The sequence below is a fragment of the Haliotis cracherodii genome, unplaced genomic scaffold, assembly GCF_022045235.1.
Source record: "Haliotis cracherodii isolate W230 unplaced genomic scaffold, xgHalCrac1.p SCAF_16, whole genome shotgun sequence".
In the NCBI taxonomy this organism is placed as follows: domain Eukaryota; kingdom Metazoa; phylum Mollusca; class Gastropoda; order Lepetellida; family Haliotidae; genus Haliotis; species Haliotis cracherodii.
Genome location: NW_027266271.1, coordinates 8420043 through 8564221, shown reverse-complemented (window position 1 = coordinate 8564221; position 144179 = coordinate 8420043). Strand labels below are relative to the sequence as shown.

At 39.5% G+C, this 144179-nt stretch overlaps 5 protein-coding genes and 1 pseudogene across 6 annotated transcripts; 3 read left to right on the top strand and 3 right to left on the bottom strand.

The window, feature by feature from the left end:
• Positions 1–38624: 38624 nt before the first annotated feature.
• LOC139463361 (uncharacterized) lies at positions 38625–57526 on the bottom strand. Of its 2 annotated transcripts, none has more exons than XM_071244615.1 (9): positions 57154–57526; positions 51010–51321; positions 49285–49318; positions 44907–45010; positions 44093–44161; positions 43209–43330; positions 40312–40495; positions 39368–39402; positions 38625–38744 (listed from the first exon to the last, which is right to left on the bottom strand). In XM_071244615.1, the coding sequence occupies exons 1-9, from the start codon at positions 57338–57340 to the stop codon at positions 38661–38663; spliced, it is 1131 nt and encodes a 376-aa protein (XP_071100716.1). In that variant the 5' UTR covers positions 57341–57526; the 3' UTR covers positions 38625–38660. The 2 variants fall into 2 exon arrangements, with proteins under 2 accessions (XP_071100716.1, XP_071100715.1); XM_071244614.1 differs by having other exon boundaries at positions 43209–43333; positions 57154–57524.
• A 5569-nt stretch (positions 57527–63095) lies between these two features.
• LOC139463360 (dnaJ homolog subfamily C member 22-like) lies at positions 63096–71910 on the top strand (annotated as a pseudogene).
• A 9854-nt stretch (positions 71911–81764) lies between these two features.
• Positions 81765–82827, top strand: LOC139463713 (uncharacterized). The gene is made up of 2 exons (XM_071244967.1): positions 81765–82076; positions 82618–82827. The coding sequence occupies exons 1-2, from the start codon at positions 81765–81767 to the stop codon at positions 82825–82827; spliced, it is 522 nt and encodes a 173-aa protein (XP_071101068.1).
• Positions 82828–83985: 1158 nt separating this feature from the next.
• LOC139463359 (ras-related protein Rab-13-like) lies at positions 83986–97775 on the bottom strand. Its single transcript, XM_071244613.1, has 8 exons — positions 97655–97775; positions 96936–97001; positions 96199–96222; positions 95364–95396; positions 92706–92778; positions 91128–91324; positions 90138–90208; positions 83986–84842 (listed from the first exon to the last, which is right to left on the bottom strand). Exons 1-8 carry the CDS (start codon positions 97721–97723, stop codon positions 84650–84652), a joined length of 726 nt encoding a protein of 241 aa, XP_071100714.1. The 5' UTR covers positions 97724–97775; the 3' UTR covers positions 83986–84649.
• Positions 97776–98146: 371 nt separating this feature from the next.
• Positions 98147–108107, top strand: LOC139463791 (dnaJ homolog subfamily C member 22-like). The gene is made up of 4 exons (XM_071245100.1): positions 98147–98302; positions 99845–100126; positions 102739–103202; positions 103949–108107. The coding sequence occupies exons 1-4, from the start codon at positions 98191–98193 to the stop codon at positions 104171–104173; spliced, it is 1083 nt and encodes a 360-aa protein (XP_071101201.1). The 5' UTR covers positions 98147–98190; the 3' UTR covers positions 104174–108107.
• Positions 108108–117968: 9861 nt separating this feature from the next.
• Positions 117969–132947, bottom strand: LOC139463790 (E3 ubiquitin-protein ligase NRDP1-like). The gene is made up of 8 exons (XM_071245099.1): positions 132852–132947; positions 130431–130525; positions 129303–129602; positions 127411–127542; positions 127106–127185; positions 125786–126027; positions 124370–124502; positions 117969–123824 (listed from the first exon to the last, which is right to left on the bottom strand). Exons 2-7 carry the CDS (start codon positions 130518–130520, stop codon positions 124399–124401), a joined length of 948 nt encoding a protein of 315 aa, XP_071101200.1. The 5' UTR covers positions 130521–130525; positions 132852–132947; the 3' UTR covers positions 117969–123824; positions 124370–124398.
• Positions 132948–144179: the final 11232 nt, after the last annotated feature.

Below are 144179 nucleotides of genomic sequence, written 5' to 3'. Positions count from 1 at the left end.
AATTTATAGCCCACAGCAACATAATGGATCACACAAGAGAGAGCCACTTACCGTAACCTTGATAAATTGTGAGTTCTCAACGTTTCTTATTGAGTTATTATTCACATGCAACAGTTTGATTTTTGTCAAATCATTATTCACCATTTTATAGCATCTGGAAGTTAAATGAAACATCTTCCCATGATATAAAACTGTTCAGTATCCACATAAACATATTTTCTTTAAACAAACTTCAAGTATTTGCAAGCAGCTGAAGTGTATATTTGTCATTGTTAGCCACAATCCAATGGTAAAGGTTTGTAGTTTGACAGGGGAACCTAAACAAATTGCTAAACCCTCTTTATGTCTTCAATGTATCCACATAAAAAGGACGTCGTGATGAAATCGTGACTCCATCGAATGAGCTGGGCCTGTATGCCGGATCAGATGTTAATGTGTTATCGCTTGGAGCCACTGTGTGGCTCGAAATTATCTCAGCACATTTCTTTGTTTAGCTTACAAAACTGAAATGAGTCAACACGACTCGTCCAATTAAGTCCCCTTGACAGAGACCGGGCGTGTATGGATGTGTGAATGTTTGTTTTGAGTATTAGTGTACAGAAACTAACGTCCCAATATTCCATCATGTTCCATCATGTAATCTTAGCTCTAAGACCCCCGTCATTCCCTTACTTCAATAAAGAGTTACAGTAGTGCTCAGATTACTTATGTAGAACGGACCCTGGACCCACTAGCACAAAACAACATAAGCGCTTCGACGACTGTTACCCAGAAGCACAGCAGTTGATTGGCGTATACAGAACAACTTAAATTACTGTTCTGTTTAAGGTTCATCTTGTGTGAGTGAGTACTGTTTATCGCCGCATCAGCAATGTTGCAGGTATTCTTGTGATGAAATGTCCATGATCTTACCATATGTTGACAAAAGCAATACAAGTGACGTTGAAAATCACTAAAATCTCAGTCAAATATCACATTCTATGGTAGAAAAACTTGAAATAAAGAGTTATATAGTTTGTCAAAGAGGTGGATGTCTTTCAAATATGCTATAATCAGGTGCCAGAAACTGTTCTAAAAAGTTTATATATTATAAGAACATTATTATGAAAACATTGTCTGATCTGTGCAAAGTCAACACACTCAAGCAAAATGTGCTTAATAGTAATCTGACAAAATGGGTGCAAAAGGGTGGATCTTCTCCTTCCAATAAAACAGGACAACTTCATCATGACGAGATGGTCCAGAATATCCATTGGAATGTTCAGGTTTAAAGGCATGAAGCTTATTGAGCATCTGTTCTTTCCAGCAATTGATCTTGTATGAATTGTCTTATAGCAGATTTTCAAGTGCAGTTTTAGCCGCAGATTCTTCTTAACAGTTGCGAAAGAGGCGACTAACGGGATCAGGTGGTCAGGCTCGCTGACTTGGTTGATGCATGTCATCGTATTCCAATTGCGTGGACCGATGCTCATGATGTCAATCACTGGGTTGTCTGGTCCAGACTAAATTAATTACAGACCGCTGTCATATAGCTGGAATATTGCTGAGTGCGGCGTTAATCAACAAACAAAGAAACAAATCTTTACAGTTGCCTCTGATGCCAGTGTGACTTGGAAGTCAACAAAACAGTATATTCTTTCCACCCACAGATAGTTTTTTATGATGAATTAAAATATCAAAAATGAAAGGTTGGTCGTGTTTCCGGTTATCTATTGCCTGTAAAAAGGACAAACTATCTGACAAAATTATGTAATTGCACTGGTGGGCTTTTTCAATATACTTTAAAATAAGTCTTCAGCAACCCATGCTTGCCGTAAAAGGCGACTATGCTTGTCGTAAGAGGCGACTAACGGGATCGGGTTGTAAGGCTCGCTGACTTGCTTGATGTATGCCATCTTATCCCAATTTGCCAAGATTGATGCTCATGATGTCAATCACTGGATTGTCTGATCCAGACTCTGAAATATTGCTGAGTGCGGCGTTAAACAGCATATACACAAACAAACTTCAGAACCAGCAAGATTCAGCAAGAGCCTGAGATTCAGTTGGAACAATGGAACGTCCATCAGTTGTACTGACTGAAACAGCGCTATTGTCTGTAAAAGCCGCTGCTGATACTTTATCGCCGTGTTTTGATCCATCTGCATAGACACTTTTATTAGAGGGGTATCTGTGTTTAAGAAAATTGTCCAGCTCCCGTATATATGATTTGCTAGCTGAATCAATATGTAACAAGCTTCGATCTGATCAGTTATTTAGAGTGGTAAAAAGTGGTTCTTGGTGCCCACCTCATTTAGTATTTGAAACAACCTCATGAATATCAAGTATTTTAAGATTACTAATGTGTAATTCCTACAAATACTGCTTCAACAACTTTAATGGGAGTTGTATTCAAGAACAACGCTGGAGCCTTATGTATTTTGCGTTCGTTACAGAAAATGGACACAACGTGTTTCAGTTTTGAAAAAACCTGAAACCGTTTTTCAGAGACAACTTGTGTATCTTATTAAGGCATGCCTGTAGTTGTCTTTTAAAGCATTCATGTTAATACCACGACATGATTGATTAAAATCGTTTAAAAATACAGAACCATTGATGTTGTCATATAAAACTTAAGCCAATCTATTGATTTCAATTCTAAAAAGTTTGACAGATAAAACACTTCCTTGGGGAACTCCCATTTCCTGATCTTAGACGTCAGAGAAAGTGGAAGCCACTCTATCTTTAAATTGTCTGTCTTCTAAAAACGAGCAATGAAGTGAGTCATGCAAACACGAAGGCCAGTCGCATGTACTTCTTTCAAAACAGCATATTTCCAAGTGGTATCTTGTGTCTTTTCTCAATCAAAGAAAATAGAAACTACATTTATAAAGCCATCACTGATAAGTGACTCAAGTCTGACAATAGGATCAATGGTACCATGTTGTCTGAAGTCAAACTGAATATCAATGATAAGTTGTTTTGATTCCAGGTACCAGACTAGTCGAGCATTTAACATACGTTCAATGGTATTGCAGATACAGCTAGTGAAAGCAATAGGACGGTAATTCGTATGATCTGTATGATGCCTTACCTGGTATGGGCAGAGGAATAATGGTTGCTTCACCCGAGGAAGGGGGTATATTTCCTAAACATCGTTGAATGCACTTAAGAAAGCTAGGGGAGATTCCTAGGGTAGATCTAGGGTTTTCAGTAATTGGTGATGAACATCATCATGCGGTATAACATGAGCCCTGTCAAGAGCCTCATGTAATTCGCTCAAAGAAAATAGTTTGTCATATAGTCTTGTGTGTAAAACCTGAGGCAAATTCATTTTTTCCTTAATCTTTCACGTTATTGTTTGCAAATATCATGCATATTCCCCTCATATGGCCTGTCACTTAAAACCATTTTCGATTTCTCTTTGTCATGGAAGCTCAAATCAATGTCCTTACACATGAAAAACTATTCAACATTCGAAACTCTAGAATCATTCATATAAAGAGCAGCGTTTGTGAAAATAAGAAAGGAAGCATTTCTAAATTATCTATAGAGAATCTCACCCGAGTGTCTTTTGATATCAAATATATCAACACGAGTTGATAAAAGTGGAAAAATTCCGAGGCTTGCCGATGATTTGTGCCACTTTTATCAACGAGTGTTGATATATTTGATATCAAAAGAAACGAGGGTGAGATTTTATTTATCATCCAACATCATTCTTTAAACTTTTTCAATTTGTAGACAGTAATTAGCAGTGTCACCAGTGTAAAAAGTACTGCAAACAACTTCAGTAGCAGAGCCATTAGTGATTTCATTTTATTGTGACGTCATGGCAACGAGTGACGTCACAATGGTCTGCAAAGCATTGTGATGTAATTTCATTGCAGCGATATCTACAGCGATATCTCCTGTGGGAGCCAGTTTTGGATGATAAACTTATATCTCTATAATATATTTTATGTTTATCTTACGTTTCAGGTCGATTACCACAGCAATTGTTCGACTTTCATGTGGCTTATTTACCTCGGACAACGCACAGGTACTGTGAATGCCAAGACGTTAACAGGTCTTAATATCAAGCATAAATTAAGATTCAAGGGCAAGTAACGTCAACATAGAAACTTGCAGATTTTAATACCTTTGAACATACCAAGGGTGGCACCACCGAGGGGTGTCATCCAAATCTGTGCACATTAATTGAGATACTGCAGGTAGAGTTGGATAATGCTGCGAACACAATCTCATTTAGTTTGATGCCACACAAGAAAATGTTTCGAAACCTAGGCCATGCCCATGAGCGGGAGAAGTGGCAACTTTTCGAAAACCATTTAACGATGATCACAATTCTGTTTCACTTCTAGTTGGACTAGGAATTATCTAAATTTGAATGTGAGGAAAAACGTATATATGGTGTATTTTTGTGTCGCAAATCGTTATGTATGTGTAACAAGCATCTTCCCCTCATGTACAGTGCTTGATATGACCCCTCCAGATCAAAGGTAACGTTTCACACATTCAACAATGTATACAATGTTGTTATTTGTGTAGGATTAACAGATATGACAGAAAGAGTATATGCTTAGTTGCTAAGAGGAACACATCAGCCAATAACCTTTGTCACACACCGCTCCACCGCTGCACCGCTGCACCGCTGTCTTTAGGCCTCGCTCCCAAGTATGTCTGTTTTGGAAGCGAATTACGGAGCGTGTGATTTTAAGCACTTCCACTTGGGCATTTAAATATAAATATTATGATATTATGATCCCACTCGGACGCGGGTGGCCCATCGTCTCAGGTGGGGTAATTTGCTGTGCACAGTTGCGTCCCTTATGTGTGCCAGAATCCAATGGTCGTGGGTTTTAATACCGTTTTTTCGCCTGATTAAGATTTTCATGTTGTCAGCACCTTATGCTCCTAGTGTTAATCAGGGTGAAAGGAAACTCCAACATTAAGCTGACACACAGTAATATACCTATCACACTGTTCAAATCGACGTTAAACTCAATTTACTCACGAGTTAAGCAATACTTAAACATGAGTAGAAACCGGGAATACAGCAGAATTTCCCATGGACTGGTACTGATCAACAAACTAAATCCAATTCAAGATAAACTTGATCAAATTAAACGAAGTCTGGAAGTCTCATGCTCTTCATTGGTCACAAGAAAGCAGAATAAATAAGCTTAAAAAATAAGTATATTTCCATTCCCAGACAAATGATATTACAAAATCATTAATCACCATCACGCATCGACAAAATAAGCAGAATATCTTAATCGTGACCTAAATGCACATCTCTTAAGTTTCTGGTTGTCAGAGATGCGTACACTGTAATGACAAAAACTTCAATCCATTAAGGAGGTTTCTCTATAAATATAAGAGCAAATTCGTTTTAAGTTTAGCTTGTTTGTCATGCTTTCCTCTCCATTTGGTTCTTTTGTGTTCAACCCTCTCAAGTTGGAGATCAAATTGAATTATACTCAAGGTATCGGTCCGGCTATTGATCCGAGTTCCACTTAATAATCCGGCCATTTCCGTCTCCTCGCTAATCTCGTTTTAGGGCTTTTTAATTCTTATTGAGCGTGGAAATCATTTGTTGCTGAGTAGAAGTATAGTTTGAAATGTTTGATTAACAGATGCCTAAACGAAGCACCAACCAACTCATATAACCTGTAATAAGAGATACCCTACTAGTCCCTACTTCCAGGCGATTAAGTTACAGCTTTCCAATCCAATATGAGTGAAGACTCATTAAATAGGACCATGTTGGATAATTATACTTGCGATTCAGAGGTGTTGTTCCTGCGTTCTGGCAGGTGCATTTATACGAGCTCATGTGTCCTATTGTTTTCTGTGTTTTTAAAGAGTGAAAACGTATGCTTCGTGATGTTGTGGTGCAAAATCGCGTTTTCTTTGCGGGAGAATTTGTTCAAGAATGATAATATAGTTTTCCAGCAGCAATTCGATGTCATTGGGTAATACAGAGGAACCGTGTCGCAAATATGTTCAATACCCTCGAAATAAATTGAGTTGATAATGAAATGGAGAAGTACATGTTGATGTTTTTCCACGCAAATTATGAAGTCAAAAGGACACGAAGTGAAATCAATACGATATTAAACATTTTTGCAATGAGTGCCAAATGACTAATCCTAATAAAAATGAATTTTCACCATTGAAAAGCTAAAAGAATACAGGCTCGCCAGAAAGCAATAATAGTCAAATGTTACGAATATAGTAATAAATGATGCCAATATAGGTCAAAATACAAACAAAAACTGATCACAGAATAAACGCGGTATCAGAGAATTAACAATGTAATTAGGAGATAAAAATATTGTGTGTTCAATGTAGAGCTAGGTTTCCTGTTGATTTAACAGCGCCAAATTGAATTTGGAACCGAACGCGAACCTAGCTCTTCATTAAAAACACAGTGTGTTTATCTCCATTCTACCATGACTAAATAAACGCAAACTCTTTGGTGTTAGCAAATATACTGAGTGAAGCGGCATGGGTTGATTCCAGTGTTTTGAGTGGGTTATCGATCTGAATTATGGAATCACCGAACAAAATATGGCGCTGTATATACTCAGGGAGTTTCTTTACACCGTAATACTTCACTCGAACATATGACAGGCATTGAAAGCATATAAGCACGGCAACTTGGTAAGCTAACATCAGGTGGACATCCCTAGAGAAAACAAAGTAAGCTTTGCAAGGCTTTCGCTCTACATCGCACGTCAACATTATGATGTCATATCGCTCATTGTGACACAAATGATATGACGTCACAGTCGTTTATAGAAAAGCGCCAAAATTCCAAGCTCTCTGTTGTCTCCAAAACGTAAATACATTCCCTTTGTAGATTTCTATCGTGTTTTCTGCACGAAATGTATTGCCACACATCCTTTGAATATTGTAGTAACCGCATCCGTGCATTTTGTAACCTGTAATTGTAGATATAATTATTTAAATATGCCTACCGACAATGACTGAAAATAGTACTATTCAATGAATATTACCTCCGCGGTGATGCGGCCGTCAAAATAGCTGTTTCAATCAGAGGGAGTTTATTGTGATTTAATAGCCTCTGATTGACAAATCAGAATCGAATAAATTCCAAATTCAAGGTAGGTTAAATTGCCAAAACCTGGCCACTTTTAAGAAACCTTGAGAGAATAGTAATCTACATGTACGTCTAATCGCGTCAGCCAGTAACCGCAGTTAATCATATGTAGCATCTGTCTATTACATGGTCTACTTCGTATCATATTCATCACCGGAATGTTACAGAAACAGTTCTCATTTTCCATCTTGAAAACAAAGATAAAATACTTTGTATCTCACCTGCTTTTCATGACCGTTATTGATGTAATTTGGTAAGTTTGGGTAATATTCAAGTATACTGGGATCATGTTGGTCTCACGTTTACTGTGATACAGAGACACAAAGGATATTCAGCCGTTCAAGTGACAGCCGTACTCAATTCTGTTTGTGTTCCAGTCATCGAAACGTTATGAATACGTTACTAGGTTGAAAACAGTCACCGAAACACTGTAACGTAAGGTCCAAAACACAACTATGATTCTCGTATCAAATATATTACCATGGAATAACCATTGCTTGTTTGTTTCGACCCGTGAAGAATAGGTCTTCAGCAACCCATGCTTGCCGTAAAAGGCGACTATGCTTGTCGTAAGAGGCGACTAACGGGATCGGGTGGTCAGGCTTGCTGACTTAATTCTTACATGTCATCGATCCCAATTACTGGATTGTCTGGTCCAGACTCAATTATTTACAGACCGCCGTCACATAGCTGGAATATTGCTGAGTGAGGCGTTAATCAACAAACAAACAAACAAACAAATCTTTACAATTGCCTCTGATGCCAGTGTGACTTTGAAGCCAACAAAAAAGGTATAATCTTTCCAACCACAGAAAGTTATTGATGATGGCTTAAAATATCAGAAATGAAAGGATGGTCGATTATTTACAGACTGCCGTCATATAGCTGGAATATTACTGAGTGCGGCGTAAAACAACAAACAAACCAACCAACCAACCAACCAACCAACCAATCTTGTTTGTTTCATGTTGAACCACCATCAACATGGATGTATTGTTTCTTTTTCCGGATAGTTTATTTTCGTTTGTATATTAAGGATTAAACCAACTGACATCCCCAAAATAGGATGAAACGTGATAAAAGACGATTAGATTATGTAATTGATGTTACAAGGATCAACACTATGAACAATGAACATATATGTTATTCCAAAGAATTTGTCTGGGCAAAATATATAGTCTGTAAATATGTTTTTGATCGAAATGAACGACATGTCATAGAACTGCAAATTTAATCAATTTCAGGACAATATAAGGTAAACTTAAATTCCAATGTAATTATTTTTTTTATATTGTTTCTGCTAAAACAGCAATCTAATTAGCTCTATCTCCTCAGTGAACAAGATGAACAAGGAAACAATGTTAATAATACCATGAGATAAAACTAAAATGAACTTTTTGCAACATCATTTAAACAAAAACTATATTCGTCTGAACCCTTCAGTAAACTGTCGAATATTCAGGAGATTCTTCAAAGTAGCTTAACGAACAAGCACAAAAAGAGGATTTAGTCTTTGTAAGAAAATCTAGGGTCAATTGTAGTATTTCTTTAACGAAAACACTTATATTAGTTTATATGATCATTTAGACTCACAGCATGGTGTTAAAAGTACGTATTAATCGAGGTGAGGTGAAAAAAGGTTTAACGTCGCGTTTGAGATTATTTCACTTACGTGTGTGTGGCTGCTTGTAGTAGTCAACCTGTTCTATACTGTCAGCTCACCAAGATGACATGCCGCAATTTAACATGAATCACCGACGTAGTTACACTATACTGACTCCGAGCCGGTCAGTTCTTGTTTTATCCTTGTAATGCCGATCGCGAGGCAGGGTAACAACAAGTACCATATTTTGACGCGGACAGGGAATCGAACCACCGACCTTTCGCTCTCCGGGCAGCCGATCCATCCACTGCACCACCGAGGCGGTCAACAATAACAGAAGATGATAATAGTAGATGTTAGCAGTATAAAATCTCTCAGATCTCATAAACTGATAAGGCTGAGAAGGGATATAATGGCGTGAAAATGAGGTGATTATTAAGGTCGTATTTCTACTCCCTCCAAGACGTACATGTACATTAAATCACCTCTGTCATGATCGAAAAACACTTTGTGTCCAAAGTGTCACTTCGGGCATGTTTACGGAAGGCGAATTGCCGGATCTTATCACGAAGCAAATCTATACGATATAGTGCGCGTTGTCCCTGCGATCCGGTTCTTTCAAAGTCACCCCAGATGTTCAGCCATGGTGAGAGTTCATTCCTTTGACCAATGGTCAACTTAATACCCTAGACATTCCGCTGGCCATTCTCCCGTTACACACAATCGACGCGTTTTCGGTCTGTCGGGAAAATCTATTTGCACAGATCCTTGTTCAATACCATAGCTTTTGAAATGTGACTACTTTGAGCGGGCGTAGTACACTGAGAAGACCTGGATTTGTTGGGATCAGAATCATCCCAAGGCTACTGGTGAGTAAATGGAGAGGGCAAATTCGTCTTTATTCACTTATGCATAAGTTACCTATGCCCAAACTCCATTACCGAGGAAGGTGCCTGAAGCTATCCCATTTTCATGAATAATCGCAGGAGACTGCTCTACTTAAACTCCGAGATTTGTTTTACCATTCATAAAAGGACACGCGACAAAAATGTACAAAAAGGCATTTATAGCGGAACCAATTTGCTAAGACCCATCTGCGGGCGTAGAGGATTTCAGAAAGTGAGAAAGAAGACATATTTAACTGGGAACCTGCAATGTGCCTTGATATGTTGCATTAAGTACTGATAGGGTTAAGTCCGTTAAAACACCTTTCATAAAATCTGAAAGTTCAGTCATGATATGATGACCTTTCCGAAATACCACCAATGATTCCTTATAGAAATACACATGAGTGTGAACGTTTTAATACGAATGCTGGTTAGAAATAAGATTGTACTTATGCAGTCATAAAAGATCTTCAGTAATCCCACTGAAATTGTTCATTTCGAATGACGTCAATTGCCAATTGCCTTGACCGAATTAATCTTAATGTCTCTTTGAAAGAAATGAACACTATTTTAGGTTTACCTACAGAGCCACAACGCTGTTTGATAACTCTTTAAGAACATTGATGTTCATATTACGAGGTCGTATAGAAACTTCTGGCAAAAATCGACCCCTGACAAGTTCTGACTTCACGTCAGTTTTACGAGTTTAGGCTGTAAAGTTCTGAATCTCATTGTCATCGACTGTGTTCTTGGAGCTACTTTATTTTCAGCATGATAACCTACGCGGTACACACACTACCGCCAGCGATGCTGGAAGGCCTGTGGCCCTCTGGTGCATGATAACCTACGCGGTACATACACTACCGCCAACGATGCTGGAAGGCCTGGGGCCCACTGGTGCATGATAACCTACGCAGTACACACACTACCGCCAACGATGCTGGAAGGCCTGGGGCCCACTGGTGCATGATAACCTACCCGGTACACACACTACCGCCAACGATGCTGGAAGGCCTGGGGCCCACTGGTGCATGATAACCTACCCGGTACACACACTACCGCCAACGATGCTGGAAGACCTGGATCCCACTGGTGCATGATAACCTACGCGGTACACACACTACCGCCAACGATGCTGGAAGACCTGGATCCCACTGGTGCATGATAACCTACGCGGTACACACACTACCGCCAACGATGCTCTCTCTTCCCCTCTTGAACTCCGTTCCCCACCTCTCAACAGTGGCAAAGGAAGGAGTATCATCTCCTGAAGGTGACACCTAAAGTTGTCTACATAGATGGCTAAAGGAGTTGGCCCTTTTAGTTTGTGATACTTGATGACAGCGCGGCATCAATTTTGATACCAAGTGACGTTGACGCATGCAGAATTATGCTGCCTGATTATGTAGTTGTTCAAATGCAGCTTGTAAGCAAGGAAAGTATTGTATTTAATGCATGCAAACTGTTAAGAGTGTACTATACTTGATTTTTAGTAAAGCCGAGAACTTTTCAGCCACGCTTGTAAATGGGAACTACAATTGAGTATATTAGCAAGTTAAGACAATATTATTTCCCAAATATCAAATGTAGGGAATGTAATAAAGAAACAGACAACTACATGTCTGTATGGATACTTCTCCCTTGAATTACAAAAGCAATACAAAAAATGTAACAAATGCAAAGCCAAAAACTCCTCTTTCTTTATTGCATACTCAAATTACATTATGTATCAACAGGGCGACAAAGTGTTTCCTTAATTATACAAGTACACCATGTCATAGATTCTACCTTAAGTACAGTGCCTTAGTTTCTACCTCAAGTACAGTGCCTTAGTTTCTACCTTAAGTACACACTGTCTTAGTTTGTACCTTGAGTACACACTGTCTTAGTTTGTACCTTGAGTACACCATGTCTTAGTTTCTACCTTAAGTACACCATGTCCTAGTTTCTACCTTAAGTACAGTGTCTTAGTTTCTACCTTAAGTACAGTGCCTTAGTTTCTACCATAAGTACAGTGTCTTAGTTTCTACCTTGAGTACACAGTGTCTTAGTTTCTACCTTAAGTACACCATGTCCTAGTTTCTACCTTAAGTACAGTGTCTTAGTTTCTACCTTAAGTACAGTGCCTTAGTTTCTACCTTAAGTACACACTGTCTTAGTTTCTACCTTGAGTACACACTGTCTTAGTTTCTACCTTGAATACACCATGTCTTAGTTTCTACCTTAAGTACACACTGTCTTAGTTTCTACCTTGAGTACACACTGTCTTAGTTTGTACCTTGAGTACACCATGTCTTAGTTTCTACCTTAAGTACACCATATCTTAGTTTCTACTTTAAGAACACCATGTGTTAGTTTCTACCTTGAATACCCCATGTCTCAGTTTCTACCTAGAGTACAAAGTGTATTAGTTTCTACCTCAAGTACACAGTGTCTCAGTTTCTATCTTAACTACACCATGTCTTAGTTTCTACCTTAACTACACCATGTCTTAGTTTCTACCTTAAATACACAGTGTCTTAGTTTCTACCTTAACTACACAATGTCTTAGTTTCTACCTAGAGTACACAGTGTCTCAGTTTCTACCTTAACTACACCATGTCTTAGTTTCTACCTTAACTACACCATGTCTAGGTTTCTACCTTAACTACACCATGTCTTAGTCTCTACCTTAACTACACTATGTCTTAGTCTCTACCTTAACTACACCATGTCTTAGTTTCTACCTTAACTACACCATGTCTAGGTTTCTACCTTAACTACATCATGTCTTGGTTTCTACCTTAACTACACTATATCTTAGTTTCTACCTTAAATACAGTTTGTTTTAGTTTTTACCGTAAGTACACAATATAGTTAAATCCAGGGCACAGTGGCTTGTTTTAACGCCTTGCCCCAGACAGGAACGAGGCCTCAGGGCTAAAGACAGTCTTCCTGTAGATACAAACCAACTTCAAATGCCGACGTCAGCGGCCTCTGATAGGTTTGGAACTCTAACTTGAACAAGGTTCGATTGAAGCCGGAATGGTACACCAATTCCAATCCCGTGAGCTCAATGAAATCAATATATGTTGTGACAACTCTTAGAGTGTAATATGGTCATGTGTGATATATATCTTTTATTGATGAAAAAATATTACCTTAGGGATAACAAAGTAAAACGTTTTAATTATTGCCACATTTGTCATGGGTTATATCGTTTTTGTCGCCGAAACTGAAGGTGTGTTGGGAAGTATAGAAAAAAGTCCCTTCTCTTTAATCTACTTCACAATACGTTTCTTTTTAGGATAATAAGACCACATTGAAGCCCAGAAAAAATACACGGAATATTCATTTTTGAAAAGAAACTGTCAAGAGCTTCAGTGAGTTCTGTGAAAGAGTTTGAACTCTGATAATAGACGCCAATAGCAAAGCCAAAAAGGCAGCAAAATGTCAAGGTAGTTGAAACAATTGCGTTGAAGGGTTACAAAAGATGTATTCTGACTTCAATTAAAAACGCACATTGACGCAAAAACGCACATTGACACAAAAACGCACACGCAGAGAATTAACACGTTGGCCAAGCGATGGTATCGTAGTTTGTGTGCAGGCGTTACTCACATCGTGTAAAGTACAGTGTATATGTGCACCATGTACTCAATGATCAGATTAGAATCTAGTTAATATATCATTTACTGATTCCACATCCCAAACAATATTTATCTAATTCCTGTGATATTTATTTGTAGGTTGTTTATGGTATAACGTTACACTTTCGTCACAAGCAAATATGTATGTTACAAGGCGTTAGTGAGTGATTGCTTTTAGCAATATTCCAGCAATATCACGGCGGGGGACACCAGAAATGGGCTTCACACATTGTACCCATGTGAGGAATCGAAATCGAGTCTTTGGCGTGAACGCTTTAACCACCAGGCTACGACATCGCCCCTTTTTTAGGGAATATGCATATAATCTGAAAATATGTATTATTCCTGTAATAGTGACCATATCTCCTGAAATTTATTTTCTCTCCCTCTCTACCGCCGTCATATAGTTAATGTCGGACACAGAACTGGAGGAGCAAGTTTTATAGTTGCAACAAGCGAGTTATGAATCCCTTAACTGAGCTCAGCAAGATCATTGGCGCTAGACGCAGGACTTGAAACAGTATATTATCTTAAAACTTCCGGCGTTGGTACAACAGAGTTCACAGTGCATCGTTAGATCATGAAATTGTAATATTGCAGGGACCGCCTCCGTGGTCTAGTGGTAGAGCGTCCGCCCGGAGAGAGTAAGGTCCGGGGGTCTGTCCTCGACCGCGTCATACCAAAAGACGTTAAAAGATGGTACTTGTCGTTACCCTGCCTTGCACTCAGCATTAAGGGGCTAAAACAAGGACTGGTCGGCTCGTAGTAAGTATACTGTGTTCTGAGTGGGGTATTCATGTTAAACTGCGGCATGGCATCTCGGTGGCCTAGCATGATAAAATCGGCATCACTCCGGACTAGTACAAGCAGCCACACACACACACATACACGTACATGCACGTTTACCAAATAGTCGTCTTTTGGCGTCAAATCCTAATGTTACCATGTGGGGGCACGGGTTGTCCAGTCGTCTAAGGCGCCGCGATTCGCTGTGCAGAGTTACGTCCCTTGAGCACGCCACAAACCTATGATTGTGGGTTCGAATCCCGGATTGCCCCGGTTTCTAGGTTTGTCAGCACCCGTGCTCGTGGGTTTCACCGAAGTGGTAAACGTCTGAGACCTGCATCGCTTTGGGCTTCCTCGCACATGAAGCTGACACGCTGTAATATACGTGAAATATTGTTCAAAGCGGCGAACATAATCAGACACTATGTAGTGAAGAGCCAACTTTTTGTTAGGCCAAATATATTAGACCTCGATCAAGGCATTCATAGTATATCATACGGTGCCAATGTCCATAATTGGTTGTTGTCAGCGAAGATGTACATCAAGACCACGTGGATGAAAGAGTGAGTGAGTATGGTTTTACGCCGCTTTTAGCAATATTCCAGCAATATCACGGCGGGGGACACCAGAAATGGGCTTCACACATTGTACCCATGTTGGGAATCGAACCCGGGTCTTCGGCGTGACGAGGCAACGCTTTAACCACTAGGCTACCCGACCGCCCCGTGTGGATGAAAGAAAACTGATCGCTATAAAGTATAATGAATGCATGTTCAAGGTCGATTCAATCCATACCTGTTGTAGGAGGCGAGAAACGGGATCAGGAGATCACTGAGACAGGCTCGTAGTCTTGGTTGATGCTTGTCAACGTATCGATGCTCATGATGTCACCCATTGGATAGTCTTGACCTGACACGACTATGTACAGACTGCTGTCACATAGATGGAATATGCTGAGTGCAAACAAACGATCAATAGGTCATTTCAGATCTACTGTGCAAGAAACCCCCAATATCTTAAAGTAAGACGAGTTCTATGGATGAACAACTTCTTTATTACAATTTGTGCGACGTTTCGGTGTAGATCCTAACACCTTTATCAAGCAATTGATGGATAGGGCTAAACAACATAGGTATATATACACTTATTGACATCTAAGTTGTTACAGTGACTAGTTGATGGACACAGAGAGGTGATTAAGCTAATTGAAAGCCAGTGGATGACTAATGAACACAGAGTAAACAAGCAGACAAACTTCTAAATGCCACTGAAAGAAGTTATACCCCAATATCTTGTTGGATAAATCCCTCATGACAATGCCGTTTAGATTGGCATGAGGGGCTTGAAGGACATAAAATCAAATATGGATAACAATTTCTTTATTGTTGGTAATGTTTGTTATGACTCCTGGTTTGACAATACAGTACCACTGTTCATGGCTCACCAAGCTGTCACGCCGCGATATAACGGAAATAAGGTTCGAATGGGCGTTAAACTAGCTCGCTCTCCAAACTGCCAACGGTGGTACGTTACTACATACATAAATACTTTATACGGCATATCAGGATGGCAAATGTATGCAATATGATTTATTTGATTTTTCAAAATTTAGCAGTTGTGCAGTAAATCTGGCCAAATTTCTGAAATATATAATGTTACATACGTTATTTATAGATTTTAAACAGGTTTGGCCTGATGATAAATTGATTAGGAATTAAATTGATTTTTGTTGGAAAAGAGCTTCCAATCTTAAGAGATAATTCATCTCAAACTGCAGTAGAATTACATAATTGGCAATGTCGATCATTTCTACATCACGCCATCAGCCAGTCTCAGTAAGAAAGTTATGATTAGATGTTTTTGGAAAGAAGATAAGGTTCAAAATGTAACAATGACATGACGCCGTAATCTCCAGTAGCATTACGTCCAGGTACTACATATAGTTGGTGACCGCCAAACTGTACACGCTTAACTCGACACTACGGGTATTTCGAAAACATATCTTTCGCTTCGAAATAAAGGGAGTACTGTTCACATCGCTTATGTATTTTTGGATGGATGGATGGATGGATTGGTCAATGGAAGGATGGATGGATGGATGCATGGTAAGAAGGTACGGGCGTCTGTGTTCAGATATTTTGCGTACATTAGTATTTGTACATCAGTTTCCAATGAAAGCAATGCGGATTTAAATGATCGAATTGAAACTTTATTTTTACATTGTCTGCCCGAGATATAGCAAGCGATGCGTTTTGTTACAAATGACATTGTTTAAAGAAATCAATTTTTGTGTAGATAAGGCATCACTATACATACGATGTCACAAAACGTCATAGGAAACTCAAGTCTGAAAATCAGACGCACTGGCACATTGTTATGATTTAAAAACGCCATAAAATATAAGCAAGGGACAGCTGATCATTTATCAACCATGCTCTTTCCGCAAAATGGACTCCGTTCAGCCATGAAATAATAACGTTATAGATTACATTTGGCTGTGGTAAGCTTAAAAGGTCAGACAGTCAACCACTGTTATCTCTCGCTATTAAGACCATATTCTTGACCACTGGTCTCATAAACAAGGGCATGTTAATCTCGTCGTTGGTCAATTTTGTCTCTCACTACTTAATTGACCTGCCCACTCGTCCGCCATTTTGATTAGATTTGGGAGTACCACTTGTCTTCCATCGTGGTGGTATTTTCACTCAAAACTAATTACAATTTCTCAGAAATGCTTGTGCAGCAACCCTCCGAATATGGTGCCATGCCTTTCGTTTTAAGTTCCTGTCTGCCTGGAAGTATCAATGTTTAATGACATTCCATGATTATACCTCAATTACTGGACTGCCCCAGTCACGATTTACCATCCTTTTCCCTTCCATTCCGATAGTTCAAATCTCACTGCGACAGCAAATTTAAAAACAAAATTATGCTCTTTAAAAGCCAATGTTGATCCTATTACCGACTCGCATGTGCGTATTTTCTTATTTTTTTCTAAAAGATACAAATTTCGGTCGATGTAAATTTGGTGTACATTTCCACTACATTATGTAGGTGTGCTTAAAAAGATAGAATTGGGTTAGAGGAAGGGGAATTCAATTTACTAGTGTTTATTTAACATTTTTTCTGTTCTTCTACACTTCGAAGAATTGGGTTAGAGGAAGGGGAATTCAATTTACTAGTGTTTATTTAACATTTTTTCTGTTCTTCTACACTTCGACCGCAATTTCTTAGCAATAATGTCCTGTTTTCGCGGTTGTTGTTGCTTACAGTTACGGACGGTGTGCTTAGTAGGTGTCACCGTTGAACATTGAATACACCTACATGTAAATGGGGATAATGAGTGAGTGAGTGAGTTGGGTTTAACGCCTCTTTGAGCAGTATTTCAGTTGTATCACGTGTGGATTTAATGTGGATTTAAATGATGGAATTTGAAGTTGTTTTTTACATTGTCTGCATGGGATTATAGCAAGAGACGGGTTTTGTTGCAAACGACATTAGTAAAAGAAGACATTTTTGTGTAGGAAAGACATCACTCTATATATACGATGGTAACATAACGTCATAGGAAACTCAAGTCTGAAAATCAGACGCACTGGCACATTGTTATGATTTAAAAACGCCATAAAATATAAGCAAGGGACAGCTGATCATTTATCAACTATGCTCTTTCCGCAAAATGGACTCCGTTCAGCCATGAAATAATAACGTTATAGATTACATTTGGCTGTGGTAAGCTTAAAAGGTCAGACAGTCAACCACTGTTATCTCTCGCTATTAAGACCATATTCTTGACCACTGGTCTCATAAACAAGGGCATGTTAATCTCGTCGTTGGTCAATTTTGTCTCTCACTACTTAATTGACCTGCCCACTCGTCCGCCATTTTGATTAGATTTGGGAGTACCACTTGTCTTCCATCGTGGTGGTATTTTCACTCAAAACTAATTACAATTTCTCAGAAATGCTTGTGCAGCAACCCTCCGAATATGGTGCCATGCCTTTCGTTTTAAGTTCCTGTCTGCCTGGAAGTATCAATGTTTAATGACATTCCATGATTATACCTCAATTACTGGACTGCCCCAGTCACGATTTACCATCCTTTTCCCTTCCATTCCGATAGTTCAAATCTCACTGCGACAGCAAATTTAAAAACAAAATTATGCTCTTTAAAAGCCAATGTTGATCCTATTACCGACTCGCATGTGCGTATTTTCTTATTTTTTTCTAAAAGATACAAAATTCGGTCGATGTAAATTTGGTGTACATTTCCACTACATTATGTAGGTGTGCTTAAAAAGATAGAATTGGGTTAGAGGAAGGGGAATTCAATTTACTAGTGTTTATTTAACATTTTTTCTGTTCTTCTACACTTCGACCGCAATTTCTTAGCAATAATGTCCTGTTTTCGCGGTTGTTGTTGCTTACAGTTACGGACGGTGTGCTTAGTAGGTGTCACCGTTGAACATTGAATACACCTACATGTAAATTGGGATAATAAGTGAGTGAGTGAGTTGGGTTTAACGCCTCTTTGAGCAGTATTTCAGTTGTATCACGTGTGGATTTAATGTGGATTTAAATGATGGAATTTGAAGTTGTTTTTTACATTGTCTGCATGGGATTATAGCAAGAGACGGGTTTTGTTGCAAACGACATTAGTAAAAGAAGACATTTTTGTGTAGGAAAGACATCACTCTATATATACGATGGTAACATAACGTCATAGGAAACTCAAGTCTGAAAATCAGACGCACTGGCACATTGTTATGATTTAGAAACGCCATAAAATATAAGCAAGGGACAGCTGATCATTTATCAACTATGCTCTTTCCGCAAAATGGACTCCGTTCAGCCATGAAATAATAACGTTATAGATTACATTTGGCTGTGGTAAGCTTAAAAGGTCAGACAGTCAACCACTGTTATCTCTCGCTATTAAGACCATATTCTTGACCACTGGTCTCATAAACAAGGGCATGTTAATCTCGTCGTTGGTCAATTTTGTCTCTCACTACTTAATTGACCTGCCCACTCGTCCGCCATTTTGATTAGATTTGGGAGTACCACTTGTCTTCCATCGTGGTGGTATTTTCACTCAAAACTAATTACAATTTCTCAGAAATGCTTGTGCAGCAACCCTCCGAATATGGTGCCATGCCTTTCGTTTTAAGTTCCTGTCTGCCTGGAAGTATCAATGTTTAATGACATTCCATGATTATACCTCAATTACTGGACTGCCCCAGTCACGATTTACCATCCTTTTCCCTTCCATTCCGATAGTTCAAATCTCACTGCGACAGCAAATTTAAAAACAAAATTATGCTCTTTAAAAGCCAATGTTGATCCTATTACCGACTCGCATGTGCGTATTTTCTTATTTTTTTCTAAAAGATACAAAATTCGGTCGATGTAAATTTGGTGTACATTTCCACTACATTATGTAGGTGTGCTTAAAAAGATAGAATTGGGTTCTGTTCTTCTACACTTCGACCGCAATTTCTTAGCAATAATGTCCTGTTTTCGCGGTTGTTGTTGCTTACAGTTACGGACGGTGTGCTTGGTAGGTGTCACCGTTGAACATTGAATACACCTACATGTAAATGGGGATAATAAGTGAGTGAGTGAGTTGGGTTTAACGCCTCTTTGAGCAGTATTTCAGTTGTATCACGTGTGGATTTAATGTGGATTTAAATGATGGAATTGGAAGTTGTTTTTTACATTGTCTGCATGGGATTATAGCAAGAGACGGGTTTTGTTACAAACGACATTAGTAAAAGAAGACATTTTTGTGTAGGAAAGAAATCACTCTATATATACGATGGTAACATAACGTCATAGGAAACTCAAGTCTGAAAATCAGACGCACTGGCACATTGTAATGATTTAAAAACGCCATAAAATATAAGCAAGGGACAGCTGATCATTTATCAACTATGCTCTTTCCGCAAAATGGACTCCGTTCAGCTATGAAATAATAACGTTATAGATTACATTTGGCTGTGGTAAGCTTAAAAGGTCAGACAGTCAACCACTGTTATCTCTCCGCCATTAAGACCATATTCTTGACCACTGGTCTCATAAACAAGGGCATGTTAATCTCGTCGTTGGTCAATTTTGTCTCTCACTACTTAATTGACCTGCCCACTCGTCCGCCATTTTGATTAGATTTGGGAGTACCACTTGTCTTCCATCGTGGTGGTATTTTCACTCAAAACTAATTACAATTTCTCAGAAATGCTTGTGCAGCAACCCTCCGAATATGGTGCCATGCCTTTCGTTTTAAGTTCCTTTCTGCCTGGAAGTATCAATGTTTAATGACATTCCATGATTATACCTCAATTACTGGACTGCCCCAGTCACGATTTACCATCCTTTTCCCTTCCATTCCGATAGTTCAAATCTCACTGCGACAGCAAATTTAAAAACAAAATTATGCTCTTTAAAAGCCAATGTTGATCCTATTACCGACTCGCATGTGCGTATTTTCTTATTTTTTTCTAAAAGATACAAATTTCGGTCGATGTAAATTTGGTGTACATTTCCACTACATTATGTAGGTGTGCTTAAAAAGATAGAATTGGGTTAGAGGAAGGGGAATTCAATTTACTAGTGTTTATTTAACATTTTTTCTGTTCTTCTACACTTCGACCGCAATTTCTTAGCAATAATGTCCTGTTTTCGCGGTTGTTGTTGCTTACAGTTACGGACGGTGTGCTTAGTAGGTGTCACCGTTGAACATTGAATACACCTACATGTAAATGGGGATAATGAGTGAGTGAGTGGGTTGGGTTTAACGCCTCTTTGAGCAGTATTTCAGTTGTATCACGTGTGGATTTAATGTGGATTTAAATGATGGAATTGGAAGTTGTTTTTTACATTGTCTGCATGGGATTATAGCAAGAGACGGGTTTTGTTGCAAACGACATTAGTAAAAGAAGACATTTTTGTGTAGGAAAGACATCACTCTATATATACGATGGTAACATAACGTCATAGGAAACTCAAGTCTGAAAATCAGACGCACTGGCACATTGTTATGATTTAAAAACGCCATAAAATATAAGCAAGGGACAGCTGATCATTTATCAACTATGCTCTTTCCGCAAAATGGACTCCGTTCAGCTATGAAATAATAACGTTATAGATTACATTTGGCTGTGGTAAGCTTAAAAGGTCAGACAGTCAACCACTGTTATCTCTCCGCCATTAAGACCATATTCTTGACCACTGGTCTCATAAACAAGGGCATGTTAATCTCGTCGTTGGTCAATTTTGTCTCTCACTACTTAATTGACCTGCCCACTCGTCCGCCATTTTGATTAGATTTGGGAGTACCACTTGTCTTCCATCGTGGTGGTATTTTCACTCAAAACTAATTACAATTTCTCAGAAATGCTTGTGCAGCAACCCTCCGAATATGGTGCCATGCCTTTCGTTTTAAGTTCCTGTCTGCCTGGAAGTATCAATGTTTAATGACATTCCATGATTATACCTCAATTACTGGACTGCCCCAGTCACGATTTACCATCCTTTTCCCTTCCATTCCGATAGTTCAAATCTCACTGCGACAGCAAATTTAAAAACAAAATTATGCTCTTTAAAAGCCAATGTTGATCCTATTTCCGACTCGCATGTGCGTATTTTCTTATATTTTTTTTTCAAAAAATACAAAATTCGGTCGATGTATATTTGGTGTAAATTTCCACCACATTATGTAGGTGTGCTTAAAAAAAGTAGAATTGGGTTAGAGGAAGGTGAAAATATAATTTACAACCGTTTATTTAAAAACTTTTTTGTTCTGCTACACATTTAGCAATAATGTCATATTTTCGCGGTTGTTGTTGCTTACAGTCATAGGCATTGTCCTCAGTAGGTGTCACTGTTCAACTTTGAATACACCTACATGTAAATGAGGATAATGAGTGAGTGAGTTGGGTTAAACGCCTCTTTGAACAGTATTTCAGTTGTATCACGTCATGTCACTATTGTTGTAGGAAATCCAGAAGTGATGAAGGTCTTAGACGTTTTAGCCAAGAGTCATAACAAGGGCATATCAGAATCTTCGGATTCTGCAATGCCTAAGGGAAGCAACTCGCCAAACCAGATTGAGGAGCCGTAGACAAAAGGATCACCCGTGCCACTTGTGCATCATTAGGATTATCGATATTAGGCCACATTGGAAAGTTGTAATGAGAAAGAACAGCACACGTGTATATTCGATGATCTAGGAAAATCTTTTCACGCTGCATTTTGAAGAGTAAGCGAGTTAGCGTCATAACGCTGCGTTGAACAAAAACATTGCATCTATACGGCTGATTGCAACTTTGATCGAACTCCAGATTAATATCGGGTTACATTTAAGATGTTACCCCTTGAACAGCGTATTCTGGCGAAACCCTACGAAGGGAGATGTCTGATTGATTGGCTGCTTACTTAATGATGACATACATATACTCTTATATACATAATGCTGATGACGTCACAACTTTGTCCATCTACATGTACATGGCATGTTACCCGCTGCGCTGAAACGAACCAATCTCCTTTTAGCTGACAACCATTTTGAAATTCCATTTCAACTCACGATATCTTCTCACATGTCAGAAATAAATTAGATATTTCGAAAATTCTTTTCTAAGAATTAAAATATATTAAATCTATGAAAACTATTATTTTTTTTATATAATCCATAGTAAGAAACACTCAGATGAAACATTAGACGCATACAGGAACAAGAGTTGAAGTAATGCAAAACCATCTTAACTTAACATCCATGGCCAATCGATTACCCCAGTGATGCCTGGGGCAGTTCTTGTCCCACATACACTGACCCTCTTCCCCTAGTCTGTCAGCACACCTTATTTGCTAAGACCCTAGTGTTGTTACATGAACACTTTGAAAGACTTTGACAAGCTGTGAAATCAAGGATTTCGTAGGATCAGATATATCCTTCGGCTACTGTCAAAGAAATTGATAGGATTTGGCGGTCAAATTCCTTTATATTTCGTTATGTCCGCGTTATCAATCCCACAACAGTATTTGTGAATACGATACTTGACTGTCTCCAATTCCAATGAATAAAGGTTGCGAGGACCAACTCTCAGTCGACACGGGGATTTACTTAAACATCCATAGCAGAGAACATAACGAACATGTCAGATAAGAAAGCTTTTTAGAACACAACCAATTTGTTAAGCATCATAAGCTGGCGCCAGGACTTATTCCGATTTCCTGTGAAGAATCTTGTAATGTCAATATTGACGCATGTTGTATATCTTGCCATGTACCTCTCAGAATCTTGGATTGCCCCTATTTGAAACACATCTGCATGGTGGCATTCACCAAACTTTTATCGTGTTTGAAGTCAGTATGAGTAAATGGTTCAATCTTCGTAAAAGGAAAATCATACTTCAGTTTCTCTGACATAGGTATCAGATCAAGATCATGAACGATATTCGTGACATATTGTTTGCCCCGAGTCTGAATATTGTACTGAAAGTTGATACAGGACTAATCTTTTCACGTACGTTCATATCAGAATGACTGAAGTACTGATCTTTGGATTTCCGTTTGATAAATAGCGGATATTTTGGAGTTGAAGGAGATTACCAAAGTGCTTAGATAAATGGAAAGATGTTGTCAAAAATGAGAGTGTCGCTTAGCGACATCATATCAAAATAGTTAAAATTCATATATTCATTGATCGACTCTATCTAGATGAAACGTCTTTTGATTTGTGAAATGAAAACGTTGGAAGGAACTTAATGTGTTTTCACTCTGAAAAATACATGCACGTACTTTGATATAAAAGAGAAAATCATTTAGAATGGAAATTTATTACTTGAACAAATCATTTAGAATGGAAATTCATTACTTGAACACAGAACACAGAAAGTAGTACACAAGTATTTCTATGCCCCAAAGGTCAAAACTACAAAGTAGTTTTCATGAAATACAATGCAAATCAAATTGTTTTCTCAAATTGATAACATTTTTTCGGAAACAAATATATATGGGAAATTATTAATATATTTAAGATGCCTTTGTTTAGAGAATCGAAAAAGATCCTCGACGATAAAACATTCAATAGCATACAACAGAACTACGCTTTCCCAATACAGAACAGTTATTAAACAGTTATCTCGAAGTTATTAAAAGGCAAATAAATTGAAGTGGTGTTTTTCCTGTATTCTAATATCGAGGTTTCTGTTAATGAATTCCTTTGAAAATTGTATCTGTCACACTTTTCATGATGAAACTTCAAGCTTCACTTTTCACATTGTATTGACACACAGACAAGGATATGCCATACATTATTAAACCATTTGGAACATTCAATTACAAATGGATTATGCTTGTATGATAGTTCATAAAGTGGATGCATTTTTAAACACTATTATTGACTCACGTATTATGAATGTTTAGAAAGGGCGACGAGACCATACATTTATCACACAGATCACGTCTATCGATTCAGGATTTAAGAGAGTTGCAAACCTTGGGGAAATTATTTTCACCAGAATGCATTAATTTGTACTGTTTCACGTGACACATCTGAAACCTTTGTTAGAGTGTGCTATAAAGGGATTGTGCATAAATAGCAACACTGTGGTTGAAAAGTTGATTACACATCAGCCTTGAAAGGCTCGGCCCTCATCTGCTGCCATGATGCTTATTGTATTTTTCTTGGGACATCCATCCACATATGGGCACGAGGGGGCTAGTCATCTAAGGTTCTGTAATTCACTGTGCAGAGCTGCGTCACTTAGTCGTGACAGAAACCTATGACCGTTGGTTGGAATCCCGGTTTGCCCTGATTATGATTAAAGGTTTGTCAGCACGACATTTGCGCTCTTGGCTTTCACCAAAGCGGTAAACGTGAAAGATCTGCACCACTTCGAGCTTCCCACCAAAATGACTGTCTTGTTTGACGCCTTCAATTGTTTCATGTCTTCCGTCTAATGCACGTATAGCAGTTGCCTGTGAACACCGACTTGTTTCCGGACCGTCTTCCCACAGAGCGTTCATGTTTGCCATGAAGGTCAAAAGTCAAGATTACTATGGTTAGTGTCATTGGTGTACCTGAAGGTTATATATGAATTCCTAATTGTTTGTTTGTATGTTATTGAACGCCACACTCAGCAATATTCCAGCAACGTGACGGCGGTCTGTAAAAACTCGTCTCTGGACCAATCCAGTGATGGATATCATAAGCATCGATCTACGCAATCGGGATACCGTGACATGTATCAAGTCACCAAGTCTGACCACCCGAAACCGTTAGTCGTTTTTACGACAAGCACACCGTCTCTTATGACAAGCATGGGCTACAGAAGACCGAATCGTCACGGGGAAGCCTTACTACTACGTACATAACAAGTTTGGACATAAGGCCCTTGGAAACCAAATATTATATGTGGAATCCGCAAAACCTTTACGAATCTTCAATCCAGAAATGAAGGACCGGATGTATAACACAACTTGAATGTTTTGCTACGAAATCATAGAGTATTTGCCCGGGTCGATTTGCTTAGGGCACTGGCTGAGTCAGGAAAAACATCAGGCCAGATATGCGACCTCATTCGAACGTTTTGAATTCGCCTTTTAATCAGAAGCACGCTTCCCAAGATCAATCCCGTATCATTATAAATGAGGAATATGTGCGTCGTTCTTACTGTCAAAGAATATATCCATAAACTAACGTGACAATTTTTCTTAGATTCCATTCATTCTGTAGTGGTAATAAAACAGCTACGTGTGTTTGAATCTGACTTATAAAAGAACATTTGTACATAAAAAACGACGTGGACAATAAGGCAAAATCTATTTGACGAAATTGAGGTATTGCCTACCGACTTACCAGCCTTGTAACGCCAAGATGGAAACTGTGAAGAGATCTGTCTTTAATACGGCGTAGGTTGGTCCGTAATAGAAAGTTATTTGTAGTAGAGACTGTACTTCATGGACACCTATGTTGCTTCCCTTCATCAGAGTACATTTACTGAGGGATCATTGAGAAATTGTCAAGATTTGACAAGACGCATGTCCCTCTTTCACATTATTTATGGGTTGATACTCACGAATCACTAGATGAAACCATAGCATGCGTGGAGGCGTATTGGTTACGTGTTGACATCATGTACTATCCATTAATACCCTATGCAGTGTATTTTAGGGGCTTTACTCCCACACGAAGTGCATGGTACATTGAAATAACATAGATTTAGGTATTCGTATCAAACTGAGTGGGTGAATGATGTTTTATCCCGCCGTCGGCAAGTCCATCATATTGTGGCGGTATTCAATAATTTGGGCCAGACAAACCAGTGGTGGACAAAGTGAGCAACGATTAGGTATGGTGGGGTTTAACGTCGGGTTCAGGAATATTGCAATTATACTGCTCGTACTAGTCCGGACTTATGCCGATTTTATAATGCTATCCCTCCGATATACAGCTCGAGAGCTGACCAGTCCTTGTTTCAGCCGTTATCTTGCCAGGGATCGAACCTCCGACCTCCCACTCACCGGGCAGACGTCCTACCACAAGACCAGGGAGGCGGTCTCAGTGAGCGACGACCCAACGATGATACTTAATCAGCCACGTTTCATACTGTAGTTAGCCATTATCCGGCTCTCACGACAAGCTAAAGCCTTTAGCTACTCTGCACCGGAATCCCCTGAAAGAAAGTTTGTGTCCTGGTAGCAGGCTACATGTATTACTCCACACTATTATTGTTGGAAACATCTCGTTATGAAGCTCGATAGGCACTTTCACTGCCTGCACAGAGACATCAGGCAGGGAAGATTCATGATTTTTCTCGGACACCTGCTATCACCACTAGTTCAAAGTGATTCATGAACATATGCTCATGATATGGTCGCTTCGTACAATCTGCGGTCGGCAGAGATTTGTTTTATACATGGAAAGGGTGCTGTCGCTTTTATGCCCTTGCCATACATGTACCAGTTTTGAAAGCTGTGTTGTTCCTAGACGAATCGTCTTGATCATATTCAAAATACCAATCTACAGTCTACCCAAACGCCGCCATCATCCGCCAATTTCAGTGGGCACACATCAAGAGTGGTAGTACGCCTATAAGTAACTGTGACGTGGATATATAGTTGTTCAGCTGACGCAGAGAAATCAATATCCTGCAACATGTTTACTTCTCAAATAGTACACACAGCAAGGAAAACACGTTTCTAAATATGAATATATTTCCTTGTCTACTGCCAAATGGAAACAATAAGTTAACCAAGAAATCTATACTTAAAAGAATTCAGTGTGAAACAAACAACAAAGACATGGTATAAATTAACAACGGTATTATATAATATACTCGGTTTTCAAATCAATACAAATTACTAAACACGGCAGAACACAATAGAATGGCAGTACAAGTACAAGTGAGTATGAAATATTATCAGTGGAAATAATATTCACTTAGCAGGAACAGTGGACAATCCAAATAGGCCTAGACTGGAAAACAATGATCATAACACAAAAACTGGTCTTGGTGTAAAGTGAGATGAAATGTGAGTTGCGAGAGGCTCGCTCACGCCCCCTTATATAGTAGAAAGCCTTCTGGAAGGCTCTATAGAGTGCTTGATTAGTCTAGCTGTACTAGAACATTCCAGAAGACTCTAGATTGCACTGGACTACACAAGCGTTCCACAGCACTGCTTACATTAGATAGAACTGCATCCCTGGCAACTAACCATTGTCAAAACACAATGATGTGGACTTCTTCTGAATCTTAACAGAAACAATGTACGACAGTTACAATATTGTTTAACAATACATTACACTGCCATATAACAGTCGTCGTGGATTTACTCTGCATGTATCCCCGTGACCATCCACCGATTAAACGAAGGATTTTCTGACTGTGCTGACTATGTATCATTGACTTTGAATCGTTGCTCATGTTATCAACCACTGGTTTTCCAACCCGGACTGGCTTATTTACAGGCCGCCGTGATATAGCTCGGCTGTGTCTGTGGACCCTCGCTAAACAACAATAACACATAGATTGATATTACGAACTACGCCGCCGGGAGCATGACACGCCGTCAACGAAGTCATCGAGCTGGACCACTGTTACTGATGACCAATTCTAACCAAGGGTCTACTGCTTATTTTGTCAGTGTTATACATATAAACTATCGGTCTCCCCCTCAGATGCACCGATTCTAAACACCATAACTAGACTTGACAATCATGCGCGTTTCTTATTTGTCATTAATAATTCTGTATGTCATTAACCGAGGCTATAATCAATACTAATGTCGTTCATAGCAAAAACCGTTTTGCTTGAGGCCTTTTCTGATCTGAAACCACAAAAAATTAAACACAAAAAGTTGGATGTTACCAATACACAGTCTGAAGTTAATTGCCTCGTGTGTAAGCTTTCAAATAATCATCCGCGAGTTCCCCTTAAGGTTGGTATGGTTTTACGCCGCTTTTAGCAATATTCCAGCACATCACGGAGGGCCACATAGAAGGGGCATAAGTTGCTACGATCGAACCCAGAAATTCCGGCATATTTCGGCAAGGGTGCAAAATGGACTTTTACAGTCAGTTAATTCCCTTGCCTCGGTGGGCAACTATGGTTTTCACACCCACTCGGTACAACAGATTGCGGTGGCATATATGGCTGTAATTTGTTACTCTCCCAAGCCATTTGGTTCAGGAATTTTTGGCAAGATCTATTAACATGAATATCCACTGACAAGTTCCTCGTGGCATAAATCCTTCGGGGGACACTTAAGAATACATGTGCGACTCATGTTGACCAGACAGTCATATGTTTTATGTGAATATATGCTATACTGAATTTACTTTGTAACTTAATAATTTCTAGAACATACCCGACTTGGGAATAGTGTGTACATAAATATTCACAGAGCCAAATGTTAATCTCATTTACGTAGTTCCTGAATTTCTCTGTCTACTTTATAGCCTTCAGAAAAGTAGTCTCCTGTGTTTGCATGTTCAATCTTATATATCATATCTGGACAGAAAAGTAATATTGTGTGGCATTTATCGAATTTTCACTGAATATCCGGCTACCGTACAAAGGCAGGAGCGTGAGTTCCCGTATTTTTTCAATGAAATGTTGCAAAAGTTCAACAGTTAGTGAGGGGGCACGGGTGGCCCAGTCGTCTAAGGCGTCGCGATTCGCTGTGCAGAGTTGCGTCCCTTGGGCACGCCAGAAACCTATGATTGTGGGTTCGAATCCCGGTTCTCCCCAATTATGTTTCTAGGTTTGTCAGCACCATACCCGTGCTCGTGGGTTTCACCGAAGTGGTAAACGTCTGAGACCTGCATCACTTCGGGCTTTCCTCCCACATTAAGCTGACACGCCGTGATATAACTGGAATATTGTTAAAAGCGGCGTTAAACCCAACTCACTCACTCACCAACAGTTAGTGTTCCGTGTGACTGAATCACTGCTGTAACTCACCGTCTAATTCATCTGCTCATTAATGTGTGTAAAAACTGTTGGGTCACTAAACGATGTATAGCCACCAGGTCATAAAGAATTATTTTCGGACATAACAATGTGATGATAAGAATACCGATACTTTTCAGACGTGTTCACCTTTTTGTGTGGTGTACGTACTATCACGTATGCTATTAGGGCAGTCAGTTATTTATGGGGCGCTTCTATCACTTCAAGCTTCGTTCAGTGTCAGATAAGCTTACATTTGATCCTTTGTGTTCCACTGTACCATGCATTTACAGCATTTATTTATTCCTTCAGTATTTTCGACGGAGTAGGGGCTTCAAAACACATTGTTGGGCTCCTCCTCTAAGAGAATACATGTATGTTTTGAAGAGCTGACTGAAAAGGATATATGTTTCCTAACGGCCTATGTTGGTAACTAACTTGGTACCCAGGTTTTTGAAAGGCATTTAGAAGTGATACACATAAGGAAGAGAATATATGGATGTCAACTTCTTTATTATGAGGAACACAAAATTCGGAGTATATGCTTACTTCTTCATCAGGTGAATGAATGCAATGAGGCAGAGAGCATATAGATGTACATGTAAGGACAACAAAATTAATAACATAACAAAAGGTGGAAAAATAACAAAGGGGAGAAACTAAAAAAGGAAGCCAACAGATGAATGGCGCTGATAGGTGATTAGCAATAGACAATGGTACTTATTGTGAAGATTTAAGTCAGTATTGGTGATTCTACTTTGAGAAGGCTTGCTATCAAATGGTCCTCCGTAATTGAAATGTAAATACAAAACAAAGACGTTTGAATAACAGAATCTGAAATTTTACTTAGATTAATAATGTTACAGTAAAACTGTTTTGGACTTTTTTATGTTGCGTCATGAAAGCATCGATTTTCCGGAAATGAAATAATCACTATACTGTTGGTTTGTCCTGATTCAATCTAACTGATGGATACGACAATTGTTTTTGCCATACTTGTGGGATAGCCTAGTGGTTATGATGATAGTTCATCACACCGAAGGCCTAAGTTCGATTCCCCACATGGACACGACGTGTGAAGGCCGTCGTGGCATGGTTGAGTACTGCTAAAGGTGGAGTAAAATCAGACTCGCTCAAGATGGTATTTCAATATTTCTTTCCGTCATTCGACACCTGTTAATTAATTTCGCGATTCTGCGAGATAATTCTGCAATAATTATCATTTCATTAATAGCAGAATCTGCCTTACCCTACAGCACTTGGTGGGATAACAGAGGTACATAGTCTTCAGTTGGCACTTTCAGATCCTAACAAAATACATATGTTGTCCAATAAAGATGCATAAATATTTCGAACACTTTGTTTGCTTATCATAATCGTTGTAAGAGTGAGGTTCTATACTTATGTGAACTCGTGACGTGCATACAGAGATCTATTGTATACTAAGTGTCCCTGTCTTTTCTCCAGACATGGTCTTCACGAACACCATCTCCTTGTACAGGCTTGATTTTCCCCATGCTTATCACCCCATCTGGATTTCGGTGTAGAGTACTCCATGCGCGTCAAGAGAGCCGACTCAAATGAGAATCGGTTGGTCACAATGCCTAACTGACTGTCGTCGTTGATTGTGTGGTTGGTCATACTGTCAAGCTCTGGTTTGCTTTGCCTTGACTCAATTGTTTGCGAGCCATGATATACATTGAGCATTCCTCACTGTGCAGTGCAGGGACAAACAAGCAATAACTACTGGTGATTTCAACCAGTTGTTTTCCTGGTCCAGATTCGATCGTTTAAATGTGATTTAGCTAGCACGTCCATGACTGCGGAGTAAAACAACAATTATATATACAATCGTTGTTTGTATCGACAACCAATGTTGGGTTTTTTCTATTTCAGATTCGACTGTTTACTGTCCACCGTGACATAGCAATACATTTGACCGTGGCATAAAACAAAATCAAACGAAAGGAGGAATTAGGTCATTAATTAAGCTGATATTACCGTATTATACCTGAACCTGAAGTTTCACGAAGAGCATCACACGTCCCAGTATTGACCTTGGTCTGTATACTGCTCGAGGTATACTCCAAGCCGTGAATTGTGTAATCCAATGTGTTATCACGTCCTTCGTCTATACCTGCCAACTACCGTTACCTAGCACTTAGTTCCTAACGGAAGCCAGTACTTAAATCTTGTCCGCCGTCTTGATTGAAAACCAGACGCCACTTTATCCCTTGCGATGAGACTTGACCTCGTTTGTAGAACAATCTTCGCTAAGAGCGAAGGCGCAGTCGCGGGTTTGTTGGTGGTACCTACCTTTCGACTTGTACTAGGAAAAATATGTGGGGTGAGTTTGCAAACTTTTTGAATAGTTGCATTGACAGTTTTTCAACATTGTTTGATAATAGATTAAACAAAAAAATAGACTCTGCTGTGGAGATGTTACAAGACCTATTTAAAAATAGCTTTATATCCATTATGGGACACCATGAAGCACGACGACGTCATGTAAACAAACTACACCAACACCTGCCACAGTGGTTTGACAGGGAATGCGAGACACTGAAATGTGCCAAATATGTCCTTCTAGATAGGTTTAGGATTACGAATGATAGTGTACATTGCAGCGAGTATTTAAACGCCGAGAAACGTTTTAAAGAAACTTATAAAATAAAAAGGTTGATTATGAAATGTCTGTCTCTGAAGAAGTTGTAAAAGCTGCAAAAAGAAAAGATTGTAAATTATTTTGGAAGACGTGAGTTGGGATCCTCATCCATCAATGCTGATGATTGGTATGTCTACTTCAGGGAACGTTTAAATCCGCAAGTAAAACCAAATCACTCTTTTGATAAAGATGTCGCAGATTTCCTTGAAAACCATTCCACTGTAGACTGTGATGACTGTAGAAACTGCGATGAATTGGTCAGTGGGGAAATATCAGACCGTGAAATAATACATGCTATACAGTGGAAAATCACTGGGACATGACGGGATCCCAACAGAAGCTGTGAAGGAAACCTGTTCTCTGTTGTTACCCTTCTATAAACGTCTTTTTAACCATATTCTTGAGACAGGTCAATTCCTGGAATCCTGGAATCCTGGAATCCTGGACTTATTGTCCCATTACATAAATCCGGCTCGAAGGAAAACGCAGATAACTACAGAGGCATTGCCATGTTAGACATTATAAGTAAAATATTCATATCAATTATTGAATTTGAATCTCGAATACACTTTTGATAAAAGATAGATGTTGTAAACTGACGTCCAAAAGAAACTTTGCCAGAGTTTGAAATCACTCTTGCTCAAAAACAACAAAACATACATGCATGAAGTAAAGTGTATTGAGAAGATCAATATATCAACATGATCAACACTGAAAATGACAATACCGCGACCGAGAATGAAGTCAGAGCCCCCCATAAAAAATAGTACATAAACAATCGCTCACGTTCATTAACAAGTCATTAGTAGCATGTGTGACCACCAAATGCCTCAATACACGCAAAAACTCTTCGACGCACAGAAAAAGTCAGTCGTCTGATGAGGTCACGTGGGATTTGACGCCATTCGTCTTGGAGGGCCAAGATCAGTCATTGCCGGTTGGCTGGAGAGTGTGGTCGTTGTCGAACACGACGAACCATCAGGTCCCAGAGGTGTTCTATGGGGGACATGTCGGGCGAGCGTGCAGGCCACGGCAGGACGTTGACGTTGTTGGCTGCGAGGAAGTTAGTGACAATTCTGGCTGTATGGGCTCTAGCGTTGTCATGCTGATAAATGACACCACGTGGCTGCTGTTGGAGAAATGGTAGGACAACTAGACGAAGAATGTTATCCATGTACCGCTGAGCTATCAAGTTTCCGTCAACGATGACCAGCGGTGTCCTCTCCTACCACAGATCCTTCCCCACAGCATGACACTCCCTCCACCATATTGTACGACCTCCTGACCTCCTAGCTGCCCTCTGTATGGTCTAAAAGCCCTGGTGGGCACGGGTAGCCCAGTCGTCAAAGGCGCCGCGATATGCTGTGCAGAGTTGCGTCCCTTGGACAAGCCAGAAACCTATGATTGTGGGTTCGAATCCCGGTTCGCTCCGATTATGTTTCTAGGTTTGTCAGCACCATACCCGTGCTCGTGGGTTTCACCAAAGTGGTAAACGTCTGAGACCTGCATCACTTCGGGCTTTCCTCCCACATTAAGCTGACACGCCGTGATATAACTGGAATACTGTTAAAAGCGGCGTTAAACCCAACTCACTCACTCACTCACTCTAAAAGCCCTGATTCCATGAGCCTTGAGTCTCCTGGCCACTGTCTGTCGACTAACCCTGTGACCTAAGGCATTTGTCGCCGATGACGTCACTGTCAGGAAGCGATTTCGGAGGTGCAAGGTACGCAAGTACCGGTCATCATGGGGCGTGGTCACCCTGGGTCTGCCTGTTCTTGGTCTGTCAGCGGTCCGCCCTGTCTGTCCGTAACGGCAACACGGGAGCAACCGAAGGTTCGTGCAATATGGGCGTGGGTGGCTCCCATCTGTACCATACCCAAGGCTCGTTCACGTTGTTCGAGTGTGAGTCTTGGCAATTCTTTTGTGGGTTTTTTTATCACTGTGGATGTCTGACTTGCCGTTGCAATCATTATATACCCGCAACCGCACGTGCATTTGCAGTTGTCCGTGGTGCACGTGTTTTTCACTTTTTCGCGTGTTATCTCGTAAACATGTAACAGACGATTAACATTTTCTGCAACACTATTGTTGTATTCAGGTTTTGTGTTTTGGATAGACTTCATGGAAAAAAAGGTTATACTTTGTCTGAAATTTATATTTTCAGTTGGTAAAGTTTCTTTTGGACGTCAGTTTATATAAATATTGTGCTATGTTGGGAGTATCTGTAAATACTAACAAAACTAAAGTTGTTGTTTAAGGGGATAAAATATCTAAACATGAAAAATGGTCCTTCGGTCCAGAAACACCAGAAGTAGTATCATACTACAAATATCTTGCCTTAACAAGTTCATTTCGAAATTTATTTACAAAAGCATGCGAAGTACTTTCAAGGCATGCAGATAAAGCAATGTATTCAGCGAAGCGGTTTATTAGTAAAGATAGAAATATCCCTGTTGAATCGCTGTTTAGGACAGTTGTTGGTAAAATACAGCCAATACTGACGTACGGCTCGGAACTTTGGGAGACCTTATATCGCAACAGTATTGAAAAAAATCATATAAAATTGTGTAAGTTTGTTCTTGGCGTCGGCTACCGGCCACCAAATAAGGCAATTTTAGCAGAATGCGAAAGGCACCTGATATATATACACTATCAATGTAGGGTTATCTCATACTGGATAATGAGCGGTCGAGTAGCCTAATGGTTAAAGCGTTCGCTCGTCACGCCGAAGACCCGGGTTCGATTCCCAAAATGGGTAAATTGTGTGAAGCCAATTTCTGGTGTCCCCCGCCGTGATATTACTGATATATTGCTAAAAGCGGAGTAAAATCGTGCTCACTCACTCATTTACTAATACTGGATACGTTTGCTCAGACAACCAGATACACGATACCCTAGACGATGCTATTACATGCTTAAGCGCCTGATGACTTTGGGGATATAAACTGGGCTGCAGCTGTTAAAGAAACTCTTTTTTCGCATGGATTTGCATACGCGTGGATATACCAGGATGTTGGAAATAAAATAATGTTCTTAACAATGTTTAAACAAAAATGTAAAGTTATGTATTGTCAAGGTTGGTCAGCTGATATAAGATGTTCCTTTTCAATGTTTAAGATGGAAATAATACCAGAAGTGTATTTAACAACAATTCGATCTTTATCTTTAGGCAGATGTTTAACGAAGTTCAGGTGTGGCATACATACCCTCAATGTACAATTATACAGACACTCCAAAGATAATGATGTTTAAGCATCGATGTGTCCTTTCTGCAAATATTGAAATGAAGATGAATACCTTGTTTTATTGATATGTCCAGTATATGAAGGTATAAGAATCAAATACCTGCCTAACTATTATTATACGTATCCATCACTAAGAAAATTTGTACAGTTAATGAACAGCAAAAATAGCCATATTCTTCTCAGACTTGCTGTTTGTGGTTATAAGATATTTGAAAGAAGGTAAATACATTGAATATAAATAAGACGGTGTGCATCTATCACCTACAATCTAATCAATGTACTATTGGCCTCATTGCCACACATACGTAATAAATTTGTCTGTCTGAAATGAGGGTTGTGGAATTCAATCTTCATAGTAAAGTCATTATCCGGCCCATTATATATTTTCTGGGTATATTGGATATCAAACGCCGGGTTGTCTCCGGTGACATTCTTCGCCATTCTTCATGCCCAACCTTTTGCAAATTCTGACAATGCTGAGGTTGGTTGCGCACCCTTCGGCCCAGAACATTCCAAACGTGTTCAATTGTGACATGTCTGGATATTTGGCTGGTATTGTTGTGACACTTTGCTGCCTCAGACAGTCGACTGCAGCAGGTCTGTGAGTACGTGAGTTGACCGCTGGGCAAATGGGATGAGTGCTGGACGTGACAGTTGTTCCACATAAGGTTGGCCGGTCATATTCCCCTTCACGATCTTCAGATCCGGCATGTCGTGGTAGGTGATGCCAGCCTAACCACTGATGCTGCAATCACCGTATCTATCATGCCATTGGACTACTGCCGGACAGTACCTCTCTCCACACCGTATCCAAATACGTTGTCTATCATCTGTAAAGCGTAAACAGAAATTCGATTCATTAGAAAACACGCTGATTCTCCAATGCCGCTAATGAAGACCCGCATGCCACATTTAGACGCATTCCTCTCGAAGGTCGTCTTCATTTGAAACCCGCAGTTTTCAACCTGTTTCGTATCATGGACGTCGAAGCCGGGTTCTTGTGGCAGCCCTGGAGTTGTCGTGGAGTTCTGGCGCAGAGATGAAACTGGTCCTCAAAGCAGGTGTGCTGCCTCGGAGTAGTCTTTCTAGGCATTCCCCAATCCACCCTTATCTTAACCCAACCTACTTGCCGACATCGTTCCATTAGTCGGGATGTCACACGATTAGATTTGATAAAGTGTCTGGCAACCGCATTCTGTGATTGGCCATTCATACCTTTTGCGCGCATTTTTTCATGTACACTATTGGAGGCATATTCCTTCGTTGTACCCGATCAGGGAACCGTGTGCACGTGTTTGTGAAGTTTATTGGATCATGCCACTAACCAGGATGTGTCACCGTGGACGAGGATGATAGTTTGCTATCTACGTTCAGTAACTGTGTCTCATGTATAGCTAATTATTGGTCCTTGTATATATACCCACTAAGTGAAGTGATATTGCCTGTTTGTAGTCGTAGGATGAGTGAGTGAATATACCAGCAATATCACGCCGGGGGACACCACAAATGGGTTTCACACATTCTACCCGTGTTGGGAATCAAACCTAGGCCTTCGGCTCGAGGAGCGAACGCTTTAACCACTGGGCTACCCCATCGAAACCAGTTGTAGGATAAAGCAGCGTTATGTATTTGGTTCGCATTCGACATCACTACTCCATCTACATCATTGTAGTTCGCCGAGTATTGCCAAAACAATGGCTGATGGCATGAGCAGCGATCCACACTGTCGGGTACATTCGGTCCACCAGATCCACTACAGTAGCCACGGGGCCTATTCTGCTCCAAGATACTCCTGGGCTGAAGCTAGGCAGAGTAATGTTGGGTTTCATTCCAGTTCACCTCATCCAAGGCGCCGAAAATCGCTGTGCAGAGTTGTGTGTACAGCTTAATAGATCCACTGTACATATTCCTGTCGTGTGTCTATCACATATAGTTTTTGGACAGGTCCAGAAGCCTGGCCAAAACGAGCTAAAAGAGCTGATGTCCTAGTTTTGTTTTAACTAGGAGCAAGTCCTTGGTTCAAGACGGATATTATTATATTAAGGCTGTCGTATTCTTAATATCTAGGCTCCCCGACTAATTCCAACATTTGGAACCGCCTTGCATAGCGAGGAACAAAAAAAGGAAAACTGTCCAATTGGTTACTGTATCTTCACATGTATATTCACTCTATTCAATCACACCCTCATGCCAGAGAAATAGAAGCACCTATACAGCTAATTCAAGGAAAACATCTCACATCCGCCAATCGACACTTGAAGAACCGGGTTGGAATTGGTCTTAAGCAACCCATGATTGGCGTAAGGGGCAACTGACAGGTTCGAGTGGTCAGGCTCGGTGACTTGGTGCATGTCATATCCCAATTGCGTAGGTGGATGCTCATGATGTCAATCACTGGAATGTCTGGTCCAGATTCGATTATTTTCAGGCCGCTGTCATGTAACTTGAATATTGCGGAGAACCCGCCGTTAAACAACAAACATCACCCAGCCATGCATTATGTCCCACATCACCTGACATATGTTCAGTTCACCATGTCTTAAATCAAATTGGACTGAAGCTGAAGACTCGGGTGTAACTTTTTTTGAATAAGCTAGCCACGTGTTGACATCATACATGAGGAATGTGAGGTCAGTAATCGTCAATTCTCCATAGACATTAATAATTGAACATTCAGAAAAAAATTAAATCAGAATGATATTTTGTTGTTTTAATGCCACCGACGTTAAAGACAATACAAAAGGAAAATGCAGTCATCTAATGCCCCCGCCCATCTATTTGTAGATATCTGCTTATGAAGACTGAAATGATGAACAAAGGCTATATTCATCTTCCAAAATACATGTGGGAATAAAGCTACAACAGTAAGGTACACGGTGAGACAACAGACAATATTGAAAATTGAAGAAGCACAAACTAAGCGTTATACATTATGACACATGTAGGAAATCTATACGAACTCAAGAACTAGATTGTTAATACTGAATTGAACAAAATGCCAGTATGTAGAAGGGGAAACGGCCTATGTTTGACCTTAAAAATATGGAAATCGAACGACATCCTACACCACATTATCCGGTTATTAGTTCTTTTGTTTTTTCACTTAGCGAAGTCTAAAACATCACTCGTTCCATACTTGATCATATCGACCCCACGCTAACCCAGCTGGTGGTGCGGTAGGCTACATCCTCTGTGGGAGCCAATATTATGAACGGTGCCCCCCCCCCCCCCCCCCCCCCCCATCACAAACACACACACACACACATGCACAATGTAGAGGCTAGACTGCGGAGGCTTCCTGACCGGGAGGAGCTGTTGGCACTAAAGGTAGTTTTTCATGCGGCCCACTCTCAGAATCTGGGACCTGAAGTCAGAACAAAATTGCCACGTTACTTGAACTTGACATGATGACATTTATAATGCAATAATAATGGTATATATGGTGTACCGTGGAAAAAATGTATTAAACAACAACCTACATGACAACAAAGCTTTGCCTTTCGCATGCTTACAATGCGGGCCAACTTGTTATCGCCAATGTCTCTAAACTGGTTCCGTGGTTGGTTCGCGCAGCTAGCTATCTTAGTGCTTTTAGCTAACAGACAGCGGCCCAAAAATGTGGTATAAATATGGAGCATATCCGGTTATAGATGCGCATGCATGGCATCCTTAAATACGAACTGAAATAATGATAGATGTCTACATCTCGAAAGTTTGTTTTGCGTGGTAAAAGCTACAACAAACTACTCTCCTAATGTTTGTTTTGACAGAGCGATTTCACTTCACAATTAAAATTCAAGTAGTCCGTTATTTGACTAGAATTCGATACCGAGGACCAATGACTGCTGTGCTATGTGTCATCTAATTGCAACCTACGAGAAATCCAGATAACCACGCCTCTCTAGATACAGAGAAACACAGTCAACGATGCCACTACAGGGCACAGCGTTAGAATTCGTTAAGAAATTCTAGGCCAACAAATCTTACCTGTTCTCCACTGCTTTGTAATTCGACTGTTTCTTCTGCAAGAGAATAAAGTAAAATATGATGAGGGTGTGCAGCATTTATTTTTTGTAACAAGCCCTCCTAGCCAGTGAACTTTGGGAACTATTTAATATACTCTTCCCGAGACGGGTGTTTCAGCCGCTGCAACCAAAATATTTAATATCATTATGTGTACAGAATATGATAAAGTTCTTCATGTTTGATTGTTTGTGTGTTGTTTAATCGAGTATGAACCAGAAAATCAAGTGATTCACATCATGAGCATCATCGTGGTATCGATCCACGCAATTGGGATACGATGACATGCATCAACCAGGTCAGCGAGTCTGACCATCCGATTCCGTTAGTCGCATCTGACGACAAGCATAGTCGCCTTTTTACGGCAAGCATGGGTTGCTGAAGACCTATTCTAACCCAGTTGCACCGGTCTCGTCATGCGTGATTGGCGCCATTCCATAGCATACGAGTTAGCCGAAGTTAGAAATGTGCGAAATACAACACCATTGCACCAATACGTATTACTTGACAATGTTTTCGACAGAAACGAAAGTTGATGGGGCTGACATGTTCAAAAGAAGTTACATCACAACAAAAGAGAGAAAAGGTTTTTTTAAATACCAAGCAGGATGATATTACACTACACTGGATAACACAAAGTGTAGGTCGATGCCAGACAGTCCAGAAAACAGAATCTCAAGATGATCATCCATTCCAGTATCAGTGATATTCATCCGACATTTTGACCATCCGGTATCCATTTCAGTCGCTTTTTATGATAAGCATGCTATATATATGAGGAACATTTGGTGGCACAAAATGACCTGGAGATATGACTAGGAAGTCGCTTTGTGTCGACTTAAGTCGACTTGAACAGACATAGTTTCAGGATTGGATAGTTAAATCGATGAGGGTGTGTTTTTCCTTACTTGATAGTTTGTCTCTGATTTTATCCATGTCATCTGCAACGTGAGATAGGCTAATGTCGCAATGACGGAGGGCTTTCGTTAGCATCTCGAACCATTTGTTGGGAAACTGTCTCTTCACTGTCTGGAGAAGCTCAGCGGCTCCGTCTTCTCGGCCGTTTCTGTTGATATAATCACGCAATCGCTCCTGGAAAGACACGAAATCATTCTAACAACAAATGCTGGAAGTGTATGTTATTTTCGAACCCCCAAGTATACATGTATGTCGAAGTTGGACAACACCTTACTTCGTAATCTTTAATCACTCGCTTACATCTTTAACCCAATCTATTAACTCCTCAAACCATCAACTTTGTTTAAGGGACACCTGGTACCATCACATATTTTAAATGATTTTATGCCCTATGGAACTTGTTTCGGCATGTCATCAAGACGTTTTCTGACATCGAGTTAAATTAAGGCTCCGTCTGAACAAAGGTCTGATTTCTCACATCCTCTTCATCTCCAGGGCCTGCATTTCTGGAAATCTACACTCTATCCTCTGGACCCATGCCCGTGGTTCTCGCAGTCGCAAATTACCCGCCATTTCAATTTGCCAATTTGATTGGCAACTAGGTCAAACGTACCAGTCAGAATGCGAGTTACAAAACAGACTCAGGGTTAGGTTGGCGATATCAACAACATAGCGGCTAGTCCCATTGATTACGATAGAGTTTGCGAGACATTCAAAATAAAAAAAAAGACTGACACGCTAGAGAAAGCCCTCAATAATCATTTTGATGCAAAGGATGTTTTCATGTCATTTAAAACTGGCGGTGGCTTTGGTTTCTAGGCAATACGAGTTACCTCCCTTACCCTTTTTTTCCTCCTCTCGATGTTTTATTGCTCGGTAAAATGTTAATGAAAACAAGCATGAAACACTCATGAAATATTTACAAAATTCCTAAATAGCAAAAGGCACCAGTTCAGCATGAGTCTGATAGACATGCAAAGTTTCGTAGAGAAATATTTAACGGTTTCTGAATTATGCTCCGAACCCTATCGGGCCGAACACACGCACGCACACACACACACGCACACACTGACGGAACCCATTTCTATATCCCCCACCAACTTCGTTGGGGCGGGGGATAATTAATGGCGGGTAATTTGAGATGGCGAGAACCACGGGAATGGATCCAGGGGTTAGTGCAGGTTTATCGAAATGGCCCTGGAGATATATACTACTCAAAATTTGATAAGGATCGTAGATATTTTTCTGAATAAAAAAACAAAATAACTGCATAACTGGCAATATTGTGTTCAAGTGAAATCAAAAACGTCTCCAACACACGTGCACGTGCATTTCATGCCATGGGAAATGCGTTTCACATCACAGTTCATGCTTTTGCTACCATTGCACGATTTCCAATCAGGCAACGGTGTCTGATTCATTCTGAAACTGTAAACTCAATTGAGTGTTTACACTACGTTTATCTACGCAATGCCCCCTCAACGTGTAAGGCGTCGCCTGACGACAGAACAACTGGGTAGATGTATTGGAATGCTTGATGCTGGCTATTCACAACGTGACGTTGCCAATGCACCAAACGTCAGCCAGAGCGTTGTAAGCAGGGCCTGGTCCCGACAGCAAACTTTTGGTACAGCAGCACACCGACATGGGGGTGGTCGTCAGAGGTCGACAACCCAACGCCAAGATCATTTTGTGGCTCTTCAGGCACGACGTCATCCCTTCTGGACAGCAACCAGCCTACGTAACGACCTCCTGAACGCCTCGGGGGTGAATGTGTCCACTCAGACGATACGGAATCGTCTTCATAATGCAGGTCTCTACTCGAGAAGGGCATGTGTCCGAATCCACCTGACTGTTCGACACCGGCGGGAGCGACTGGAATGGGCTGAAGATCATGTCACTTGGACACGGAACGATTGGGTTCCAGTTCTGTTCACCGATGAGTCCAGGTATTGTTTGGACTTTACAGACAGGAGGCAGCGGGTGTGGCGACGACAACGTGAATGTTTCCATGATGCCAACATCAGTGAACATGACCGTTATGGTGGTGGTTCCATCATGGTATGGGGTGGAATCAACAGAGATGGAAGGACAGATCTTCATGTCCTGGAGAGAGGAACAATGACGGGGGTGAGGTACCGGGATGAGATCCTCGATGTGTACGTCAGACCCTACGCTGGTGCTGTTGGCCCTGAGTTCATCCTGATGGATGATAACGCCCGTCCTCATCGCGCCAGGGTGGTTGAGCAGTATCTTGAGCAGGAGACAATTGTCCGCATGGATTGGCCAGCGCGCTCGCCGGACTTGATCACGATTGAGCATGTCTGGAACATGCTGCAGGTTGCCCTTTCACGCCGTAGAGCACAACCCACGACTTTGGCAGAGCTCGGACATGCCCTCGTGGAAGAGTGGAACAACCTTCCCATTGGGAACATCCGGGTGCTTATTGACAGCATATCTCGACGTTGTCAGGCCGTCATTGATGCAAGGGGAGGTCATACTCGATATTGACACTTCATCGACTAAGTGTAATGATGGACTATCCCTCATAACTGTGTAATTCTTTCTCTTTTTTAATGAAATGCCTTTTGGTGTTTGCAGATTTCAAACATTCCATATTGATACAAGTTCATGCCGTTCATGAATTTTCATTCATAACATGATTAAACACGTTTCTGAGTCACAGTCATGTCTTTTGTTATGTTTGTGGTAACTTACACACATATCACCTAGTGATCCTTATCAAATTTTGAGCAGTATATTTCTCAGTGCTTCACACTTAGTGGTAAGGTAACGAGAGACAGAATACACCTATGACGAAAATGAAGGAACCTTAAACATCGAGTGAATGCCAAACTAATGACACCATGACACAACACGTACTTACATCACTATACGAGCCAAAGTCTAACCGTAGTAGGAGGGGTTTCGGATCAACATTTTCAATGAAAACAGTTTTTATTTTGTTGTACAGTATTCCGCCCTTTTCCGCGCTGGGAGCCTCTGCTTCTACTGAAATGAGAAGCTTCCGTCAATGGACAATGGAAACAAGTGGCCTGGCAGTTAAGTGTTGTGAAATCTTAACTCATCAAATACCGTGAGTGAGTGAGTGAGTGAGTGAGTGAGTGAGTGGGTGGGAGGGTGAGTGAGTGAGTGAGTGAGTGAGTGAATGAGTGGGTTTGGTTTGACATAATCGGGGCGAACCGTTATTCGAACCCATACGACGCAGAGAAAAGGGCTTCATTTCTTAAAATCATTTGTTAACATTTCCTTATAAATGAGATAAACAAATCTCCCATTGTGTTGCTTCACATCATATCCATGTTGCAGGTTCTTAGAAACTATGATTCTTATGTTCATTAAACAAATTTTCATTTGTTTTAGGTAACATTTTAATAAAAACGCCACGGACAAATAACGCTAGACATCTGGCACAGTTCTAGGGTCTTCACCAAGGCGGATCGAGAGATTGTATGGAAAGGGGGGTCATATTTTGGATTTTTGGGGCGGTTAAATTTTGAATAATTAACTACAGAGGGTAGGTGCGTATTGGGAGACATTATTTAAATGAGTGAGTGAATATGGTTTTACGCCGCTTTTAGCAATATTCCAGCAATATCACGGCGGGGAACACAAGCAATGGGCTTCACACATTGTACCCACATCACATTAACCACTACCCGACCGCCCCTTATTTTAATGATACAAGGTATTATCCTCAGTGACAGACATATCCTCCACCTCACATTCACACCTCACTCACACACACACCTTTGGATCCACAGGGATAACCGTCTTCTCCGGATGTTACCACTTTCAACTTGTTCTCTCTTCGTTTTACTGAAATTACAATGGAAGGGTTGCGATACAAATTCAACATCATACATTCGTTAACTGCTAAAAAACATCAATTGTATGTTTTAATACCACGATATGGGCGGATAGCTTTGGCATTAGTACAACGATTATGAAGATGTAATTTAGATACTCTAGTGTTGCAATTTATGCTGCATTTAAACAAAAATGGCTTTTCACATGACGAACTAATTACGCCATCCATTATATATTGCATTCGATTACTTTCCATCACATCAATATTTAATTAGTTGGAGTACCGATTTTTTCAAAGCATTCTGCTAACATGTTGCGTTCAATTGTCAAAGCATATGACGTCATGCATCGTATGACGTCATAGTATTCCCGCGTGACATCATGTGTGTCGTACAGATAGTCGAACACACGAACAAAGAAAAAACAGCTTTGAATTTACAATCTCCATAATCATTATGCACTTTCAGACTTGATGGTGTTATTGAATATTTGAAGGTGCCAAATAAATGTCCGGGCATCAAATACCCAAAAACACCCACAAATATGAAAGAAAGTCCACATTGTTATCTTCTTGGAATACGAGTACATGCTGACACATTGAAACCAAAAGAGGGTATTGATCTTTATAGGAAATACAAGTAAAACGGCTGTTACTATTTTCATGCACACTGTATTCAGTTAACAGGTGTACTCATGTTGCATTAAAAAATAAAAGAAAACGCTCATATATTGCGATCTTTTCAACGCCACCTACGTAGTATGACCAATGCAATGATGACAACTATCGCGATGACCAACAGCACCCCCAGGATGATGGGTGCAACCGTGCAGATTCCTGACACACAAGGCGGGAAAGTCCTGGAGGAGACAGGCATAAATTATACAATTCATCATACAGCAACCATTACTAGTGTGAGGCTACCGATTTAACAATAACTGGCAATTTTATAATATATTGTTTATATATATATACCTATCATATCTCACACTATCCATTTCTCTATTTTTATTTCCATCCTGAGTGGAAACGTGTCTGAAAGAAAGGTTTATTAAACTTTTATTACATGACTTCGGCAGAGAAATTAGAACCTGACAATCGTCGTCCAGCAGGAAGGGTTTGAGGAAGCACTGGATGGATGTAAGTGAAGTTGACCCCTCTTTGTCAGGCCTTCTGCTGATGTTAGGAGGCCAAGAAGTGGTTGCCATATAGTGGCTGTTTGAGTACCGATGGACAAGGCGTTGGATTTTCTCACAACGATCCTGGGGTACAAACAACTTGCCCAGGATTGTGTCGAAGAGGGCTTCGATGAACTGGAGAGGTTGTGTGCGAATGGTTTCTAACTTTTTGGTGTTGATAATGATGGTGAAGTGGACGTGTGAAATCGAGGTGTCGAAGAAGAGTGTTCGAATCCTCGTTGGCTTGGATGCAGTCGTACATATAGGTTTCGAAGACTAGGCCTTGAATGTGCACAAACGATGGGTTTGAGGCGAGTAAATAGCCATGAGCGCCGGAGAAAATCCAAATGGGGAGCACTCGCCATTGGTAGTGTTGGCCAAGGAACGCAAACCGGAGAAAATGGCGGTGCTCTGGAATGAAAGTGACGTGTAAGAACGAGTAGAACAAGGCTGATCATGAAGTCGCTGGAATAAAGAATCGCTCATAGTGGAGCAATTGATGTCATGCGAAAGTGTGAGAGTGTCTCCAGGTATAGTTTGTTGAAAGATTTCATATTGAAAATGTGACTGTTTTTCTTTGGAGTAGAAACCTGATCTTATCGGTTGTGTGCCCAGACACTCTACTGCCTTCTTCACAAGCAACGTGATTATGGCGTCTATGAGGACAAGAAGCTGTTGGAGACCCGTGAAGATGCGGGGTATAATATGTCTTCTGCAACCCTCTCTTGCCGAAACAGGCAACTATGCTTGTCGTATGTGGTGACTAACGCCATCGGGTGGTCAGGCTCGCTGACCCCGGAAGCCCGGTTTCTGCTCTCTGGGCAGACTCTATCCATCAGCACACGGGGCGGACTATAGCATAAAGATCCATAGTTGCCACTTCCAAAGCTATAGCATCCTGAAAATGTGTTTGCTTCAGTGTCAAGACAACGACACGAGAAATATTTAACTTCGCCATATAACGGCGACTAAAAGGAGGTATAAACATATATGGCAGCATCTTTCCTTCATATAAACCCGTGAAAATCTTCTGCAACCCATGCTTGTCATTAGAGGCAACTAACGGGATCGGGTGGTCAGGCTCGCTGACTTGCTTGATGCATGTCATCGGTCCCAATTGTGTGGACTCAATTATTTACAGACCGCCGTCATATAGTTGGAATATTGCTGAGAGCCACGTTAAACAACAAACAAACAAAAAGAAGCTGTTTGGCTGGATAAAGATGTAGACATGTTTGTACCTTGTTTGGGGTGTCGCCACGTGAGGCAGAGGATAATCTGTTCGTAAAAAAAGTCGAGACACACATAGGCTGTCTAGGATGGTACAATTTAAAGCAACCGTGCCTTGTCTTCCGCCTACCGGATCAGAGATTATCGAAACTTCTGGAGGCAGAAGAACCCAGTCGTTTCGCTGGCGTAGTGAGTCACTTATAGGTAGTGGTTCCCGAATGTGGGAGAATCGGTGTTTCCTTTGGTTCCTGAAAAGGTGACGTGAAGAGAGGCTAACTGATTACTGAGGAGGTCTCGGAGGTCCAGTTGAGAGGAGCAAGGTCAGTCGTCTACGGTCTTTTCTCTGTTCTTCCAGTTGATTCCGCTGGAGACAGAGTAAGTCAACAGTGACTTGTAGGGAAGCGTCTCTCTGAACCTCATGTGCAAACTCATGTATGCGCCCTGTGAAAAAAGAGAGTGTAGACCATGGCAGTTGGTAGAGCCAACTTTTTTATTGGTCATCCCATGGGCAATGTTGCAAAACATCACATCTACGAAGTGTGGTGATAGATCCCACGTGGTGAGCCAGGAGGTCTTAGGTAGCTGTCGTTTTGTCTTGGATGAGGGGCACAGCACCTCGGATGCAAGGTTTTTCTGGGGAAGGTGCATAAAATAAGGTCGATGAAAGTGCTTCAGTCACAGATAACATTGTGCAAATCAAAGGAGTGACCTTCGAACTGTAGTGTCTAGGTGAACGAGGTCCCTGTCGTCCGCTGAGGAACAAGAGTATGGACACTTATATCGGGAGCTAAGGTTGCGATGTGACCATCCAGTTTATGGATACAAGAGTATGCATGTCTTCCCCAATCGACAACGACAGTACCGAATCAGTACCTCCTTCCGCATTGAGAGTCGGTATATCCTCCTCGGTGGATCAACCACAAAAACTAGAATCTTCAGCCAATGTAGCTCCCAAGCTTCATCATCCAGGAGTTTCGACATAGCTGATCCGATCATTGTACTTATCTGGATTGCAGATTAACTACAACTAAAGTGTTTCAGCAAAGGACACCCTATCATCATTCATTGTCACATCAGCCTCATCGCTGAACATCAAACTTCTTCTGAGACTCATCCTTAGGATATGGTAACCAACTTAGACAAAGCTTTGGCTCTTATTGTTGTCTTCGTGATCGGCTTCAATCTCTGATTCAGTATCCATAAACTGGATGGTCACATCGCAACCTTAGCTCCCGATATAAGTGTACATACTCTTGTATCCCTAAACACACACAAGCGTGATAACCTCTTTATCATATAATGTCATTCTTCAATTCTGTGCTTCAAAATCGCCCCCCTCACTCACAAACATTACCTTAACAAATAAAAATAGTTGGATTTGGCCGAAATATGTTTGAATTGTTACCTTGTTTCGTTTTGTCGCTCTGTGTACATCTGACTACACTTCTTAACGTTATGACAGGACAGACCGACTGTCAAGAACGTCTGACCATGGCCGTGACGTCTCATAGACTAGGGTTAGAGTAGCTTCCCTTTGACAAAGGGCAGTTACTCTAGCGGACAGACCGATGGATTGCCGCGAAAGGCAAGTAAAAACAATTGTTGTTTTGCGTATATGTTGCTTTGCCACTGTATAAGAAACAGATTTCAGTTGGAACTATATTGGCTACTGTCACTGTTCGACTGACACATCACTTACCCTGTGACGTAATAAATATTAATGCGCGCATTCCATGAAAACTCGCAATGTTTAGGTAATGTTTGTGAGAGGGAAAGCGATTTTGAAGCGCAGAATTAAAGAATGACATTATATGATAAAGAGGTTATCACGCTTGTGTGTTTGAGGATGGTAAATATCCTGTATTAGGAATAAACACTATGTATTTAGCTCGCCAAGGCTCACTAAATACAACGTTTATTCCTAATGCAGGATATTTACCATCCCCAAACACACTCGCGTGATAACCTCTATTTATCACTTATGTTTTCTGTCACCACTGTATTTTTGTATTTGATACTGACCACTGCCATCATATTGTATACTGTCATTGAATAGTGTGCTACCGCTCTATTGTGTACTGTCATTGTAATTGTCGTGCAGTAATTCGTATTGATTTGTAAACCTAGATAATTTTACGACACATTTGTTGATTGAATACCACCTGTTGGTTGTTTGTTGGTTCTATTACGTACAGATTCCTGGGTTACCATATTGTTTGAACTTGGTAATCGACACGTAACCAAGGCAAAAACCAATGGATTCCTTATAAATAACAATACGTCACATCTGTGTGGCACTTTGGAAGAGAATGAACTGACTGGGATAGACATTGATAGGCGCATGTAGGCCAACCAGGATGCAAAGCGCGCATTACCAAGGTCTGGGAGGTGGCCACAGGTACGTACTGGTGAATAAACCTTAGCAGCTGAAACCTTTATTTAAGACACGTTTCCACTCATAATAAATTTTTAAAAAGGGATTTTGTTGAAATTCCACGTGGTAATAGTAACTTTATCCAAAAAATATTTGCATCAAAATTTGCAATTAGTAATATAAAATGTCAACGCCAGGGAATAATAACTCTCGATTATCGGCCGACACAGGCTACATTTGGTGTAAAGGGCCAAATAGTGTTGCCAATCAAACGAGCGGATCACTGCAAGTCAATGATAGCATCAGCTATTTACGAAGAGGGTAGACTTATCCTGCTAAGAAAGGTACTTACATATCTGTTGTAGATACTGGCACACACGTGAAATCTGTAACGGTAAAAGAGAGGTACCAACTGGACAATTGAAGAAACAGAGAAACGAAATGAAATGGTAGTCAAATACTATTTGACATGGAACAGTAACATCGATTTTTGTTTCTTTACCCAAATATGAGTTGTAATGTACACAATCAAATACAGGATACAATTTTAGCAATTACTATTGTTCATGGAAATATACAGTCGGGCAGGGCAAATGAAAGTATACACTTGAAAAGTGGATTTGACCAATAAAACGTTGTTAAAACTTTACTAGGCTGAAAACAGTCGCCGCAGCCCTGTAAACTTAAGGTCCAAAATACAACGGTGATACCCGAATCAATTACATCACCGTCGAATAACCATTTCTTGGATGTTCCATTTTAAGACACCATCAAACATGGCTGTATACTTTCTTTTGCCTGGCAGTTTATATACTGCTTAAGTGCTTACCAGGTGTATACATTAAAACCCGTAAATAAGTAAAATTAATGATAACGAAACTGTCTTGTTGATGCTGGTTCAGTTAAATAAGATTCGAAATCGATATAGGTACATGTCTGGTATGTACCTCATATTAAAATGGAGTTTGATTATATTTACACCCATACAAACAGCTTCCAATATAGTTTACATACTTTCACCTCAATGATCGGAGAGCGGAAGGTCCGAAATTCTATCCCCGGGGGCGTCATACCAAAAGACGTTAAAAGATGGTACTTGTTGTTACCCTGTCTGGCGCTCGGCATAAGGGGTTAAAACAAGGACTGGTCGGCTCGGAGCCAGTATACTGTGTGGGGTATTCATGTTAAACTGCGGCATGGTATCTCAGTGAGCTAGCACTATAAATCGGCATCAGTCCGGTCTAGTACAAGCAGTCACACAAACACACACGCGCGCGCGCGCGTGCATGCACGTCGCTATATAAGTGCAATAATCTTGGACGCGACGTTAAACCCCATTTCACCTCACCTCAATGATATTTAAATGGGTTGCGCGGGTGGCAATGAACTGATCTTATGCGCCACAACTTGTTTTGCAGAGGTGCGTCCCTTAATCATGGGTTGGAAATCCAGATTTACTCCGATTATGTTCCTTGATCGCTCAGAACTGTATACGTGCTCATTGTTTTAATAGTAATAAACGATCATTTCGGAGTTCAATTCACATTATTTCCGAATATACAATATGTTACATTTGACCACTTTCTGAAAGGCACGGTCTATTCATAGGAACCGTGTCAATTTACACTTATCAGAGGGGTAAACAAAGTATGTGATCTAAACTGCAGAGTGATTTAGGTCGCTGACCTTGTATGCGTGCGTTCGAATCGCGGGTTGGACTCAAACCAAACGAGTACAGGAATTTGTGATTTACAAAACGTGGGGGAGGGAGTTGTATTCCAGTTATATTACTGCGTGTCAGCTTAATGTGGGTGGAAAGCCCGAAGTGGCGTTTAACACCTAGAAAGGTGCTGAGAAACCTAAAAACATAATCAGGTCGAAACGGAATTGGAACCCACAATCAAAGGTTTCTGGCGTACCCATGGAACGCAACAGCAAATTGTGGCGCCATAGACTACCAGGCCACCTGTACTCCCACTTTACAAAGAATAGAACAATTGTTACTATGTTAATCTGACAAGCATTAAAATGCTGTTTAAAGCAGCATTAAACCAATTCATATTCAAATTACGCTTACTTGATGCCAACTCCTCGCCTGGTTCGCAGGTCGTTTCCTGGCACACACACAGGCTGGTGCCTTTTAGAAAGCAGTCACATCCTACAAGGGGATTAGGTCTCCATCCGAGGCTGTTGTCACAACGACACTTGAAGTTCTGTGATGGGGACGCGGCTCCGCACTCAAGCTCACCTTCCCCGCAAGGAGTTTTTCTTTCGTCACAGTTCGGCTGGGTAAATGCGGTGGAGAGTTTGGCATGGGACTGGAACATCTCTGGAGAACATGGCATGCATGTCACTTGTTTCTCGATTGAGTTGATAGCTGCGTATTTCCCTGAAATTATAACCATTAGGAGCTTATTAGGGAACTGAATATTCGGAGGGGGGGGGGGGGGGGGGGGGGTGGCAGGTGGAATGTCACTAAATCAAGTTCTCCTTCGTCTCCGAAATGTTTAATACTCTAGTCCAGATCAAGATATTGATGTTACCATCATCGTCGACACTCCTGTTTGGCAGATAAACATTACATTACTGAACATAATCTCATTAATACAAATTTGTCTTAAATTTATTTTCAACTACATACATATACTGATAAATCATATTACTGAAAAATCTAATAGATACTAGTATATAAACAGCTTGCATTACGGTTTACGATTATTCATTACGATTATTCATTCATTGCTCAAAAGCATTACGCACGAACCATGTATTGATGTTTTCTTTCATAATTTGACTGCTTTCGGCTTTACAATCTGGCCCTGGTGAGGGAACAGTTCGAAACTTTTATGTCGGATAAAAATCTTAATTCCTTAAATTTTGCGTGAGGGGGTTAACAGCTCTGCAAGTTTTCAAACCGACAAAATCTTACTAAACTAAGCAATAAATCCGATCCTATTTTCACCACGAGATCGTTATCACTATCAGGTCGACTTGAGAGACGTAGCAGTTAACTTGGCCCGCAAGCTCATACATGATGTTTCTCTCGGTTGAGTGCATTATGAAGAAGAGAGAAACTGCTTTCTCCTTAGCGGTATGCAATGACTAAGGGAGGTAATTCGCCTGGGTATGTTACGGGTATAAATAAGGGTCGTGGAAAGCAGCTCGTCTCTCTCGCTTGTCAGCACGGCAGTAACACTGAACATAAGTGTCAAGTTCTATTATGTCTCAAGACGATCCATCAACAGGAAAACTTGACGCCATTTTGAAAAAATGGACACTAATCAAAGATATATTGAGAGTGCTGTAAAGGAAAGAAATTCTCACCTAAGAGAAGAATTTATTCAGCAAGCGAAAGGTTTGAAAAAGTTTAAGACTGAAACAGAATATTCTTGGTCAAGGGAAGGAAATCGAATTCAGTTTAATGTTAATTCGGAAGTTTTAGAAGACTTACTTAATACGAGACAAGCCATTCAGAATGGGAATTATGATGATATGTCAAGATGTGTGGAAGAAGCTATCGGAAAATTAGAGAAAACAAATAAGCTGATAAAAATTGCGGATTCGTCTTAAGGCGTTTGGGAGACGGTTAAACATTATGTTTCCAATGAGTTCCATTGATTCGGATGATGACAAGAAAATTGAGAAAGCTGAATCAAAAGCTGTCAGAAGACTTAAATAGAAACAAAATCGCAAGTCTATCGAGTGGCGCGGTTTTCACATAGATACAAACATCCTGTGTTTACCTGTTCCTCAGGCTCAGAGGAAGTTAGATAAAGCGATTGAAACGATTACATTTATTTTAGTGAATAGGCGATCTTATCAACCGGTGTGGCATGTTGCTGCGATTATCGGACAAATCATAGCAATGAAACTAGTTAAGGGAAATGTTGTACAATTAATGACTAAGTTTCTCAGCATTGATGTTTTGACAGCTTCATCGTGGAACTGCAACGTTACATTGTCGTCAGAGAGCATTGAACAGTTACAGTGTTGGAGAGAAGACATTGCTCGTTTGTCGAGAACAGTACTGATAAGGAGTACAGTTCTGAGTCGAGTTGTGTACAGTGACGCCAGTGATACCGGATATGGAGGGTATTGTGTTGAAATGGATGCTGCTTATTCCCATGGTCAGTGGTCAGAAGAGGAGGCTAAAAATAGTTCTACATGGAGAGAACTCAAGGCCGTTTTTCTCGTTCTGCAACAGGGTACGCACAGACTTGAAAAGTGCTTGAATGTCAGCGTTTCAAATGAAAAGTCCTTATTTTTACAAATTTAACCAAAAGTGCTTGAAAAGTACTTATTTTTAGCCGAAGGTACTTGAAAAGTCACTGAATTACGTTATGAGTCGAATTCAGAACAAAATCTCATAATTTCATATATTCAAGACACATAAATCGTGCGTTACGTTTCTAACAATTAACTTCTGTGTGTTGTCATTATTGATAAGTCATTCGAAAGCTCTGATCGAAAACAGGTTGTCCGGTTTTCGATATGTTTTTTGAGCGGTTTCGAACACGTTTTCTATCACGAATACTTGCACTATAACGTGGGGTGTGGCGTCACACAGTAATTGTAAAAACCTAGAGTCAGCTGATGGCTTGTTTTTAAGATAAAGTTGTCTTTTAGGCTGTAAGTGAATGAGATGTTTTACAGTTGTTCATGTGATTAGCGAGAAAACTATGAATGTTTATTTAGCGTTCGAAAACACATAATACGGGGATATATATTGTATTAATGTCTTATGTTTGCAATGGAGGGTTTTTTTCAACAAAAGGTAAGTACAAGATAAGTTTTTTTCAATATGCTTCAACATGGGGAAAGGGTCAGACATTGCACGCTTGTGACAGTTGTCCTTGTGTCTGGGGGATGGGGGTTGAAGTTTATGGCAGTATTGCTCCCAGACCTGGCGGGTAGCCAGGTGCGCGGAAGCTATGCCCGATTTCTTAAAAGTACTGATTTAACTTCGAAATTTTTCTGCATCCACCACCATCTTTGTTTATTTGACTTATTGAGTTGAATTTTGCCTTTGACTTATTACATTTCTTGGTGTAAATGTACAAACTGCATGAAATTGCTTAAAATTCAATCAAATGTTTAAAAAATATTCTGGGGGAAAACCTGCTCACATCCCTGAGTGAACATGATGAAACATCAAATGGTATAATCAAATTATAGTAATTGGTTATGAAGCTTATGATAATTTAAAACAAGTTGTTTATTTATTAATTGTTCTAAAATGTGGACATGTTTATCGTTTATAAGCATAGCACAGCAATGTGACTGTCATTCCAATTGAATATATTTTTACAAACACGTTTGATTTACATTTCGTTTTAAAATGTTGAGTGACCTAAATAGGAAGAACAATATAAATAAATATGATAATCACGACCTTTCTAAACATTGTAATTGTACTGTGTATTTGAAACAACAGTGAAAATTCTGAAATTAAACATTTATATGAAGTGGATTGCAGAGGTTTGTACTTTTTGTTATTTTTAATTGAATATGCACCTTTAAAATCGTAAGGTTGTTTTTGAAAAATGGTCCTTGAAATTTTGTCCAAGGTACTTAAAACGTGCTTGAATTTTGGAGGTCAGTCCCTGTATGAACCCTGTGCAAAGTTTTATCTCACAACTGAGACATCGTAGAATATTGTGGTGTACTGACAATCAAAATGTGGTTACCATAGTGGATAAGGGTAGTATGAAACCGCAATTACAAAGAATAGTTATGGACCTTTTTGAGTTGTGTTCAAGTCAAAAAGTTAATCTGCAGTGGATCCCGCGTTCAGAGAATGAGACCGCAGATATGTTGAGTAAAATTGTTGACTTCGATGATTGGTCCATTTCGAATCAGATATGTAAGCATATAGATGCCAGATGGGGTCCTCACGATGTAGATAGATTTGCATCTTGGTACAATGCTAATTTGCCATGTTTTAATTCCAGGTTTTAGGTTGTGGGAAAATTGGGTTGTCCCCCCTATTGGTATGGTAGCAAGAACCTAAAGGCACCATTGTTGTGCCCGAATGGCATTCCGCATGCTTTTTGCCGCTTATCACTCGCAATTTTTCGTTTATTCCACAGGTGATAGAACACATGTATTTGCCAAATTCTAAACAAGCTTATGTACCGTCTAGGATTGGAGGTAGATTGTTTGGAGAACAAGATTTGCTGTTTAATATCCTAGCTCTGCGTGTTGATTTCAGCATATGTTGAATGTGCAATTTCTGTTTACGGATGTGATAAGTTGCGCTTATGGAGAGGAGTTAAAGGCGTTACCTCCTGGTGTGAGGGGGTTGGCAGCAGGTTTGCCTGATCTGCTGACGAATTGTATAGCAGATTCCACTACTAGGAAATACAGATATGGTATTGATGCGTGGAAACGGTGGGCACATTCTTGTTTAATGGCTGCGAGTTTACCGATTTCACCTTTGCACTGCGCATTATATTTGCTGCCTGTTGTTCAGCGGAATGAATCGTTTGCCCCTGTGCTAACTGCGTTTTATAGTATTCGCCATGCTCATGTGATAGTAGGATTGCAAAGCCCGACTGAGAATGGTTTAGTCAAAAATGTTTTAGAAGCGGCAAAAAGAACATTGTTGATGTAACAATGCTTAATCCTACACTTTGTAATTGAAGGATTATGTGTATATGCCTTGCAGCATATTCAGGATTCCTGAGATCTGCAGAACTATTACACATTAGACGATCTGACATTGTCTTTTATGAGAGTCATATAGTGTTATTTATTGAACAATCAAAAACGGACATATACAGAATTCAAAATTATGTCCCTTTACAAGTTTGGAAAAATACTTTGCCTTATCCTGAATATTGACTCATTCTGATGAATATATCTTTAGAGAATCGTTTATAGATGCCTTTACGCCATTTGTGTGCAACATCAAAAGTTATGGACTTCATAGCTTGCGTAGTGGTGGGGCGTCAGCAACGGCAAACAACGGCGTACCAGATCGAATGTTTAAAAGACACGGACGTTGCAGAAGTGAAAATGCCAAGGACGGTTACATAAAAGATCATCTTCAGAGACGATTGTCGTTTCCCTATCTCTAGGGCTATAGACTTTCTTTGAGTCTCTGCCCGTGTCGACTCTGCGACCGGGTCATTGTAAATATTGGTGTTATTTTGTATGTATATATATCTGGGTTTGTGGCATTACATAGTATGGAGAGGGGAAATGATGTTTCTCTCGGTTGAGTGCATTATGAAGAAGAGAGAAACTGCTTTCTCCTTAGCGGTATGCAATGGCTAAGGGAGGTAATTAGCCTGGGTATGTTACGGGTATAAATAAGGGGCGTGGAAAGCAGCTCGTCTCTCTCGCTTGTCAGCACGGCAGTAACACTGAACATAAGTTTTTGTAATTCATTATTAATATGTATGATTGAACAAAATATTTATGTATGTTTCTGTTTGCAGAATTTCAATTCTGACGAGAAGGATTGTGCGATCGGGGAAGATGTGGAGTGTGGGAAATTTCATTGAGCAGTTCCGCCCCTGTCGGGCTGGTTTATATATGTACGTAAACACCCCATTATGTGTCTAAGTTGGCTGACGAGTCGTCATAATACGTTAAAAAAGTTATTTGTAATCTAATCAGTTTTGGAAGTTAGGCTGGCGAGCCGTCATTTTACGCTCGTGGAAAAATGATGTAAATGTATATTCCGTTATGGATAGGGATGACGAGTCATTATAATACGTGCAAGAATTATGGCCTAAATGGATTATCGGTGATGGAATGGGCTGGCGAGCCTTTTATAATACGAGTGTAATGAATGTATATTCCATTATGTAATTGGCGGAAGTCAGTATATCTTGCTAACATGCTCGTTTTAAGTCATAACACTGTTTACATGTACCTCCTAAGGTTATTTACATCAAATAGATATTCTGTAAACTCCCTAGAAAAGGGACTGTTGACTTCGTTGGGAGAACACGGTCCAGAGCAATTTTCTCTATATGTCTCAAGGAATTAAGGAATTAAACTTTTTAACCCACGTCGAGCTTTTGAACTGGTCCCTATAACCGCACACACATCGTTTCCTGTTACGTCACATTAAGGCATCCGCATCAATAGATATGTTAAATCGAAAGCGAAAGCAGACGCCTACATAACAGGTCAAATATTGATTACACAAAGAGGCTGAGTGCCAAACTGAAAATCAAACCACCGTGGGTACGCCAAGGGTTCATCCTACCTGCGCTGCAGTTCACTTCAGGTGCACATGTATTTGTTGTAGTATCTGTGTCAGCGTCGTACTGACAGTGGTATTTAGTTCCTGGACTCTCTCTACACTTATCGTTTCCAACAATGTCTTCAGGACACATGGATAAATATGAGCGAATGATGCAGGAAATCAGAATAATCCTGGTTGAATATCCCATCCCGTTATCCTTTCGCTATCCTTGTGTGTACCAGTTACATGTTAGCGTCCACTCGCTTCTGCTTGCACCAACCTGTCCCACTTGGGAATTCCTGATCTAAAAATACGGTATGCGTAATATAACATGCTGATACCAGAGACCATATAATAGAGCTGATACCTTCATTAATAATGAATACCCTTTTTGTGTGAGATTAAAGAAAAGACAATGAAGTAAGTCTGCAGGTAAAGGAGCACTTATCTAAAGCAATTATCCGGGACTGGTTGTTGCAATTGTTATTTTTTTTCCCGTGAGTACCCGGATGATAACGTAGACTAGTTCGCGACCTGTGCTGCGCAATTCGTTTTATAGATAGTACATGTATCAGGGCGTAGGGTCACATTGATCAACAAAATGAAATACAGTTTTTGGAAATAATAAGGAAATGTAGGTATCTTTGTGGGTAGCATCGGTAACGGTGACGAAGTTTTGATACGTCACTTGCTTGGTAAATGTGCGATTTTCGTTTACACTATTTTGACTTGCAACACAAATAGCTTATTTTGTCGTGTTTATATTTTAACAGTCAAAATGTGCAAAATGTTCACTAAGGAAATTTATTAAATGCCTGAATATTCAGTTATTTTACAAATTGACTGAAAAATATGTCCATCTCTATTATTATGACAACAAATTCCAAACACTTTTATGTTTAATATCATCACCAAGAGACTGAAAATGTTCCGATGAAAAGTACATATCTATATTGTTTGGCTTCTACATAATACATAATACACTTCCTACATAATAATCTGTTGTGATGTTTTTTAGGCCCTATTGATCGTCTTAATCAATTTTGGTCAATCTGTTAAAGAAATGGACAGATTTTTCAGTCTGAATGACTGAAATATTTACACATTTTATAAATTGCCTGAGAGAATCACATTTTACAAATTGACTGTAATATACAAAGTAAAAAAACTTGTGAAAGCAATGTCTATCGCGCATGGAAAAATTAACTAGCCAAGACGCAGAGGAACAAGAATGAATCTGTCCAACGCTACTGCAAATGAAGGAACACAAAATGCGAATATCATAATTAAAACCTACCAAATTTATGTGTATAATTTTAGGCAGCTTCCTTGTTCGAGTAATGTATCCGTGAATATCCACACAAAGGAACAATATCCCAAACGTCTGCAGATGTACAAAGAAACGTATTCGATGTCACGTGTCTCTGTAACAATCAAATATTTAAAAATATATATATCGTTTCGGGATATAACCCGTGTTCGTTTCACAACTGATCACTTAGATTGTTTCAGGTGTTTCACATAGGTGTCAAGTCTCAAAGGTCGGCTGAGAAAGCCCACGTGACAACTATTTTCATAACGTCCACGGTTCCTAAAATAATCCATTGAGTTAGACAACAATGAGCAATTAATCAATGTATTATCGGTTAACCCTTTGAAAAAAGTATGTTGGGTTTTTTCACAAAGGATATGTGAACACTTCACGCAAGGTTATGAGTGCATTCCCTTTGTTTTAGGAAACCTAGACATGTAAACACTCACTTTTGTCATATCCACCGAGCCAGATAACAGTGATTGATCAATCAATGTATTATCTGTTTAATCCTTTGATGACTACGAGCGATCCGCTGACTTACAAAAAAAAGTAAATCAGCTGATCATTCATCTCTTGCTGGACTGCCACGTGCATATTACATAACACACATTTCACCTCACTTCAAACCTGGATTTAGATTGAATAATTTCCCCAGACATAATAAATGCCAAATGGGAACCTTAGTCAGGTATTCGGAGTGGTGCTACCACTAATTATACCTGTAATAAATTCATTAACTGAGCATCAAGTGAATGACGACAAATACACAAGTGTATGGTTTTACCAGAACACGTGGATGGCAACAAGGGAGTAGTAATCGTATTGTCGACGCAATCCGAAATCCGAAAATGCTTTCACTGCAAGGATACTTTTTTTTAAACTATAACAATCAGGGGTATTTCCAAATGACGACAACGGATGAGCTCGGCCGTTCTTTTTGCCTGTTTGTTTAGGCTAAAGAAAACAATTAACATGCGCCCTTTGTCGAAATCTTTACAGATCACGGCTAACCAATCAGTGTTCAAAAAATGGTGAAACAAATATTGTCCCAAGTTTATTTTGCTGTCCTTTCAGACGGTGGCCCAGTCTCTTGCCACGCTCAGTTGCGTTGCGTATCATCCGTGTACTCACGGGGAAAAACAATAACAAAGGCAACAACCAGTCCCGGAAAATTGCTTTAGATCATTGCCCCTTAAAATAACCGTTTAGGGATATTTGCATGACAAATACTGGGGATTACCTAAATATCGGATCGGGTAATATTAAAATCGGATTACAAAAATAAAACGAAACGTGCGTATCTGGGCAAATGTATATCAAGTGTCCACAAGTATAGATGGAGGTTGGGGTGGGAGTAGCCTGTGTGTCTGAGTGTCTAGGGGTGTGGATGTGGATGCAAATCACTTGTGTGTGAAACGGGGAACTTGAAGAAAAATATCCTTACTAAAATGAAACGTAAGTGATAGGGATTCGTTTTCAATTAGGTGTGCCAATCAACAATTGGTGTTCATTCTACAAAAATATGCAGTTTAAATATATTATTACGACATTGTTCGGGGCGGTTTAGTTTAGCTCAAGGAGTTGAGCTGGAATCAAAATGTATAACCAACAATAAAATAAAGTGAGAACTTTAACTGCAGTGCGTAAGTCCTCGAAGAAGAACCATTTTGTTGATGCTATGTGTTTAGAAGGTTTAATAATAATTAATTAATAGGTCATTTATATTGCGCTACATTACCAAACCTCAAAGCGCTACACTATTATTACCCTGGTCACTGGATCAGTGTGCACTGGATTTCATTCTCAGCTCCCTAGGGAGTATGCAACCCAAGCTGCCTATGAGATGCTGAAGGTTTACAGTCATATTAACTTCTCATCCTACTGGGTACCCATTCATAGCTTGGTGAACAGAGGCATATTTCGAACAAAGTCACTTGCCTGAGGAGACACCACCTGTGCTAAATGAGCTTCAGTGTGTGGCAGGGGTCATGTAAACTCAGGAGTCACACAAAGGTTTCTCACTGGCGTTAGCATGTGAGGTGCTTTCTTTCAATGATGTATGTGTTGGGGCTTCCTAAGTAACATGTACTCATGGACATAGGTCCAAGCTGAAGTTACTAAACATAAACAAGAATAAACATAAACAGAGGAGCAAAAGAAACTATCCCTATCAGTTCACTGAATCACGTGTTTGCTTTTCAATTGAATATATTTCAAGTATTAAATATTTTAAACAATGAACTGTGCCGTCGAATAGAACTGAGCGATGCCGGGTGTTACCGGACAGCTAACTCTTTTTCCCCATTAATATCTGCTGTGTTTCATAACATGTAGGTGGCACAGGTGGCCCAGTCGTCTAAGGCGCCGCGATTCGCTGTGCAGAACTGCGTCCCTTTGGCACACCAGAAACCTATGATTCGCTCCGATTATGTTTCTAGGTTTGTCTGCACCATACACGTGCTCATGGGTTTCACCGAAGTGGTAAACGTCTCAGACCTGCATCACTTTGCGATTTCCTCCAACATTAAGCTGACGAGCCGTGATATAACTGGAATACTGTTAAAAGCGGCGTGAAACCCAACTCACTCACTCACTCATAACATGAAAGAATAATTAATATATACAACGAAACTTTCAATGATAATCAAATTCACACGTAAAGACGAGTAAATGCCGTCCAGCAAACCTATTGCAGATAGATATTTGACATCGTCAACTTTTTGGATTTTGTAGTGTTGTCGGCTCGGCCTAACTGTCGCTTCGGACTATTCCTAGCACTCTTGTCTGGCTATTCCGAAACTCTTGTTGGGCTATTCTTAACACTCTTGTTAGGTTATACCTAACACTCTTGTCGGGCTATTCCTAACACTCTTGTCAGGCTATTCCTAACACTCTTGTCGGGCTAGTGTCGAGCCGTTCCGAAAAACAGTTGTAGAGCTTTATGATTTTTGTTGTGACCGAAGTATCATTGGTCCACCGTGATACCGTTTGTTTTCTTCGTGTTCAGGAAGTAATAAACTCTGACCTCGTTCCTGTTACTTAAATTTGCATAATATAGTCCGTTCCAGTATTTGTAACATGCATGGCGGCACTGTGCGAGTATTTCACATGACGTCCTGAATAAATGGAATAAATGCATGTATGCTTACAATAGTATTTGTTATAATGGGTTTTGTCACTTGAACCAAATTGAGAGACAATAGGTGTCCCCCCTTACAGATAATAGTTTCCCACTCCTGGGACTCCTAGGACACAGCATTTTATATACGGGACGGGTCTAGCATGATAGTGGGGTCTTTCACTGATGGTTAAGGTAATCCACAAAGTTTTGAAGCCAGCTAATTTTCTCTGGTGTTACCACTGCCCGCTCCTTCCCTAACTGAAGTGGTATTCTCAAAGAAATGTGGGGATGTCGATATTAGAAACTATAAAACCAATCTGTTCCTGGTCTATTGTTTTTAAATCGATTTACCCTTTCATCCACACCTAGAATGTTTTTGACAGTTGTCAACAGGTCTTCCCAAGTGCGACCATAACCAATTCCTGACATGTTTAGAACCGAGTCGGCCTGACGATTTTCTTCTGTTTCCGTCAGGGGCGGTGGGGCCTAGTGGTTAAAGCGTTCACTCGCCACGCCGAAGACCGGGGTTCGATTCTCCACATGGGTACAATGTGTGAAGCCTATTTCTTGTGTCCCCCGCCGTGATATTGCTGGAATATTGCTAAAAGCGGCGTAAAACCATACTCATTCACTCACGCTGTTTCCGACAAAAGTGTTTGGTGACAACATGTTATTCCATTGTATTTATAGTGTGATGTATCAAACATTGTGGTTTTCGGAACACTGTATATCCTTGATATGTGTGGAAGCAATAACTGACGAGAGTTATGACGTGATCAAAGTTGATTGGAGATACATTGTACTTTTGGGGGCTCGGGCTGTAAATACATATATAATAAGAATCATAGAAAGATGAACAGATATATTACTGAACACAAAAACAGACAGATATATCGCGCCATATCAGTTGTTACCTTGTGTCTCACCAAATATCGTTTACTGATAACATTTAAGAAATGCTATCACTTTTAATTTGTGATAATGTATTTTTAATGTGATGAAAACTTCTGCTGTATTTCACATTAAATATTATTTCGTTATCTATGCACTTGAGTTGAGCCACAGAGTAACACAGATGTAACTCCATGGCAAGTAGATACCCATGGAGCTAATTATTTTCACATGGACAGTAGTGATAATAATCAATCACTGCTGTTGTTTAAAAATATTATATTCGCGGTAAAATAGGGCCAAAATAGGGCGCTAAACACAACTCACTCACTCACTCACTCACTCACTCACTCATAGCTGAATTCAAGCAAAGAATTATCGATATGGATAAACAAGACTAAACAGCCCCTACTTATAAATCTCTTCTAAATTGTTTAAAGCTACTTTATGAACAGGTAAGTAAATGTATACAGGCAAGCGTTATCGCGATTTAGCTGTGGTTGTCACGCCTTAATGACGTGGGGTGTATCTGATACATTGATACGTATCTGACACTGATACATTATGTGTATTCGCTATCGTGAGTGCGCCCTGACAAACCGAAAGTAAAACGTGTACGGAGTTTCCTACGAATGTATGTTCTCACAGGTCATCATGGCTAACTTGGTGGTAGCCTACATCCTCTGGCTCTTTGGTGGAGTGTTGGGTGTGCATCACTTTTATCTAAAACGTGATCGCCATGCGTTTGTTTGGTGGGCGACACTGGGTAAGTATTTGCGCTGTTCATGGGACCGTCAGATACTATTCTCGGGTAGGCTCACGGCCGCCATATTGTAATAATAATAATTATAATTTTGATATTTAAATAGCGTAAAATGCACATCACTAAGGACATGCTCAATGCGCAAATTCAGTATATGTACATATATACAACAGAGAGGGGACAGTAAGATAAAGTGTACACATTTTGTTTCTTGTCTACCAAATCTGTCAGTCGTTCACATTTAGTCACAGCTGTGGCTTTGCGATAAGGCACGCAAACAGTGATAAATGTATGTCATATGTCGTTCACATGCAGTCTTATCACGAATCATGCAACATGAAAATGAAACAAATTACAACCATAACAGTAAATATGTCAGGTCAAGTTGACATATAACACGCGAGGTCCATGCTAGATGAATAATCTATTGAGTGCACTGATGCATTGAGATGTTCCCGTCAGTACATGAGTATTTGTTATACACTTGAAAAGGGTATGCAGTGAGGGCACCCAACCTACATAAATGTTTACCACATACCATACCATACAGTCTGATTACTGTCTCATTTAACTATTAGTGGTTTATTTTTGTTTATGTAATATTATGTGGTTGTTAATACCCTGTTCTCGTCAGTGAGATTTACTATAGTTTAGGCTCTGCTTATCGTTCAAGTAAACCTCGGATAGACTCATCCTCTATATCTATAGGGGCTAGCATTACGGTAAACCTCACTAACCCCTGGTCCCATCCCTGTGGTTCTCGCAATATTGAATTACCTGCCCTTGATTTCCATTAACATTTGACCGATCAATCAAGAATCGACATGTGAAGAAGAAAATGAGTAAGGGAGGTGTTTCTTATTGCCTAGAAACCAAAGCCGCCGCCAGTTTGGATGGACACGAAGACATCCTTTCCGTCAAAAAAACTGAGGGCGTTCTTTTGCGTATCAGTCAGTTTTTGAACGTTGAATTTCTCGCTAAGACTATGGTAATCAGTGGGACTGGCCGCCAACACTGAGGCTGGTTTGCAACTCGCATTCTGATTGGTACGTTAGACCTAGTAGCATAGCCAATCAAATTGGCTAATGGAAATCAAGGGCGGGTAATTTGAGATTGCGAGAACCAGGGGAATGGGTCCTGTACTTAGTGTAGGTATACCGACGATGGGTTAGACGGAAATCCACATGACATTCGAAATATTTCGATATATATTTAAATTTCGAAATTCTCATGAACAATAAGATCGATGACTATCCTGGAAGATTATATATTGTTTCACATCAGACGATCATTCGGTATATCAGAGTTCGGTATATCCGGAATTTACTATAGGTGTATGCAAGGTCTTTTACGTGTAAAATGTACCGAGGGCTTATTAAAGAGCTCTGAGCCTCTGGTCTCTGACCTTTGGAAAATGGACAAACTTGAGGATCGTGCAGTGATCAAGTATTTCCAGAAAAGGGTTTAAAACCAGAATCCATCCATTAAGATACCAGTACAACACTGGGGAAGGATGCCCCTTCCTATGCCACCGTAAAGAGTTGGGCAGATGAGGTTGGCAGGGATTGCCTTGAAGACTGGAAGGCCTGTCACGTCGGCAACACCAGAAAAGATACATATATCCACAATATGGTGATGATGGGTCGGCAAATGACTGTGCGTCATATTGCATTTCCAGCGTAAACTTTAGATATCACAACCACCAAAGAATACTAAGACTGTCAGCTAGAAATGTTAACTCCTACATGCTCTGAGATGCTGAGGATGTCATCATGATGGACTTTCTTCCACAAGGCCAGACAATACACGGCATATTATGCTGCACTTTTGAGGCAATTGCGGGATGTAATTAAGACTAAGAGACGTGGGAAACTGAGAAAAGGAGTCCTCTTACAGCAGGACAATACGCCAGTGCACAAATCATGATCCGTCAGGCTTCCACCTGTTCCCAAACATGAAGAAAGTCCTGGCTTGAACCTATTTCGACTCGAACGGTGCCTTCATAGCAGCTGTGGAGAATCTTTAGACAGCCAAGAGAAGGACTTCTAAGAAATTTCGTCCAACATCGTTGGCGAAAGTGTATCAATGTGGACGATAATAATGCAGAATGGTTCATATTTGTAATGTCTTTAGGTCAAGTCTTCTTGTGGTGAGGCTAAGCACGTTTAAGTCAACCCTGGTATTTTATATGTAACGTTTTTACACATTTATAACTCGAATTACCGGTGATTAGAGCTGGCATCGTTACCCCTGACTATTCTTTATATCATACAACGTATTTTATCACATACTGCAAATACTATTTTATTACACTCCGAAGTTTGACTTCAGTATATGTCCCCATTGTTGTAAGGGCCCCAGTGGTCAAACTGGTAGGGAGTTGAGAAAATGTTATAAGATGTGTAAACCATCCATATGAAGAATGCAAATATCTAGTCGTATCAAGTCATACCTACTCCATGTTCGATTGGTGACCGATCAGCGTCACTTGCATGCCAGTTTGACACATGGACATGTGTGGTCCGAATCCATATGTCTTGACGAGAGGTTGTGACGGGTGGGCGGAAACTACAGCGGCGGTCTCTGATGTGGTTGTTCTGTTTGTTTGTTTGTTTGTTTGTTTGTTTGTTAATGTTTAACGCCGCACTCAGCTTTATACATGAACTCGGTGGTCTGAAAATAATCGAGTCTGGACCAAACAATCTAGTGACTGGGTTCTTCTGTTGATGTGTCGCCACAAGGATCATAATTATGGTGTTCCTGTAAGCGTTGATCTGACATACTGGGGCGGGGGGTAGCCTGCTGGTTAAAGTGTTCGCTCGTAACGCCGAAGGCCCGGGTTCGATTCCCCACATGTGTACTTTGTGTGAAGCTCATTTCTGGTGTCCCCCGCCGTGATATTGCTGGAATATTGCTAAAAGCGGCGTAAAACCATACTCACTCACTCACCTGTGGTATGATTATACAGTTTGTTATTTTCTTTTTATTTCTCTTTCCTTCTATATCAGCGAGCGAGTGAGTATGGTTTTACGCAATATTCCAACAATATCACGGCGGGGGACACCAGAAATGGGCTTCACACATTGTCCCCATGTCGGGAATCAAACCCGGGTCTTCGTCGGGACGAGCCAACGCTTTAACCTCTAGGCTGCCCGACCGCCCCCCTTCTATATCAAGCTTCACACAATGTATACCTCATTGATGTTTCTTTGCAATTAAAACTTGCTTTCAAGAATTGCTGGGGATGGGATGGTGTGACAACTGTACATGTTTCATATTGTCATTAATGTCCTTCTGCGAGTAGAAAATGCTAAGGCTGTCCACGACCTCTGTCATAAGGGTGATATTATAAACATTCAAAATTAATTTTGATTATACATATATATTTTTATTGAAACCTCTACCCTATGGCTTGTCGTTTTATAGTGCTAGCCAGTTTAACATGGATACCCCACCAAGACACAGTATACTAACGCCTTGTTTCACCTCCTTAATTCCGATCGCCAGGCAGCGTAACAAGTGCCATCTTTTACCGCTTATTCATGAACAGTGGCCTCTTCCAACAGGTGGAATGTGGCCTAGGCTGGATTAGGGATGTGTGGAGGCTTCCCGAATATGTCCAGGAGTGCAACAGAGATGCTGTATGGAAGAAGCAGTATGGCAGACGACGGCGTGAGCACAACACACCTCCATGGAACATAATCTGAGGTGCCGGCGAGATCGTCATGGGAGCCATCTGCTACGGTCTTGTAGCTGCAATACTTCCGGAGATACACACATACTTTGAGAGGGACACTCAGTTCTTGGTTGTCGCTCTGCCGCAGGTCGGGGCTGCAATAGGTGAGTGGACTTGACACTCGTTGGACAATTCAGCTGTCGGTATGTACAGAGCTACCGTTTGATTTTCAGGGGGTACCGAGATTCTTTTTCCTACAAGCATAATCATGCCCTGATTTTTTATTTGCATATTTGTAGGAAAGGAAATAGTGTGCCCTTTTCATGCAAACAAGTGTTCGTTAGTTTTAAGAAAATTAGCGCATGTTTATATTGGAAAGATAGTACAGCTTTTGAACCTGAAACAAAAATCCCATACTCCATCACCACGGAAGATCAAAATGGTTTCTCCCTTATTCAAGGATCGAAAGTTCGAAAGCTAGACATATCTCTCTTATTCCAGCTTTTTATACCCCGCCGGGCCAGAATGGCCGAAGGGGGATTATGTCGTGGCGTGGTAGGTCCGTCTGTCTGTCCGTCCGCCTGTCCGTCCGTCTGTCCGTCCCACAAAAGGTACTAAGCTTGTGGAATCAACTCCTCCTACAGTTTCCAGAGAATATCCCTGACACTCTACACACAAGATGTTGATATGTTGATGATACGCATATCGCAGTCCCGATTCATTTCGACTAATTTTGACAGAGTTACTGCCCCTGTTTCACGGAGCTTCATTTGCCTAATTGTGAGAGAGGGTACTAAGCTTGTGAAATCAACTTCTCCTACAGTTAAAACCTCATGATCTGTACAGTCTACAAACCTCCATAGACACCAGTTTCTTCTCTTCTTGGTGCTCTGCAACAAGTTCACAACATATCAACAACACAATGCTTATGTTTTGGAGATTTCAACATTGACATTAGTGACAACACACAGAATTCTGATGCTAAACATTTAGACCAGCATATGTCACAGTACGGTTTTCAACAGCTCATAAAAGGCCCAACAACTGATTATGGAAGTACAATAGATCATGTCTATACTAGAGGAACTCTTCAGGTTGAAGCAGGAACTCTGGAATGTTTCTTCTCAGATCACAAGCCCTTGGTTGTCAGAGTAGTGTAGAACAACTTTGCCTCAGGTAACAACCATTATAAAACAATCATGTCATTTAGTCTCTGTTGTGAAAATGTCACAATATCTAACTATAGTTAGTTTCCTTGTATAAGGCTTTTGTGGGTGAGCTACATCCTTATGGCATTAGCATTCAGACTGGATTACTCCCAACCAAATGTTCTGCACAATTTGTTTCAAATGCAGTGCCATCTACTGTTGTTATTTCATAAAATACAAAGAAAATATAAACTCGTTGAAAGAATTCATGCGGGGGATGTTGTGCTCTCAGAGCACTCTTGTTAAGTCTTGTTTTGAAAAAGTACAAAAGCTCAACTTCGCTCTCGTTTTACAGGTTTTTTTTAACTTGGTTGGGATAAACGAAACGCCGAAAACCTCGTTACTGCAGTTTTCGTTTTTAATGTTACAATTTTGAAATTCAGAACTGCAAGAGCCATTTTCGTTACTTTGATTTTTATGACGTGCCTTTAAGATGGAAAGCTTGACTGTCAAAATCATACGGACAGTATGTAGACAGCGCCATGATTAACTAAACCAGTGAAGATCCGGGTTAAAACTGGTCTTCAATAATCCATGCTTGTCGTAAGAGGCGACTAACTGGATCGGGTGGTCAAGGTCGCTAACTTGGTTGATGCATGTCGTCGTATCCCAATTGCGTAGATTGATGCTCTTGATATCAATCACTATATTGTCTGGGCCACATTTGATTATTTATAGACCGCCGCGATATAGCTGGAATATTGCTGAGTGCGTTGTTGACCTACTATGATATCACTGAAAGTAAAAAAACGGAAATATAAAAGAAAATTAAAAGTACAAAGCAAATGCGCGAACTGATATATGTTTTTATAGGTATTCATCTTGTCGCCAACATCGGATGTCAGAAAGCATCTCTAGGTTGGATTATTATGGGATCCTGTATACCCTCACCAGTCATTCCCAGCATCTAAGTTGGATTATTATGGGATCCTGTATACCCTCACCAGTCATTCCCAGCATCTCTAGGTTGGATTATTATGGGATCCTGTATACCCTCACCAGTCATTCCCAGCATCTCTAGGTTGGATTATTATGGGACCCTGTATACCCTCACCAGTCATTCCCAGCATCTCTAGGTTGGATTATTATGGGATCCTGTATACCCTCACCAGTCATTCCCAGCATCTCTAGGTTGGATTATTATGGGATCCTGTATACCCTCACCAGTCATTCCCAGCATCTCTAGGTTGGATTATTATGGGATCCTGTATACCCTCACCAGTCATTTCCAGCATCCCTTCTGTGTTTCTGGTCACCATCCTTGTGAAGTGGAAGGGCGTTTCATGGAGAACTAAACCTGATCCAAAACGAGGCTTCTCTCGGCGAATCAAAACGTTGACATTCTACGGCACGCTATATTTAGCACCGTAGGGGTATGTGGTATATAAAGATGTTCCCATCACAAAGATAAATGGTGAGAAAATTTCTCCAAGGGTGATCATCCTCAAATTCCTCACATTGACCAGGGACTTCGTGAAGTCGGTCTTCAACTTTTTCCGAACCTTTGGTTGGAAAAGACAATGGAGGAAGATGAAGAGGAAGTATAACAGGGTGATAAATGACTTCAAGGTTTGTCATTTTATAATGTTGACCTTCATGTTGTTAAAAATCCATTTTTTAAGAATGCAGTATACAGACTAACATGACTTGCTCCTTAACAATATACATAATGTACAGTATGTTATTGATAATGTTTCAGTGTGTATGCTTTTCATAATATGTCAGTGTGTATGTTTTTCATAATGTGATGATCCGGGGTTGAATTGGTCCTCAGCAACCCACGCTTGCCGTAAGAGGCGACTCACGGGATCGGGTGGTCAGGCTCGCTGACTTGGTTGATGCATGTCATCGTATCTCAGTTGCGTAGATCGATGCTCCTGATGTCAATCATGGATTGTCTGTTCCCGACTTGATTATTGGAATATTGCTGAGTGCGTCGTTAAACAACAAACAAACAAATCATAATGTTTCGGTGTGTATTTATTTTCATAAAGTTTAAGTGTATATTGTTTTCATATTTCAATGTGTAAGTTTTTCATAAGGTTTCAATGTGTAGATTTTCATAATATTTCAGTGTGTAGGTTTTTCATAAGGTTTCAATGTGTAGATTTTCATAATATTTCAGTGTGTAGGTTTTTCATAAGGTTTCAATGTGTAGATTTTCATAATATTTCAGTGTGTAGGTTTTTCATAAGGTTTCAGTGTGTAGGTTTTTATATTTCATTGTGTAACTGTTTCATTGCGTTTTTATTTTCATATTGTTTCATTATGTATGTTTTATTCTTTGCATCTTACATGAAGGACTTAGGGAAGTGGCTATACAACGTTGTCCAGCCTGCTGATTGGACAAGTAAATGGAAAGACATTGTCAAGATGTTTGTCTTTGTACTAAATTTATTTAAGGTTAGTACTTTTTCAAACTGTTCAGTTTATAAATATGCTTTTGAAACCAAATAATCCATCTAGATAACAAAATGCCTATGTGAGTGGAAGGCTCCACGTAATAATAAACAACACCAATGTCAATAATGTTTTCTCTGAGTGTCTTACATGGATGACTTGGATAAAGGTCTGTTTCAACTTTATCCAGTGAAAGATTGGACACGTGTCTTGTGATACACGTCTGGATTAAGAATTTATTCTTAATTCGTAATTTTATAATTATGTTGACATCCCAGTTCTGATATCATCAAATTGAAGACAGTATGTAGAATAAGCCACCCAAGTAATCGCAATAACTGTATTATTATTTGTTTTAATTGTTATGTTCTTCCTTACGTCTTAATTCTAGGACTTTGTGAAAGGGATTTTCAACCTTTTCGAGGATCATGGTTCCAAGAGGGAACGGTCAAAGACATTTTGGCGTGGAGCACAACACCCATTCAAGGTTGGTAAGGGACAACCATTTGATATTCAGGGGGTCGGGAATGTTGTCTATGTGGTGTGTAGAGTATATATATGACACTGACAAACTTTTTTGGCAGTGGGTCTAATGTATATCTAATGCTGTTCAACAACAGTCACTTTTTTCAGGGTTGGTCATTTTCAAAATGATGTTTTAGATTGAATGAAAAATATTATGCTCAGAGTACACCCAAAAATAATAAACAATGATGTCGCTTTTTGTATTTATTTTAGAAGTCGATCGAGAAAGATACATTTTGTCGTCATTCGACGCATGCACGGTTTACGGCAAAAGAGTTTGTTTAATACCCCCTTCACTATAATCGCTCTGTAGTATACGAATAAATATTCTTCTTAAGTGTAAAATAATGTATACAGTTTCCAGTGAGTCACAGGGAGAATAAAAAAACATATTGTTAGTCCAGTCCTTCTTTTCATCCTACCCAGTGTGGAGTCCAGGAAGACTAATATATGTTCAGTGTCCCATGCTTGTGGTAAGAGCCGTATAAATAGGATCGGGTGGTCATATCGATGACTTGGTTAATTGCGTGTCATCGTGTCCTGGTGGTGTGGATCGTGGCTCATGTTTTCAGTCACTGGATGCCTGGTTCAGACTCGACTATTTACTGTAATTCAGTTGGAATAGTGCTGTCTGCGGCGTTAAACCATATTCACTCACTCAGCCTCTTCGTCCAGGTTTTAGGTTTGGATCCGGGCGCCACACAGAAGGAGATAACCCATGCCTACAGGAAGATGTCGCGTCAGTGGCACCCAGACAAACAGAAAGATCCCCAGAAGAAGGAAGAGGCCCATGAAATGTTTATAGAGATCCAGAATGCTTATGAGAAATTATCTCAAGCGGGGGCCAAGAGAACTGACAAAAATAAGTGATATAACTAATCATCATATACAGATTTATACGTGATCCCCATACGTTTGTTTGTTGGGCGACACTGGGTAGGTATTGAAGCTATGCATGGACCAGGCGGGTAGTCTTCTCTGAACGACTTACTGCCACCATATTGTACGGATTGTGTTTATTGCCTACGCGTGGTGATCTGTCAGCCGTTTACATTTAGTTGCAGCTGTGGTTTTGCGATAATACATATAAACAGTGATAAATGTATGTCATATGCGGTTATTGCATGAATAATAACACTTTCAATTTAATTAATCAGCAGTCTTGGTAACACTGACTTGTCGATGTATTTTACATTCAGAAAATATTATTATGAATCATGCAACATAATAATATTGGGCTGTTGGTAAAACATACGGGAAATACAACCTTAACAGTAAATATAGCTGCAAGCAGCGATGTCGGGCTTCGTGCGTTATTGAAATATAGTAGCGAATTCTGGTTTACATTCGTGGAAGTTCATTCACAATATCTCACTTGCGTTACACAGAAACCTAAAACAATGAATTTGAGTTCTAGATGTCCTAGCTTATAAGGCATTCTCTGTTGTCTTATAAGTCACTTCCGGTATCAGGAAGGATATGAGCACTACTGTATGTGATTATTATCATAATGTGTTTATTCGCAATCTGATACACAACTGGTCCGTTTTGATTGAGAAAATATTGTCAGTTTTGGCAATGCTCCAGTTTGGCATTTTTAAATGTGGTAACTCTATTTGCTTACTTTGCAATTTGAGAGCGCATTAGCCACCAATACGACCGCCAGTAGCAACAGCTGCATCATCCCATTAGTTACACGTCCCATTTTTCATACACATTAAAAGAACATAGGTCCTGGCTGCAGGGATTCGCTGGTCAACCTAAATTTAACAATGGGAGTGATCCAAGAAAAGTAGAAAATTAATCTTGAAGGGTGTGTACTTTATGTACTTATTTAAGAATTGACTTTCACTTTGTGTGAGTTCATTGGAGTATGAACCTTCATAGAGTGAGGGCCAAACTGTATGAACGTCGGAGCTTGCGACGACGTTCATACAATGTTTGGCCCTCCCTCTATGAAGGTTCATACTCCAATGAACTCACACAAAGTGAAAGTCAATTCTTATAATTTTTTATCACAATTTCTTGCCTCAAAGGATGTAGGCCAAGATCTAAACACAATTTTATTTAGTACGACGTCGTGTGACTTCATGTTTACACTGACAGCCATACAACAACCAGCTATATCGCGGAGTAAAACAGTTCCTCAAAATGAGAGGTGACATGAGCCTATGGATACATAACTTGCTCTTCAGAAACATCTTACGCTGCACATGTGTTCAAATCATATCCTCATTAGATGAGAAAGTTCTGTAAAGAACTACCTCAGTAAGTCAGTCAGTCACAATGACAGCGCGTTGTAATACATTTACATCAAGTACAAGACGTCAAAATGGCCGACACGATAAACGTGACGGGAGAGATTTCTGAAGTTGTTAATGAACCTGTGGCGGTTACATATGTTACTCATCATTGATTAACTGGCCCATCATTTAAAGGTGAAGTGAATAAAGATGCGTCAAACAGACAATAAGGTAAATGCATAGATTGCTGGAGACGGTCAGTGTCAGCCTAGACACGAATCGAGTCTATACTACGATAGTTCAGATGTGCATTTCTTCGTTTGTTCATTAGGATAGGCCGCAGCGAGGATATTCGTGAACAATCATGCAGTCACGCTCTCTGATATATCTCAATGTATACTGAAACGCTGAGACCAAGAATAAAGGCACTAAATGATCAGAAAGAACACTTATGTATGTTTTCGTGCTAGGGAATTCCCAGGGGTTTCACAAGGAATGTGGAAGTAGTCCGTCAGTGTTTACGTCATTTCAAGAACACGGTCTCGTGAAAAACGTATGAACTTCAAATTGTGTCGTTCATACACTTATGAACGTCAATTTCGCGGTCATGTGACCGACCTCTCGTCCAATGGAAAAGCCGTATATCGTGTAAACTTCAAGTTAAAAAATTATATAAAGATATATACAATAGACTACGGTTATATGCAGAGTCAGATCATAGTTTGGTGTATTGTGATTTTGTGAATGCATTTCAATATCGAACTGCATATATACTAGAGAGTGCCTGGTCTGACAGCTATGGGATGGTCTGGTGAGGTACAATAGGTTAAAGTTAAAGGTTGTTATAGATGAATTCTGTTTCATTTTTCTTTCCGTAGCTTTCAATTCTATGTCGCTAGAATTAAACATGGCTATGGACAAGCCCAGTGTTTAGAAACGTACGAAATTACGTAGTAGCTAAGCTATGGGTGTTTAGAGTTTTGCTATATGTGAAGTTTATGGACTTGCGCCAAAGAGTTCGCTCTTTCTTTATGGCCCTAGGTAATGAGGCATTTCAAGTTGTCTTATAAGTCACTTCCGGTATCAGGAAAGATATGTGCACTACTGTATCTGATTATTATATGGTCTTTATTAGCAATATGATATTTAAGTGGTCCGTTTTGAGTGAGAAAAAATTGTCAGTTTTGGCGATGTTCCAGTTTGGCATTTTTAAATGTGGTAACTCTATTTGCCCCCTTTTGCAACTGAAGACCGCATTGACCCCCAATACGACCGACAGTATCAACAGCTGTAGCCGAGAATAGTGTGTGGGCTGTTATGCACTACATGGGCAACAACGTAATGTACCCGACGCAGTCTTTTTCTAGTCATGAATCTTTGGATACACATCAGGAATACTCTAAATTAGTGCCTAATGCTATAGAGGGAGTTTCTATGTTTGTATTTGTTTGCGTTTCCACGGTCCCAGGTTGTACTTATGATTCAATATTCAAAGATGCAAATGTATATGCACATCACATACCATAGAGCCCTTTTTGGATTCAGGGTTAATTGAGGTCCCCTGAAACCTATGCTTGTTAGCAGGGTTGACTAAATCAGAACTGGGTGACAAAGTAACAATACAGTCATGATAAGCAAACAAAGCCACATATATAAGTTCAGGCATTGTTCATATATTCTACTTTGTCATGGAATAATTATTGAGGGTTTTGCAAATATTATATGTAACATTGCTCCCAAATGCAAATTAATGTATTGAAAAGATCCATCATTTCAAACTCGCGTGATTGGATTTTTGTTTGTTCGTTGTTTACATATATACTCTGTTGTGAGTTTGTGCATATATTGAAAGTGGCGGGGCTATTGACGACTTTGTCTTCTCGTTAAACTCAAGGTCCACAATGTCTCGAAAATATTGACAGCTATTACTATCTTGACCTTATTATGTTCACTACTTGTAAAGCCAAAGCTGACAGATATCAACCAGAAAGGTGCATATACTATCTTACAGAACTGAATTATCCAACGGGCCACAAATAAACTTAAAAGGTAATTCAGCTTGGGACCTGATCGGCTTATCACTAAATATTACATTCAGAATTAGATGTTGCAATCAATATCAAACGGGATGGACATTGTTTTTGTATTAGAAAGGATCTCTATTAGATTCATAAATACATCAGACATTGGTGATCAGAGTATGGTTAAAATGGGTAAACTATTTATACATGGAAATACTGCATTAGATCCAGCTGAAAACATTAATGCTCTACGTACATTCTGTCGTACAAGTCGTCTGGTTCTGTTATGCGTTTAGCACACAACTGGAAAACCCATACAGAAAGAGACTATAGAAATCGTTACCGTCGAAACATAGAGTGAATGTAAAATCGGTCTGTTATTACCTTAAGTTGTTGTAATAAAATTATGACAAGTACGTGAAAAGATAGAAAAATTATCGGAGAGTACAGCGATATCAAACTTTCTGTCACAAACTCCCTCAAATCCTAGAGTCTGAAAATGATTTAATTATGAAGGTGGTGTTCTCGAGCGAGATATAGGGTTATGTTTTGCCTGTAGGACCCCACACGTGCCTTTCGGGTGAAACCGCTACCAGCAATTTCATTTACCCGCTCTAGCGCTTCCGCTGTTTCCTGTACCCTTACTGTGGCTCAAGCTCCAATACGCACTCGACTGACCTATCCGCGCATGGGTCAAAGGCAAACTGACACGCTGAGAAGTCAAACACATGCATGCGCAATTCTTGGTTTATTTCACGATGCTTCCCTATTGAGAGTGTGTATTGTGAATTCGCGCCAATTTCTGCAACGCAGATATGACATAACATGACATGACATGATCAAGCTACTTCTGTCCGCGCGCGAGACAATCACCTTGTCGCCTTGCCGAGAATACCACGTTCAGCGATAGCCAAATCAGACAAACTGCGCGCCCGTGATTTCTATAGTCCGTTTCTGTATGTTGCGCGCTTTGCACTACATATTCACAGTTTGTATCGTAGGTCCAGAGGGGGATGGGGCCACACAGCCAATACACAACCTGGGAAACAATACAGTTTACTAAGCGTATCGCCTGGTGCCAGTATCCGCGCTGTAGCGCTACCGTTGTCTAGCTATACCGTTACCGTTACTCGCGCAACAGTGTACCCACATTTACCCATTCCCATTGCTATTAGGGAAGCAGATAGACTATATCGGCAAGGTGTGTATTGTCAAATTGGGGTCATACAGCCAGCGCACGACCTTGCACTAGTGCTGGGAATTCAACTTTTAGGGATAACCGAATCAGCATGTTGACACGTGATTTCTATAGTCCGTTTCTGCAAACGTTAAAAGTAAGTCTCGGCTGACATCCGTAAACCATAGCGATGGAACACAGTTGCAGTTCACCAGGAAACAGGGCACAACAATCACACCACAGACCGCACGGGGTCGGTATTAATTCAAGAAATAAGTATGCTTATTGGAAAAGGCCCTTCCTAGCACGTTCATTAATATTCTGAGTTGATTGAAATGCGGTTAACGGGGCTTATGCCGATATTTTACTGCAGCTTCTTTCACTTCTTTCTTAAAATATATTTCTATAGTCCGTTTCTGCTTGCGTTGTTTACCCTCAGTATGTACACTCTATTTCACTGAGAATGACAAGTGATCTCGGTAGTCGATAGCGGATAAACACATTCGCAGTTCACTGAAAATTATACCCAAAGACCACGTACTTGTTTATGAAATCGACAAACCTACACCACAGGTTTACAGACAATGCTATAGCGTATAGCGCGAAGAGCAAGGACGCTTCTTTCATCGTCATTCCTGAACAAGTTTGAAGTGTCGTAAAATATTACTGTTTTCCCCACAAAATGACATTCGCAGAGTCGGATCACAGTTTGGTGTATTGTGAATTTGTGAATGCATATCAATATGGAACTGCATATATACTAAAGAGTGCCTCGTCTGACAGCTATTGGATGGTCTGGTGAGGTACAATAGGTTAAAGTATGTTGTTATACATGAATTCTGTTTCATATATCTTTCCGTAGCCTTCAATTCTATGTCGCTAGAACATGGCTATGTACAAGCCCAGTGTATACAAACACACGAAATTTGGGCGAAATCGGCCCATTATTAGCCGAGATATTAGTGTTTAAAGTTCTGCTATATTGCAAGTTTATGGACGGGTGCCAAAGAGTTCCCTCTTTAAAATGTTGTAACATCCTTGTCAATTGAGCTACAGTCAAACGGTTTAGTGTTCTGTATTCGTCAGGAGATAAGCTACCAGAATATCACATGATAATGCATGTGTAAAAGCTTCAATCCAATATGGCTGCCAAACGGTGCGTTTTAGCGACATTGTCCGTCGAGGCAAAATTGATGGGCATCTGATTGGGCTGCCGCATGCCAAATTTGGTAGTCATTGGACTTTTAGTTTCGGAGATATTTGCTGCTGAAATTGAAATTTTTGAAATTGTTTTGAGTTGTCTGCCCTTTGCCATTGCGCCTACGGCCTTGGATTTTTGCTGGTATCTGCGTCACGTTGGTGCCGATGTTGCTGTCGATTTTGGAGCGATTCTGCCCACTGGTTCTCTTTGTAGCTCTGGTACAAAAAACGGCGGAATAATAAATAATAATAATAATAATAATATTTGCAATTACAATAGGGCTTCTGCTTTGCAGGCACGAAGCCCTAATTAAAAATCGTTATTTGAGCGATTTTGGCAGTTTTGACACCGGAATCGGGTAGCAAGACAAAAAACATTTCGAAAAAACCAAGGTCACCATGGTGACGGGGTCAAGGTCATTTGTGTACTTTTTTATGCCTTTTGGGGGCGAGCTGAAACGTGAGTGTAGTTGCATGTATGGTGGTGGCGATTGGTGTTTGTGCTTAACCCCGACTTGATGTATCATTCGTATTATTCAGATTTGGAGAATATTATGTCCGCCGTCCGTCCGCGGGTCTGTCCGCTAAAAATGTTTTTTTAGCATTGCTCATAAACCGTTCAATGTACAGTGCTGTAACTTTGTAGAAATCTTCATATGGTCTGTATCTACTCATGCTGTGAAAATCAAGCCATTTGGTTTTCAAGTTGTGTTTCCATGGCAACCTGAAAGAAAAAATATTAAATCCAAGATGGCGGCCAAACGGCTGGAAATATCGATTTTTAGTCTAGGGGGTAAAATGATCAGTGTCTTATGACGGTGTCGCATGTAAAATTTGAAAGGTATTGGGTCCATAGTGTCTGAGATATATGCTGTTTTATGCCGTTTTTAATCAATTGATGCATTCAATCCAATATGGCCGCCAAATGGCTCAACTTTTGACAAGCTACTAAGAACAAAACTTGTTCGGCTTGCTATGCTGATGCGTCATGTCACTTTTTAACGTTGATTCACGAACAACTTGGGCAGATGTGCTGTTTGCAGATAAATTTCCAGAATCCAATATGGCCGCTAAACTAATTACATTTTGACATGCATGTAAGAACAAAATATGTGCGACAAAAAAAGTTATTATATACTGCCAATTTACAACCATGTCTATGCGAAACCAATGACGATATATTCTTTTTAAAAAAATATTTAGGACAGTATTTTCATCAGAAGCAAACTCTTATATTTCCGTAACAAATTGAGATATGTCAAAACGGTTCTAGAGTGTTGACGTTTGAACTATGGACAAAATATGTGCAAATTTTGAAAGTACTGTGGCTGATACAGGAAGAGAAAATGATTGCGGAAGAGGCGAACCCAGCACAAAATGACAAATCCGCTATCAACATGTTCAATCCAATATGGCCACCAAACCACGTGACTTTTGCCATGTGTTTAAGAACAGAAAATGCTCAGCGGCCAATAGCAAGATAGGAAGCAGTTGCTGCAACTACTTTGCATGATAAGATTCCATGTAAACACGTAATTGCAAAGTCATGCATTATGTCGGTGACAAATTTCGGCCGGAAGTAGCATTCAATATGGCGGCTATTAAAGGAGATATCAAAATTTCGCTAAGAAAATTTGTAGTGTGGTGCATAGAGACCAAGCATGCAAAGTTTTGAAGCCTTTGCTCTGGTAGTTTCAGAGGAGATAGATTTGGCGGCCAAGTGGTGTGAAAGTGCTAAAATGCATGTGTAAAAGCTTCAATCCAATATGGCTGCCAAACGGTGCGTTTTAGCGACATTGTCCGTCGAGGCAAAATTGATGGGCATCTGATTGGGCTGCCGCATGCCAAATTTGGTAGTCATTGGACTTTTAGTTTCGGAGATATTTGCTGCTGAAATTGAAATTTTTGAAATTGTTTTGAGTTGTCTGCCCTTTGCCATTGCGCCTACGGCCTTGGATTTTTGCTGGTATCTGCGTCACGTTGGTGCCGATGTTGCTGTCGATTTTGGAGCGATTCTGCCCACTGGTTCTCTTTGTAGCTCTGGTACAAAAAACGGCGGAATAATAAATAATAATAATAATAATAATATTTGCAATTACAATAGGGCTTCTGCTTTGCAGGCACGAAGCCCTAAATATGATGGGTCATGATAACATGTGAAATACGAGGTACATGCTGGATGAATGTTTAGTTAACAAGGAATAAATTGCTATTGTTTCCGTCAGTGCATGGTATATGTTATACTACTTGAAAAGGGTTTCGCAACATTAATATGTACCACATACCGTACAGTCGGGTAAGTGTCCGAGGTTATCAAACATGAGTGTAGATTTCAGTATATCAAGAATGGACTATACGTGTTTGACACGTCGTATCAGTCACACCCGTGAAGATCCGGATTCGAGTAGGTCTTCAGCAACCCATACAGGTTGAGACGTAAGAGACGACCAATGGGATTGGGTGATCAGGAATTGCGTAATAGTGAAATATTTTGTTGTGGACATTACTAGTATCTGTTTGCCATGGAGGCATATCTACACACACTTGTGGAAATTGGGCATATTGTTTCGCTGTGATACGTCAGTAAAATATCCAGGGGTCTGTGACCTTGATGGTGCAGTGATCAGTTATCAAGTACTTGCAGAAAAAGCCATCACAGTCATATTCACAGTCGTGGTCTCATTCTGACTAACATTGCCCCGGTTCGGAACTGCAGTGGGCGAGTGTGTGCAATATGATATTCACAGTCGTGGTCTTCTTCTGACGGCCACTGGCACAGTGTACAGTGGCATCACCCTTGCTATAACATTGCCACAGATCGGAGCTGCATGTACACCCGGGATTTAACAGTGCCAATGTTTTTGATAATGCCGAAACTTGGCGCTTCAATGCGAGTATGAGGACAGTGAGGCATAATACATTAAAGACGTCCGAGCTTCAGCGTTGCCAATGGAAATAATACTGTCACATCCTGGCGCTTCGGAGTTGAAATAGGTGGCTAGAAGAACATTGACGCCCATACGTGAACTTTGATCAGCTGTATGACATTACCACAGTGCCAAGCCCAAATAGGGGCATATATGGACATTGACGCCCATACATCAACATTGATCAGCTGTATGACATTACCACAGTGCCAAGCCCAAATAGGGACATATATGGACATTGACGCCCATACATCAACATTGATCAGCTGTATGACATTACCACAGTGCCAAGCCCAAATAGGGACATATATGGACATTGACGCCCATACATCAACATTGATCAGCTGTATGACATTACCACAGTGCCAAGCCCAAATAGGGGCATATATGGACATTGACGCCCATACATCAACATTGATCAGCTGTATGACATTACCACAGTGCCAAGCCCAAATAGGGGCATATATGGACATTGACGCCCATACATCAACATTGATCAGCTGTATGACATTACCACAGTGCCAAGCCCAAATAGGGACATATATGGACATTGACGCCCATACATGAGCATTGATCAGCTGTATGACATTACCACAGTGCCAAGCCCAAATAGGGGCATATATGGACATTGACGCCCATACATGAAAGGTTGATCAGCTGTATGACATTACCACAGTGCCAAGCCCAAATATGGGTTTATATGGACGTTGACGCCCATACATGAAAGGTTGATCAGCTGTATGACATTACCACAGTGCCAAGCCCAAATATGGGTTTATATGGACATTGACGCCCATACATGAAAGGTTGATCAGCTGTATGAAATTATCACAGTGCCAAGCCCAAATAGCGGAATACGTTAACCTTATCTCGTGAAAGCCACAGCTTCCAAAATATTATCATTGCACACAAAGTGTTTTCACCTGGTTTACGCCCTCGAGAAGCTAAGCGTTCCAAGAAACGGCATAATTAATACATGGATGACAATCAATAGGTCAAGTACGTTTCTCCTTTTGTTTGCGTCCACCTCGTAGCAAACATTGGATGTAACAAAGTGTCATTCAAATGGGCTCTGATTGGATCTTATCTGAAAGCACCTATCATTATCTGCATCCCTGATGCCTGATCTCCCTTCCTGGCGGCCATCTTTGTTCAGTGGCGTGGTATGTCGTGGAATACTGAACCAGATCCAAAACGAGGCTTCTGTCTCCGCGTAGGCAAACTGACATTTTACAACATATTGTATCTTGCTCTCTGGGGATGCGTGATATATTACAACGCCTCCGTCACTATGGAAGATGGGGAGGAGATCCCTCTAAGAGAAGTCATTCCGATCTTCATCAGGTCCCCTGCTTGGACTGAACGCAAGGATTCTTTGGCGAGGCTGTTTAATTATTTTCGTAACCATGGTTGGAAAAGAATCTGGGAGGATGTTGTAGAGACTTTACATTCTGTCAGGGAACACAATGCTTTCAAGGTTAGTCATTTTCAAACTGATTTTATGTTTAAGATTTTGTGAAAAAAAAATGTGAGTACGCCAGGAACTATTTAGCAAGGACGTAGCTTTTTGTGACAAATCGAATTTGTTTACGAGAAATGTGTATTATTTTCGTCATTCTGTCGACGCATGGTCTTTGTCAAGTCAAGAAGGTTTATATTTATAAGTCTGGAACCAATGATACCTCCTTCACGCTTAATTGCGTTTTGGAATGAATATTCTTCCCATGTGTAAAATAATGTATTCAGTTTCCACTCAAATATTGTTAGTCCAGTCCTTCTTTTCATGTTACCCAGTGTGGAGTCCGGGAAGACTAATATATGTCCAGTGTCCCATGCTTGGGCTGAGCCGTCTAAAGAGGATCGGATGGTCAGATCGATGACTTGATTTTTGCGTGTCATCGTAACCTGGTGATGTGAATCGTTACTCGTGTTTTCAGTCATTGGGCGCCTTGATAGGACTCCATCGACCGCTTTCTGCGGTGTTATACAATATTCACTCACTCGGCCTCTTCGTCCAGGTCTTAGGTTTGGATCCGGGCGCTACACAGGAGGAGATAACCTATGCTTACAGGAAGAGGTCGCGTCGGTGGACCCAGGCACACAGAAAGATCTCCAAAGGAAGGAAGAAGCTCAAGAACATTTTATGGAGATCCAGAAAGCTTACGAGAGACTGTCATCAATCAAGGCTCAGAGATCTGTCGAAATTCAACAGTCAAGCCAAACACTAATGAAGAATATTGATACATATTAGCATTGTACATGTAAGTGTGGTGTGAAAATCATCACGTAGGTCGTATGCACATTTTGTCAAAATCACAGACTTCGAAAATATTTACGTTTTAATCATCAGAAATAAATCTATGTTTTTGTGTTTTCTTCATATCGTAAATTGGCTAAATGTCATTAACTCTTTTCTTTTCTTTTAAGATCCATATCAGTGTACATGTGAGCCTTTTCTACGGTTTGAAACAGAATATAAATGTTTTGTTAATGGTTGTGGGCGTTCTACGCGACTCTCATAGTTTTTATTATTCCCCTTTCATCATAATCATCATCATATAACATCACCGCATATTTTCTCTTGTGGGATATCCTAGTGGTTAAAGCGTTCGCTCGTCACGCTGAAGACCCGGGGTCGATTCCCCACATGGGTACAATATGTGAAGCCCATTTCTGGTGTACACCGTCGTGATATTGTCTGGATATTGCATAAAGCGGCGTAAGGTCATACTTACTCTTATAGCTAGTGCAGTTAGAAAGGCCTTGGTGACATCCCACCACGTGGGATCTTATTCTATGTGTACTGTGTTATTTTGAGGTGTTATGTCAAAAGTAGGAGGCAGCTATTTCAAAGAAAAGGCGTATATATACTTTCAAAATATCAAATTTTAATACAAGTTACCAAGGGCATGCAGAAAGCTTCTCACATGCAAACCGTATCGGAAAACAGTTGCTGGTAAATTCACTTGCAAGTGTCACAGAAGTCAGTCAGTGAGGAGAGCTTACAGTCACCTACGCATTATTGGGATCCAACGCTGGTGTGACCTTAAATAATTTCACAGCCATCCATACTTTACCAGGCTTGGATCAAACACAAAACTGTTTGTCAGCGAGGCCAATAGCTGTTAAGGTTGGTACTATGTACCATGACTATGTACCAAATGTCAATTCATATTGCCTGTAAGTCACAGCCATATAACATGAAGACAACACTGAAGAATTAGTGGGCTGCATGTAGCCGAGACGGACAACGGAAGCGCATTAGGTCATGTAACTCCAAAGTGGAGATCTTGAATGCGTTGGTTCATTCATTCACCTTATTGTCGTATTTGCAATTATCGAGCCATGACAATTTATGATACATTAAGCCGTCCGAATTTCTACAACCGTTTGTCCAATATTCATATCCAGTTCCTCTCTCTCCATCATAGTTCCAGCCACGTGATCCATCACCTGATTATTGTGAATCAATAAATCTATGATCTGATCAGTTGTCAATTGATGATTCCATCGCCTGATTATTGTGAATCAATAATTCCATGATCTGATCAGTTGTCAATCGATGATTCCATCACCAGATCAGTTGTTAATCAATAATTCCATGATCTGATCAATGGTCAATCGATGATTCCGTCACCTGATCAGCTGTGAATCAATAATTCCATGATTTGATCAGTTGTCAATCGATGATTCAATTCACCTGATCAGTTGTGAATCAATAATTCCATGATCTGAACAGTTGTCAATCGATGATTCAATCCACCTGATCAGTTGTGAATCAATAGTTCCATGATCTGAACAGTTGTCAATGATTCCATCCGACCACCAATCGGTGATTCCGCCCATTTGATAGGCTGTCGATCAATGATTTTCCCCTTCTCATAAGTGGCCGATTAATGTTTCCATTTCCATGAACGGCCATCAGCCACAACAACGTCCACTGACGGCTACCATCAGCGAATCTGATCATCGGTGAACATACACATGCTCCTTAACCAATGGGTCTTGTTCCAGATGGGTTTTCCATGTCTTATCTCGAGTGACCAATGGTCAGACCCGGGCGGACTTCCCCCTGTCTTTGTCTGGGAGGGGGTTACACAGTTCGGACAGCGCTTGGGCATCCCACTTTTTAGACCACGCGGCGTTCGGCTTACCCCCTCCCCTCCGGTTATAGACGCCCTGCAACAAATCGCCGAACAGCTGAACCACGCCCTCGCCCGTCGCTGCCGAAGTCTCGTAGTACCTGGAACAGAGGAAACCTACGTCACTCGGTGATCTCCGTCAGTTTCTGTTTGGAGTGATGGATATCATTACAATGACCTGATATTTGCGACTGAGTCGTTGTTCATAAACAATTAGTCCGATTTCAAACCAAATGCAACGGGGCATGGTTAAACGAGAGCGAAGCAATTCGCCGTGCAGAATTGCGCCCCTTAGCCATCCCAGGATCCGACTGTCGGGCCTCGAATCCCAGAGCCCCACGATTATGACTCAACATCCATGATCGTCTACGTTCTACGGCCTGGACTTCCATCTCTGAATGCCCGAAGGGCGGCGATAAAGCCAACTTACTTACCAAGTACATATGTACAATGAATGACTTATAATTGAATACCACGTGTGGTTAATTCTTAAACACATTCATTTTTCGCTGTACTTTATAGACATGTGGAAATGGAACCTGAAGTCATCTCTCGTAGTAGCATCAATCTGAGGTCAATTACGGATGTAACGAACCGCATGGACTCTCAAAATTAGTTCGTTATACCAAGTTCGATGTTTACAATAACGTTACTTACTACTCGCTTTAGCCAACTACTCGCTATAACCGGCTGCTTGTTTTAGACGACTACTCGTTACATCCATCGACTCGTTTTAACCGACTACTCGTTATATCCAGCTATCCGTTTTACCCGACTACTTGCTATAACCGGCAGCTTGTTTTATCCGACAACTCATTAAATCTGGCTGCTTGTTTAAGTCGACTACTGGCTTCAGTCGACTTCGTTATATCCATAGTTGACTGTGTTTGTTACATAATGATTTAAGAACAATGTAAAACATACTCATTCAAATATTCTCCACCACATACACCTGTATTCAAGTTTCTACAGCTGTGTTTGTTCCAGACACCGGAGACGGCACAATACACGCATTTCTCTTTCTATGTTCGTACAATAAGACGAGCCTTGAAGACATCGACCGCATATCATATGATTCCAGTGTGTAAGTTTGCAAGACAGCTGTCTCAAGTCTGAAACGCTTTGGTCAAAGAAAGAGTATTTCTATGTTCATAATGATAAACCTTTCATGAATCTGTTTTGTATTTGAATGTTTGTTTTCGTATTTCAGAGCAAGGCGATACTTTTTAAAAGAAGGAAACATGCAAGAAACCGAACAAATATGTCCATAATACATCAGTAGGTATACATCATATTTACGAAAAGCAAATCCGCTGTCAAAGAAATATACAAAATATGGCTTTAACAAAAGTGATAACCAATTTCTGTGGTTTTACCATACAATTTTGGGAGTGGGCACATTTGTCAGTCACTAATCCTGCACAGAAGAATACCCTTCACAATCAGGGAACATCACATTTGCTCAAGTTGTCCTTTCATATAATCTGTAACATCTCGAAATACCATGTCAACCACGCCAATATCAAGTCAATATCAAAACACACAATTCAAATGCGTTCACTGCATATTATACAAATGTGCAGATTTCGAAAACTGTTGGTGGCTATTTCCCCGACATCGGGTCTGGGATCTTGCAATTGCAATGCCGCAAATTGTATATGTACAGTGTGGACTTCAGCACGGCGTGTACTGTACACCGTCATATCTCGCACTGAGGGATGTTAATAACGTAACTTCAAAAACAAGTTATTAGACGGAGGTGGCTGACTTTATATGGTTAATAAAGGGACCCATCATTTATATAGGAAACATATATTTATTTTTTTCATTTTCTGTCTAGGTCGAGACACTGTGTGTGTGTGTGCGCGCGCGTGTGCCTGTTTGTGTGTGTGTGTGCGTGCGTGTGCGTCTGTTTTTGTCTGTATCTGTGTGTCTGTCTGTGCGTGCGTGCTCGGCAAAATTCTAGCTCCAGACGGCGGCCTGTAAATAATCGTGTCTAGATCTGACACTCCAGTGAATATTATTTTTAACAACGATCCACGCCATCGGTGTATGACGACAAGCTGTCACCCAAATCACCGAACCTGACCACACGACCGATTAGGTCGCCTCGTACGACCAGCATGGGTTGCTAGGGACCTCTTCTAACCGAACTCCGCGCGGGGTTGTGTCAAACTGAGACATTGTATATGTAATTAGGAATCATTAACTGCTAGATTAATAAACATCGAAAAGTGTATGTTTATAGACAGAGTGGGTTTTACTTACTTAATAAACATTTGCTTAGCCTAGCCTAGTAACAATTATTGAACACGGCGCGCAGGTGTAGTGTATGGGAGCTTACTTCAGAAACTGACCCATGAAAATCTGGCTTGGAATTGGTCTTCAGCAACCCATGCTTGTCGTAAGAAGCGACTAACAGGATCGGGTGGTCAGGCTCCCTGACTTGGTTGATGCATGACATCGTATAACATTTGCGCAGATCGATCTTCATGATGTCAATCACTGGATTATCTGGTCCAGATTATTTAAAGACCACCGTCATGTAGCTTGAATATTGCTGAGTGCGGTGTTTTTTATTGGCGGCCATTCGGTCAAAAAATACAAAGTTGAAACAAAGGACAAAAGTACGCAATGAAGGGCAAATATTATGAATAAAAAACTAAATGTTACTACTAACGATCAATATACAAAACAAACAGACGCCGGTTAAACATACAAAGTTGAAATAAATGTCAAAAGTACGCAATATTAATAGTCAAATGTTACGAAAAAGACGACACAAGAAAAAGGAAGAACAATGTGTACGAAAGAACGTCAGTGAGCACGAAAGAACGTGTAATAAAGAACGTCAGTGAGCACGAAAGGACGTTTTCAATAAAGAACGCCAGATGGCGCTGCAATTTGTAAAACATTCCGAGTTTAATCGGCTTGTTCCGCCGTGTATATGATAACTGCATGCCGAGGTGCACAATGTATTACGACTTTCCTCGTGCACTCACCGCCTGACGTCACACACATATATATATATACATGTATTTATAATGTATAATGTACACATTGTGTATACACATGTTGCGTTAAGCTTTGTCACCGCTTAATGGCCTTTTCATAAATACAGTATACTGTGTAATCCAACATCTGCCTAACATTAGTACATGTATTATACAACCTTAAAAAAACACTCACTTAACGCAAAACTAGGATTCATCACTTCGCTAAACACAGATGTAAACGCTGAGGAAGTGGATATATATCCGTGCAAATTTCATGTCAATATACATAGCTGACATGTGTCAGCGCTTTGTCATTGATGTAGATTGCATGTAACTTTCTGCATTGGAAACAAGCACGCGTTCTTCAATCTTATTTGAAATAAAGATTTCTCATCATTTTAAATCTGTTTGAGATTACTTTCAAGTCAAGGATCATGAACTTTAATGGAGTACAGAAATTGATCATTGACAAATCAAATTTGTAAATGTCATGTTGTCAATGGTTCCAGGATCACATTATAACTATGTCGATTGCATCTAATGCACGGATTCCTTTGTCATTGTAGGTGATTAAAACCTCAAGGAATAATACGAAGTATCACGAACTTTTCGACTTGCTGACTGACATTTACTTTATGGATGTAAAACAACCCTTAAACAACGCGTAATTTCACCCACGTTGTACAATCTTTTTCATATACAGACATTCACAAACCGACGTATATCACGATGTCGATTAGCGGCCACGATCTTTAGCAAACAGCCCGAAGCCTGACAGTTATATTATTGACAACGTGGATGGAGCTGTTTTAAAGAAAAGAACGAATACACTAACACCCTTTTTTATGTTATGAACAGCGTTGGGATTAGTAACATGGACTATAACGGTGTTATGTCTTATGAGTGAGTGAGTGAGTTGGGTTTAACGGTGCTGTTAACAGTATTCCAGTTACATCACGGCGTGTCAGCTTAATGGGGGAGGAAAGCCCGAAGTAATGCAGGTCTCAGACGTTTACCACTTCGGTGAAAACCATGAGCACGGGTATGGTGCTGACAAACCTAGAAACATAATCGGGGCGAACCGGGATTTGAGTCCACAATCATAGGTTTCTGGCGTGTCCAAGGGACGCAACTCTGCATAGCGAATTGCAGCGCCTTTGACGACTGGGCCGCCTGTGCCCCTTTTGTCATATGCCCTCACATATGCCCTCACAATGAAATCCCAACTTCTCTTTTTGTCAAGGAAATCATTGACAATCTTCTCCCCTTACTGTGCCTGAAGTAATTCATAAATTATCAATGAGCGTCTGTTTGTTGTTGAGCGCCAAAGTCCGCAACAGACCATGCAGCAATCTCACGGGAGGCTGTAGATAATCAAGTGATTGATATTATGAGCAACGTCCCACTCCCCCGGGGCACGGTGACACGCAAGTCACCGATCTATTTCGGGACCCACCAGTGTTAGAAACAGGATATTTTATCGGTTAAGGATTCAAAACACCAGGGATTTTGTTTCTATAGAGGAGTTACCGTGCATGTTTTTGTCACGGCGTCTAGCATACCCAGGCCCATTCAGTATATCCAATGGTCAGTCAGTCAGTAAATCACGGGTATCAACGAATCTAGAAAACTATACTGGATTAAAAGGAATTAAATCATCGATATGCGGCTGATGAACGCCACTGACTACAAATACGTTAATCAATAATTCAACCTGACCCTTTGCCCTTGTCGTTTATGACTTTTATAAAACATCTTCAAAGCAAAACCGAAAAACACCCCAGAAGTCTTTCATCCTCCTCCTACCGTCCCTCGCCACCTCCGTGTTCGCTGTATTTAGGGTCTCCCACGCGCGCCCTTCAGAATGGATTTTATGACCAGTGGCTGCAACAATATCTTTGTGTGTCATGTTTCTTACACTTTATGCTTAGCGCAACATTTCTTTCTTGATTCTTTACGTACTTTCGTTCTCCATATCAGCTTGGATCAATCGAAATTCAAACAGAAATAGAATTGTGTATCTAAATGGAGATTTGTAAATTTTATTTGGCAGAATGTCGTCTTGATCGGCTTGTGAAGAGGCATCGTATCACAGTATCTGATTTTAATGAGAATGAAATAAATAATCTAATGTTCATGGGAGGATTGCACGATTTTTAACTGAATGTTTTCCAATCGCAACATACTACATTTAATGCATTTCATCAATCATCATTTATAAAATTGCTTTACTTTGGTATGTTTTTTGTCGGGTTTTCTTATTTTTCTTATCCATCAAAGATGATGCGGTCAGTCACATGAACAAATAATGTAATATTTGACTTTCATTGTCTCATTGTGGCTTGTGGTCAGGTCGGTCGACTTTGCAAACCGAAAATATAACAAGTGTTGCCGTGTTACCTCATTTTGTACTGGGAAGCCCACTTTCTGCCTTCAGCTGCCGACACACTTCGCTTCTGCTTCAAATCTGTCTGTGAAAAAATATCATGAACGTAGATATACTCTCAATAAGCTCAGGAACTTGCTACGTCAGGAAATTTAATTGGTCTGTTTTTTTCAATCTTGAGGCAGATACATAAATTGTTCCTGAAAAGAGTCCTCATAATATTTCAGATATGTCAACTGACCCTTTCATTTGAGGCATCTACAGTCCCCCCTCACAATTACTGGAAGTTTCACGTTAAAGCAATAACGGCTATGTCTTTAGGCATCGAATATATAATTTAAGTAGATTAATCAAATAAAAACAAGAATTTGTAGAAATATAATAATCTATAAATACTTAAAACTATAGTTGCGTTGAATTAAGGTACATCTTGCAGTTGGATCGCTAAATCACTTGTAACTGTCAAATTTCTATAAATAACAACGAGTAAAGATTTCTAATGATATTTTTAGTTGGAGTTTTCTTTTAAATCCGTTTTATACATAATCTCTTCAAAACCGACGGTTGGGATTGGACATGAATTCTCCCGACAACCACGCTGATGGTACTGCTTTCTCAACCATTGTCGGTAGGCATTTAGAGATAATGATATATAAACTGATAGGTTACAAAATGCGGTTACTACAATATTCAAAGTATTTATGACAATACCTGTTGGGCAGAAACCGCTAGAGAGTGCATTTCAAGGATAAGGCTTGAAATTTGAAGGTTTTTTTTAATAAATCTGTAGCGGAACGTTGTGCATTTAAATCTCATTCTCAACACCATGGGGAGTGGTATCCAAGTCAGCTGCATAGTGTGCGTCTGAATGGCTTGCATTTATAACCCCATTGTACTGGGTACTTATGTATAAGGACGACATAGATACACAAGGACCACATATCACATAAGGACCGCGTGTCACCACAATGGCCACCTACGTTAAGCACAGATTCGGGTGTTACCTTGTTGGCTACGATGACGATTTCAGGCGTGCCCGAGGAATATTTTTTAACTTCTCTCATCCATGAGTCGAGGGTCTCGAACGTTGCCACATTTGTGACGTCATAGGCCAAGAATATGGCATCTGTTCCTCCGTACAGCTCGTTCCGAACATCCATGTACTCCGTACTGCCGGACAAATCCCACAGGTGAACTCGGACTGTGGGAGACATGAATGAATATCAGTACTAAGAGAAGTAGATATCAACGTGTATAGGGAATGGGAGTGAGTGAGTGAGTTGGTTTGAACGCCACTTTGAACAGTATTCCAGTTACATCACGGCGTGTCAGCTCTATGTGGAAGGGAAGCCCAAGGTCATGCAGGCCTCAGGCGTTAACCACTTTGGTGAAAGCACCGTGAAACCCACGAGCACTGGTTGGTTGGTTGGTTGGTTGAATAACGCCGCACTCAGCAATATTCCAGCTGTATGACGGCGATCTGTATATAATCGAGTCTGGAACAGACAATCCAGAGATTGATATCATGAGCATCGATCCACGCAATCAACCATGCATCAACCAAGTCAGCGAGCCTGACCACCCGATCCCGTTAGTCGCCTCTTACGACAAGCATAGTCGCCTTTTACGGCAAGCATGGGTTTCTATATCTTCCCGAGGCAAGAGAGTTAACTGACTTTTAAGGTCCAGTTTCCACCCTTGCCGAACTAGGCTGGAACTACTGGGCTCGATCGTAGCGCCACCAGTGGCTATTACCAGTTATGTCCCTTCAAAGCCTCTCCTATGGACCAATCAGATTCCACCTCTTGTATCACTTGCATTTACTTCACACGAAATGGTGGCGCCCAGTCAGGACGATCAGATCGATAATCAGGATCTATATTGTGATAAAACGGGTCTTACCTGCACGACAGTTTACGAACGGGATTTCGATTTCGGTGCGCGACTATAGACACGTTAGTCCAGCCAAAATGTAACTCCATAATACCAGCCTAGTTCGGCAAGGGTAGAAACTGGACTTTTATAGTCAGTAAACTCTCTTGCCTCAGGAAGATGGGGTTGCTAAAGACCTATTCTACCTATTGTAAAGACCTATTCTACACCTCCCCCCCCCCCCCCCCCCCCCCGCCCCCTCTCTCTCTCTCCTCCCCGACTAAAGAGAGAGAGAGACGACTAAAGGAATCGGGTAGTAAGGCTGGCTGACTTGGTTGATGCATGTTATCCTATCCCAATTGCGCAGATCGATGCTCATGATGTCAATCACTGGATTGTCTGTTCCAGACTTGATTATTTACAGACCGCCGTTATATAGCTGGAATATTTCTGAGTGTGGCGTTAAACAACAAACAAACAAACATTGTTCCAATGTATATCAAATATACCACAAATATCACATCGAGAAGAGATCGGAGCGATCCTTCACATGTAAGATCATCGGCCCATTACACTCGGACGCCGCCAAGTGAGTTGGTGTTGCTGTAAACGAGTTCGTGCCCAATCACAAAGTACACATAGAATAGGCTTGGCACAAAATTATACAAAAAAATATTCCCAGACTTTTACGGGAAATGCCGATTACTTACGATCAATCCCTTCTACTTCGTGTATCTTGAATCCATAGTCTACCCCAACAGTCGGCTGGTACCCGGTGTTGAACTTGCAAGAAAGGCCAAAACGTAAAGATTAATTAATCCACATTCATTATTAAACATTGGCTTGTAGTTATTAGAATACATATTACCTGTAAGACCCACGGAATATATACAAGAAGAAGATATGTACACTCAAACAACGTTGTGTCGAAGTTGAAGTTACCTACATAAATATTTCGAGCTATCCGAGGTTCGACACAACCGAAAAAAACACTTGGCATACATTTAGACTGTCATGAAGAAAGAAGACATGACATGAAGACATGAAACATATGCGACAAACAAGCGAGAAATTAAAATAAATGTCAAACATTACCTTTATTATTGATCATTATTGGCAATTATGAATGTTGAAAATTAAACATAGCACATACGTGTACTATTAAAAGTATTAAATACATTACATACACATAATACAATAAAACAGCTCACAGCGTTACTGTTAGGTCTTGTTAACTGAACTATGATGACCGAGATCGTCTTATCAGAGTACGTGATTTTGCTGGAAGTGCATACTGAGAAGTAATAACTTCAAAACAACCGTAACTTCGACACGTCCGAATCGACACAACAGAGGTTAAATAATGATGAAGAAAGAAGATTGACACTGGAACCAAGCTTTTTTGGCATTGATGCATCGACACACCAAAGTTCGACACAACGGTTTTTGAGTGTATATACTTCTATAGCAGATTCACTGTGAGTGGGTATGGTTTGCCGTCGCTCTTAGCAGTATTCCAGCAAACATCACTGCGGTGGGCATCAGAAATAGTTTCATAAATTGTACGCCATCTTCCCGAGGTAACGGTGTCCAGTAGCCTTTAGCAAAGATTATAGGACCTTCTTGCAGCGGGAAGAGGATTGTATACCCATGCATGGGGAGAATCGAACTCGGGCCTTCGGCGCGACGAGCGAACGCTTTAACCTCCAGACTACCCTAGCATTTGACATGACATGGTGTTGTGTTTTGTGGTGTATCATGTGGTTGTGTACGATATGACATGGCGTGTGGTATGTCATATGGTTTTATATAATATGACATGCTATAATATGGTGTATCATGTGGTTGTGTAGGATATGACATGGCGTGTGGTATGTCATATGGTTGTATATAATATGACATGCTATAGTATGGTGTATCATGTGGTTGTGTACGATATGACATGGCGTGTGGTATGTCAAATGGTTGTATATAATATGACATGCTATAGTATGGTGTATCATGTGGTTGTGTACGATATGACATGGCGTGTGGTATGTCATATGGTTGTATATAATATGACATGCTATAGTATGATGTATCGTGTGGTTGTATGTGGTATATCATATGGTGTTGTGTGGTATGCCATGGTGTTTTGTGGTATGAATTGGTCTCATGTTGTATCTATGACATGGTGGCGTTTGGTTTCTAGGATGTTCATCTACGCGGTACAAATACATACAAGTTGAAATGCCCTTTCCTCAGTAAGTCATCAATAATACATTAACGATAACAATTACTACCCAAGGCCACAATGCACATGTAAAATAAACAATGTACCTTTACTCGTAAAGTGAACAATGGCGCCATGAACGGTTATTAAGATCTGTGATTACATTCTCATAAGATAATCTATTCTAAATCAATAAAGCTAAAACATACGAAAACTACCATGTAAGGTCTATAAAATACATGTTCATGATCAACTCAAATTTAGGCTCAAATATTATATCTATACTAAGTTATACTATCTATGTTTACAAAAGTAATATGTATCTACAACGTATCAGGGCTAACGTTAATCTGTATGTACTACAAAATAATATTCATTCTTATTCAGCTACAGTTGTATCATTATTTCACTGACATCACTAATAAGTACACATGTTGTTTTACAAAACATGATGTTGTTTATACATAATCTAGGATCTGAATATTGTCTATATCTCAATACTGAAACACAAGACAAAAGGGCATTGTCTATCCCTTTGTTGTGCATTTTATCTCTACAATCATCATAAGCAGGTGTGAATGTGCCACTATATGATACACAGTATAACTAATAAATCATACCTAAGATAAAAAAAGATACGAACCAGTGTTATAAGCGTTACAATGACAGACATACCCCCATGTAAGACGTTCCCACATATGAAAGTATGAGTTCCGTAAAATGCCAAATACGATGATAAAGGTAACCATGGAACGATCAATCCAAACGCTGATTAATCCCAAACCGAGGCGTAGTTTACCGTGTACATGTACACAAACGTCCGAACTGGTGGTCAATAGCACTGGTGTCGTGTTCCCAAAGGGAATTCAAATGTGACGTATTTAGATCACGTGTTACATTAGGTCTATCAGTCTTTGAAAATCGCTTGATGGCTACCTTTAAGAGTGATTGTGCTTGATACACTCCATGACAGTAGAAACGTTATGAACCACACCAGAAATCCCACCAGACTGCCTCAGATAACGTGACAATATGTACTGACCAACTAGCACAAAGTTAGGTTTGTTAATACTGACACCTGTGTATACCCTAGGTTACCCTGTTTCCCCTCGCTAGGTTCCCCGTCCTTATAATCCTGATCTGCCCCTTAGATTACCTGGTCATCCTGGCTCTCTGTTGCTATGGCTGCCTGTCAAATATTTACACAATTGTTAGTTCCGTTATAAAATCTAGGAATTTACATTACAATCACCTTATAAGAAATATCTACATTTTACTCTAACCCTACAACGACAATACAATTTCGTACTTTCAACCTTTTTAGTTTACAATTACACTCTTCAAAAAAGGTAGTATGTAGTTCATTGAATCTGACTACACAAACAATCCGGTATATAAATTGGATATATGTTATTTGAAAATGTTGGTGGCCTGATATTCGACAAATGGTGCGTCAAAACGCAGCCATTGTCGATTTACAATGTCTTGAAGTCAATATATACACATATATATGTACAATATCCTACAGAACGAGATCTGTGCGGTACAAAATTGTACCTGTGCGTTTCTTTTTTTGAAGAGTGTATATCTGAAGTTGATTCTTTAGTACTATAAAAGCTTCTACAAACTGATTGTGTTCACAAAAGAAAAAAACCCCTCAATACCTTTAAAAAACACACATTAGGATAGCGTGCAATTCGTTTTCCTTGTACGTAGAGTGAGTGATGTTTTATCACGACTTCTATATCTTGGTTCTGGGTTTTTAACCTGACTTTTGAAAAAAAGTAATTTGAAAATTTATGAATGTGCGTGTTATCCACAACATACAGCAAATTGCAGGGGGAAATGGGCGTTTGCTTGTAATATTCCTGCAAAAAACAAACGGTGCTGCTAATTTCAGTGTATACATAACGTTAAAAAACACTGTTTTTCGTGTGAATGCTTTTAAAAGAGAGTGTGACATCACGTGTTTAACCTTGTGACATACTGACCTCTCGTGCTCGTGTCTTCCCTTCCTGGACATAAACATGGCATCATTATGAACACAAGTGGGTATCCATTGTTAATTAAAAAAAACGAGTTCAAAAATGTTTTTTGAAAAGATCCCTGTGTTTCTTTCTCAATGCGATAAATTTGTCTCATCGTATGTTTTTTAATGAAATGTATTATAACCTCGAGTTAAATGTTTCATCCACACTACTCTTTACATGCATCATGGCTTTTTGTTTTTCTTAAATTTGGCTGGCGGATATATTTGATTTTTTAGTATTAAAAACAAAATGTAGAATGTAATTAAAAATACTTAAAAAACATTTTGGTTTGGAGGTAACGGGGAGAGAAATTTTCAATTAAAACCATCAATGTTTTGAAGGTTGATTTAAACATTCCCTTGAAGTATTCACTGAGATATGAAATTACTGACAGGCTGCCAAATCAATATCCTATTTCCAAGCGCTTTGTAACGTTGTAATTAAAACGGAGATCCAGAAATGATGTAGCTATAATTGGCTATACATATTGTTAATTTCATTTCAATCATATTTGAACCGACAACTGTAAGGCTGCCTACAGCAATTTTAATATCGCAAACCAGTTCTTAAAAAATATCCGGATAAAAAAAGTGAATATAAAGTTCTATGTAACACGCATATATATGCAGTGTAAGACAGGCAGTCGTGATAGTGTGTCTGTACACTTAACAGATTGTCATTGTTAAACGTATTCTTACCTTGCTTTCACAGAAGTGTTTGATGAGACACGTCTTGCCAACAGCAGTGCTGCCTATTCCGACGATCTACACAGATACATGTATATTGAAAGTGGTAATTTTCATAAAACGTCGCAGCTAGCAAGCTAAAACTAAGAGCAAGAACGTTACTTCTTATTTTACATAAAATATTCACTGTCATTACACATTTTGAGTTACATGAAGATGAGCAAATGGATAATAATTATAAAGCCAAGCCGGTGTGCTGTATCTAGGATATTGTAGTGAGTGAGTAAATATTTAACGTCACATCGGCAATATTTCTCCCATATCGTGATCTGATGTTGTAAGTATACTAACGCACATCTTGAACGACATGGGTCTGCGTGATCCTGGGTGTGTGTGGGATGTTACTGTACCGTAACTGTCATTTTCATCAAGATGACTGACACACTTCAGATCTTTATCTTATTTGAAATATCAATTTTCAAAGGGTAAATCTGAGTGAAATATCCTCACATTTAACGTGTAATTTACGGTATATATGCATAACTTAGAAGGTGTCAATCACAGCTCTCCTAGGTGTCAGTTTCTGTGTGTTGGGAATCATGTGACATGAACTGCCGATGCACGCAGTGCTTAGCTCTTAAGTGAAATAGCCGTGAAAGTACACGAACTGACGAAGTTTCGCATGGAACGTACAGCTCGATCTATAATTTCTCAAATAATCTCTAACGTACCTTCACCCACACTAACGAATCGACCGCTTGGCGGACATCCTTAGGTAGGTGTCCTGGTTTTCTGTCCATCTTGCAGTTTACACCACCTAAAACACATTAATTATCAAAATGTGTTCGCATCATCTACCATCCCGCTCTCAATATGAAGCACCGGTGGTTGCCTAACAACCATAAACAAACTGGTGCATTGTGGGAATGGTGGGAAATCCCCTTGGCTTGAATCCATAGTCAGTAAAGGCAGGGGTTCCCCGTGGTTTCACTTTTAATAACGCGTTGTAGTCATGATACTTTATTTATACTTTGCGCGTAAGAGTGTTCTCTCGCTAATAACACACCATTTCATAGATACACCACACAGCCACCGAAAAAGAGACATAAACAACTGGCAAAGGACACGTCAGTTTTATGGCTTTATCGGTCCAACAGGTGACTGCGCATGTGCAGTGGTGGGAATTTCCGTTCAGGAAGATAAGATGACCCAGAGCTGGCATGGGTTGTGCACAAAGTCTAAGACTTTATAAACGTGGCATTTCGTAATGGCTCGGTTGGTTATAGCGTATGTCCTCTGGTTCTTCGGAGGATGGGTCGGTTTGCATCACTTTTATCTCAAACGGGATCGTCACGCATTTGTTTGGTGGGCGACTTTAGGTAAGCTGTGTACACACAATATTGATCTACGTCCAGTTTTCTTTGAAATAAAAATAACTCAAGTATGCTAATCATTCTGGTTCTACATCGTATGAAAACCTGTGTGGTTTGACTGTGAGCATATTGGATACAGACTTTGCTTTTGATGTATGAAGAGAATAAGGGGAGTGGCACCGAGTGTGACACAAGTAGTTTCAGCAGCCACACAACTGCATATTGCGTTAGTATCATGAAAAATAATACCTGTTAATTTACATTCTATAAATTGAATTGTTTGTGAATTTTCATGAAGATATGCAATTCTGTCATTATTTCATGTCTGTTGGAGGGTCACGACCAAAATGGAAAGTAGGCTGTCAATATATTGAGGCACAGGACCATATATGTAAAGTTCTGATAATAATAACAAACAAACTCACAGACGAGACCGAAGACAGAGAAGAAATGCAACAGAAAATTCTAAACTCGTCCACCTCAAGTTTTTGTCTATTTTTAAAAGCCTTGTTTTTCCATCTATCACCATAACCGCATGTGCAAAACTGTTCTGTATACACTCCCCAACATCCATGTAATCCATGTTTCTGCCATTGAATGGAAACACCCACCTGTCAACCCTCGGCCTCGTCTTCAAGTTTTTTGCAAGTTTGTTTATTATATTATCATTAGTTACATATGGTTCTGTGATTGAGGGAATGTGCCTGAAATAACAGCTGTGTGAACTTGGATAGTGTTATGTGTATAAGTACACATCTCTATCATAAAGTAAGTCATAGTCATAATGATCTGAAACATAGGTATTTTATAGGCCTAAATGATTCCAGATTATCATATTTTAACATGTGTTTAAAGGTAGGGTCTAGATATATCTGTAGCAAAATGTCAGTATCTTAATCTTAATTTTGATTTTATGTAGTGAGGGCATGTACAGTATTCTCCCAAACAATCATTATTTTAACTTGATGAAATTGTTAAAATATTGTCAGATGTGACAATGATCTCAGGAGGCTAAAACAAATTGCTATGAAACACTGTTGAAATGGACCACCTGTTCAGCACTTGCTATTCCAAAGTCAATGTCTGCTGGGAATAAAAATACATCAGTTGACTGTGATATATCATGATATATAATGTATATATATACTAATTTTGAGATTTATGGACATATGTTTTTCAACAAAATAGATAATATACTCCCGGCAAAAAATAAGGGAACTACTTATTTGAGTGTAGCTGGAGTTTGGGTGTACATTTACAGTACCCCAGCTTGGCTGGTAAGGCGGAAAGGAGGGCATTACCAAGAGCAGCCATACACAAGTTAATCAACAGTGTGCCATCAATATGTCGTGCATGTATCACCCAGCATATCGGACCCACTAGATACAGATCTACATTCCCTTAATTCATTTTAAAGACATTTATGATCATTTATAATACACATTCACTATCATTTCATCAGTTCCCTTACTTTATGTCAGCAGTATGTGTGATGCCATTATGTAAACAGAATGGCTGGTCGAATGACCATGAATAATCATATTTCAGGTGGTGCTTTTGGACTCGGATGGGTACGGGATTTGTGGAAATTGCCAGATTATGTCCAAGAGTGCAACCGAGATGAAGAGTGGGAAAGGGAATTCACCAGGAGGAGGAGTGTTGATCGGAAACCCTCTCGGAGCACCAGCAGATTTGCAGGGGAGATCATCATGGGCAACATCCTGGGCTACCTAATCCGAGCCCTCCTTCCCGAGCAGTACGTGGACAGCACGAAGTTAGACCTGGGCTTCCTCCTGGCTGTCTCCCTGCCACAGCTCGGGGCGGCTATAGGTGGGTACAGAGACTGGCATCCTTAGAGTCTGAGGGTTGAGAAATTCTCAAAGGATTTACTGGATCATTGACAATTGTGAATTTACCTTTTCTAGATTTTGAAATATGTCTTAACCCTCTCCAGCTAATCATGGGGCATTGATTGTACAACCTAGGCCAGATGTTCTTAATAATGTTTTATGTATCCCTTGACCCTTAAGAAATGTGCAGTTGAAGTATTATTTTTTATATCTCCTACCTCAAGCTACATTGACGTTTCTGAAGTATTGTTTGCAAACAATAGCTGAGTCTCTGCTCCCCTTATTACAAGAGATAACATTTTTGCTCCGGTGACCACCCTGTGGATGTAGACTAATCACATGACCAGACATTTCTCTTTTTCGTAAATGAATACGCTTATTCTGAAATAAAGACAGTGGCCTAATGTAAGCGTTTTGGTGTGCTGTACATCATGGTTTGCAGGTTCAGTCCTGGTGTTGCGGTCATTGCCCCAGTGTGAACCACCAGATGATCTGACCATGTCAACAGTGTCCTGAGATAAAGATGAGGTGGAGGTGTGATATTACTTATCTCGATGGAGAGGGGGGGATATTATAGGGTTTATCTTGCAGGCATATTTATTTTCTCACGTAGGGATTAGACAGTGCTCTGTTTGTGGTTGTGAATTTACTGCCTACAATCTTGTACCGCCATCTTCCGTACACCTGTATAGCGGACTGACCATCACCTGTTTGCACTATGGAGTGGTAGTTTTATCAGGTTTAGGATCAGATGCATGTTTCTCTTTCCAGGACAGGCAGATAATTTCCTTACCCGTTGAATATTCACTCACAAGTTATCATTTACCTTGGGTGTACCGGTAATTTTATTTGGGTATTCAATATATGTGACCCACGAGGAGAAAAGGGACATGATAATATGGGTGCTAGGATACAAGTGTGCTGTGATGTCATAAAGGAAGACATTAGACATCAACTTATCTCAATAAAGTTTGCCATGTGTGTGGACAGCGCAAAAATATCTTATTTGTCTTTCGTTAGTTTGTATTGTGATAAATGCGTTTTTTCATAACATGTCAGTACACATTTCTACTTTCAATTAATCTGACATTTATAAAAACTGCTCTGAAAATGGGACTGCAGAAAATAATGGCATGTATCTCTGTAATAAATATGAATTGAAGCTTGTTAAATGTATTTTTATGTTCCTAAGATACTGTGGTTTTAGAATATAATGACAATAACTAGGATACAGGTTTTTTATTGTGCATATGTTACACTGTTACACAAATATGCAGATTATCGCAAGCTACTAAACTATCAACATGATCAAATACATGTAACACTCCTCATTATCATGGATCTCCTGTGTGCAGTCTTTGACATCCCTACTGCAGTCGAGGTTTCCTTTTCAGTCTTTATGATTTCAGATTTTTATTTATCCTTCATCGGTCAATGTATGTTGCATTACTGAAACATCTTTACAACTTTTAACCCTAAATTTGTCCTGTTTCTCAACAAGCTCAACAACTCACTAAGTTTTGTTACTAATGAAATGCAAAAGGGGGGATTGAATATTGGTTTGTTGCTGCAGTTAGAGATATTACAGGTAAATCAACACTATAAATAATCTAGGCAAACTGATGGTTGACAGCATGAGTAACGATCCATGACAAATTCACGTTTTATTTCTTATTTTTCAACACCTCAGGAGGTGTTGAGTCCCAGTATTTCAGAACAAGTTGATCAGATTGTAACAGTCCTCAGTGAGCAGACGTTTGATGCTGGGATGAAGTCCAACTTCCTATGTTTGGGAGTTGGTGGTTCACAGGTCTGCAAGCTTGCCTTCCAGCAAAATGATGTGATGTAAATTTACCGTTCAATTCAAGTCAATAAAAAAATAGCTCTATTATTATATTTTGACTTTGGAAATGAATGATATCACCATTGTAAATATGAAAATAAGTAGGTGGAAAAGTATACTTGAAAGTCTACATCGCCACCTGCTCATATAAGGAGGATTTTCAAAATAATGTAACTGTTTTGCTATTGTTTGTTCTTCTTATTGCATTTTGGCCATGCCTCAAAATATTTTAAAACCTACACTGAAATTTTGAATAGCTCCTAAAGTCAGATGAATTTAGGGTTTCATGGAGCATAGTCTGGGAGTCATCGTGACTCACTGTATATGTTTGGGAAATTCAGGAGCACAGCTTGGAGATTCTGCATGAGATGAAGTCTCAGGATGCTGATAACAAAAATATAGTGGCTGTTTTAGTCCCTTAGATGTTTTTTGAAGGACTGATAAAATTGGGTTGTGTCAAATATCCGGAATATGACTCATCAAAAGTTTTGGAGGAAAAATGCTTTAGCTACACAGGATTCCTACGTCATTGGTAAACCTTCATGCTTACATTAATTATTACAGGCATTCTAGGTAGCAAACATTAGGGATTAGGGAAATCTGTGTACGCACAGATATGACACCAAAGACGTGTGTAGACTGAACTTTAACATATTTGCAGTCATAAAAAGTCATGTGTAATTGAACAAGCCTAAAGTGATATGATTTGTTGTGTCAATCTTGTTAAAAATAATGTATTTTTTCCATAGGTGTTCATCTAGTAGCAAACATTGGTCGTCACAAAGGCTCCTGGAGCTGGGCTGCCCTAGGGGCCTACATTGGCACCCCCTGGCTAATCCTCAACCCTGACAATGTGGCAGTCGCACCCCTCATGTCGGCCATCTTTGTCCAGTGGAAGGGAGTGACATGGAGGACTGACCCAGAGCCAAAACAAGGCCTTTTTCGACGTGTCAGCAAACTGACGTTCTACGGCACACTCTACCTAGCTCTGTGGGGATGTGTGATATATTTTAACGCCTCTATCACAACTAAAGATGGAGAGGAGATCCCCCTAAGGGAGGCGATTCCCAACTTCTTTAAATCTCCAGCTTGGGCTGAAACCAAAGACTCCATGCATAGACTGTACAATTATTTCCAAGCCCATGGCTGGAGGAGAATCTGGGACGAGATCAAGGAGACGTTTGATCCTGTAGGGGAGCAAAATGCGTATAAGGTGGGTGTAGGGAATACATGTACTTCCAATTCAGTCGTCAAAGATCCACTTGCAGAAGGAATATCAACTATTTTAAGCTTTATCTTCATAAAAAAAAATTGCCTTTTCTTAAAAAATATGCAATAACAAATATCGGAGACCGGCTTTTTGAAACAATTATTGATGTTATTGCTTTTCATCAGCTCATCAGCAAATACAATACACACAATTAATACAGATATACATGGAAAATATTCTATTCTGGTTGGCTAATTGCTGGTAAAAGTTTCAAATCACTATGACATCTGTATTGACAGCCACGTCATAGCAGAAACTGAGAATTAAAAAATAATTAATTCAATAAATAATTAAAATAATTTCTTTGTCGAGGTACGTAGGCAGTTTGGAAAAATTAAATGAGCAAATGAAGGTTACAAAATTATGTGCTTTCTTTAATATTCAGTGTGTCTAGCATTACATTTTAGGAAAGAAGACATGTAAATTGACTTAAAGAGCATCATGAGAGAGCTTGAAATTTAGTGTTCCACTAGTTTAGACTCTGACGTCATATTTTATTGTGTCACTGTGAGATTTTGTCATTATAATAGAGTGCATATTAGAATCATGAAACTAGAAAAAGAGCAAGTTCTGAACTATAACTATCCATTATGTCATGAAATGTACTCAATGATATGAATATGATTTCTTGGGAGTTTCATACAGTATAAACATGCCTTGACCAGATCCTCCATTTCTACTCTAAACAGGTCCTAGGTTTGAGCTCCAGCGCTACTCAGGAGGAAATAACCCATGCCTACAGGAAGATGTCGCGTCAGTGGCACCCAGACAAGCAGAAAGATCCCCAGAAGAAGGAAGAGGCCCAAGAAAAGTTTATAGAGATTCAGCAAGCCTATGATATTCTCTCTTCCATCAAGGCCAGGAGATCCGCCAAAAATAAACAGTCAAGCAGGCCACGAAAAGATGAATTTTAGTGTGTGAAAAAGATGTATTGGTAGAACGAGGATGTCGTATTTGACTTAAGTTAGGTTTGATTACTTAAGGATGTCTGTGATTATGGTTTTATATAAATATTACAAAACATTAATCACTTTCCATTTTTGTCAGAGGACAAGTTTTGGTCCCTGGTCTACAGAAAATGTTGTCTAAAAATCCCATATTATAATAACCCGGTAGTTCTTTCCAATTCAGGTTATTTATTCCTAACAAAGAGTCCTTTGAGCCTACCCATGTCCATTCAACCTGACTTAGCAGTTCCCAGTTGAGCACAGACTCCAGACGTTTATAACCTATACTTGACTACAAATCTTAATCAACTAGCCTGAAATTGAGTTGAGCCCAAAGAATTTTTATATCTCCAAATGTGACATGTCTTTCACAGAAAGTAGGATAATAGTTCGTTTTACATAACAGCATCAAATGCAATGTTTAAGAAAACTTTATAAAGCATCCCAATTTTGCTCAAAGTAATGCTGTTTCCCCAGTTTGACTGCCGAGGCACTTGGTTATCCTAGGTACTAGTGTCTGTTATGTCAATATGTCAGAGAAACGATCTGAACTGCACTTTTGCAGATTAACAAGTGAAGGATTTGACCCTCTTGTTTTCATGATGGATGTATGCTCCCCAGGGTGCTGAGAATGAAATATAAGTGCACACTAATCCAAAGACCAGGGTAATTATAATATAGTCATGGGTAGCCACTCGGTGAATGGATCTGATGCATTATAAATGGACTGGTCAATACAACTGCTGATTTGTTGGGACAAATATGATATCTGAGAGTGTGACTGTTGTCTGTAGACCATGTCGACCTGAACGTTTGAAGGCTATCCTTTGTGTAGACCATGTCGACCTGAGAGTGTGACTGTTGTCTGTAGCCCATGTAGACCTGAACGTTTGAAAGTTATCCTTTATGTAGACCATGTCGACCTGAGAGTGTGACTGTTGTCTGTAGACCTGAACGTTTGAAGGTTATCCTTTGTGTAGACCATGTCGACCTGAGAGTGTGACTGTTGTCTGTAGACCATGTAGACCTGAACGTTTGAATGTTATCCTTTGTGTAGACCATGTCGACCTGAGAGTGTGACTATTGTCTGTAGACCATGTAGACCTGAGAGATTGAAAGTTATTCTTCATATAGACTGTGTAGAACTGAGGACTTGTGGTTTCAAATAATTATTTGATGGATGTCCAATTGTGTAGAATTTTTAAATGATTGTATGAATGTATGCACACTGAAATCCTGCACATGGGATCCTCCTGTGTATCTGTGGATGTTTTTAGATTGTAAATGTTTACCCGAGGAAAGTGTTTACAAGCAGCACAGAGAAGAAAAAGGGACTGCACTCTGCCCTATGTTCACGTAACTCTCTTGGTCCAACAACAATGAAAACTTGTTAGTGTTGGGGCACAAGGACTGGGGGTATGTATATTTATACTCCACTTTTGGTAGGTATGATCTGTCATTATATTTTGATATACACTTGACATATGAGAATCAGTTTTGTGTATCATGGAGAGATAAAAATATCCCTGTCGAAAGTGGAGTAGTATAGTTTATGTTCAATCTGATGCTTTGCTATGAGAAGACGAGACTCTTTGAGTAGCTAATACCAGCTGCTGTAACTTCATTCCACCACACCGTCATGTTCTGATTCCATAGCTCTGGTGTCAGCATACACTAAGACAGTCAGTTTGAAATTTAATTAGAGATCATCATCAAATGGTTCTTTATGCGATTTTACCACCGTCCACTGAGAAAATCTACATTCAGGTACTTAAAAGAGCACATGTTGGTCCACATATCAGGTGCTACAACCTCATGAAAGTATGTATTTATCATGTTGCGTGATTGATATCATGGGAAGGTTTTGTGAAGTCAGTAGAAATACAGGGTGATCTATACGATGAGAGTGCCTACTGCTGATCATCTCAACTTTTTGATAATATATTTTATAAATATAATTTAATTAACATTTGTAGACAGTGATTTTTTTCTTTCGTAGATTGTTTTAAAAGCTATTAATGCATACTTATATATTTTTCAACTTATAAAGTGAGTATGGTTTTACGCCGCTTTTGGCAATATTCAGGCATTACCACGGCGGGGAATCCAGAAATAGGCTTCACACATTGTACCCGGGAATCGAGCCCGGGTCTTCGTTGTGAGGAGCGAACGCTTTAACCATTAGGCTACCCAACTGCCTGTCAACTAATAAAGCCAGGTCAAGGAATTATTAAGTGTCTAAAACAAACATGTACTTTTGTATGCAGTGGATGTGTAGAGAATTTGTTGATAATTTATTAATTTACTAATAATCACTTTCACAGTATATTAAGTACTGTTTTGACTTTTGTCCTCCATCCAAACAAAGTTTTACACGGAATATGGATGCAGGCTCTGTCAGTCTGCCATGTTTAGTTTCCAGAGTAAAGTTCATAAACGGTTCAATATTTCTTGATGAAACTTTGCATACACATCGATCAAGCACAAAACTGGTCCCTTTGCTATTTTTTATATTTTGTGCATTTCCATGCAACAAATTGGACTCATGTGAAGGTAGGGTTTGTTTCTGTACAATATTTCTTTATAAAACTATGTATGATCTTCATGCAAGTGCTGAACTACTTTTGCTATTCAGAAAGTCTTTAGATTTTAAGTTTCCAAGGCAATAACAAATGAGAGTTTCATTTTGAGGATTAAACCATTCAATGTTTATGGATTTCATATGTCTTTCAACACTTTTTGGATTCTGGGTTAAAACAGGTCCCCAGCAACCTATGCTTGTTTTATAACCCATTCCTACAGGAAGATGTTGCGTCAGTGGCACCCAGACAAGCAGAAAGATCCCCAGAAGAAGGAAGAGGCCCAAGAAAAGTTTATAGAGATTCAGCAAGCCTATGATATTCTCTCTTCCATCAAGGCCAGGAAATCCGCCAAAAATAAACAGTCAAGCAGGCCACGAAAAGATGAATTTTAGTGTGTGAAAAAGATGTATTGGTAGAACGAGGATGTCGTATTTGACTTAAGTTAGGTTTGATTACTTAAGGATGTCTGTGATTATGGTTTTATATAAATATTACAAAAAATGAATCACTTTCCATTTTTGTCAGAGGACAAGTTTTGGTCCCTGGTCTACAGAAAATGTTGTCTAAAATCCCATATTATAATAATCTGGTAGTTCTTTCCAATTCAGGTTATTTATTCCTAACAAAGAGTCCTTTGAGCCTACCCATGTCCATTCAACCTGACTTAGCAGTTCCCAGTTGAGCACAGACTCCAGACGTTTATAACCTATACTTGACTACAAATCTTAATCAACTAGCCTGAAATTGAGTTGAGCCCAAAGAATTTTTATATCTCCAAATGTGACATGTCTTTCACAGAAAGCAGGATAATAGTTCGTTTTACATAACTGCATCAAATGCAATGTTTAAGAAAACTTTATAAACTTTATAAAGCTTCCCAATTTTGCTCAAAGTAATGCTGTTTCCCCAGTTTGACTGCCGAGGCACTTGGTTATCCTAGGTACTAGTGTCTGTTATGTCAATATGTCAGAGAAACGATCTGAACTGAACTTTTGCAGATTAACAAGTGAAGGATTTGACCCTCTTGTTTTCATGATGGATGTATGCTCCCCAGGGTGCTGAGAATGAAATATAAGTGCACACTAATCCAAAGACCAGGGTAATAATAATATAGTCATGAGTAGCCACTCGGTGAATGGATCTGATACATAATAAATGGACTGGTCAATACAACTGCTGATCTGTTGGGACAAATATGATATCTGAGAGTGTGACTGTTGTCTGTAGACCATGTAGACCTGAACGTTTGAATGTTATCCTTTGTGTAGACCATGTAGACCTGAACGTTTGAATGTTATCCTTTGTGTAGACTATGTAGACCTGAGAGTGTGACTGTTGTCTGTAGACCATTTAGACCTGAGAGATTGAAAGTTATCCTTTGTGTAGACCATGTAGACCTGAGAGATTGAAAGTTATCCTTCATATAGACTGTGATGGATGTCCAATTGTATAGAATTTTTAAATGAATGTATGCACACTGAAATCCTGCACATGGGATCCTCCTGTGTATCTGTGGATGTTTTTAGATTGTAAATGTTTACCCGAGGAAAGTGTTTACAAGCAGCACAGAGAAGGAAAAGGGACTGCACTCTGCCCTATGTTCACGTAACTCTCTTGGTCACACAACAATGAAAACTTGTTAGTGTTGGGGCACAATGAACGGAGGTATGTATATTTATACTCCACTTTTGGTAGGTATGATCTGTCATTATATTTTGATATACACTTGACATATGAGAATCAGTTTTGTGTATCATGGAGAGATAAAAATATCCCTGTCGAAAGTGGAGTAGTATAGTTTATGTTCAATCTGATGCTTTGCTATGAGAAGACGAGACTCTTTGAGTAGCTAATACCAGCTGCTGTAACTTCATTCCACCACACCGTCATGTTCTGATTCCATAGCTCTGGTGTCGGCATACACTAAGACAGTCAGTTTGAAATTTAATTAGAGATCATCATCAAATGGTTCTTTATGCGATTTTACCACCGTCCACTGAGAAAATCTACATTCAGGTACTTAAAAGAGCACATGTTGGTCCACATATCAGGTGCTACAACCTCATGAAAGTATGTATTTATCATGTTGCGTGATTGATATCATGGGAAGGTTTTGTGAAGTCAGTAGAAATACAGGGTGATCTATACGATGAGAGTGCCTACTGCTGATCATCTCAACTTTTTGATAATATATTTTATAAATATAATTTAATTAACATTTGTAGACAGTGATTTTTTTCTTTCGTAGATTGTTTTAAAAGCTATTAATGCATACTTATATATTTTTCAACTTATAAAGTGAGTATGGTTTTACGCCGCTTTTGGCAATATTCAGGCATTACCACGGCGGGGAATCCAGAAATAGGCTTCACACATTGTACCCGGGAATCGAGCCCGGGTCTTCGTTGTGAGGAGCGAACGCTTTAACCATTAGGCTACCCAACTGCCTGTCAACTAATAAAGCCAGGTCAAGGAATTATTAAGTGTCTAAAACAAACATGTACTTTTGTATGCAGTGGATGTGTAGAGAATTTGTTGATAATTTATTAATTTACTAATAATCACTTTCACAGTATATTAAGTACTGTTTTGACTTTTGTCCTCCATCCAAACAAAGTTTTACACGGAATATGGATGCAGTCTCTCATGTTTAGTTTCCAGAGTAAAGTTCATAAACGGTTCAATATTTCTTGATGAAACTTTGCATACACATCGATCAAGCACAAAACTGGTCCCTTTTGCTATTTTTTATATTTTGTGCATTTCCATGCAACAAATTGGACTCATGTGAAGGTAGGGTTTGTTTCTGTACAATATTTCTTTATAAAACTATGTATGATCTTCATGCAAGTGCTGAACTACTTTTGCTATTCAGAAAGTCTTTAGATTTTAAGTTTCCAAGGCAATAACAAATGAGAGTTTCATTTTGAGGATTAAACCATTCAATGTTTATGGATTTCATATGTCTTTCAACACTTTTTGGATTCTGGGTTAAAACAGGTCCCCAGCAACCTATGCTTGTTTTAGGAGGCACTTAAATGGATAGGGTTGTTAGACTTGGTTGATTGTGTGACATCATCCCAGAGTGGGACATTGCTCATTATACAGTGATTTACAAGCACAGCATCATTCAGAAACACAGGATTGTATGGGTTTGTTGCTATGGTTGCTATGGAATCATGATTCAGAGTTTTTATAATATCTTATGAAACGTTGCTATCAAATCAATGTTCAAGAAGCTGTTTTAACCCTTCCTCTGAACCAAGGCATCAATGTTCAAGAAGCTGTTTTAACCCTTCCTCTGAACCAATGCATCAATGTTCAAGAAGCTGTTTTAACCCTTCCTCTGAACCAAGGCATCAATGTTCAAGAAGCTGTTTTAACCTTTTCTCTGAACCAATGCATCAATGTTCAAGAAGCTGTTTTAACCCTTCCTCTGAACCAAGGCATCAATGTTCAAGAAGCTGTTTTAACCCTTCCTCTGAACCAAGGCATCAATGTTCAAGAAGCTGTTTTAACCCTTCCTCTGAACCAAGGCATCAATGTTCAAGAAGCTGTTTTAACCCTTCAGATTTTAATTTAGTAATTAGCATATTATGTACCTCTTACTCTTCTCCAACAATGCATTATAGAGGCAGAGCAACTTGATCAGATATGTTTTAAAGAAGACTAGCATCAGAAAGTCATTAGCATCATACCATGTATCAGGGGCCAGTGGACGTGTTTTCATGTTTTATACTAGACATATCCATCTTATCTAATAAGGAATAAGACTGATCTTAATTAATTAATTGTGCATATCAAGTAGCGATATCAATAGGAGTTAGTGAGTGAATATGGTTTTATGCTGCTTTTAGCAATATTTCAGCAATATAACACCATAAATGGGCTTCACACATTATACCCATGTGGGGAATGGAACCCGGGTCTTCAGCATAACAAGTGAGTGATTTAACCACTAGGTTACCCCTCCACCCCTCCATGTCAGGCAGATGGCTTGCTGCAGGATATGTTCTGTGACCAAGTGCCATATGGGCCTTGGTAAAAAAACCATATCAACTGCAATAGTGAGACCTATATATGCCTAACACAATAAGGTAGAATCAGGCATACCGTAGAACATTTGCAGGGAGACTAGAGGGCATGGGTGGTCCACTCATCTAAGGTGCTGCAATTCACTGTGCAGAGTTGTGTCCCTTGGTCTCGCAAGGAACCTATAATTGTGGGTTCGAATCCCAGTTCACCCCGATATGTGACTATGTTTATCAGCACCATACCCGTGTTCGTGGGTTTAACCAAAGTGGTTAATGTCTAAGATCTGCATCACTTTGGGCTTTCCTCCCACATCAAGATGACACACTGTGATATAATAGGAAAAACCGTCATTAAACCCAACTCACTCATTGAAGGGAGACTAGGCTTCAGCTCTGTTGTATAGGTGACTCTTAACAGTTACTCATTGCTCTAGACTGATCCTGGTGCAAGAGCATGGAGCAGTCTCCACGTAAAGTATAAGCTTCATAAAGATACGTCGTACATTAATTCCTTTTTTCCGGTTATATTATTTAGTCAAGATTTGTGAACAGGTGCTTATGCTTTTATTGTTTTATCTATTTTGTTTAGGTTTTTAAATTTGGGTGTTCTTTTCTTGTATTACATGTATTTTCTTGCCCCAATATATGATTGTGTACCTTATTCCCATTGTATTCATTCCAGGTAAACAAAATTCCCTCCATACAGCTGATTACATTATATGTTCTTTTTTTCTTTCATATCTTATTTCCATATCAGGATAATTATGTGCTGTATACCAGTAGACATTCACCCTACGTGACATATCAGGGCTTCAGGTTTTAAATATTCTTTGGATTCAATGCTATTTTTCCTTATACTGGTCTGTAGCCCAGTAACACATACTGATAATCAATGAAAATAATGGTAACTTAAATTGCTTAAGTCCATGAGTAATTGCAGATCCATTTTGCTGTGCCTAGCACTCATCATTGTTCTGGGTGTTATAGACTGAAACCACATTCACTACATACTACCGGGTACCCATTTTAGTTTTTGGTTCAATGGTACACAGGAATCAAACTCACACCACATTCTCTCATGGGATACAATTTTGAGGCAGATATTTTTTATATTCAAATATATTTTCCTAATTACTTTGTTAACAGAGTATTTCTTTCAAAATATAAAAACATATTTCTTTGAAGTACCGGTAATCTGTTACAAGTAAATGGTTGAAAGTGAAATAAACAATAAAATGAAAGAAACTGTCTGTGCTGAACAACACAGATTCTATTGCCTGTTTTATGTATATTGGGGGTGAAAATTTCAAGCTGGTAGATTGGAAAAAATATAAAGGAATAAACCAAAATATTTTATTTATTTTTAGGTTTTTCATATTGTGTGCTCACTTAATTGAGTAATGAATAGGTAAGGATGTAGTTGACCATATAAAAAATGGTGTGTTTCATATTTTATTTCTTTTCCACTTTACTTTTGTTTGGGAGGGTCAGCAAATTTATTTTAAATGTATTACCGTATTTGACTTAATAAGCGCCCTGCTCTAATAAGCGCCCACAGCGATATAAGCTAATATACTGGCTAGTGAACAATCCCAATTGGCACCCCTTCCAATTGATCAATGTACACAAGACTTATTTGTTTCGCGTATCATACGCACTCATGTTATTCGTGTAATTCTGGAAAAATATATCTGTCGTACATAAACATTTCAGGCTGTCAGCATACACCACGAAATTTATCTTTCAACTCTGTTTTTTTTCTCTCCCCAAAATGATATTCTTATAAGAGCCCCCTATTTCTAATTTTGAGACCACTCTGGGCACTTATTACGTCGAATACAGTATTTCTATTTGTAAACAGGCTGTCAGCCTAATTTATTTTAATGTTTTTTGTCCATATCTGTGAAAGTTTATGTTATGGGATTCATAGAGCAAGTAATGAGCGAAGGTTGTTTGTGTCACTGCGCCTCTTTCCAATATAGATGGTTGCTGTGTATTTCATTGTTCTATTCTCGTCTGGAGATAAACTGTGAATGAAGTTATTCTATTCTTACTTCAAAAGATTGCATTGAGTTTGAACTATATATATATAGATGCCTGTATATCACAGCTTGCCCAGAGTAATATGCATGTGCCTGTTGAGGGCTGGTGGGATACAATCCATTGCCCTTACTCAGGATTACTATCTATAAATGAATGCTAGTGCAGCATCACAGAAATAGATTGTCAGAATGGGTGTTGTTGATCATAGTGAGTATGGTGTTACGCCTCTTTTGGCAATATTCCAGCAATATCACGCCGGGGGACACCAGAAATGGGCTTCACACATTGTACCCATTGTTGATCATAGGTATATAAGAGCTATATATATATTCACACTCAAGCTGTTATTCTACCGCCTGGACATCAGGTTCTGCAAAATGTCTGGACTCTTCTTTCTCAAATGCCAGCCACGCCATCATGAGCTTGATGACGACATATCAGACTGTTGTACGTATGCATTATGATGTTATGTTTACTGATCTGTGACCTAGGTCATTACTCTCTTCAAAGTAAGGTCAAATCTTATCAATGTCAATATTATCAACATGACAATTTTGAATTTGTTGATTACATATAAAAATATTTGTATTCAAGTGATATTGCCATTGTGTATTGCCATTGTACACAAAAGTGTGTTGATGTTAGGATGATAGAAACAAATTGAAATGTAGCATGTACACATTCTCATAAAAAAATTGATCTATATTTGGACTGTCCATGTGAAATCCCACAGAAATCCCATTGTCCTTGCTTTTGGAACAGAAGTGATACTTGGACCGCAAAATATATTATTACTGACCTTGACATTCCCAATATGAAATGAAATAGTCAGAAGCGAAACCTTGGTGTATCGGCTTACACCGACAGAAACCTCCTTTAAGGTCTTGGAGGTAATATGTGAAAACAAGGCACTGGCGGACACACCATGTACATTGTGAACCTTCCATTCAGTGGATGGAACTGTAGGTACAGAATTCAGACGACTGACATCCCTATCATGATTGTGACACAATAGCCAGCCATTCACTCATCTACGCAGGTGTAATGTTATGTTAAGCAAATTAAGATGTTTTTCGTTATAAAAGTGACCTCTACCATGTCTGTGCATGGCCTTGAAATGAATACTGCATGTTTCCATCTCTGGAAGAATTTGGTTGATGAATTTGGAGGGCAACATCTCTGCCATTTTTACATGTACGATGGGGATTTCTTTTTAAAAGTATTGATTTACATGTATGTGCAGAATCTTATGCAATGGCAGACTAGTCATTCTTCATCCATGGTTTGTATCCTCTGACTAAATGTAAGCAGTGTACCAACTGCTGACCATAGTGATACTATTATCCCCAGCAAATGTTGAGCAGTGTATACAAATTGTGATATGTATTCCTGCATTGCCCTCAGCAGACACTAAGAAAGCAGCTTGATATGAAAACTATCATTCAGAATATTCGTCCACTGTTGATAAAAGCTAATAGATACATGTAGGACATATATACATATATTTTCACCATGGATCTTTTCAACATTTCATATCATATTTGAATTTTATTGTTGTTTAACTTTGCTGAATAAAGTGTTAATTATTGGGCAAGTCATTCTCAGTATGGTGCAACCCTGTCAGCTTTTACCAATGATTGCTGTTCAGTGAGCGCAAGTGAGTCAGTGAGTATGGTTTTGCACTGCTTTTAGCAATATTCCAGCAATATCACAGTGGGGGACACCAGAAATGGGCGTCACACATTGTACCCATGTGGGAAATCGAACCCAGGTCTTTGGCGTGACAAGCTGACACTTCAACCACTAGGCTACCCCAGTGACTAATGCGCTATCCACATGCACCTCTATACATGTGTGTATATGTGTAGAAATACATGTCATGTGAACGCGTTTACTCATATGGGTGTATATTTACACAAGGAGCAAATTAGCATCATGTCTGGGGCAGGTGCAAATGTAAATGTAAATTTGCACTGGGTGTATATGTTGCAATGTGATGGTTTATGTTAATGTAAAAGGATGATCTAATTAATATCTGTTCTTTTGCCAACACCAAACAAATTGTCAACAGTTGCCAACTCTTATGAATATATACAGAGTTCAGCAGACAGTGCTTTCTTTTGGTTTCAATGAGTCATAACTTTGTGTACAAATTAAATCAAACACGTCACGCAAAACATTTTGGTGAAGTAACTCTCTTCTCATTCAACTTTGATTGGAAAATAACCTGTTTTGTGTTGAAAGTCGTGAACACACTGATGAACAAATGTGCCTTACACAATTTACATACTTTATTTACACGCCTAAGTTGATTTTCATGTGAACGCATAGTAAATTTACATATACACACGTATGTATAGTTACTCCTGCAAAATTACTTGCGTTAGTAAATGTTGTGCATGTGAACGGGGTATAATTTAGTGTTGTGAGTTTAAGTCTGCTATCAACATTGTATCAGTTGGTATATCATGACATGTCAGCTTATAAAATGATGTAATGCAGGTCTTACGACATTTCCACTTGGTGAAACCCACGATCATGGGTATGGTGCTGACAAACCTAGAAACATAATCAAAACGAATCGGGGGCTAATCTGGAAATCGAAGTCATGATCATTGGATTCTGGCATGCCTAAGGTTGTTTGGTTTGTTGTTTAACGCCACACTCAGCAATATTCCAGCTATATGACGGCGGTCTGTAAATAATTGAGTCTGGACCAGACAATCCAGTGATTAATATCATGAGCATCAATCCACGCAATTGGAATCGATGACATGCATCAACCAAGTCAGCGAGTCTGACCACCCGATCCCGTTAGTCGCCTTTTACGACAAGCATAGTCACCTTTTACGGCAAGCATGGGTTGCTGAAGACCTATTCTACCCCGGATTTTCACGATGTAACTCTATAGCGCAACTAAGATAACCAGTGCCCTCGACACAGTCAGCCATGTCACACAATTCAACTATTCGGTCGGATAATGAGACAAGCATAGGGCACTGGGAAACTACTCTGCCTAAACTCTTAATATCTGAATCTGCTCTAGGTCAATACTTCCAAGTGTTCCAGTAATATAAGAGTGTTACTAAGGGAGAAATTTAAAGTGATGCAGTTCATGGACAACGTTGATGACTCCATCAAGCATGGCATGCTGCCGTACCACCATTGTTCATCAGTCCCCAAGTTGCAGGTCATTCAGCTCTGTGGTTTTCACACAAGTCAAAAGGTTACAATTTTCATATTAAATGGTAAGGTGGCCAACATGCTATCAGCAGGATCCGCAGTCTGATGTAAAAATCAAACTTTCAAAATCACATGAAAACCAGTGCATGGGTGTATATGTGATCTAAGGCATTGTAACTTCATGTACAGAGTTGTGGCCCTTAGGAATGCCAGGATCATGGGTTCAAATACCCAATTTCTCCCAAATGTTTTTAGGTTCTTTAACACCATACCATGGGTTTCACCAAAGTGTTAAATGTCTGAGGCTTTCTTTCCACATCTAGTGGACAGGCCACAATACTACTGAAATAGTGTTCCACGAAGCATTAAGCTATACAGTTTCACTCAGACTACCACAATCCTGTGATGGAACGTTCCATAGAACAGTGAGTACCTCTAACCCAGATAAAACAAAACAAGACGATAAATAATAGTTAGCAAAGCCAGCATTTTTTTTATATTTTTATAGGCACATTTTTCAAACATCATGTAAAACAGAATAGGAAGTTATTTTTACAAACCAGACTATGATTTACTGTACATTTATGATTAAAATATTATATATGTACAGAGCTACCAATACTCATGTTCAATGTCAGTCATAGGAAACTTCCTGTCATGTGTAGCAATATGCCTGTGATCAGAACAGAAGAAACGAAACATCTTTTGGAAAGTCTCGTAGTTCCATAATTATTGACACAATTAAGAGTATTTCAGAGCATGATCCACTTTCCATTTATGTATATACACAAACTTTATCAGAATGATACTTCAAGTGGATATCATGATTCTCAAACAAAATGAATTGTCCATTAAAAAAGTCTTGGAACAGTCTTTAAAGCGTCAGTGAATTGGCCTTATACAGAAGGCAGCCATTTTGCAGCTGAGAAAGAAACTGAGCTGCATAAGGCAAACCAGTTGTTGATAGTGTGAGCAGCCATCCAAGTACAATTCACTCTCAGTCCTTGATAACCCCTAATTTAGATATCCATTGGGAAACTTGAAACCTACTCCAAGAATGCCACCATGAGATATTTCAAGACCAGATGAAACAATAATAAGATTCTGGCCTCTCTCTGAGTGAAAAACATATTTCATCCTCATTTCTTATCAAAATAATTCTGGAGGTGGAACATTACTTTTGAACAGTTCTTTCCCAGGAGATGTCCCAGCAGGACATTGCAACACAAATTCATCACACAAACCATCTCTGTGAACTCACACAAGAATCTTGACATAAAGGTCACGTCTTTTCCTCTCGTTCAGAATTCAAGCACTTTTCGAATGTAACACACAATAGCTGTATTCAATGAATATAATAATCTAGAAAAATCAACATTTTGGTCTGAAAGCACTTCTCATAATGAACTACCATGGTTACTGGATACTGCAGTACCAACAAAACAAAGCATCCAAGGCTATTATCCAGAAACACCTCACATGATAACAACAACGCACATGCATCAAACTTCTAATATGAAAATGAAAAGAAAAACACAAGTTGTTTTTTCAAAAAGCATTCACATTCATGTAATGTACAAATATCAATCCCAACTTAAGGGTCATTAATGTTATCTCATTGAAAGTGTACCAACCCAAACAGTGCACCATCTTGTTGAGAGTACCAACCCAAACAGTGCACCATCTTGTTGACCGTACCAACCCAAACAGTGCACCATCTTGTTGACCGTACCAACCCAAACAGTGCACCATCTTGTTGACAGTACCAACCCAAACAGTGCACCATCTTGTTGACCGTACCAACCCAAACAGTGCACCATCTTGTTGACCGTACCAACCCAAACAGTGCACCATCTTGTTGACAGTACCAACCCAAACAGTGCACCATCTTGTTGACCGTACCAACCCAAACAGTGCACCATCTTGTTGACAGTACCAACCCAAACAGTGCACCATCTTGTTGACCGTACCAACCCAAACAGTGCACCATCTTGTTGACAGTACCAACCCAAACAGTGCACCATCTTGTTGACCGTACCAACCCAAACAGTGCACCATCTTGTTGACCGTACCAACCCAAACAGTGCACCATCTTGTTGACAGTACCAACCCAAACAGTGCACCATCTTGTTGACCGTACCAACCCAAACAGTGCACCATCTTGTTGAGAGTACCAACCCAAACAGTGCACCATCTTGTTGAGAGTACCAACCCAAACAGTGCACCATCTTGTTGACAGTACCAACCCAAACAGTGCACCATCTTGTTGACCGTACCAACCCAAACAGTGCACCATCTTGTTGACAGTACAAACCAAATCATGTTAGTAACAAGCTAGTTAACTGCCATTAAAAATGATAATCTTTCAGGATTGTTCATACTAATCAACACTTGTAGCTTGATAACATACATGACCAATACTTGCCTTCTACCAATGACATTAATTCTGTTCACTGTAACAGAGAAAGCTTAGCCAGACCTTTGCTAATATCACAGGCACCTGTGGTGTTGCTTGCTGGAAGAACAAGGGGGTGTCCTGCCCTTTTTGTGTCTTTGTTCACTGGGGTAGTGTGAACCCCCTCCCCCTTTTTCAAAATGGCTTCATCTCACCTTCCTCTGTTGTTGCCGCATTACATGTCGCGGAGTTAGGAGAGAGGTAATCTGACCTTAAGAGTATCTAAAGACATGACATTATTCAAAACAAGTTAACAATGAGAGGGTAACATTTAAATGATAATGAAAACCTGTATTAATATCATGATTATTCTGCCAGTTTTATCTGGCATTCCCATGATTGTGACTCCCCTCCTTGTCTATCTGATTTTTGTTACTGACCCCACAGCTAAACCCACAGTCAAGAACTGAATCTCTAATCTTCGAACACTTTTGGCCAATGTTCCATGCATCTGGTCCATTGAACCCATGTAACCCTGTAACAGAGTGGAATGTTGTTTTCCCAATGGAGCTGCAGACATCAAATATGTTTAAACTTACACAAGTGATGCCAATAATATAATGCCAAAGGAACATATACGCCTTGTTTGGAGGACTGTTCATCTAAAAACACTTCTATCACACTAGGCACAAGGCTCCTTCCCCTTATACAGTAATGGGATTTGGCTGGCAGCACATTTAGCCATATCTACTTCTCCTAACATAAAAAACATGATCATATGATGGCTAGTATTATCGATGTGATAAACCAATCCGATAAACTTTATAATGAACCAACCAAGTTTACTTCAAGCTCCACACATTGGTGCAATGCCTTCTTTCTCAATAAACTACTGACTAATATTCCCATTATACTTAGATAACAGATTGCTTAGATAACAGATTCCCAAGGTGGTGCAATATTTCTGTGGACCAACATGGCTACCAGTCATTTGGCACAATACCCCGGGTATGATAATTTCGGCATTTCACTCAAACATTGAATTTGTATGTGGTTTTTAAAGCTACATTATTGAATAAACCCAAGTTTTAAACATCCATTACTTTAAGAGTGACATTATCAGATACATAGATTGTTACCTTTGCATGTTTCTGTATCTTAAATATCATATATATGGAATATAAAATATTTATATTGCTGGACGAATGCTTTCAGAATACAGCTTTAATTCCTAATTCATGATATATAAATGCTCGCCTAATCCAATTATTATTACTCATATTACAATATGAAAACACACCTGGCTGAACAGAGTGATAACTGAACACAATGTTCAGGGTACAGGGCACTCCTTCACGAGGAATGGCTCATAATGGTCAGTAATTGAGTGAGTATGGTTTTACACCGCTTTTAGCAATATTCCAGCAATATCACGGCAGGGGACACCAGAAATGGGCTTCACACATTGTACCCATGTCGGGAATCGAACCCGGGTCTTCGGCGTGACGAGGGAATGCTATAACCACTAGGCTACCGCCCCATTCCACAAGAGTGAAAAACATCACTGTAGGTTAAATTGTGCACCGACATACTGAAACTTGAGTACAAAGCTTTCCTTCTGGAACATCCTGTCTTAACCACTGCAGAAACATTCATGTTGGCTAACTAGGTGGAATAAACATCTCAATGGATAATGCGGAAGGCAACAAAAATTCCAACAAGTCAATTATTTTCAGCCATCACAGCAGAAGAATAACTGGTTGAAGAAATATTGTGGTAAGTGATTTCTAATTACATCCACATTATGAGCCTGACAATGACTAAGTAACGTCCATTGAGTTGTGAATGTAATTCCAATTGGCACAGTTTCTGACATCTTTTGGGGCAGTTGGGTAGTCTAGTGGTTAAAGTGTTCGCTCATCATGCCGAAGACCCCGGTTCAATTCCCAACATGGATACAATGTGTGAAGCCCATTTCTGGTGTCCCCCGTCGTGATATTGCTGGAATATTGCCAAAAGCGACGTAAAACCATACTCACTCACTCACTCGCTCCCTCTGACATCTTTCAGACCTCTACTCAAGTTTTTCGGTCAAGATGATTTTGTCTTAACCTACAGAGTTTATTCAGGGAAAGTTAATGCAAGGATAAGTGTTTCAACTGTTCATAAACCCTGAGAAGAAGATGAATTGTAAACAAGATCACATCCTGCATACAGAGGACCTCATTTCTAAATGCAAATCAATATGTTGTCTGAAATGCAATGTAAGCACTCTGAAATGACAGTTCTTCTGTAAATACAACTTCTATTACAAGCAGCGACTTGGTTTTGGGGTAGATTCTTACAACCTTATCAGCAAACGCTTGTCTACACCAAAACAAAGTTATCTAAGCTATAATATAGAATTTGTTTGTTCATACAAACTTGTACTTGTTCACCTCGCCAACTTCTAAATTCAATCAAGGTGTATGGTAAATGAAACAACATAAAACAGTCTCACATCGCACAAAAACTGAACATATATATTTTGAAACTGTACAAGATAAATAAGTCAACACAAGCTACATTTAAACTGAGAATACAATACAACACAATACAAAAGAATGTACAGGACTGGACTAAACAACTGAAGTGTACATGTTTTGCTTGGATTAAATGTTAAATATCACATTCACTTGTCAATTTCCTTTTCTCAACACTGGACCTTCAGTGTGAAACTAAAATAAATCAAAAGGCATTATTCTAAGGCCAAACTGAAAATATACTTGCAATACATGTATTCCAATAAACCTAAAACAAATGACTACTTATTTGATCCATACTTGAATTTGCAATTTGAACATAAGCAAACAAATATAAATTAAATATGGCCTCAGGATAGCTCCCCATTTTCCTTAGTACACTTAGGCTTTGTCTTCAAGCAACGATGAATGAAAGTATTCTTGTATCATGTGTATTGGGTGTAAATGTTCAAAAATATAGTCTACTGATTCAGTATTGAACCAAACAGGCACTCAAGTGTCTTCCTTCTCTACCATATGCCTTCAGAGTCCCATTTCAAACAGTAATCTTAGCGCTAAGACGATTTTAACTCTAACACTGACTTGGGAAAGTCATATCAGTACAAGCCTATTGTGTAATGGGGACCAGGTCATAAGTCAAACCTTTTCAGTCTCCAGGGAGAATACCTTGTTCTGAACAGCCTAAGACGTGTTTGCATGCAGATGACAATTCGATTACACAAAGTCTCAATTAGTCATACTTACATGCAAGGGACCAGTCTATAATATGAGGTGACGGGTGGGAATTAAAACAATTAGGGTACACATAAAGACATGAAATACAAGGAGCAACCACAAAAAAATGAATAAAAAACGAAAGTGTTCTTATCAAAACCAAAAAAGAGTCATGTCCTCAAATGGGTAGTAAGAAAAGTCCAAAGCATATTCACTATAAAAAAAAAATATTGATAGAAAAGACAACATGATAACATGAAGGGCTCTTTCAATATTATCTAAACCCTGCCCATAAAAATTTCCTCCATTATTAATGGACGGTCCCTAATACAAACATCACCTAGGAATGTACTTGATTGATTTGTTGGTTCAATGGACAAAGACAAATGAAATTTGCAAAACATTACCTAAAAAGCATGAAACATAAACATGAAACACTACTTTTACATGCCCAAATACTAATCATGGACTCATTGTCATACAATCCACATAAAGCACTAGTTTACAGCAGAAATTCCAAAGTGTGCATCATTATATAGGTCTGTACATCATCTAGCATCACTTGTATCACAATCAAGAAACAATCGTTATTAGCTATACAACACAACCCTGCTTGGACTAGCACATCGTAATCAGACTCGGTCTATGTCAGATCTTGAAGACATTGGTCTGAAGGTGTCCTCACAGAAACAGAGAGGATTCTTTCCACATGGAAGTTGTCTTAAAAACCTGAAGCAAGAGTGAGTAAGGTGGGTTTAACGTTGGTTTGAACAGCATTACAGTTATATCACGGCATGTCAGCTTAATGTGGGAGGAAAGCCTGAAGTGATGCAGGTCTCAGACGTTTACCACTTCAATGAAACCCACGAGCACGAGTATGGTGCTGACAGACCTAGAACATAAAAGGGGCGAACTGGGATTTGAACTCATAAGCACAGACTTCTGGTGTGCCAAAGGGGTGCAATTCTGCGTAGACTAGGCCACCCTACCCCTACAATGTGACCTGCTGGTGAGTGTCAGAGAGTGCTTTGTAAGTATATGACTGTATAATGCTGAGACGGCTGTACCCAACAAGAGACTGACTCCAACTAAAACTACCAGTAACTTCATCACCTATGTGTTGCATCCAGGGACCAGGATGTCCTCAAACAAGGAAACAGGCATTTGTCTAGTCATGCCAGTGAACAAACAATGGGCAAACTGGGACAAATGTGATACAATTTGCATGTCAGTTTGTGTATCGTACCAAATGAGAAAAGCTAATACCTATTATTGAAATGTATTAAATCCTTAAAAAGCACTAGTTAACTGCAAAAATTGCAAATGTACATGGACATATAGGTCTGTTTTAATGTTTAGGTTCCATTAAAATTTAGTATTTCCAAAAAAATAGAAAATAAGAGAAGTGCATCATATTTAATTGATAAACATTCAGTGTCAACACGGTAATGAATGTGTTTAAGATATCAAATGTATTTTCTTTTATCATTCATTTCTGATTAATAAACATCCTGAGTAAACATGGTACGGGATATGTCTAAAATAGCAAACATATTTATATGCACTGATCATGCAAAAAAAATCATTCGCTACATAACAAGTTGTACATCTAAATAATACCCCTTACATACCAATGCTTGTTCCTAAAACTCTAAATGATATTTATAATACCTCTACAATATCTCCTTCTCTGCAGAGACAATCCGACAACCTCTAAACTGAAACTGTGACAAGAGAAGCTAAGGTGGGCAAAATGCTATTTGTCAGTTTACTCAAATCCTAGGACACAGGACAGCCTGGCTGTTAAAGATTCACCCCATCACATTGTTTCCCTTTAACATGTTTAATAGACAATCATGCCCTTTGGATGCAACACACATCTGGGCAAATCCCCAAGTGGAAAGAACCAGGTGACATTTGGCAAACAGACTGAACAAGGCAGGAGACTCAGGGCCCCGAGGAGTGACAGTAGACCATGCTGAGTGCAGGGTGTGTGAAGGACATCCATCTTAATGAGAGTTCATAACCGGTTAGTGACTGGCCTCCGCCAGCCTGCTGTTAACATGGACAGAGTGTGCATCCGGTTGGTCTTCACAGGTAGAAGTACATCACAGAGATCAAAGATGTGGTTCTTCCTTCAAATATCTGAAAAGGAAGAATATTTCACAATGAAGTTCGCAGAATGTAGTCAACGAGAATTGTCTTATCTATCTATCAGGGGCCCCGTTCCCCAAAGAGGCGTAGCGGCTTGACTATCATAAGCCTATATTTAAGTATGGAAGTTATGATCATCTCAGCGCTAAGATCGTTTTGTGAAATGGGTCCCAGTTTTGTAACACCAATAAAGTGAAGGGTAAGCATTTTACAGATATTCTCAATAAGTGCACCTGTTAACTCTACCACAGTAAGCTAATGGCAAAGGACTGTACATGGTGTACCTGGGTATCAAATTTCAAAAAATTAAAGTCATAGTCTTAAAAATGTTATAAATACATGTACAAGAATATTTATAACTGGTTATAAGAAAAGTAGAAACTAGATAATGCAGATGGCCTATTCTTGAGCTTCACTTCCACTAGTCAGTACATTCATGACTTCATAAAAATAAAGGTATTGGAAACTATTTTCATCCAAACTGTTTATGAAATTGCTAAGCAATGATTACCTAGCTTCAACAATGCCTCACGTACCTTCATTAAAGCTATAGCTGAGCAGAGAATCATTCTACTCCATGAGCGAAGATCATGACTAGCCCCGGCTCCATAATCAGGTCCTCCGGCATATGCTGGTTCTCACACGCCATCACCACCACCGCCTGTTTGCCTGCACAAACACAGTGTTACAGTGTTAACACCTTTTCAACCATAACTTTTACTAAAATATTGTACAGCACCAATCGCTTGGGCCAATAGAAACATAAAAGTGGTGGCAGGATCAAACTTCACTCGCTTTTGTCTAAGGGGCCAGTAAATTGGTCGAAAGAAGCAGGGAAAATCAGGATGTAGTGGATGAGCGATAAACATGCCATTCTAACCAGGACAGTTAGTCACGCTGGTCAGGACGCCAAAATGATGGCTTACAAAGCCACTGAATATCAAAAGTCGTCACTGAGTAGCGAGTATGTTTGAAATGTGTAAACACTTCAGAGGATCTGTTTTCGAAATGACCCCAAAACCCAAAATGTTTTGTCCTTGTTAGATAAATGCTTAGTTCATGAAACACACACTGGACATGAGGTGTGAACAAAGTCAGACACTCCCCTCACCAATCAACTAGGAAATGAATGAAGTTTCATTAAATCCTAGACAAACTTATCATATGATCATCACCAAAAATCAACTGCATTCAGTCCATGCATCCTTCAATATAGTGGTGGATACATAATGTTCACTGTCAAAATCTACATGTTGCTGGACAGCATCAGGTGTCCCCTCCAGATTGTACCCTGGTTTGAATTTAAAATACAAGCTGCTATTTTTGTAATATCGAACATGATGAACACAAATTAGAATGTTTCCAACACACTGCAGACCTTGACTATTGAAGACTTCCCATGTACTGCTATTCACATGACTGCATCTTAACTAAAATACAAGCTAAAAATGCACTGAAAATTTATGATTAGAACAAGTGCGTTGAGCATGTTAACAAGTTATGGTACACTCTGTCTAAATGCCACTGTGTAAATACCTAAATACCTGGCTTGTCAACTGGCAACAAAAATTCCAAAACGGCCTCCCATAATAAATTAGTTTTGGAGGGATTTCAGATCATTTTATTTTCTAAGACATTGAGTCATTGACTTATTTTATCAAAAAATGTTTATTCAAATTTGATATTGATACATATAAATGTCTCATCAAAGTTGATACTTTTCTTGAAAATGTACTAATGTCATTTGTAACTTGCAAGATCAACATGATCAAGGCATGCCATGTCTGTACACATGATAAATGAATGAAGTGTCATAAAATCATTTTATATATTTTCAAACAATTATTACAAAGCAAACACAATATCCAATACACAACATGAACAAAGCACACTGAAAAAAAAAAGTCAAAAACAAAAAAATGTGATAATTTCAAGTAATTTTAACCACTTACCCGGAATTCTCTTTGTTATATAATTTTCATACTGCCGTCTGTTTAACTGTCGAGTTTCTAGTGTACTGAGCCCCGTTGGCCACCTCCTCTCATGGGCGTTCTCCATCAGCTCGTTGACTATATGTGTGGGGCAGCCACTGTCAATCAGCGCCCTCTTGATGACAGCTTGTAGCACAGCATCGGGGGTAGATATCATTCCACCCCACCGCGTCACCCGGGCTGCCTGGAGGCTACCCACCCACCTGAAAATGTTTCAGGGTCAGAATGTTTCACAGTACATGGTCAGAATATTCCTCTGAATATGGTGACATTGTTTCACATATTCACAAGACAAATAGTTCATTATATATACAATGAGCAACTTTAAACTTTGAACAGTTTTCCAGTTATATGACAGTGTGTCAGTGATGTGTGGGAGGAATACCGAAGTAATGCAGGACTCAGGCGTTTACCACATTGGGGAAGCTCATGGGTGTGGTGCTGACAAACCTAGAAACAAATTTGGATTCGAACCCACAACCATAGTTTTCTGGAGTGTACAAGGGATGCAACTCTGTACAGCAAATTAAGGAGCCTTAGACAACTGGGCCATTGGTGCCCCTCATTACACACAGTCACTGATAACTTATAACTAGCTAGACTTTTAATACAAGACACTGGCCCTTACATGGTTTGTCTTCTTCCAAAACATTTCATGGTCAATATGCCTAGATGCAGGAGGCAAATTACAAATTTTATCAGGGATGATTCGAGGTTCATGTCCAAGTAAAACTCTTGAAAGAACAGTTTTAACTAGGCCACAAAACAAAATGTTGTCAAATATATGTTTCCAATTAACCACTGAATTCCATAAATATCAATTTTTTAACTGTTTCAAAACTTTGTAATGTTTAAGGCATTCTTATTCGTACAACAAAGAGCAAACTGGTATGAGCTTTGGCTGAACAATAGATCAGTTCCATTGGGAAATGGGAAACCACTGATTTCATTAACTTCCATCTATCTCATAATTCTTAATGCCATTATCATGACAGGGGACACCAGAAACGGGCTCCACGCATTGTACCCACATGGAGAATCCAACACCGACCTTCAAAGTGACAAGGGAACAAATTAACCACAAGGCAACCACACCACCCTCATGTTATCATGGAATAATTTCAGATGCACCTTGTACCTGAATATGCCTGATGCTGGGATGTGTTCAGTTGAATTGTGTTTTGGAAGCTGGAAACTTTGTTCAAGCACAGTGTGAGACAGGATGAATTATAACATGTACATTATGAAAAAGTCTTAATTGTGATTGAAGAGGCAGTTTACCTGATGACATCTTCGTTCTCCATGGTTGCCTGAATTTCTCTCATCCGCGGATTAGACACACGCATTGATCTCATGTACTCCTGCAAGAATACATTGTTATTATTTTTAATAACATTCACATCAAGTTAGCTTTCTGGTGACAATTATTTGTCATATTCACAATATCAAACTGTTATTTGAAAATCAAATAATGGGTGTTTAAAATTCCACATTTATGACATGGTCAAAGGGTGTTTTTCCCATAAATTATCACTACATTAGTCCTACATTCGTTAATTGACATCCTACAACATGTGGAACTGTACCTTCAAGAGTTGTATTTCTCGTTTTTGTTCATTCAGGGCCAGTTTCTGTTCAGCGTTCTCAGACTGCATCTCCTGCATCTTCTGCTGAAGCTGCATCACGATATTGCGCAGCTCTCGAGTGCAGTTGTGGTCCTGGGTACAAAAAACAGCCAAACCATTAACAAAATACTTACACTGTCATCACCTCACTTCCAGCAATATCTCGATGTCCAATTGATAACTGAGTCTGACCAGAAGCAAACCAGAGGTTGACGACTAATCAAAGAACTATGTCATGGGCATGCTGTCAGAACAGAACTTTATCACTTCCAGCAATATCTCGATGTCCAATTGATAACTGAGTCTGACCAGAAGCAAACCAGAGGTTGACGACTAATCAAAGAACTATGTCATGGGCATGCTGTCAGAAATGAACTTTATTACACTCAGAATGCTATCAGCAGCATAGCATTCCCTGTATATTATTTAGTAGAGAGCGAGAGAGAGAGAGAGAGAGAGAGAGAGGGAGAGAGGGAACTGAACCCATACTAAGGAGCGATATAAAGAGAGAAGCAGGGAGAGAGAGAAAATTGAAACCTATACAAAGGAAAGTTAGAAAGAGAGAAGCAGAGAGAGAGAGAAAGAGAGAAAATTGAACCTATATGAAGGAGAGAGTGAGAAAGAGAGAAGCAGAGAGAGAGAATTGAACCCATACGAAGGAGTTAGAGAGAAGCAGAGAGAGAAAGAGAGAGGGAGAGAGAATTGAACCCATACAAAGGAGAGAGTTAGAAAGAGTGAAGCAGAGAGTGAAAATTGAACCTATACAAAGGAGAGTTAGAAAGAGAGAAGCAGAGAGAGAGAGAATTAAACCCATACGAAGGAGAGAGTTAGAAATAGAGAGAGAGAGAAACAGAGAGAGAGTATTGAACCAATACGAAGGAGAGAGTTAGAAATAGAGGAGCAGAGAGAGAAAGAGAGAGAGAGAGAATTGAACCTTTACAAAGGAAAGAGTTAGAAAGAGAGAAGCAGAGAGAGAGAGTGAGTGAGTGAGTGAGTATGGTTTTACGCCGCTTTTAGCAATATTCCAGCAATATCACGGCGGGGGACACCAGAAATGAGCTTCACACATTGTGCCCATGTCGGGAATCGAACCCGGGTCTTCGGCGTGTCGAGCGAACGCTTTAACCACTAGGCTACCCGACCGCCCTCAGAGAGAGAGAGAGAGAGAGACAGAATTGAACCCATACGAAGGAGAAAGTTAGAGTGAAGCAGAGAGAGAGGAAATTGAACCTATACAAAGGAGAGATTAGAAAGAGAGAAGCAGAGAGAGAGAAAGAGAGAGAGAATTGAACCCATACAAGGCATTAATACAACATAAATCCACATGTTATGGGTTTTTGAATGCTGAAAAACATTCATAGATTTCTCACCAATAACATGAACAACTATAAAACATCTCATTCACTTATAGGCTAAAAGACAACATCACTTTTAGGCTAAAAGACAACAAGCCAGCATCTGAGTATTTACAATATATGTGTGACGCCACACCCCTCGTCATATTGCAAGTATTCGTAATAGAAACTGTATGATGTCCGAAAACCTATGATCCGACAATAATAGTTCTGTGTCATGAATAATAGTAGTAAAGGCATAAATGATGCTGATGCTCTGATCGAAAACAGGACGATCCGCGAAGGTTGTCCAGAAGCAAGATAATATTTTTCTGAGTATTTTTTTAACAATCTTTGATTATATTTTAATGTGGAAGATATTTTCCGAAGACTACTGTTTTAAAAAACATGATTTTTCACATTTCTGTGGAGATTTCACATCCCTGGATACCTATGGGATGACAAGTGAAAGCTTTTAACAAAGGGTTTGCCCCACCATCCTGTCTGCATGTGTCTCACCTTGAGTTCATCTTTAGGGATGATGAGTCCACATCCCTGCTCACAGTGTACAGGCTTCTTCGGGTTGTGTTCACACTCCTGCACGTGACTCTGCAGCAGGTCCAGCTTGACCACCGCCGTGCAGCCATAGCTGGCATTGTCGCACTTGATGTGCAGGCGCGACAGCAGGTTTCGCAGTATCCGGGGCACCTGCTTCAGCTGGTTGGATGTGATAGGACTTCGATCAACAGGGCAGGTTGGCTGGCGGGTCAGCCATTCATGGATGCAGCCAGCACAGAATGCATGTTCACATTGTGGTGCCTGGAACACATTCATATAGCAGTTTGGGACATACAGTAAAATACTGAACTTAATTCAGCATGTGAGTTAACATTGGATAACTCTTGGATTTCAGATGATGAAGCTTCATGGACTTAGCACAACAGTGTTACACCATGCATATTGAGGCCCTCATGGTCTTGTATTATTTAGGTAAGTAGTAAAACTTGTATAAGATTAAAGAGGCCCATAACTCGAGTGAATGAGTGAGTAGGGTCAAACTATGCTTTGAACATCTTCATGAGGCAAAGGAGTTAACTGACTATAAAAGTCCAGGTTCCACCCTTGCCAAAATAGGCTGCAATTTCTGGGCTCAATCGTAGCGCCACCAGTGGTGACTATGAGTTATGTCAGATTCCACCTCTTATATTACTTGCATTTGCTTAAAACAAAATGGCAGGGCCCAGTCAAGAATTCTGATAAATACTCAAAATCTGTATTGTAATAAAACGTGTCTTACTTCGCCAAGTGCATCAAATCACATGAGCACCTTGATTAGAAACAAGAAAAGATTAGGAAAATATCTGTGGATGCCAAGTTAGAACATGCTTTGCAAATCCTGCAATGGACCAAAATCTGCACTGCATTTTACAAACCGAATGTCAATTTCGCTGTGATTTATTGGCTATGCACAGACTCGTTAGTACAGCCAAAATATATCTCCATAATTCCTGGCTAGTTTGGTAAGGGTGGAAACTGGATTTTCATAGTCAGTTAAGGTATCATAAGGACTAGTCAAGATCAAAACATTTTGTCTTCATACAGCATGGCATAGTAAACTAAGTACACCATGTACAAATGTACATGTACCTGTAGGGGTTCCTCCAACACTCCACTGCAGATGGGGCAGATCAGCTCCTCGTCTACATCACCCTCAAACCGCACCACCTCATAACCCATCTCGCCTGCAACATACACCAACTGTTAACTTGTATCACGTAAAAATGAAAAGGAAAAATTGACAAAGAACTGCAAAATCAGTAAGCAAACCAATTAAATAAGAATACCTACAAGGTGATTTACAAGGCTTAAATAGAAACTGTGCATATGATAAAATTATTAGACAGTATTACTGAAACCATAGCAACAGGTGGTTCTCACATCAAACATATCCCACATTGAACTGATAAGGATGCCAGTCATGATGTCATTCAGTGAAAACAGACATCACATGTTGTAGCTACCCAAGAAGATCCCGGTTAGAATAGGTCTTCAGCAACCCAAGCTTGTCGCAAGAGGCAGCGTTAAAAATTGGCACAGTTCCTATAGTCCTTGCCAAACTGCCCAATAGTTAAGGTATCATAAGGACTAGTAGAAATTTGCCCTTTTAAGAGCTTTGCTATATTTTTTGTAATCATAATAAGGACTAGTGGTCTAAAACTGTTGGACTCTTAACGCTGAAGAGGCCACTAATGGGATCAGGTGGTCAGGCTTGCCGACTTGGCTGATGCATGTCACATAATCCCAATTGTGTGGATTGTTGCTCATGATATCAATCACTGGATTGTCTGGTCAAAACTCACTTATTTAGAGTCTGTCGTCATATAGCAAGAATATTGATGTGGCGTTGAACATCAAACAAACAAAACAAACATTATACTCATGTTCAGTGAGTTATCTAGGTCTGTCTCCTGTTTATTATAATCACCATTCTAAAATATTAAAAAACCTGGATTCATTTGCAACTAAAGCTTTGCTCTGAACCTGATGCAAATAACACAACACTAAACACTCCCTGAATCAAGTTAGTCTCCTAAGCATGATGAGCAAGAGAGTTCAAGGCGATGGTGGTGACATCACGTCAGATAGAAAGCCTGGATAGAGAATAGGTCCTGGGTATATGTCATAATCAGATTCAAGATTATTGCACTTGTATAGTATTATTTATATATGCACACCCTCTGGGCAGATGCTCTACCACAAGACCACAAAGGTGGTCTCATTTCCTCCAGAAGCAGAAACCATGAAGCACTCCATCCAAAGGACACCATCAATGAGACACTCACAGCCAACTTCCCCATGTGTTCATCATGCTTGGAGAGAAAAATCGCAGACTCATATGTTTCTGAATGTCGTGTGGGTAGTATGATCATCCTTTCCTTTTCTTTATATTTTTACACAAGACGTTGTTTCAAATTATTCCAACTGTAAAACCAAATGCTGAATTTGTTTGTTTACATTTGCCTTATGTGTTTCAGAAAATATGATCAGGCCTTAAGTGAGAGAGTATGGTTTTACATCACTTTTAGCAATATTCCAGCAATATCACGACGGGGGATTCCAGAAATGAGCTCCATACATTGGACCCATGTCGGGAATTGAACTCGGGTCTTCAGCATGACGAGCGAACGATTTAGCATGTTTAGTTTAACCACTGGGATACCCAACCGCCCCTATCAGCCCTTAAAAGTTCGACTTTTATCATATAATGATATATGACATGGTGTTGCACACTCTGTAACGACTTGAATGAAACCAATGACGATGATAAGCAGCAGTTCTAGATTCAATAAACTGAGATGTAAAAACTATTCTAGTCTACTCTGAAATAACATTGGCCACCCCAGCCCACCCCCCGGACGACATGATGCCGATCCTGTTCGGTGGTATTCTGGAGGCTGCAGTGCAGTTGGCTGTATGCCATGAAAAGTTTATCTAGTACTCAGATGGCAATATCTTCATGTTGAAATTTATTTTTCGTCTTAGTTTTGCTTGCAAAGAATGACTAATCAAAACCTACTTAGCCCTAAAGTTTATGAGCTCTCATAGTCATACATACAATGTGAAAGTCTCAAACTAATTTATTTGTACCAGCTATGTACACTGATTACTTAAATTGAATGCGAAGATAAATTAAGTTGCATGCCGGGTGGCTAGAGGGAGGGGGTTGGCACCTTCAGACCTGTGTCTGCTGTAAAACCACTCGGTGTTTGTGTCGGGACGACCGACAGTTGAAATCTTTGAACAAGTTGACTGGAGCCTGTTGAATAATTGTACCCTCCATACTGAGAACTGTCATATTTTTTATTTGAAATAACTGTTCTGGCTCACTCAAATACACAATCACAACACCCGGTAATAGAAAAATAGTTTTAAAGATACCGTGATTGGTGTTAAAAAAAATGCCTCGCAAGTGTCAACATGGTAAACAAAGGCACCTTTTCTGTTGAACAAAAAACATAAACATTGAATAAGGACTACAGTCATATATGTACGTCATCGATATGTTACCATCAAAGAAAGCTTCCAATCCCGTTCCAACTACAATTGTTGCGAATACTTTCCGTCTTTGGCGACCTGTGGCTCTCCAGACGGAAACTGTCTCACTTCCTTGAAAGTGCGCAGACTCACAACCAAGGGCGAATAACCCTATTCTTGGGAATTATCTCCCCTTTGACCATTTGAAAACAAAGCTGATGCCTATTCATGTCCACAGAGACCATATAATAGATTATATTGTATAGTCTCTGATGTCCATAATAAGGTCGGACATCGCTGTAAGAAGCAAGCAATAAAAATCGTTCTGGTCGTTCTACCTATTATTGTTTTATAAAGAACATTATTTCAATCACCCCAAACTTTCAAAATTTCTCTCCGCTAGAATATATAGCAAGTGTGTGTGTACTGGTGGCACCAGGCTGTAAAGGCACCGATTTTCTCAGGTGAAAACGGCACCTCATATTTTTAAGACCGATGTTTATAGTCCTACATACGCTTTATTCATTGGTGATGTTCATTTATTCTTTATCCTTTTTATTTATCATTGTAATATATCACTACAAGGATCTGTCATCTGACAATGTCTCATAGATTTCACATTCCACGGAATTTGATGACACTGATCCATGAACCAAAGAGAATATAAAAGATTTATATTAAAATTATGTACTGCGATGAACACCAATGATGTTCGTGGAGGAGGAGTAGCGGTGATAGTCGTACTGACGTCATTTGATTCTGGTGTCATGGTAAGCAAGACGTTACATTGTTTGTAAAGCATTGTGATGCAATTTCATTATGAGATTACAGTTGTGTGCAAACATACGTTGTTGTGACGTCGCTGTTGTCTACTTTGACAAACAATCAAACGATGGAATAATTGGCGGGAACTAGCCAGTCAAAATTGTAACACTACTTGTATAGTTGAAATGGCAAATAGTGTTACAATAAACAAGGAGAATAAACTTATTATAGTGAGAATAGTACTGAAAATAAGTTCACGGAAGCTAATGAGTAATATGTTACGACACTTCACGCACCAAGGACACATTAAATGTGTGCTGTGCCTACCGAATCTTGTGGGGGAAAAAGGCATCTGCAGTTCGAGTGGTTAATATAAACCATCTTTTAACGTCTGGCATGATGCGGCCGATCCTCCGCTCTCCGGGCAGACGCTCTATCCACTACATCACGGAGGTGATCTCCAATAGCCCAAAACACTATTGCGATACGACTGTAATTGCGGTACAACCACAGCAGGTATTGGGATAGTGTGTATCTTTACCTTCATTATCTCGTGTATTATATTTCCAGTGTAGCACAGGCATATGTGGTACTGACAAACCACGAATCATAACCAGGGCGCATCTCGGATCCTTGCTGATCTAAGGGACGCTAATCTGCACAGCGAAATGCCATGGCTTAGACGACGACATCTGTGTAATTTGAAGTATTGCATGGTTTGTTTGTTTTGCTTAACGCCGCACGGGGCAATGTTCTGCTAAGTGATGACCGCCTGTAAATATTCAAGTCTGGTACAGACACATAAGTGACTGTAATGAGCGTTCACAATCCAACGCTGTCGAGGTGTGGATGTCCCGGAATCGACCATGTCAGCCAGCCTTATATCCCGATATCCCGCTCCATTCAGTCGCCTCTTACAACACCTATAAGTAACATAAATAACAGTCAAATATGGTTTCATCATAGGCCACGGACTTCGTCAAACTCCGATATTTATGTTAGCCATATTTGAGCTCGAAAACTTGCATGTGTAAGAAATACAAGTTTAGGTGTCGGCCATGTCAGAACATTTTCACACCAATGTTTCAAAGTTTTCCACAACTTTAAATTTTACAGTTCCAACGGGTAAAAACCCAGTCCTCGTACTTCCATCTTCTATATAGATCAGAGGGGTACACAATGTACGTGATCTATACCTACCAACACGCATCTTAAACCAAAGTCTTATTATTTAACCGGCGATCCATTTGGTTAGCCATCTATCAAATTCAACAACTCTGGAGGATTATGTGTTTTAACAATTGAAATGAAACATAATGACGTAAATGAATTGGAATCTCTTATGACTATCTAGGATTAGTTAGGATTTAAAGTTAGATCGCGTTAGATCGCGATACAGTGAAACGTTCATTAATGTATAATCGCTAAGGGTTAAGTATTACAAACAATAAAATATTATTCTTAGATTCAAACACGTGATGAAAGGGTTCTGACACTCCTATGAGACACAATCCTGCATAGCATAGCAAGATGTACGCTTCCACCTCCCCCCGCCCACCTCCCCTTCCACATACCCAACACCCAAACCGCCCACCCCCATCCTCGACAATACAGTCACACACACTGCACTATATGGTAAAGACAGGTATCACAATATCAGGCGTGGGGGTTACACAATCCTCGAAACCTTAGTTGATACAGAACAAGTATACACTGACGTTTCAGTTGGCTAAAAAAATAATTTACTTGACAAATATACATGATCATAAAACCGTTTGATTTCTATCCAACCAAACAGACGGAAGTTTTATTGTCAGCTCAAATTCTTAATTGAGTGAGAGAGTTGGGGTTTCAGTTGTAACATCGTCTGTCACTTAATAATTGGCGTTACCCAACGTGATTAATACAGATGTTGACCACTTTGGTGAAACCCACGAGCACAAATCGAACCGCTACTAATGAAGTTATTTAGAGCGTTGTTAGTGTCCCTCGTGGAATTAACAGGTATCGTCAATATCCAAGAAACGTACTCCTCTGCCCAACCATACTTGCTCTTTACAAGGGCAGTGAATTTCCTCTCCTAAGAAAAGTTCTACTTAAAATACATGGAAGTTTTCGCAATAATAGACTTCAATATATATTACCTCACGCAATATGAACAGTTAAAGCAGTTACACTACACACCTAGATTCTCGAAAAGCGTTCTGCGACAAAACTTGTTCCGTTGTGAAAAGAGTTTGACATGTGGAGTGGAAAGGGTTCAATGGGTTGTTAAGGGTTGTGGTCTTTCAGTCCTAATAATTTCATAACCGTTAAATATTGAAACTTCATATTTCGAAAAAGTATTCTTTCATGAATTATTTAAAATTCTTAATATATTTGAATGCTAAAGTATTGTATAAACTGGCGAATAATGCAATCCATTCAAAAGCTTTGTTTCTCAGACATATTTTCTTACGCCTTTTCTGACAGCTATCAGTTGTTTAGCGAGTAAAGGGTTGTTATTTCGCGACAGAGCTCTTTGGTGTTTTTGCTTAACACTTTTTCAGCATTGAAAAGGTTTGGGTATAAATGCTTAGAGTTCGAGAAATATTGGAAACTGCTACACTGAAACGATGTTTGCAAACTTACCTCTCGCAGAGGAAAACGTTCACTTCCCTCGTGGAAAGATTGCATCCCGTACGCGAGCACAGGGGTGCGTTGGCTAGGTAGGTTAGATCGCTGGCTATATGTGCTAGCGATTAAGTGCCTCACTCTGAGAATGTGGGTTCGAATCCGGTATAGGACTCAACCCGAAACAACGTACTAGCATGTATACTTTACTAAGAAAATATGAAACCACATATAACATTTGTTACATTTAACCACTTTCTAAAAGGCATTGTGTATTCATTTCTTTATAGATGATTTCAAATTCATTAATGTTCAAGCAACTGTTTATGTTGTCTGCAAGCGTTGTCTGTATATTGCTTGTCATAAAAGGCGATTATGCTTGTCGTATGATTTTCTGGTCGAGTGGTCAGACTCGTTGACTTTGTTGATGCATGTCATCGATCCCAATTGCGTGGATCGATGTTCATGATGTCAATCACTGGATTGTCTGGCCGAGACTCGATTATTTACAGAGCGCCGTCATATTGCTGGAATATTGCTGAGTGCGGCGTTAAACAACAAACATACAAAATCATTCCTGTTGGAGGTGTACAGCTTTATGGTCCACGGTGAGTGGTTTGTTGTGTACACTGTCATAGAAAATCAGTTTGAACATTCATATAGTCGTGAACAAACTTGATTGATTATCAGTTGTGTTTAAAATTATCTGATTTCAGTTACTGTTACATTTGAATATATTTAAAATGCGTTGGACATAAATAACATGACACGCAGGATGGGGGACAATGATTACTCGTACAAGATTTTATAAAAGAAATCATCTCTGAGGTTCTCCTATTGATTGTCAATCAATTCATCCGCGAAGATCTGGGATAGAATAGGTCTTCAGCAACTCGTGCATGCATGCTGTAAATGGCGACTATGCTTGTCGTAAGAGGCGACTAACGGGATCGTTTGGTCAGGTTCGCTTACTTAGTAGATGCATGTCATCGTATTCCAAAGGCGTGGTTCGATTCTCATGATGACAATCACAGGCTTGTCTGTTCCAGACTCGATTGTCTACACACCGCCGTCATATAGCTGGAATATTGCTGAGTCCGGCGTAAAACAACAAACACACAATCAAACTGAATCAGTGTATTACTCGCCCGCCTTAGAGAGTACTGGCCCGAGGATGTCGACATGACAGCTGTGTGGTACACTGTGTGTCGCCCACACATATATAGTGTACTCATAGGTAGAGCGACAGTGAACCCCGCAAAACACACATGCAAGCAAAAGATTACAAAACACATGACAGAACTCACAAGAGAATGAGTTTTGTATCTCCAATACAGTGCTTGAATCTGTAGCCCTTCCGCAAATTATGTTTATCTTCTTAAGGAAAATGAACAACAGGTGTTGTAAATTGCAAAGCTGAAATTGCATAAAAGAATTAGAAATAAACGTCATTTTACCTTTGTCGAAAAATCTGCAAAAACACTGTATTGGATCAAATGAATGCTGAATATGAATGTTTTTTGTTTTTTATTTAATACCGCACACAGCAAATGTGTATTCCACCCATGTTTTTGACGACAGCCTGTACATTGGACCAGACACTCCAGTGACTGGTCATCTAGTCTCCTGTTTATTTAGACTCATTTAACCCCAACCTCCAAATGAGAGACTTGCTTTAGGATTTGTGATTTGGTGCAAGCACTGGAATCTGATTAGGATGCGAATGTAACGTATGTAACGAGTGTAACGAATGTACGAATTTAAACAAAAACTATCAAACCTCTCTGTCTCTTCCCACTTTTCCTGAGCACTTGGAGAAAGGTGTTTCATTGTAATATGAAAATCGTACATTTAATCAATTTAGAAAGATAATCACGCGATGTCCTTCTTGTCATACTTATATGCGCCAATCTCAGAAGCGATCATAAAATCTTCACAGGTTGTAGTATCTTGTTTTTCGGTGCTGTGCCAGTTCGCGCTTAATATCGTTTCGACTCGTGTCCTTCCGGGGCAGTTCTGGTAGTTAACGGATGAGAAAGAGTGTAGAAGTAGAATTTGTAACATCAGGAAATATCTAACTCTAGCTTAATGGTATGACTGTATATGATTTGCTTACATAATATGATATGGGAATAAAATCAATGATGAAGGACACATATATATATATTCGGAAAAGATGGGACAGTACCCAAAAGTCAATGTGTTTGCGTTAATGGTGAAATTGAATAAAATGTTTGATGGTACTCATTAAATAAATAATTCGTTGGGTACAGCTGAGGAAAAATAGATTGTTCTCAAAAGCACCCTCACTCCCAAAATAAAGCGCAGTGGGGGCGCCTTGACCCAAATTTGTTTGTTGTAGTAGTTTGTGGACAAAAGTAGATAGCAAATAATACCAAAAACGTCAAAGCATATATGCAGATAATGTTATAACCCTAAAACTCCCCAAACATTTAAACATTGTCACATCAACAACATTTAGGGAATAACTAGCTTAAATTAGTATTGAGTTAGTTCAACTGATTTTTTTATAATTTTGGTTAAGGATATAAATATTTTTATCTGATTTAAAAAAAAGTAGAACTAGGGATATTTAATCATTTATATGTGTAAATGGTACACACGTGTATACATACATACGCAATAGCAGGGAGAATTAGAATCATTAGTCGAAAACACCAACATTGATTAGATTTCGAAGTAAACTATATCATAAGAATGAAAAGTTACATTATCATCTTCATTCATAAGATTTTGTAAATGTAGAGATCATTCCAATCAGCTGTTAAAGTGTCATAACGAATGCGCATCTCATGTAAACACGGCGGAACTAGGTCACGACGACCCGGCGCAGTGATTCTCGGTTTTAGGTCAAATTATTACGTAACAATCAAGCCCAAACGTTTACTCATATGGGAATTTTATCATATCATATTTTACAATTCCGAATAAAACTAAATCCGTATGTGATATAAAATAGACGTGGATCATTTCTTAAGTATCGGATAACACATTTACTGTATTGATATTGAGAACTATTTTTCTCTGGGTCAGCGGACGTGTAACGTAGATGGGGAGAGAATGGCCACTGGTTGCCGTCTGAAAAAGTACGATTGTCAGTTTACTGCGGGTAGGAGAGTTTTTCTTGTCAAAACCATCTGAACAGCTTCGGAGGTAGGTGGTATTTACTAATTAGCGAGTATTAATGTGGCATGTCTCAGAAAGTGGCTCGCTTATTTTGCAAAACAGCCTAAATGTTCCCACGGGTGGAGCGAGTCGGAGGCGAAATCATCCGAAAAAGTCCCACATCCATATAGGCCTGCAGTCGTGGGTCGAATCATACAGTCTATATTTAGATATATATATTTCCCAAACATGCACATTACTGATACTCTAGTCCCCAGTGTGGTTTAATACAATTCAAACATGTTTAATGCAAGTATTTTAAAGGCTGTAATAAATGTTTATAATTAATTTTACTTGCTATTTTATATTTCTGAAGAATTTGATCTACATTAATGGAAATGCTGTTGTAATAATGTTGTTTTCGCGCACTTGTCACGTGTGTACGTTTATATATATGTGTATATATATATATATATGTAGATCTATATAGAAGTGTATTGCATTTCTTGATAGTTCCTTTAAAATGAACATTTTAGTGAAAACTTGAAAATACCTACAGCAGCTTTTAGAACAGATTTCTTTTAGCTTAGAAGAAATAATCTATCTACAGTACAGTACTGAATAATTGTTTTATCTACATTTCTAAGAAGTTGATGAAAGACAAAGTGGAGGGTCCTGAGGGTGGGTCCCATAAGCATTAAGCAGTAAAATTTAGGGGACTTTTTCTTTAAGCAGTAACTTTTCTTCTTTTTCAATAAAATCGTCGAGAAAAATTCCTAAATCAGCCATTGCAGGACATGGGACTTTTAATTCTGCTTTCGTTTCATCCTGACAATTCATATTTTTAATACCTGGTAAAATTTCAAATAGCACATTCTAGACGGTCCCCTGCGTCAGTTGCGCAGCCTGCTTTCTGTGGCGAAGCATTTGGGTCTTGAAGACAGACTGTTTTTGACCATTTTAATCATTTTACGATAAGCAGTAAATTATTTATTTACGTTAAGCAGTTATTTTTTGGTATTTTATGATAAGCATTTACGACAAAAGAGTGTACGTGTTACGTTTACGATAGTGTTTGGAACATGTTGAAGGGTGTTTTACGTTTACCCATCACAACCCTCAAAGTGGACACAATGTATGGATAACAATTTCTTTATTTTACTGTAATGCCTGACAACGATAAAGTGATCTATACTGAAACATCGCAATTACAGTAAAATAAAGAGCTAGGTTGTTATAAATAAATTGTGTCTTCTTAGAAAATAGATCAAGAAAATATTTTAATTTGGACAAATTGCATATTGTTATTAGACTATATCAGTTATTGTTGTCTGCTTGACATATAAATATTATTATTATTAATATTAAATAGGATACATAAAATCAAATGAGTTTGAAGTTAGACATTGTTTTACTGTGGTTTTTTTTTTATATAGAAATTGTCCTTAATTTGAAAAAGCTAATCATGCTAATAGGTAGAAATTATGGTTTTATTTGAAATGCCATTCAACTTAGATTGGTATGTTTATGTCTCATAAATAACAACCTGCATAACGATTATCATCAATATCAATAAATAGGATAAAATTTAGATGATTTTGTCTCATAAACTTCATGAGTTTTCTTCACAGTCCACAATGACATATGTCATCATCTCTCTCTTAGACTCCTTTATCTTCATGAATTATGCCACTGACATTCTTATGAAGTTGTGTCATCTGTGGATATCAAGATGGAAGGAACTTTTTTCTCTTTAATTTTGATTTTATTCCTTGTGTTTACATGTTGTGTTGGTGGATCTGTAAACAGAGTAGTAATAGTAGAACATTTAAATAGTCAGAGAAATAATGGTTTTGACTGGAGAAATTGTTTGATCTTACTGTAGTTTGCCTGATACAGAATGACAATTTTGATTGATGAATTGTAGATAAAAGTATTAATAAGTGGCCATTAATTTCATAGTGGCCATTAATTTCATAGTTATGTATGAATGTCATTGGTATGGGAAAAATAATCTTTCCAAATGGATGAGCCAGCCTTTCCTTTCCCAACTTAGAAAAATATGATTTAGATTGTTTTTTTGGGGGGAAGTTACTTTATAACTATCACAAACCTGTATGCCTGTTACTGTTAGTATCTTTGAATTCAGTATTTTCAACAATAAAACCAAGTTGATTTACAATCAGCAGTTATTTGTTTGGTCAGTTGGTAGACACATTCTTGTCGTTCATCCATATACATTACAGTTTAATTAAGATTTCTTAGGCTTTGTGTTGAAATTCAGTTGGGTCATTTCAATATATGCACATGTCAATGACTGCAAGACTGGCATATCTACTTAATAATCTTATTGAATGGTTACATAAGTGTAGATAGTCTATGATGTAACATTTCCTTTACAAATCTAGGAAGGTAGGTAATATTTCATAATTAGGGCTATAGTTGAAGGGTTACATGTCTTGATTGAATAATGAACACTGGTGGCTTTACAAGGATCATTTATGTCATTTCACAATCAACATGATCAAGGTACAGTAGTTATTTCTTGTCTGAGCTGTTGACATGGTTGACAACCTCATTGTTATTGAACACACACACACACACACACACACACACACACACACACACATATATATAATAATTAAAAAAATCAGTCACTGGTAAAATACTTGGTTACCATGGTTACTGGAAATGCAAGTATTTTGTTTTCCAAGGTCTCAGTTTGAGATGCAGGGGTAATTTTTATGATCCCCTGAAGCCTAAAAGATTATGTCATTTACTGACCAAAGGAATACAAATAACTGAATATTTAGCATGTTTAGGAGAGAAAAAGAGTTAAAATAATACTTGATATAAACTCTTGATCATATGAATGAGTAGAACATGCGATTCTCAAACCAGATAAATATGAAAGTTGTCTGATAGGATGTTCGGCTGCTGAAGTTGGTTCTAACTTAACAAACATGGCTACAATGTATGAGTGAGTGTTGGAAGGAAATTGACGAAATTTACACAAGAAATAGTGTGATGTTTCCAGACGTCTTTCATGCATTGTGTCAATCTGTTTGACTGAGTTAAATTATGAAAAGATGGATCATCTGGATGATTGAATAATATGGAGCTCCTCACATGGAACAAAGAGTTTGTTATACCAGTGTTCCTGTTGGCTTTCGAAACTGCCAGTTGCTGTAGACTACAAATTTCCAGTGACATCTCCTCTCCCCCATTTTTGTCAGTCCCACTTTTGAACAAATGAAAAAAAATGTAAAACAGTTACATGATTTTAATTCTTTCAACATGTTCAATGCAGTATACATTGGTGACATCTCTGAAGTAATTTTGTTAGATCCCCACATCAGTCACACAAAGTTCCATCACAATTTTCTTTTTGGGGAATGACAGCCTCCGTGGTCTAGTGGTAGAGCGTCTGCCCGGAGAGCGGAAGGTTCGGGGTTCGATCCCTGGTCGCGTCATTCCAAAAGACGTTTAAAGATGGTACTTGTTGTTACCCTGCCTGGCGCTCGGCATTAAAGGGCTAAAACAAGGACTGGTCGCCTCGGAGTCAGTATACTGTGTCTGAGTGGGGTATTCATGTTAAACTGCGTCATGGTATCTCAGTGTGCTAGCACTATAAATCGGCATCAGTCCGGAAAAGTATAAGCAGCCACACACACACGTGCATGCACATCGCTATATAAGTGCAATAATCTTGGACACAGCGTTAAACCCCATTTCACCTCACCTCATCTTTTTGGGGAGAATTTCACTTTGGTTTGAGACTACAAATAGATATGTTTGTTTGTTTGTTGTTTAACATCGCACTCAGCAATATTCCAGCTATAGGACGGCGGTCTGTAAATAAACGAGTCTGGACCAGACAATCCAGTGATTGACATCATGAACATCGATCCACGCAATTAGGATCGATGACATGCATCAACCAAGTCAACGAGTCCACTCGATCCCATTAGTCGCCTTTTACGGCAAGCATACTCGCCTTTAACGGCAAGCATACTCGCCTTTTACGGCAAGCATGGGTTGCTGAAGATCTATTCTATCCTGGATCTTCACGGGTCACAAATAGATATGTAACCTTGAAGCAAAGTGAAATGTTATTTCCTTGCACTGAACATAGACAGTGGGGAACCATGATAATAATAGACAAACTGACTTCATTCGAAAAATAACCGGTATTGATTATGGCCGATGATTTGTGCAAAACAAAGATTTATAAGGTACTTTATTTGCCGTTTAGTGAGACTGACATTCACATGAATTACCGATCCAAGCCTAGTTTTACCAGTGAAAATTTAACTGCTTATTACCATGATTACCAGTAAAAGTGAATGCTGTATTCATGTTATAGGATCGCTTTAGTTATTATGCAATGCTTGCCATTTTGAAAGTCGTGACCAGTTTGCTTAATGACGTCACTCTGAGTGACTTTGTTCATCAATATCAAAAGAAAACAGACTTCAGTAAAATGTTATGTTGTCATAAAAGTACAGGAAATAATAATGTTAGAAGCAAGTGATTGTTGATGATGATGACAGCTGGCGATCCTATAGTCCGTACCAATCTGCCCAATAGTTAAGGTAGCCTGGTATCATAAGGACTTGTAGAAACGTGCTCTTTTTAGGGGTTTTGCTGTATGAATATCATCATTAGAAGGACTAGTATACTGAAACTTTTAGTTTCTATCACTATGTTAAGGGTATATCTCCTATCTCTGTCAAACCAAAAGAAATGAGTCCCAACTTATTGGAAGCAGATTACTCACAGAAACCTACAAATGTAGGACTCATAGTAAATTTGGTTGATGACACCAGGTGTTAGAGAAACAGATGAACATGTTGT

Excerpts from the sequence above, each read along its gene's own strand:
- LOC139463359 (XM_071244613.1), bottom strand. The coding sequence starts at position 97,723 with ATGGACAGAAAACCAGGACACCTACCTAAGGATGTCCGCCAAGCGGTC. Across the intron at positions 97,002-97,654 it reads ATTCGTTAGTGTGGGTGAAG|ATCGTCGGAATAGGCAGCAC; the intron begins GTACGTTAGAGA and ends GTATCTGTGTAG. Across the intron at positions 84,843-90,137 it reads GCTTCCCAGTACAAAATGAG|GTACTACGAGACTTCGGCAG; the intron begins GTAACACGGCAA and ends CCTCTGTTCCAG.
- LOC139463791 (XM_071245100.1), top strand. The coding sequence starts at position 98,191 with ATGGCTCGGTTGGTTATAGCGTATGTCCTCTGGTTCTTCGGAGGATGG. Across the intron at positions 98,303-99,844 it reads TGTTTGGTGGGCGACTTTAG|GTGGTGCTTTTGGACTCGGA; the intron begins GTAAGCTGTGTA and ends ATCATATTTCAG. Across the intron at positions 100,127-102,738 it reads ACAGCTCGGGGCGGCTATAG|GTGTTCATCTAGTAGCAAAC; the intron begins GTGGGTACAGAG and ends TTTTTTCCATAG.
- LOC139463713 (XM_071244967.1), top strand. The coding sequence starts at position 81,765 with ATGTCGTGGAATACTGAACCAGATCCAAAACGAGGCTTCTGTCTCCGC. Across the intron at positions 82,077-82,617 it reads GGGAACACAATGCTTTCAAG|GTCTTAGGTTTGGATCCGGG; the intron begins GTTAGTCATTTT and ends CTCTTCGTCCAG.
- LOC139463361 (XM_071244614.1), bottom strand. The coding sequence starts at position 57,340 with ATGGGATATTCAACCAGGATTATTCTGATTTCCTGCATCATTCGCTCA. Across the intron at positions 49,319-51,009 it reads AGGCGAGGAGTTGGCATCAA|ATTTCACGTGTGTGCCAGTA; the intron begins GTAAGCGTAATT and ends TTACCGTTACAG. Across the intron at positions 38,745-39,367 it reads TACAAAGCAGTGGAGAACAG|GTCCCAGATTCTGAGAGTGG; the intron begins GTAAGATTTGTT and ends TTCTGACTTCAG.
- LOC139463790 (XM_071245099.1), bottom strand. The coding sequence starts at position 130,520 with ATGGGTTATGAGGTGGTGCGGTTTGAGGGTGATGTAGACGAGGAGCTG. Across the intron at positions 129,603-130,430 it reads TGTTGGAGGAACCCCTACAG|GCACCACAATGTGAACATGC; the intron begins GTACATGTACAT and ends AATGTGTTCCAG. Across the intron at positions 127,186-127,410 it reads GAGAAATACAACTCTTGAAG|GAGTACATGAGATCAATGCG; the intron begins GTACAGTTCCAC and ends GTATTCTTGCAG.